This window comes from Rhinatrema bivittatum, chromosome 5 (genome assembly GCF_901001135.1).
Source record: "Rhinatrema bivittatum chromosome 5, aRhiBiv1.1, whole genome shotgun sequence".
Lineage (NCBI taxonomy): Eukaryota > Metazoa > Chordata > Amphibia > Gymnophiona > Rhinatrematidae > Rhinatrema > Rhinatrema bivittatum.
The window spans coordinates 30,782,393-30,926,571 of NC_042619.1; the positions used below are offsets into that span (position 1 = coordinate 30,782,393).

The 144,179-nt window shown below is 45.7% G+C and overlaps 1 protein-coding gene across 2 annotated transcripts; it reads right to left on the reverse strand.

Moving 5' to 3' along the window:
- Positions 1-3,836: 3,836 nt before the first annotated feature.
- On the reverse strand, positions 3,837-120,659 carry NARS2 (asparaginyl-tRNA synthetase 2, mitochondrial). 2 transcript variants are annotated; one of them, XM_029602207.1, is made up of 14 exons: positions 120,438-120,659; positions 111,288-111,397; positions 101,472-101,592; positions 82,173-82,313; positions 76,564-76,644; positions 57,922-58,022; positions 45,669-45,801; positions 39,611-39,709; positions 38,034-38,071; positions 30,745-30,811; positions 26,068-26,205; positions 12,040-12,137; positions 9,879-9,905; positions 3,838-5,703 (listed from the first exon to the last, which is right to left on the reverse strand). In XM_029602207.1, exons 1-14 carry the CDS (start codon positions 120,588-120,590, stop codon positions 5,559-5,561), a joined length of 1,452 nt encoding a protein of 483 aa, XP_029458067.1. In that variant the 5' UTR covers positions 120,591-120,659; the 3' UTR covers positions 3,838-5,558. The 2 variants fall into 2 exon arrangements, with proteins under 2 accessions (XP_029458068.1, XP_029458067.1); XM_029602208.1 differs by lacking the exons at positions 111,288-111,397; positions 120,438-120,659 and adding an exon at positions 120,222-120,355 and having other exon boundaries at positions 3,837-5,703.
- Between the last annotated feature and the right edge of the window lie 23,520 nt (positions 120,660-144,179).

Here is a 144,179-nt window from a genome sequence, read left to right on the forward strand (position 1 = left end):
CATTTTCTCCTTTACCAACATGTCTGGGTTTCCAGCAACAAGCATTTTACTGGTCGCACTGGGAATGAATAATTTTACTCTTAGGATCTGTGCAAAGAATGGCATTAACTATAAAATGAGAAATTGGCAGCGAGAGTTGGCGAAATGGAACTGGGGTTGGCTCTCCTGCTGCTACCCCCAACCAGAAAGGTGCTCTACCGCCCCTGCCAGGAGGTTGGGTGATTCTGTGTGTACTTTTGTGTGCACTACAAAAAGGTGTTCTGGGGGAGGCAAGGGAAGCATGTAAATGCATATTTTAGCTTTAGACGCATACTTTTGAAAACCACCCTGCCTGTTTCCATGCAGCAGTCACTGTAAATAAAAGTGGGCATGCAAGTCGCCTCAGATTCCCATGCACCCTGGAATTTTCTAAGCAAACTTAGCGAGCAAGCCCTCTTTGAAAATTCAATCTCAAAGTCTGTGGCTAAAGTTGTATGGGCAAGCTTTAGCCCTATGTGCACCGCCTGAAAATGATCCTCTGTATTTAAAGTGAGAGAAACCTTATGCTACAGCTCTGGAAATTACTCTACTACTGGACCTCATTAAGGCCTTTTCCAGAAGGGTTTTAAACACAGATTCACATATTTGATGCCAAAGGACCTTGCACGTTATAGCTCACCAGTGAGAACGGCAAGAGTGAGGTGCGTCGTCAATGGTTAAACAAACCTAAAACAGTCAGGGCACAACCTCCGTTCCCCCCCCCCCCCTTGCCTTGGCAAGGAGTTATACAAAAATGTTTGTAACCACTAATCTTTGAATTATCCCGAGAGTTATACATGAATGTGCTACTATAGATAAAGCCAACCGCTATAGAAAGACAGGACAGGATTCGGATCAATAGATAGCTGCCCATTTCGTTTCAGCCCATTGGTGCGAGCGAGTTCATTTTAACGATCCAGTGTTGCTCACATTGAATGAGGCAGTGAGGCAAACTGCCTCCTCTGACAGAACAATGCATGCAATCAAAAATGGTAATTTTCAAATTGTGTGGAAGCCTAGGGTGGTTTTCTATACCAGGGGTGGCCAACTCCAGTCCTCAAAAGCCACAAACAGGCCAGGTTTTCAGGTTACCCACGCTGAATATGCATGCATGGAGGCAGTGCATGCAAACCTATCTCATGCACATTCATAGTGGATATCCTGAAAACCTGGCCTGCGTGCGGCTCTCGTGGACCGGAGTAGGCCAGCCCTGCTCTGTACAATGAAGAGCAAAGGGCCCATTATATATACACACAGCCGTTCCAAGGTGTACGATTACAACTCAATTGGTGCTAGGCAATGGTGGTGCACTGTTATGTTACAGAGTCCTTTGCTATAAATATTTTATATTAACTGGTCATTAAAATCCTTCCCAAACTATATAAATTCCTGGCAGTTGGATATATTTATTTAAACATCCCTCCAGGCGCTCAGTACACAGTGGATCAGTACAGGGGTTGAATGTAAAGAAAGGACGACTGATCCTTATGGGCTTTTATTTATTTATTTTTTGTTCCAACAGTTTGGCCCTGGTCCTTTGGGCTTCCAAGCTCAGTCAGAACCGGGCTCTACTGGGCTATGGCGCCTCCCATCCCCATTTCAGAACCAGCTCAACCCAGCCTGACAGTCCTTGGCTACTGCCTATAGCCCATAGCCAGCCTCTTACCTTTCTCCTATCTGACGCAGCCCATTCTTATCGCTTTCTGCACAATTTCTGCTGCCGCCTTAACAACGATGGCCTCTGTGGAAGTGGATACTATCACTGTACTAACACAAACAGTACTTTATTTTGTACGAGCCTCTTATGAGTATAAATTGGATGGCGTGTGTGTTTTTACCGTGGGAAGCACTGCAGAGAAAACACTTTCCAGCCTTGTACAGGCATTCGGGCAAACAGTAGACTTTTAGAAGCAACTCCCCTCTCCCCCACACCAACCCTTGTATGCAAATGTAGAACACGTTTTAGGGTTGTAAGCACCACCACAATCATTTTTTTTTTTTTTAAGACTTAACCTCCCTCTCCCTCACCCCACAACAGCATAGTTTTTGGTAGATGCTGTCACCCTTTCAAAACAGTTGGTAAATGAAGCTCTGCCTCCATGAAACCTTATTCCAAACTCTCCTTGTATAAAGAATTCGTTTCTGACAAGCAGTGCAAAATTTGTGACTTGGGCTTGGAGAGGAACACAAGAAAAAACTAATATTTACAGAGGCCCAGCTCACAGCAAGGGCATGTTAGCTCCCAGATAAACATTAATTACTATTAATCAAGGCCAATTTGTTCACAAAGCATGATGAGTGGGGTTCCAGTGTTTACAGACAGGATCAGGCTTCCCAAGCAAACTGAAATCCTTCATTGCAAAATAATCTTAATTCACCCAAAATATTCTGTCCGGTCTGCTGCAGTGTGCGTCTCTGGGTTTCTATCTGCAGACACTGCTGGGACAAGATGTGCATTCTTCCCACGCCGCCCGGGTTGGACCCGGACTACGCTTCAGAGAGTCAAAGTGAAAGCACCACCACCCATCAGTGCAAAGGACTGATTATATATTTTATTTAAGAGTCCACAAAAATCATCCTTATTACTTCTCTACAGAGCCCTGCTCAGATGTGGAAGCAACATTCCGAACTCTTCTTGGTGACAGGACCACGGCGATTGGGCCTACTCCTTCCTGCCCAGTGGGACTGGAAAAGGAAGGGTGTTATGGGCCCATGTGGATGGGAAGGAGGCGGCCCAATCGCTGCAGCTGGAAGGAGCAGGAGGAATGGGACCTGCAGGGCTGGAAGGAAGCAGGACTCAGAGGCCGCAATGGCTGAGACCACAAGGCTCAGAGAAACAGAAGGACCCTGCCTGCTAACTAGAGGTGCAAAAGCAATGGTGGACCCATGCGGCTGAAGAGAGGAGCAGGCGCAGCAGCAGCTCTGGCCAGGCCCACATAGCTGAATACAGAAGCACTGTCTGCCCCACAAACAAGAGACAGAGGCGGTGATTGATGCTGTAAAGGCCCAAAGAGGAGTCTGTTGCAGCCTGTATTTTCTGGAAAGTGTGTGTGAGATAGCATGTGAGAGAAAGCGTGTGTGTGTCTGTGTAGACAGCACATGTGATTGTGAGAGAGCTCGTGGGAGAAAGAGTGCATGGGAGAAAGAGAGCCTGCAGGAGACTATTATTAAACTATTATTAATTTCTTTCTAGCTATGATTTGTGCAACAAACAAAATGATCAAAGTGCTTTAACTGTCTTGATGTATAGGAAGAGGTCATTTAATATATATTTCTATACCGGACTTCACGAATGGAATTCACATCAGGCCGGTTTACATGGAACTTAGGGGATTAACAAGAGTAACCAAAAAACAAGAAGGCTGAAACAAGCAAAGTTACATATAACAAGGGCATTGAACTTGGGGGCTAAAGTAGCCAGGAAGAAAGGTAGAGCGGAATTAGTAACATATAAATAATATAAGACGGGTTATGAGACTAGTAATTATCTCATTCCCTGGGCTGAGTCCGAAGTGGCATTTTGACTAGGGGAAGGCTTGGAGAAAAAGCCAAGTCTTCAGTTTTCTTCGAAAGGTGTGAAGGCAAGGTTCCAGTCTTAGGTCAGTCGGAAGTCTGTTCCAGAGGACAGGGCCTGCTGTGGAGAAGGAGCGGTCTTTGGTGGATTTTAGAGGGGTGTATTTAGTAGGTGGGACTTGAAGGGTTCCTTTATAGGCTTCTCTGATGGGTCTTTCGGAAGAGCGGTGTTTGAGAGGGGTCTGAAGGTCTAGTGTGAGCTGTTTGTGTATGGATTTGTGGATTATAGTGAGAGCTTTATGTAGAATTCTATATTTTATTGGCAGCCAATGTAGGTTTCGGAGGATGGGGGTAATGTGAGCACGGCGGTTGGTATTGGTTAGGATTCTGGCTGCTGCGTTCTGGAGCATTTGTATAGGTTTTGTGGTCATATTTTCCAGACAAGCTACTTCAAGAACGATCAGGAGAGGGAGAATTACCTTTCTTCATTTTATTGCTCGTTGTACGTCATGGTAAGAAAAAAAAAATGGGATCTATGATTATTCATATAAAAATCTATTATATATATATCCTGGAGATATTCCAGATATACCCATATATACGACCCTCTCTTCAAAAATGTTATTTTTTTAAATTAGTCTTTTTCCCAGCATTTGTATCTTATTTTCAGCATCTGCATGCCACGTTTTGTGGGCACGTCTAATATTATGCTGCTCGATAAGGATGACTGGTGTGATTCAGGGGTCCATTTTTAAAAAAGGGGCAGGCCAACTATGGCCCTCAGGCCACAACCGGCCCATATCCCCCTATTTTGCAGCCTGCCAACCTCAAACAAGTTCTCCATTATCTCTGGCCCCGCTGCAGCCTTCTTCCAGTGGCCTTCCTGAAGTCACGTGCAGTAGTGCATCATTTTGGGCCTTTGCTGACGTCAGGCAGGCTGCTGGAGGATGGCGGCCATGACAGTGGCGATGTCATCTTCGATTGGTGCCTCTGATTTGCTGCAGGCACCAATCGGCGGAAGGAGCTCCCACACTTGTCCTCAGGCTCATTACCATCCCATGGTGTTTCCATTGTCCTTGGGCTCATTATCAGAGGGAGGAGCCCAAGCCTCGTTAAAGAGAGGACTCTGTTGAAGGAGTTAGACCTCAGCAAGCATTTTTACCAGGATGGAGCACTCCCTTTTGTCACAGGGACTCGGTGAGCATTTTTGCCGCTGTCAGTGCTGCTTTGGTCCTCTTACTAGGCCCCTGGGGTATTTTTGCCACTGTACCTGTGTGATATAACCTGCTGCTTATACAGGACTTCAGAACTGTATTATTGTATGGCTGTGCATCTTTCAGTACTGAAATGAAGAGATTTCAGAAAATAGCAGCAGCTGTGTGTGATTTTTTATTGTTTTCTCCGTTATTCCATTTTCCAGGGACTACCCACCCTCCAAGGAGCTCCGCTAGGGGATCCCCTTCACCCGGTGGAGACAGCAGCCCAGTAATGTGGCTCTGGTTAAAATAAGTTTGCCCACTCTTTTGAAAGTGTCTCTTCCCAAAGGCATTCCCCTCACTTCTCCCTTATATCCTATAGTAAAAAAAAAAAAAGAATTAGCGAGCAGGGAGCACTTTGATTGCTAAATTTTAAAAAGGAATTATTTTATTTTTTTTAAACTGGATCGCCACACTTAGCAGATTGGTTTACAACCTGCTAGCAGAGCCAGAAGCCCAAAGGGGGCCAGACTCAATGCAGCATGGGGCAATTAGCCAACGGCATCCCACCTTCTACGCCAAGCTGTGCGGACGGAGGCCTTTTCTGAATAGGAGCCAGAAGCAGAAGGTTCGAAGCTTTACTTCTGATCATTAGCAGCATTCCGGTGCATGAAGAAGGCGGCAGTAGAGGGTCCGGCTTTTATCCACGCTCATTGGGAGCGAAAGGAAGATGGACCTGGAGCCAATACTCCTGGAGATTTGAGAACATTCGTTCTGACGGCTGCTTCCATCCGTCTAGGTGCACGGTTCCAGAAGAAAGAGTTCACGGCGCTACAGAAGACAGGAATGAGAAAACCTGGGGAAAGGAATAACGTCTTTGATGTTGTCAACTCCCAAGATGCACTGCAGATAGCGTTCGAATCCCATTCCAAAACCTCCGTGAGGAACCGAGCCAAAATGACGCAGATCTAAATACCTGTGTGTGAGAGAAAGACAAGGCGTAAGATTTTAAGTGTTTACTATTTAACGTGCCCAGCAAACACACATTCGATGCACGCGCCTCAGATAATGATTTCCTTCCACTTCCTGTTTGGCCCACGTCACAGGGAGGCTCTGCTGCTTTGATCTCAGGTTGCTATTGCTAGCATCTTCCCCACATTCATGCCCCTGTTGCGGCCTTCTCACATCACTAATGGTGATTTTGTTTTGTGGGTCTTAAAAATACAGACCTGGAGACTTCTCCGTGGTCCTGCATTTATACAGCAGAAATTGAGTTATTAGGAATGTTAAAAGAGAACTTGTCAGGTGGCTAAGTAGCCAAGATAGATACACATTCTCATATCCTTTTCTTGGATGCCCTATGGGCCCCATAAGGGCAAAACCCAAGAAGTCCTGCATATTTCATACCCTATTGTGTCTGCATAATTTACAAACAGCACTGCAGCCATACCACCTTGGATCCTGATGTTTCAACATCTTAGAAGATAACCAGGGTCAAGCCGGCTTAATAATCCCTTGCTCAATCTCCAGCGGTCAGCGGGTGTGGCAAACGATGCTGGAGGGCTCCACCTCTGGGTCAGTATCCAACCAATGCCCAAGCATAGGGCTGCTTGCTGAATCCAAAATGGCGCTGGCTACCCTCTATCACATGATAAGAACAAAAGCTGGGCCCGGTCAGCCAGCAATTTTTGGATTCAGTGAGTTGCCAGGCTGGAGCCTAGGGAATAATCTGGACCTCACTAGACCATAAGGGACAAACTGTAAGTCACGGGGGGCAGCGGTGGGCATGGGTCATTTTGAGTTTGGATTGTGGGGGTTGACCTTTTGGGGAAATGGGGGTTTGGGAAGTGGGTGGGGCTTTGCAACGTGACTTTAAAATCTCTTTATTGGAATTTTTTCACTTGTGGGCCACCTTTAGAAGCAGCGGGAGTAGGAGGAGGGGTGGGCAGAGGTCTTTCAAACACTGGTGGATCTTTAGGGCTATGGTGGCCCTCAGCGAAAATGAACTACAAGCCTGAGCTGTAGCTAACTTTCTGGAAAATAACATGGCTTGCGTTTGAGGGAAGCCAAGTTATTTTATTTACATAAAAATAGTTATTAAATGAGCTGATTTGCATGCATTTGCTAATCTTATGCATGCAAAGCAACTCATTAAAATATCTGTGATACTTTGAGTGAAATATCACGCAATATTGCCGCAATAGGCATTTACCTTATGATAAATCCTATTTTTCATGTGATAAATACCTATCGTGGCTTAGTAAATATTCCCCTAAGTTTGGGCAGAGAGAGGTGAAGCGAGCCGTGCACTCACTGAGATCTGAACTCCTGGCTCCAAGTGTTGCAGCTATAAGAATAGACCATTCACTGTAACTAACAAAATCCCTACACTAAAAGCTCTTTCCCCAGTTTGCTATGGAATGAGTGTGACACTTTTAAGCGGTCCCCTATTTCTAATGTTCTTCGGAAGTCAGCCTGTTCATACAAAAAGCACCACCCCCACCCCTTACAGATACAAATAACGCTCTGTTTGAAGGGCCTTCAGTCCAGGCACAGAATGGAAACTATGCAGGAAAAGGGATATATCAGTCTTTTACTAATCCTGTCTGATCTTTTGTTTCATATGTTCCAGTGCTATGGTTTCAGAAAGATCTGATCTAATGCTCTGTAAGAATTTCCATTCCCCTAACCCAGATCTCCGTTCCGTCATACATTTTCATTAAAGCTGGAATGATAGTTCACCGGATCTAAAGCATGTGTGACTTTTCACAGAACTTCCTCTAAAGTCAGAGGTAAGTCACGGACAGGATTCCTACGAGTGATACAAGCCAATCTCTCTATAGTGCTGAGGAAAAAGTATAATGAGAATTACTAGCTTTTACCATGCTACCCTTGTTTAATTGAAGCCAGTCCTTTCCTTATGCAATAAGAAGGGTATTAATTAAACTACTGCATGTTTCCTGAGACACAGTAATGTACAAAGTAGGAACAATAACATTAATTCAAATTACTGTGTGTGTGTGTGTGTGAAATAGCAAGTGAACTCCTAATTTCTTTAGCATAATTAATTGGCTAATTGGAATCAGTTGCTTAAATAATTGCATAACAACTAAACCACCCTGCAGAATAAATCTGCAGGGCTGAGTTTGGGCATCCTGTCCTATCTAAAGGTCCAAAAGGTCTGAGTTTGGTCTTCAAGGATAAGTTAGTGGGAACTCAGCATGCCAGGATCAAAAACATTTCAGAGGACCTACAAAAAAAAACCCCCAAACAGTGTTGATGCTCATCTGTCAGGACAGGGTTAGAAGATAATTTCTAAACATTAGGCACTCCATCCATCCCGCTGCCAGACAGTCCACAAACAGAATAAGTTGAAGACCACCATGACTCTACTCAGATCACCCCAAGAGCAAAATCACCCACAAAGTCACAAAGAACCCCAGACTAACATATCAACATCTGCAGGCTTCTCCTCGCACCAACCACCAGGAAAAAAAAAGCTGAATAGGAATGGTGCTCACGGGAGGATAGCTAGGAAGAAACCACCGCTCTTTAAGAGCATTGCTGCCTGCTTCAGGATTGCCAAAGAGAATCTGCATGACCTGCAAGACGTCTGCAATAATGTTCGTTGGACTGATGAGTCAAAAATGGAGCTTTGCAGCCACAATAACAAATGTTTTGCTTGGCAAAAAAAAACCAAATTCTGCCTGACAAAGTAAGAATCTCATCCTGACTGTAAAAAGCATGGTGGTGGGGCTGATTCGTTGCACCAGGACCTGCATGGCCTGCCAGCATGGAGGGAACCATGAATTCTGCTTTATGTCAGAAAATTCTAGAGGAGAAGGCCAAGCCATCCACCCGTGAGCTGAAGCCGAGCGGAAAGTGGGTCGTGCTGCGCGACGACGACCCTAAACATTCAAGTAAACCTACTATGAAATGTGAGAGGAAGAGATTTTGTGCTTTAGATGGATCAAGTCACAGTCCCAACCTAAACCCTACTGAAGTGAACTGCTCATGAAGGAAGCTTTCCCTCTATCACAGAACTGAAATAGCTCTGTATGGGCCAAAATTCCTCAAAGGTGAGGTGAGAGGGCGATCAACAGATACAGGAAACGTTTAGTTGACATTATTGCTGCTCAAGGAAGTGAAGGGTTCACGTACTTCTTCACACAAGCATATTTATTGTTGGACAAATAATCAAAATATATTCTTTGTCTGAGTTATTTATTCAATGGGATTCTGTTTGTCTCTGATCAGGGTTTAGATTAGGAACTACCCATGTTTTGAGTATAAATTGTGCTAAAATACAGACCCAACCTAAGGGGTTCAAAAACTTTTCCTCAGCACTGTACGTAATATCTGTCAGGACACCGATTCTGTGTCCACTAAAGTGACATTTGTGCCATCTCGAGAAACAGATCTGTTCTTATTTGCATAATAAAAAAATCAGAATGAGGAAGTAACTGGAGGATTCGGGACACCTGGTTTGGCGTCATGTGTTCGCAGCAGTTTAGAGATGAGTAATTAAAGTGCACAGATGAGAAAACCCTAGCCCCAAGTTCTAACACCTCAGACTTATGCTCCAAATGTAAAGTCTGTGGGGCAGGCCCGGTGACAGCCAGGTGCCATTTCTTGCACAGCAGCAGGGTACGCTAGCAAGCAGCAAGGGTCAGTGGCACTGTGTGACGGCAGCCAGAAGTGAGCCAACACCAGGGAGGATTTTAAGGCAATACCGCATTTCATGTAAACTTATTTACAAAACCTCTGACCTCCAAAATGTTGTAGTCAGGCTTTTCCCAGGGGAACCAATAGGTACCAGGCATGCACAGGGAATAAAACCAGGTCTGGATCAGCCTGCCCTGAATAAAATGGAGCCAGCTTGCAAGCCTCATGTGCGGGAGGACTGGGGTCGTGCCCCCTGGCCTTCAGCAGGCTCCGCCTCCATCAGCAGTGCCTTACCGAGGATACACTCGCCTGTGGGCCCCACTCTTTTCTAGTGCGCCACTTGGTAAAAATGAAACGATGACACTGCAAAAGGAGGCGGCGTCTCCTTCACCCTTACTAAACGCTTTACATGCAGGGACGCATATCCACGGTTAAGGGCTGCCAAAAATGCACCCAGCAGCAGTTCCACGCTGCCTATGTCCTTACCATTGGTAGGCATCTCGGAGTCCTAACCTGTTAAAGAAAAAAAAAAAATAAGTGAAACCCACACTCGGTGCAGCCGACGACGATATATCTAAGCAGTGCTATTTATGTCACTTACCCATGTGCTTTACAGGCTACCACATATAAGCAAATTATCAAGCAACTAGTCATTGGGCCAGGCGCACTAAACTTTCTCTTCACAGACACAAGATGGGGAAAAGCCTTTCACGTGCGAGCAACACCTCGGGCGTATTGTTTTCCCGTGAGAATGTCCAGAGCATTCAAGGTTCTGGTGCTTCTGCTCTAAAGTATCCAAGATTAATAAGCATTACCAAGTTCAGTTTGCTGTATAAACTGGGTGACCAAGCAGCTCGGGGATGAGCTGAGCCAGTTCGTAAGAGAAAAAATCAAAACCACATCTCCACAAACGCAAGGAGATAAAACTCAGGCCTGCCGCAGGCTTTCCCCCCTCCCTGGACACGGAGCTATATATGCACACCCTGGGCCCGATATTCGAATGGCAGATAACCGGATACGTGGTACTTATAGCGGCTGCTGAATATCCGGGTAAACTCAGCGGCCGCCAGATAAGTCACTTTTCCGTCTATCTTTTAGCGTGAGAAAAGGTAAGCGGGGCAATGGGTGGATGAAGGCAGCGTTACATAACTGCATTATTTATCCGGCTAAGTAGTGATATTGAGACTTGGCCGGATAACACTTATCAGGCTAAGCAGCGTTTTGTACGCGGATATTTAGCAGCATAACCATGCCACTGAATATTCTTGTAACTTAGCCCGATGGAATATCTACCCCACTGTGTATGAGCAATATGCAGGGATACAGTTATCAATTCATCAAGGCGGCACAGTGCCAGCCCACCTTATATGCCTTGGGCTACCCGAAGCCTATGGAATACACAAGGCTCTTCATTTTATTTTTTTTTAGCGGGGTTTTATCAGTATTTAATGCAACACACACAAAGAGAGAGGACGGTTTCAAACAAAACGAGAGACTTTTTCTGGGTACGTAACAGAATTTAGTTTACTGAACAGAAGTATGAAAGCTCTGCTCAGTCTCTCCCCTTGTGCCAGCGAGGCAGGGGGGGGTGAGAAATGAGGAATAGGGGGTGGGAGGAGGATTGTACTGGGGTGTGAAGGAACATAGTTTAGAACCAGAATTTGTGGAGAAGTCTGGGCTACTCGCAAATTCTGTGAGGCCAGAAGAAAATTCTGCATGTTGAGTGTTACAAAAGTAGAGTGAAAATCAGTTAAAAAGAAATAAAATATATTAATAATTTTTTTTTTTTGTAATACACTGGGATTGGGTTGGGTTTTTTTTTTGGCGGGGGTAAAAATTAGTTTAAACTGAACACGGAGGGCTCTAGAGATGTTGCAGAAGCAGCGTTCTCAGCCCCATCGCATCATGGTGACACCTAGTGGTCAGGCTCAGGGTGCACATGTACTATGATCTGCAGCCCTGACCAAGGACCAGTGCTGTGATGAATGGGGTACATGGAAGGGGGCGGGGCGTTATTAAAAAAAAAAACCAACAACATGTGGGCTTCACAAATTGGGTAGCCTAGCAGCAAGAGGCTGGTTCTTATTACACTGGAAGCCCAAAAGACACCAGACCCTCCCCTGCCGAAAAGCAGTAATGCAATACAGTTTTATTTGCTACGGGGTTTTTTTTTTTTTTTTGCCTATAAATATATTCTCACGGTGACTGGGAAGGGTTGTATGACAAATGTTAGGGAGAAGTAAAAGGAATGAAATAAACCCTAGACAAGTGGGAGCAGTTCCTACTAAACTGTAGAAACATCTCGACGCGCTTGACCACAGAGGATTTATCATTGCTGTACGTGGGCCAAGACTGGGGCAGCAGAACGGAGCAGGATCTCCTGTTCTAACCCATTTAGGCCTTTGTTTGCTGCAGTTTGGGGAATTTTCCCCTGGTGAAAAGCTGGACCTCTCCCCAGTCTTTGCCTCAGGCGCTCTGCTTAACGCTGCTGCTTTTCCCCATGGCAAACGGCAAATCTGTGAAAGAGCACAAGCGGATGGCAGCGTGCTGCAAGGTTTTTCACCGGCGCTTGGCTGAGCATCTCTGCCTCATCTACAATATACAGCTGCTTAAGTCTACAGATCATAAACTAAAGAGACTTCCTTACCTGTCTAGTCGCGACTGCAGCACGTGAAGCCGCTCCTCTCGCAGGCTTCCTCCAAACAATTCCCCTATCCCCGGCACCAGGAGATCAACAGCTGCCACCTTGTGCGGTGTGGGTTTATATACACAGACACACAAATACAGAGAAAAAAAAAGCAAGGGACTGTATCAGATCCTGATCAAAAGGCTTCAGACAGAAAAGAAGAACATAAGGCTTGCCATACTGGGTCGGACCAAAGGTCCATCAAGTCTGGTATCCTGTTTCCAACAATGGCTAAGACAGGTCACAAGTACCTGGCAAGATCCTATGGGGTAGATAAGATTCCAAGCTGCTTATCCCAAAAATAAGCACATTTTTTGTTAAAGTTTCATCTGTCTTGCCTGGCCTGCAAATAATTATCCAGTGTCCATTGCCCTGTACTAGGCCTCTATGACACATCTCTCATTCCTACCACAGATGCTCTGAAAGGTGCTCTGAAAGGTGGCCACAGCTAGGTTAGATCCCTTCAGATAGCAGAGTTGCTTACCTGTAACAGATGTTCTCCTAAGATAACAGGATGGTAGTCCTCATAGGAGTGACATCATCAGATGGAGCTCAGCACGGAACTTTGATCTCAAAGAATCTAGAACTTTCAAACATGCCCTTCTGAGCACGTGCAGCTGTAATCATCACCCTGCCCCCCCTAGGCAGAGTCCCTCAGTCCATGATACAGCTAATACATGGAGAAAACAACTCCCAGGGGAGGCGGGAGGGTTTCGTGAGGACTAGCATCCTGCTGTCCTAGGAGAACACCTGTTACAGGTAAGCAACTCTGATTTCTCCTAGGACAAGCAGGATGGTAGTCCTCACACATGGGTGAATCCCTAGCTCTAGGCTGTCCGAGCAGGACAAAGCGGGAAACCGCACAGTGCTGGAGCACTACCTCCCTTCCTTTGCCTGAGAGGCAGCCAACCCACCAGGGGTGCAGGCTGGAGAAGAGTTGGGTTCTACAAAGAAAGCCATAGAAAAGACAGACACAAACCCTAATGCATAGCAGGGATGCCTGAGGCAGAGGAGTGATGCGAGTGCAAGCAGAAGCAAACTCCGCATCACGGAAAACAGCAGAAGCAGGGTTCCTGATGAGCAAACCCTGACAAAAACAGTGGATCTAGATCCTCCTGGATACAGGAAGGACCCAGAGATGTAAACAAGAGAGACCCTTGGACAAAAACTGCACAGTTTCCTTTGGTGTGAAAAAAACAATCGAAAAACAAAAGAAACTGTCATCCACTGACATCCAAAGGATCAAATGTATTTGGAGACTGCCCAGATTTGGCTAGTAGGTCGAATGGGCAAAAAAAACCCATGCAAACCACGGCAGGGCCTGGAATAGACACAGCGTGCCGAAGCATCAGACCTAGCTGACTGCGCAGGACAGCGTCAAGGGTTTCAGGGGATGAGAGACAATCCCTGCAATAGACCGGAGCCCATAACTCCCGCGCAGGGAGATGATAGGCCTGAAGCTCACTCAAGAACGCCTGTCAGAACAGGTTCATCTACCCTGTCACAGGATCACAAGGGGAGCAGGAAGGCCCTTTGGGCAACCTAGAGAATGAGAAAAAACTAAGGCAGTATTGGTTCAGAGAACGGCGAAAATAAGTGAAAAAATTGTGGTGAATCCTTCCCTGCAGGTACACAGAGCTAAACCATGGGTGTCTTAGCTTTATCTCCCCTCCCCCGACAATCCGATCGGAAGTCGGAAAGAGCAAGGAACCCAAGGAGGCAGTCCGGAGGGCTGATTAAGCAAGCCCAAATCGCCCGGTTGTCTATCAACCCCAAGCGATCAACTCACTGCTGAAACCAGCAGGAAGAATCCCACTGAGATGGAGCCCTCAGTCTTCGTGAAACAGCGGAAACTGAGAGCGACTGTCCCAGGGGAGAAGTCCCGAAGGCTCCACCAGGAGACGGAAAGCCAGGGAGTCGCATGCGCAAACCCAGGTAGGACATGATTTTATCATCAGCCCAGAAACCCAAAGGGCATCAGGGCAGGCCCAGGGCTAGTACCAAACCACCCGGCTGCGTTATCACTGCCCCAGCCAAGAGTGCACGTACTTCCCCCTCCCTAAGGGAGCACGTGGCCCAGCAATGGACAACGTTGCATGCAGCGGCGGATTCACAATGTCGGACCGGCCTGGGTATTCGCCACCCAGGCCGGCCCAGGACACATCACGTGGTCTGACGAGCGCGGCTCTGTCACGGCCGCGCACGGCAGACCACGTGACTGGAGCGATCGGCCCACCGAGGGATGCCCGATCCCCCCGATAGGCCAATCCGCCCCTGGTTGCATGACTCAGGATTCCTCTGTCTGCAGACAGTGTGATCCTGAAAAAGGGGGAAGGATAGCTTGCACACTACTGCGAGCAGAGGGCAGTACCTCTCACGCGGGATACTCGGCCACCAACTCCCTCAGCCATAGACATGGCAAAAGGGTGAAAGGCATGATTGCCCAGCTGATGGACTGAAAACACTGCTGACAGAAGAGGGTCCCGCAGGCAAGAATAACTAACGATAGCGATCCTTAAGGAAGACACCCACCAAGTCCAGCAGATATCGAGGTGACTCCCAAACTGGGGGAAACCTGGAGGGTCACTGGACAGGCTCCCTAATGGTTAGACCTGCCACGCCTTATAGCACGCAAGGGAGAGTGCTATTCTCGATTATTCCTGGGCCTGGTGCCAGTCAGAGGAGTGCCATCCCTTGTTCAGGAACAGAAACGAGGGACACCCCTCAAAGGGGTGCACAATGGGGTTCCAGAGGGGAACCCAGCCAAATCTCCCCTTCCAAATGGGAGAGGGAAGCAGTGGGATCAGGACCTCCTAATCCCAAAAGACCTAGCCATTCCCCGAAGGAGAGTTGAGGCACAATCACTGATCACTGAGGTGCCGAAGCGACCAGCCTACCACAGGCAGCCAGCCTCAGATAGGGGAGGTCGCAACTGCAATCCCTGGTGAGTCCTCAGCTGAAGACGGTCCAACCACCGCCACTGAGGATTGGGGGCCCAGATCAGAGAAAACATTTCTCACGGACAGAGCCCCAGGGACTGTTCCACAAGGACAAGGTAGAGGTTGAAAGACATATTCCTCTGCTGAGAACGTAGAGGACTCCCGAGCCACTCTCGCGTTGTCCACTCTCCTCAGGATCCGACCAGAAATGCAGTCCTAGGTCAGTCCTGCGGCTGCGAAACACAACCTGCTGTGGCCGCCTGGAGGGAAACTCCTCCCCCCACACACAGACACACACACACACGCCCAGGCGGCTGAGGGCAACTGGAAGCCCTCCACTGCAAAAGCACGCTGGGTGGAACTCATGCAGTGGTAACCCATCCACGGATGGTGGCACACACCTACGATCCTGAGTGCCATGCTTGTGGGAGAAATCCCATGCCCCAATGAGGACCGAAAACCACGCGTCTGAGTCGGTGGCTACATGCCGCTCCATGACCAAGCATAGAGTGTGCAATGACATCTTCCCCGCCAATGCTCCCTAGCACTATGCGGTGCGGACTGATGCGGAGGCTGAGACCATGATGAAAAATGACAGAACCCTAGTATGGCTGAGGACTGCTCAGACAGGGAGAATGCCGCCTGCCAGCATCCGAGGCACTTGGAACTGATGCCTTATCTTTCCCAACCGAGCAGAGTGGAAAGAACTGTGACGATGGCGTCCCCAGCACCACTGGTGCCCTGGGTAAGGCATGGTGGTTGGGGGGGGGGGATGGCGGTCTATGGCATCGCCCCCTTCAGAACCTGAGAATACTTCGAGAGGCAGGCCCTCAAAACCAGCTCACCTGCGAGTCCCACAGGGAACGACTGCAGCAAAGTCCCTGGTAGTTGCAGGTGCTTATGGAGTACAGCGGATATGTCCTGTGACCTCCGACTGCCGCTACTGGTGCCTAGAGCGGTGATGGTGCCCGAAGGTCACACGGCACTTTAATGCTCACCGACATAAAGTCATCAACAGGGACCCAATGACTCTGTACCAAATTGAACTATAATCAGTTCAATGGTAAACAGCGCCATTCCTGGCGTCACAGGTGCCCACGGATGTCGACTGCCCGGGGACCCTGACGGGGTCTCAGCATGAAGGTAGGGATTAAGGAAGCCATGGGTGTCTGCAGGGAGAGGCCCTGCAGCCCACCAGCAGGTCATCGATGTCAAAAAGAACAGATGACGCCAGTACCGACGGCAATTCCCCTCGGCTCACTGATTTGCCCGGGGGTGTGGATGCTGCGAGCTGGATGGCCTCGCAAGCATTACGGCTGACGAGGGCCTCGCTAGCGCCCATTATCAATGATGGTATGCACAGCTTGGCGAAGCCTCTAACACTGGGATCGTCGGCTGAAGGGAGAGTCTGATCATCCCAGGAGCCCTGAGGGCACCGGACCACTGCGTACAGATGTACCTCCAAAAGAGGCCTAGAACCCTTGCCACCTGAGAACTGCCAGGTCACACGCAGGGACTTCAGAGGGTCTCAGCAGTCGATGGCCACAGGGGCAACAAGGGTGCTCAATGGGGAAACTGGTGCCTGGTTGGGAGAGCTCGACGTAGTTCAGGTGGTAATGAGAGGCATTGGTGGTCCAAAGGCCTCTACGGTGGCCCCACATCTCGATGGCCTCGAGGGCGTCAATAGTATTGGGGCAGCACTGCATCGTGATGGCATGGAGGTCATGCTGGCACAGAGGCTGCGCACCTCAACGACCTACTGGGGGGCAGCGGCATCCAGGGTACCCAACTAGACGGTGTCGAGGGCTGCCGCAGCATTGATGCTTCGCACCTTGACAGCAGCGAGGGCCTGTCCCCACTTCGACCTCGATAGCCCTGAGGCTGGCCATGTATGCACCTTGATGGATCAAGGGCGTCGATGGCATTAAGGGCCCCGCAAGCATCGAGAGCACTACGGGCATCGATGGTACCGTGGCCATCATAGTACTGAGTGCTGCGAGGGCACCGAGGCATTGAGAGCACCAAGGGCACTGTGGCGAGGACACTGAGGGATTGAGTGCTCAATGTACCGTGGCATCGAGTGCACCGCCTCACACCTCCGATGGCATTGAAGCCTCAATGCTCACACCGGTACACCGAGACTCCAGTTCCACCGAAGCAGATGGCACAGGAGGCCACTACGGCATCATGGGCGGTCACGCACCTCAATGGCAACGAGAGTGACCCTGGACCTCGACGGTGTCAAGGGGACCATGGTACCCGAAGATGGGCCCCATCCCCGATGCAGTCCTGACATCAATGCATCGGACGAACGGTGCGCTGGTCACAGCTGTGCACAGGCAACCATTCACGGGCATCGCACCAAGGTGTGGCAGCAAGCTGCTAGCCCAGACTCCGCTCACCCTCTCTCTCTCCCAGGGAGATTGCATTGCCAAGGCTGGCAAGCAGGAGGGGAGGCAACATCATCCAGGGCTCCTGCCTGTGCAGACTAGTTCTTTGAGACGTGGGGAGGATGAGATCTTCCCCCTACAGGAATGGCATGGTCCTCGATCCTTCCACTGTCTGAATCCATGGAAGCTGAATGATTGGTGAATCGCCATGGAACTCCAGCCTGGGTAGAACTCAGGCAAGTCCCACAGATCACTGACAGACCTCATAGTCCATTCCTGCCAGCACCGTGGAAAAAGAGAAAAAATAGACAGCAGCAAGGAGAGGACACAAACACAAAACCTGCAGGAGCAGTTTTTTTGTTTTTTGTGTGTGTGAATAACAGACTCTGCCAGGCTGCACTGGGGAAAACCCACCTTGTAGCTGGCAGACAATTGGAAAGAAGAGTAAAACCATTAAAAGAAAAGCTGCAGCTCTAGAAAAAAAATCACTCCCAAAAGTGTGTCGAGAGAACAAAGCTGAATACCGTGAGTTTTCTAAAAGAAGGGGTTCAGAGAATCGCGAGATGACAGCTCTGTGCGGGGGAAAAAAAAAAGACTGAGGGACTCTGCCTGGGGGTGGGGGGCAGGGTGGTGATTACAGTTGCACGTGCTCAGTAGGGCACGTGCCCTACTGAGCACGTGCCCTACTCAGTAGGGCACGTGCTCAGTAGGGCACGTTTGAAAGTTCTGGATTCTTTGAGATCAAAGTTCTGTGCCGGGCTCCATCCGATGATGTCACCCATATGTGAGGACTACATCCTGCTTGTCCTTGGAGAACATCTTTTTCCACTATGGAAAGAAAGTGAAGAAGCCTCTCCTCTCCTGGCCCAGTTTACAAGCTCTCCTTTTATTCTGTCCCTTAAACGGACCTACCTGCAAGAAATTAAAGGAACTGATTACGTACATGGGCACCGGAAGCAGGCCCAGTACCGCTGCTTGAAGCATGGACTATTCCAGACTGCACACGGTTAAGTATCGCTCTTCAAGTAAAAAAATATCTGCACTGCAATGTTCTGAGAGGTTGAAGTAAAGGTCAAGAAAAATGCTGGGTGACGAGCCAATAAAAATCACCGCCTACAGTTTAGTTGTTGACCCTCGGTTCTACACATCTATGTAGACTGGCGCTGCAACTGTACTGTTTTAACTAACAGTTTGAGAAAATGCATTAAGGACAACATCTCGCCACTCAGATTTCAAGACTGCTTACAATCCAGCACGATCTACCTGCCCCCCCCCCCTTGACTGCAAAACACGCTTTTGATCCACACAGGACGCCGGTGTCCCTGGGAACATCCACTTTGTGCCAGCGGTAGCTGCAATGCGTCCCACAGCCAGGACTTTCCAAACATTCGCTAATGTCGGGATTTTTACGCGCATAAGAAAATGTAAAAAATGTGAACTCAGACATGATTTTTCAGCGAAGGGCAAATGACTGAAAGGATTGGGCAGTCTCATTAAGACAAGAGATTTTATCAGCTTGCCGACACCCTATTATTATTTCATGTGTGTGGAACTGGTGCCGATAAACCCCTTTTTGGTAAAAGTAAAGTGCCACATGATGACATTGCTCATCGGCACAAGATGGCTATTCCCAGCAGCAAGACACCCTCTTCAAGGTAAGTTAGCTTCCCCCCCCCCAAACTGGGCTTGAGGATTTAAGTTAGCTGTTAATTGCTGTTTTAAGAAAAACTGCCCCATGTTGACTAGTAATTGAAATACAAGGTCATGGCCAGCCCAGAGTCAGAAAAGCAGAAGCTGTGCAATAGTGTGGAACAGAATGAGTCTGCAAAACGAATGCGAGATAAAGAAGTGCCTGAGAACCAACAAGAACAATGAACTACTGAATAAGCACGATATGTAACATTTGAGGGGCATAGGAAGGAAAATTCCTAGCAAATGTAGAGATGAGAAAAGGGGAGGGACGTATAAGCCTTGTCCAGTGCTTAAAAGACAAAGAAAAATTTACGACGACGAGTAGATTGGCATGGCTGGGTGAACAGTTAAATTCTTAGCTCCTCTACTCCCATAAGGAAACACAACCTCTTGACTTTCCTTATAGTTTCTGCTATCTTAACTTTGTATGCATGCATGAAATAAACAAATCCTGCCAGCTCTTATAGATCTCTAAGTTACTTAATAAAGGTTATGTTTCATCCCTGGCTATCTCTGGGGAGGAAACCAGGCGGGGAAAGTTTCAAGGTTTTTAACAGGCTCTCTCATTTTCAAATACAGAAAGCGGCAGGCATTTTCATTGGGCTGGACAATATGCAGGCTAAGCTTTGGAGTATGATGGTATTCTAGCAGCGGAAGAGACACGAGACAAATAGTTATTATGTCCAGCTTGTTCACGTGTCTCACCACTACGAATGTATTTTGGTCGTACAATTATGCTCCGGCATTTTTTTTTTTTCTTTGCCAAAGTATAAATAGCATGGCTGAATTTAAAAGGGGTTTAGACAGGTTCTCAAAAGAAGACTTCATAAACAAGGCAGACCTGAGGAAAAACCATCGCTGATTCCTGGGAGTGGGCACCAGGAAATGGATCTACTTTCTGGGATTTGCCAGGTGCTTCCTAGAGATGTGGATTGGCCACTGCTGGAGACAGGAAGGTGGAGGGCTTGATGGACCCTTGGTCTGACCCAGTATGGCACTTCTTACAGCCCCACAACTGATGACATCAACACCCAGTACAGTGGTACAGTGACAGGACATATAAGGAGTTGAGTAAAAGAGTTCAATACTTGATTTAATCATTCATAACAAGGAAAAAAAACCCAACTTACATGCTGATCTCTGAAACTGTGTTTCCTGTTTATTTCACATTTGGAAAGTCACGGGATGGGGGAGGGGAGGTGATGCAGCTAATTACTTAGAAAGACGTGATGTACATAGTTCCCGTGGTGACAGAACGTACACATTTTTAAAGCGTATATCCTACATAAAATTCTTGAATCCGGCAGGTGGGGGGCGCTAGAGGACATTTATGGTGATGGTTGCTCTTTGCTGGAGCTCCGTTGGTGTCCTTATTTCTATCCATCACCTGCCCCCGGAGAAGTGTATTTGAGAATTACAGATAACTACAAACATGAGCAGGCGGAGAATCCGAAACTTGGGTGAGAGGTTTGCCCAAATCGGGCGGGTTGGGGGTGAGCACAGCGTGACTGGTGCAGTCAGCATGGCTGGTGGTAAGGCACAGGCTGTTAAGTGTTGCAGAACTGCAGTATGAGCCGGCGCTGAAGGAGGTAACGGGGTCTGCGTGAAGACGGTGTAAGTCAGAAGGTCGATAAGCTCTCCCCTCGGGCAGAAGAGCCTGACAGCGAGTCTCAGGTTTAGAAGACTGGGAGCCAGAGCAGCAAACTCTTTCGCTGATTTGCGTAAGCAGGTGTTGGAGCTAAAGGGGAAAACGGTGGATCCCGAAGGTGGCTCCGGCCGCAGCGACAGGCGTATATAAGTAGGTGTGTTCCAGAGGGCCAGAAGGGTACCGACGTGATTAAATTTGTGAAAGAACTTTTGATTAAGCTTCTGCAAGCCACATGCGCTGCTGATTGATGGGGCGCATAGGACGGCGGGTGAACCGCGTGGATCGGCAGAGAAAGCATGACGTTCCATGCCTTCCAAACTAAATCAGTTGCAGTATGAAAAGAAACACGGGGTGTGCCTGTTGCTGGACTTTGGCGTGGGTACAGTGAAAAAAAAAGGGCCGCTTTCACAATGAAGTTCAACGGGTGCTACATGATAAAAAGTTGCAGCTCCGCTTGCTGTACCCAGCAAAAAAAACAAAACTTAGCGGTTAAATTTGATGGAGGCTGGCAGCTGTTTTCTTCACCAGCTGAAGTGGAACTTTTTCTCGGAAGGAAGGCGCCCCATCATGAAGGCTCAAAAGGGAGTGGGAGGCAGCCCCCGTTGGTCTCCTTCTCATCCGGGAATTCGAGCAGCAGCGGGAGTAGAGGAATCGGCGGAGGGGGGTAAAGATCAGAGACTCCAGGCCCGGCGGCGTGGAGAGGAGGGCAGGCAGCTGGTGTAGCAGGAGATAGTTTTCCGAGGAGGATATCTTATCGCGCCCAGATTAATCCCATAAAATGTACTGTAGCAAGAGCGCCTGGGACGCGCTGGAGAACTCCATGCACAGGGGGAGGAACCGTATGGGATGTCATAGTTTACGACTGTTTCTTCTGTGTCTCTCTGTCTATTCCTTTTGCTGATAGATTATGAAGGGGGACTTGTTAGGATTTATATGAAGCTTTCTATTTTGCTCATGTTTATGTTAGTATGGTAGGGGGGTATAATTGATATGGGGGGGGGGGGAGTTAACTCAATTTATGCTAAATGGTTTCATTGTGCGTATAAAGAATTATGGAGGTGGGCTGGTAATGTTTATGTTCTATCTGGGGATGGGGAAATAGGGATACCCAAGAAAGCCAACTTATGTCTGGGAGTTTTGAGGGAAGGGATGAGAGGGAAGGAGGAGGGAGGGATGGGAGAGAGGTTATGCATGGATGGGAGAGAGGTGGTGGTGGGGGTAGTGGGTGGGTACCCCAAGGTATACGAGTAATTTGGGCATGATGTTTAATGTAACTTAAATGGGAGCTGTTAAGTTTTGTTTGTGGAATGTTAAGGGACTGAATCAACCTGTGAAGCAGGCAAAGCTTATAAAGCATTTAGCAAGGATGCAAGCTGATATAATGTTTTTACAGGAGACACACTGGGTTTTTATAAACTTCAGGCTCCACGGATTTCAGAGTGTATCTCCGCGTCTTTTAAGGGAAGGAAGAGGAGAGGTATGGCTGTCCTTGTTAAAAGATCTGTACGTTTTCAATCAGAAAAGGTGATCTGGGAGTCAGAGGGAAGATTTTGTTGGTAAGAGGAGATAAGCAGGACAATTAGAGACGTTACTGAATGTTTATGGGCCAAATGAATGGTCTAAGCAATTTTACTCCACTATAACTGGACTTCTGCTTGAAGAAAGGAAAGGGGATTTAATAGCAGGGGGAGATTTCAATGTAGTTTTGGATGTTAATTTGTATGATTGGGGAAATCTCCTGTTGGAATGTGTGGGAGAGGGGCTACTAAATCTTTGAGGGCTAGTTTGAGAGATAGTGGATTGGTAGATATTTGGCGCAAGCAGCAACCAAAATCACAGGATTACAGAGGCTTCTCAGCTCCGCATGGGTCATACTCTCGGTTGGATCTGTGGTGAATAGGGAAGGAGGATGTTTGGAGAGTAGTGGACTACTCAATTCAGCCCATGGTTGTGTCGGATCATTCCCAGGTCATCATGGCAATGATGTGGGATTTTAAGGATTTTGGCACAGGTAATCCTTAGTGGCTAAATGAGTTTCTTCTTTCTGATGAGGTGATCTGTCAGGATACAGTTGTGTGTTGGACTCATGTTTAATGATATCCCAGAGGTGAATATTTAAACAATGTTGGATGCTGGCAAAGCCATACTAAGGGGCAAAAGCATTTCTGTGGCAGCGTATAAAAGAAGCAGGGGGAGAGGCAGGTAGTTGAGTAATAACATCAGATTGAGGAAGGAGAATTAACATAAGAAGAAAGGTCAGGAGTCACTGTAGTGGAGTTGGGTGTTTTAAGGGTGCAATATAATGGCATCTTGTAGGACAGCATAGATTTCTTAATGAAAGCTAAGAAGGCTACCTATTTTGAGAATAGTAATAAACCAGGAAGGTTACTGGCTCGGCATTTAAGAGGAAGGAAGGTTCAGACTCTTATTCCTGAAATCAGATATGCGGGAAGAGGCCTTTAAACTTTTTTTTTATTAAACGTTGTATAAGGCTAGAGGGGGGGGGATTGAAAAGAAGGATGTGCAAGAATATTTGAAATTGGTTGAGTTACTGAAACTGCCAATGGAAGTATCTGATATTCTAGAGAGGCCAACCACTTGTAAGGAGGTTATGGAGTCTATTCACAGTTTAAGTAGTGCTAAAACTTGTGGGAGAGATGATTTTGGCATAGGTTTTTATAAAACGTTTGCAGAGCAGTTAGTTCCAGTTTTAGTAAGAGCATATCAGAATGTATTGATAGAAGGGGTACTACATACGGTGTTGTACGTATGATGCTGTTATAATGGTGATCCATAAGGAAGGAAAGCCTAGAGGGCATTGTGCTTTGTACCACCCCATTTCATTATTGAATACAGATATGAAGATTTTTGCAAAACCTTTGGCAAATAGTTGGATAAGTTTATGTCATTGTTGGTTAATAGGGATCAGACAGGATTTATTTTGGACAGACGGTTGAGTGATAATGTGCTACATTCTTTAGCAGTAATTGAGGCAGAAACTAGGCGTGGTGGGAAATCAGCTATTTTATTTTGGATGCAGGAAAAGCATTCGATCAGGTTGAGTGGCAGTTTTTGGAAGAAGTGGTGGGAAAGGCCGGTTTTGGATTTAGAGCTAATCTAAGAAAACAGATTCAAGCTTTATGTATAGTCCCTGCGGCGGTGGTGAAGGTGAACTACCTTACCTGGGAGTTTCCGTTTGAGTCAGGGAACTCGTCAGGGTTGCCCCTTGTCCCCATTGCTTTTCGCCTTGGTGAATGAGCCATTGGCACAACTTAGACAATCAAATGAGATTAAGGGAATTATGCTAAGGGTCAGGAGCAGAAGGTAGCACTTTATGAGGATAATGTACTGGTGTATTTGTCTGACCTAACAGTTTCTATTCCTGACTTATTGAAGGTGTTGAAGTATGGTGCAGTATCAAGTTATAAAATAAATCTAAGTAAGTCTGAATTGTTGCCTGTGGAGGGCTTCCAGGGGGCCACTCTGCAAGGGATGTTTCAAAGTCCATTTAGGTGGGCGGGGTCTAAAAGTAAATATCTGGGAGTCTATTTGTCACCAAGGCTTGAGGAACTCTTTGGGTTAAATTACTTGCCCCTGCTTAGTAGACTTAAAGGAGGAGGGGGTATGTAGCAGAGGTTGCCCTTAAGTTGATTAGGGAGGGCTAATGCAGTTCGGATGAACTGGCTGCCTAGGCTGCTGTATATGTTTGTGATGTTACCCACTGCCCTCCCGAAAAGTTTCTTTCACAAGCTGAATAAGGCAGTAGGACAGTTCATGTGAGCGGGGAAGTCGGCGCATATTAAGTTAGTCACCTTGCAGTAGGGAAGGGAGATGGTGGGATTAATTTTCAAGATTTCTTTGATTATTATAGATCAGCCCTATTCAGTATTTCATCACAATGGCATAATCCCAATCGGGATCAACACTGGATAGAGTTGAGTTTGAGAGAACTGGGACCAAGGGGTGGGCGGTACCCTTGGGTATTGAATCCCATTAAAAGGATCTGCAGACCGGAAATTGCCTCTCAAAAATGGTGGGATTATGTGGGAGGAGGTGAGTGGCCCCAGATATGTATGGGAGATTGGTTCAATTGTGGCCAAGCCGAATATGGAGGATGGTTTAAGTCTTTCTACCCTAAAATCGTTTTCTCAGCTGTTTATACAGGGTCATTTCTGTTTTGTGGGATAACTTTCCAGTGTTTGCCTTTCTGCAATTGCGGGATATGGTGTGTAGGGGTGGAATAAGAGACACTGTGTTTAGGAATTCCTAGTATGGTAGAGGCCGCTATTTTTGTGAAGAAGAAGATAAAGGGACGCCTAAGTAGAATTTATAAGGCGATGTAATGGAGGAATGAGCATGAGCGGGACCCTCTTAAAGTTGTTGCAGCCTGGGAGAGGGAATTGGGGTGTGTAACTCAGGAAGAAGAATGGGGTGGCGTTTGGGAAGATATCTGGAAATGTTCACGGACCTTAGACGTTATTGATCAACCTTATTGGATAGTCATGCGCTCTTATTTGGTCCCTGTTCAACTGCACAAAATTCATTCAACAAAAATTAAACTGTGTTGGAGGGCGTGTGGGCTAATTGTCACACTCTCGCATATTTTGTATTTCTGCCCAGTGACTAAAAGTTACTGGGCTCAGGTCATGGAGGCGGTCCAATCAAGGCTATCCGTGGAGATCCCTGAAGACCTGCAAATTTTTATCTTACCTTTCTGGCCATTGGAAAAGCAGGATGGGAAACATACTTCTTTAGCTATGAAACTGTTTGCTTTGGGAAGGGAATGTGGTTTTGAGAAGATGGGGGAAACCTAATTCACCCGTGTTTGCCGATTGGGTAGTGGGAGTTTTTGGGTGAATGGAGCTGGAATTTGCTTTCTCTTAAATCCAGAGGGAAGGAGAGAGCAGTTCGAAAATCTTTGGGTTCAGTAATTAGGTTTTCTTTCAAAGTTTGTGTACAATTCTTGACTTCTCTTTTCATTTTATCTTTGCCTTTTTCAGTTTTTACTTGTATAGTTCTCCTTTTTCTTTAAGTTGTTTAATGTTATATTCCTGATCCGGAATGGGAGGGTGGGGGGGGGGGGGGGGGGGGGGAGAAAATAGTAAAAGTGTTTTGGGTACATTCTTAAGGTGTGGTGGTGTTATTGTATGAACAGTGTTATATTTCATAAATTTAGAGTCATTTGGTTGAAGTTTTTGCTGCTCAATAAAAGTACAAATGGAAAAAAAATACTTGAATTCGGTTAGGAACCCCACCCCCTCCATTAATCTATATTGTGGCTATATCCATGAGAAATGTAAAATAAATATAATTTGCTTACAGTGTGCTGCGGTCCATCTTCGTTATCTCGTGCATAGAAGGGCTTGAGATCATAAGGATAGTTAATAACAAAGACAGGAATGTCAGCACAGTGCTTCACCAGGTATTTCTCGTGCTCTGTTTGGAGATCACGGCCCCACTGTAAAATTAACAAGAAGATAAAGAAGCAGATTGTTTATTCCATATCAGTCTGGTGCCTGTTATTGGCTAGTGGAGGGGGTTATATCACGGAGATCAATAAAGTGGTCGGCGGTTGTGTGGGGGATTCTATGCTCGGGGCCCGATTCACTACCGCTTTTATTCTCGTAGACAGAGAACAGGAGAAAAGATCCCATGATTTAGAACCCTTGGTCGAGGGAGGTAATATCTCCAAATGAGTTAGTTTTGCATATACCATGACAAGAATGGACCTCACCTTTGTAAGTCAGGGCATGTGGGGTATGATCTTAACCTCTCAAATTTACTGCAAGGGCTCTGGCCTTAATACTTGCATTGTGCCAAAGAAAGCCACCTCCTGGAGGCCATAAGCATATGGACAGGCAACACGTCAGCATCTGCTTGGAATTTCTTTTCAATCAGCCCTCGCAGCCATCAGCTCCCTTCTCTCTGACAACTACCTCGTGCTCAATACCTCCAAAACAGAGCTCTTATACATCTCACCCCACTATAACAATCCCAACCCTCCCATACCTAACATACCACCCCCCCCCCCCCCCCCCCACCACCACCACCTCCTTCTCCCAACACGTTCGCAGCCTTGGCGTCACCCTGGACAACCACTACAACCTAAAAAAATTCATCAACTCTACCCTGAAAGACGGATTCTTCAAGCTTCACATGCTAAAAAAACCTGAAACCTCTGCTTCATCTTAATGACTTTCGCACTATCCTCCAAGCCATCCAAAGTTGATTATTGCAATGCCATCCTCCTAGGCCTCCCTAAATATGCCCTCCAGCCCCTTCAGATGCTCCAGAACTCTGCTGCACGTATCCTCACCAATGCCCACCGATATGATCACATCACCCCTGTCCTCAAACACCGACATTGGTTGCCTATTACATCACGGATTATGTACAAATCCCTCACCATCATTCATAAATCTATTCACAACCATGATATGCCCTGGTTCAAAGAGCACCTCCGATTTCGTACCATTGACAGACCTACCAGAACTCAATACCGCTGCAAACACCCGCGCCTAAACTGACAAAACTTAAGTCTACCAAAGAACGTGCCCTCTCCATCGCTGGGCCTGCCCTTTGGAACAAGATGCTTCCCAAGTCTTCGCCAGTAACTGTGCCCAAAAAAATTCAAACAGAACCTCAAGACCTGGCTCTTTAATCAACCATACTCCTGATCCGACTCACTCTACACCCACCCTTTTCCTCTCCGCCCCTCTGTAATTTCTCCTGTAATACATAATCTTGAAAACCCATGTCTCCCTCCCTGTTTATACATCCCTCTCTTCAGGTCTCAGTGAATTTTCCTGAACATGTTTTATCTTCCTGTACATATCCCCTCCAGGCCATTGCAACCCAGTTATGGTTTTTATAACACTATTCGCCATCCCCCGTGTCTGTAATATATACACTTTCTACACAGTTAATTACTACTGTTGTATTTTATCCTGTTGCTACATTATGATACTTGTTCATTGTAAAGCCTCGTGCTGCATTAAGTTACCTGTAAACCGGGGTGATGTTCCCAACGTAAGCCGGTATATAAAAATGCTTAAATAAATAAATAAGTTGGTGGCATCCAATACATTAGGCCTGTTTCTGTATATTTCTGCCACATTTCTTTGGTCCCTGAATGCATCTCTTAATAACTGATGATCCTCCGTCCCTCCATACAGAATACTGACACGCCAATTAGCAAGGCTGTTCTTGGGTTTTTCCCCTTTACCCACAATGTACGGTTTTCTTGCATCAAGCTTTTTCATTGGTTGGAATGGGAGTGTCCCAGGAGATCACTTCTCCATTCCCTAAAGTACTCTCAGAGTCGTGATCCCAGTGTTTTTCTGGTACAGTAATAGGCAACCAATGTAGGTGTTTGAGGACAGGGGTGATGTGATCATATCGGTGGGCATTGGTGAATCGGTTACTTACTCTTTTGGATAGTAGAAAGACTAGGGGGCACTCCATGAAGTTAGCATGGGGCACATTTAAAACTAATCGGAGAAAGTTCTTTTGTACTCAACGCACAATTAAACTCTGGAATTTGTTGCCAGAGGATGTGGTTAGTGCAGTTAGTGTAGCTGGGTTTAAAAAAGGATTGGATAAGTTCTTGGAGGAGAAATCCATTACCTGCTATTAAGTTCACTTAGAGAATAGCCACTGCCATTAGCAATGGTAACATGGAATAGACTTAGTTTTTGGGTACTTGCCAGGTTCTTATGGCCTGGATTGGCCACTGTTGGAAACAGGATGCTGGGCTTGATGGACCCCCTGGTCTGACCCAGTATGGCATTTTCTTATGTTCTTATATAGTGTTTACACAGAGGTCCATATTCAGAAGCATTTAGCCAGAAGCATTTAGTCAGAAGATATCCAGCTAAATGAATATTTGGGCACTTATTTGGCTAAATTTTAGTCGATAACTTTTTATCTGGCTAAAATTTGGCCGGATAAGTCAAGGGCATTCTGGGGGCGTAACTGGGAGTAGCTGAGTTAGCCGAATAACTTATCCAGCTAACTCTGGTCGGCCCGTACACCTGTCCTAAAGTTTAAGGTAGCGGGATATATTCAGTTGGATATATTTAGTGGTGCGGCCTGCAAGGGGGGGCAGGTCAGGCATTTGCTCTGTTTGTATGTGCCGCGCCACAACTTCTGGTTCTGCTTCGCTAAAAGGGCGCCGAAACTGACTCCGCGTGGCCAGTACGAATCGAGGGCTAAATCTGGTCTGACTTAGGGCTCTGACTTCCCTGTATGCACGCTCCTCTGTCTGGAAGTGATGTAGCCCACACTGTGAATGACCCCCCCTCTCCCCACCCACCACCACAAAAAGAACCGACAGAGCAAAAAAAAAAAAACAAGTAGCTCCCGGACACCACAATTAATTCAATATAACACCATTTCCTTCTTTATTTTTCTATATTTTAATATTTATTGAAAGTCTAACAAACACACCCCAAGAAATGCAAAATAAACAGGAACAATTCTGAAAAATTCCTCAAAAGTTCAATGCCAACAAGATTTAACAGAGCTCCAGAGAAAGCACCAGGAGGGTAACTTTCAAGCAACTCTGCACAGCCCCATATATGCGTGTGTATATAGCAGTGTAGAGATCTGTGACAGTATTTTATAACTACGCACCCCCAAAACATACACCCGTATGCATGGTTGTGTGCAAATACATGCAATGCACTGAAAGCGCGTATATCTTATGCGTGAAAACAATCTCGACTTGCTCATGTAGAACCCTGTTTAAGCGCAGGAGTTGGTATATTTTAAAACATGCACACATAACTGAAATTACCAGTTTGCCCAAGTCTCCACCAGCTCACCCAGCTCCTTCCCCAGGTCATCGAGACCCTCCTAGTTCTTCACTCTAAACTCCTTCCAGTTCACCCACACCTCCCACCTAACTACTAGTGAACAAGAGATGAGTCTGATATCAATTGTGCAAGATAGTCAGCAGGTGTAAAATTACGGAAATAAGTTGGCAAATGTACATGCGCAAGTCGCTTATAAAATAGCAACTTGCATGCATAGGTGTTTATCCTGCCCTGGAATATCCAAGACCAGACTTGTTTGTGCAAGTACATTGCACGAGACTGAAAATATGTGCATAATTTTGAAGTTTTTAAAACAGCATACGCGAGTACAAGCTACTTGCGTGCGTAAATATTTTGAAAATTCATTCCATATTTCTTATATTAAATTGCAAAAAAGACATTTATGCACTCATTAACATTTTGCTAGCACTGCCTTTCCAACTATCTCTATTAAAAAAAAAAACTTCCTAATGTGGGAAATGTTTGGAGCATCGTCTTTAACCCGATAGTAAGTTTTCCCATGGTTATGAAACCACAAGTCGAGTGCAGGTTTGTAAGCGAGGTTCCAGCGACTGACAATAGTACACTTAGCTAATTAGCTGAATTCCCTTTCAAATTTCAGGAGCTATGATATCGAAGTTATAGCCCAGTAATATGACCGCTGGTTCAGCGGGAGTGAAACACTGGCAACTTTGTCAATCCAGGAGATGATTCTTCATGCAGTACATGTTAATGACAGGAGAGGACCACCAGACTGGCATAGAAGTACCACTCGCCCCGCACCCTCGCTGACACAGAGGTGTCGATTTAACCCTCATTCTATGCAACCTCAAGGGGGTATAGCACCCGCAATAAAAAAAATAAATAAATGAAAATTATATTCTTTTTCTCTTGAACAAGTGCATTCAGAGTTCCCTTTCTGTAATCAGTGGAATAGGTTCAGCTTGCCCTTCTATGGCAGCCAGAATGTGGGCGCACTTTGCTGAATCACTGGTTCTTGCACAATTCACAGCTTGCACAAAACCTTCGGGGAAAGGGCTGCTCTGAAAGAATACACCAAACCCAGCACACTTCTCACGAAAGGGGAAATGAGGACTTACCACAATTTAATTTAAAAAAAAACAAACAACGAAACAACGTTCAAGCGCATGCTACAAAGCCGACCTAGGGTGGATACCAACCTCTGGCTGAAATGAGAACACTTCAGGCGCTTTCCTTAAAACCTCAATGGCCTCCAAGTAAGACATCCTGAAAAACCAGCGAAGAGAGCTGCTAAGAATGGTCGGGTTATAATTATTATTATTATTATTTCCAAACTGCCATCAGTGTACACAGTTGTGCTGTACGCTGCACAGCAAGGTAATGTGAAAAGACACAAGTTAAACAAGATAAACACTTTTTTAAACCATGGCAAACAAGTGAAAGGGGCGTGCCAGGCAGGATTTCGGTCCTGCCACACAAACAGATGGTTTTAAATTTGCTTAGTGATGATATTTTGAGGAGGATTGACAGAGATGAGGAGGTAGCATTATTATTATTAGATTTATCCGCAGCATTTGATTTGGCAGATCGTCAGATATTGTTACGATGTTGTATGGTGTTAGGGACCTGTTGGGATGGCTTCACAGTGGATCCAATCATTTTTATCAAACAAGATGGCTGAAGTTTTTGTCAATGGGGAGGCGTCGTCGGCTATTAATGTAGATTGTGGGGTACCACAGGATTTACACCTTTATCCCCATTATTATTTAAATATTTTCTTAAGTCCCTGTAGAAGTTGTTAGATGAATTGGGACCGAAGTGATATTTATATGCAGATGATGTGCAAACTGTGATACCAATGGGGAGGAACAGAGTGAAGGCTGTGTTGGTTTTGAATTTAGCCTTGCCTAAGATTTCTGATTGGTTTATGGAGAATAAAAAAAAAAAGAGCTGTTAATGGTAGGTGGAGCGACATCTAAGATCCTGCTTGTACCTGTGAGGGCGAGCTCCGAGGCTGTAAAAGTGGAGGAGATGGTAAGGGATTTAGGGGTATTTTTAGATGCCTATTTTAGTTTAGGCCCTGTCTTTCAGGGTGTTTTGTACAGCAATCTGGAAACTGAAGCTGGTAAAGAGGCTGCATCCATATCTGAAGAAGCAAACGTTTATGATTGTTAACCATGTTATGGTTACATCCCATCCGGAGTATTACAATAACCTCTGCTCAGGCCTTCCTGAGAGACTCACGCATAGGCAGCAAGTGGTCCAAAACGGGGTGGGGCAAGGGTGGTTTCTGGATTTTCAAGGATAATCTTTATTTCTACAGAACTTTGAAAATTGTAAATTGATTTTAAGATACTGATGTTAACTCTTCATGTGGTGAGAGAACCATGCCCCAAATATTTGAAGGACAAGGTATATGTCAGGACAGCAAGTGAGATACAGCCAAGGTCAATTGTTGGTAATTCCATCATTTCGAAAAGTGAGAAAATTCCAGTGGAGTATGAGATCTTTCTCTATTGTGGTTCTCACACTTTGGAATCTACTAACATTCAGGCCGATACAGTAAAGTCCGCGGGAGAGAGGGCGAATGCCCGCTCTCCTGGCGCGCACACCGGCCACTCGCCCTCAGCATTTGCATGTTGAGGGCGCTATTAGGTTCGGCGGGTTGGACGCGCATTTTCCGCCCCTTAATGAATAAGGGGTAAGGGAAAACGCGCGTCCAACGACAGGCTAACAGTGCGCTCCGGAGTGCACTGTACTGTATCGGCCTGAATGGAAATTAGAGTGGAGAAGAACTAGTTAGCCTTCCATTGGAAAATTACAACTTGGCTGATAAAATCTGTATTGTTAGGGTGTGGTGGGCTGTGTTGGGCATTGTAGCGTGTGCCTGTAATTTTATCTTCAATGAGGGTGGAAATGGTGTTGATGATAAGATTGGTAAATGGGTAGTTTTTGGGGGTTGAAGTACTGGGCTTCTATGAGGCTGGAGTAGGCTGATGCAGTTTTTGTTGTTTATGTTTTTGATGGTTTATGATTTTATTGTGTATGTTTATTGGGTAATCCTGCAGGGTTGCGAATGCAATTAATAAGAATTTTTTAATAAATAAATAAAGTCCCTCTCAACTTGGTGGTCATTTGGCTACCTGGTAGAAATTAGAGTGGAGAAGAACTAGTTAGCCTTCCATTATCTATGACAGCCATTAATCAGCTGGCCAATGGATTCCTACCTCAGTGAGGACCCCACTTCAAAAGTCCCAGCTAAGAGCAGGCCAAAACTACAAAGAAAACAGGTCTAATCTCACAGCTGTCTTTCAAAACAAATACAGGCAGTGAAAGATCATTTTTTCCTACATATAAACCTTGTCATATAAAATAAACCTCTGATAAAGACTATGAAACTTTACTACGGCATCAGTTCCTGAATAACCAGCGCATTCATTGTAGCAATGCGGAGCAGGGCCAGGTGACATTGTGACTCTCTATCTGGCCTCAGTGGGGAAAGTCACAGACTGGGCAGCATCCGCTCACTGCTCCAAAGGGGGAACGGCAGCACCGAGTCAGAAGAACATGTTCTATGTACGGAACAGGCGTCAAAACAGAGGGGGCCGCAGGGGGCCACGGCACCCCCACATTTTTTGCAGACAACGGGAGAAGCCTCATTGGTGGCAGTGGGAGGGGCACATTATTCACTTTCCGCTGCTCACCATCCCCTCCCCTCAATGTTGCCGCGATTTTCTTCACTCAACATCCCTGCGCCTGAAGAATCAAAGCATCTCGGCCTTCCAGCGCGGGCTGCTTCCAGGTGCTGGAGCCTGAATGACGTCATCAGGCGCTGACAGCCAAGGGGGAAGGAGCAGTTCGCACCGCAAGGCCGCAATCCTCTGAATGTTTGAAGAGTGAGTGAGGGGGTTGTGGCGGCGGAAAGGAAATAATGCACTGGCCCCTCCTGTGATGAGCGAGGGGATTGCAGGTGAGAAGGTATAGGAGGGGGGAACAAGACTGCTGGGAAAGAGGGGGACTGGGAGGGAAGGGGGGGCTGTTGAAAAGATTGCTGGGAACTGGGGGCTGGAGAAAGTCTCCTGGGACGTGGGGGTTCTGAGAGGGTAGCCAAGGTTAGGGATGGATGGTATGAGAGCCAAAGAGCCTGTGTGTGTGTGTGTGTGTGTGTGTGTGTGTGTATGAGAACCAGAGAGTCTGTGTCTGTGTATGTGTGAGGGAGAGAGGTTATGTGTGTGAGATAGAGTCTGTGTGTGTATGTGTGAGTGAGAGAGAGGGTTATGCATGAGTCTGTAAGCGAGAAAGGGGCTGCGTGCGAGAGAGAAAGGGGGGGGTATGTATGAGAGAGAAAGAGAAGGAAGGTGTGAGAGAGAGCATGTGTGTATGTGAGAGAGGGAGGATGAAGTTTGTGTGACCTCCTCCTCCCAATGCATGAAAATCTCAGGGTGTCTGGAAATAAAAAAAAAACAAAAAACATCCCAGATGTGGAGAGCAGCAGATTTTTTAATCCTTATTTGTTTTATTATTGGATGTTATTTGATGTGTCTGCTGTTTTGAAGTATTATACTGGTGTTTTGGGAAATTTATAAACATTTTTATAAGATTTTAATTATTGGACGTTCTCTTCATTAGAAGTTTTGAAATATTTTTATTAGTGTGGTTTTACTATGATTGTTTTATTTTTCTTAATTTTGTTGTTCATTGGTCTTTCTGTGTTCTGTATGTGTGACCAAGATGAGGAATTCTGTTAGTGTATAGTTTCAGTAGGGGTCTATAGTTCTGTTTTTAATAGGTGTATTGATCTTCTTGGGCCTGTTGTAATATTTGCAATGCTGCTCTTTCCTGGGTAGGATTGTTGCTGTTTGAGGCCTGGGAGGTAGTGTTGTTTTGATACAGCAGATTTGTCTCTTGGAGTAAACTGTATGCTTGGCAGGCATGTGATAGTTTTTATTGGAGCTATATAAGTACTATTCAAATACTGAGCTATTGAGACAATGTAGACCATCTTTAGATGTCTCTGACCTGATATCTGAAGAAGGGGCCTATGTAGTTTTACAAGCTTTTGTACAATGTTCAGGTACATGTGCAGTAATAGCTATTCATTGTCTTGCATTTTTCTTATTTCCAATTTGTTTATGACAATAGTGTACTATTTAAAAAATCTGCTTGCAGACATAATAATATATTTTTCTGTGTGTTTAGATTTAAAAATTATATATGGGGGTGCTAAAGGAAGTATCCACACCGGGTGCCTATCACTGCCCCCCTGTCCCCTTCAGAGCCCCACAACTCTCTGCCATCTCCACTATTTTTTTTGCTCTCTCCCCTTCAGTCTCCCTGCTCCCACCCCTCTCCTGTTGCTCTCTCTCTCCCTCCTACCCACCTCCCATAAGAAAAATGACAAAAGGTTCAACGGCCCCAGTGTAACACCATATTATGTGGGTGCTGCCGAGACTGTGTCACTTTTCTTGTGACGTGTGTTGTGTTACATAACATCCCTCCCTCCCCACAAGAACAATGACTGGGCTCTCCTTAGTCTAGGAGGAAATGCAGGTCTTCTTCTAGTGCTCCAGTGCTGCACTGCATGCAGAGTCTGGCTTCTTGAGCTTATCATTCTAGTTTTTGTCTGTATATTTCTCTCTTTTATTTGTGATCACTTATTTTGTATTTCTTGAGGGTCATTTTGCATGTGTGACTAAGGTGAGGTATTCTGCTAGCGTGTAGTTTCTGTGCAGGGATCTGTAGTGGTCTTCATTGTGTTTTCCCCAACAGGAAGTTTATTGGTGTTCTAGGGCCCGCTGTAATATTTGCAGTACTGCCAAATCCCAGGTAGAGTTGCTGCTTCCAGAATCTTGTGAATTAATACTGCTGTAATATGGCAGGTTTGCTACATATGTGCAGAGTTTGCTTTCTTTTCCCCCTAGGATTTTGTATTATTTCTCAACGTGCCTGGCAGTGCAAGAAATTTGTGTTTCTGTTTCTTTAGATGACACCAGAATTTCTTTGTATGGTGAGGTGTAGGGGAAAAGATCCTGCTCTGCCGCCTCTATTAGAGGGTTTTGTGTGTGTGTGTATGATGGGGGGTGGACTATGATGACAAATAGTTACTTAGTACTGACATTTCTATTAGTAATGCTGTTTTTTGTCATTTTCTCCTTTACAATTACGCCTGGTTTTCTAGCATCAAGCATTTAATCGGTCTGGGAATGAATAATTATACTCTCTGATTAATGCAAGGAATATACACAAGATACAGGAACTAACAGCAAATGTATGGTAAAAACCTGGACGTGAGAATGTGGGCAGAGCTTGGTTGGCGTTCCGCTGCCCCTGATGTGTGGGCTCATCTGGGACGACACAGGTACGTAACGCCATGATGGCTCTTGCACCTCGCTTCCCTCTCCACATTTCTGGCTTTTAGTTCCTTGCTGGGACTTTGCTGAAGGGAATGAATCGCCCTTAGTACAATCCTCACTATACTTTTCTTCCAATAAGTTTGAGATGCCTTTCCCGGCTCTTGTGTTTGAAACTCTAGTGAAATGCCTTTCAAGCTGGCCCGTGGAACAGTTGAGAGAGAATGGGTTGGGCCTACTGCGAGATGAGATCAGAACGCAAAAAGAAAAGAGAAAAAAAAACAAAATCAGCAGGGGTGGGGGAAATAATACTTAGAAAAAAAAAATAGCCTGAAGGCGCTTTTGTAAAATCTGCTCACACAAAAACAACATTCCAGGCATGAAGGCAGTTATGTTTCTTATTAATCTGATGGAGCACTGTCTTAATCCTCACAACAGAAAATATTTGCTTTCAATAAAAGCTCAGTCCCTGTCTTTTAAATTTCTTTTATTACGTCTTTCTCGCGTCTCTTTGTTGTGACTTTTTGATGTGAGCACAGTATATGCGTGTGGGAGGAATGGGCAACCGAGCAAGTAGAAGTCATGAGAAGCCTGAAAACGTGAAACATATGCAGACAGCTACAAAAAAAAACAAAACAAAAAAAACAAAAAACCCCAACGATAATTACCGTCCCCACCAACCCCCCCAAAAAAATGCAAAAGGGGCTGGTGCAGTGTCAGTCGATCGGCACGTTTCATGCCTAGAACCAGGATTGGAAATCTAATTGCTCATGTCAGCGTGCACCGTGAAAGCAGGGGAGTGTTTGTAACAGAACACATCAAGTCTAGTGAAGCTGCCCTGAGAAAAGTTTATGGAGAAGTTAAGCACATCTGCAACGCTTGTAAGTTTAGAAAAGGATATTAGTTGTACAAGTGTGTACTATATCAGATATAAAACAGTGTCCCAGTGAAGAAAACCTTTGTGATAAATTAAACTGTTAAAACTAATGGCCCAGCGGCCTTTGGGATGACACAGACACAGTGTGTTCCTATCTCTGGGAGAGGGCTCAGCCCCCTACGGCTCTGACCCTAATATCTGCCAGTTAACCACAGGGCAACACGATGACAGGAAGTCTGAAAGGGACTATATCTTGTGGGGCTTTTGGATCAGCAGTTTTCCCTCTTGTTCCTTTTAAGGTTCCAGCTCAATCAGAACCAGTCTACATACTGGATAACAGAGCCTAAATTCTCAATCACCCATGAGAGACTTCCCTTGTTATTATATGTCCAGTCCTCAGCAGGGAATCACAAACTGTGGCTCCCCCTTCCCGGAATCTGGCTATTGTGGACCCCCCTCAGTCTGATCACCGAGTGTTAACCATCAACCAATGGCCAAGAGTCCCTTCCCCTCCGAAGCTGTGCACAGACACAGACTCTGCAACATCGCCAGCCGAACCAATGAGCAAAAGCCGGGCCTGGGAATCGAAACCAGGTTTTTCACGTAGTGATGCACAGTGCTTGCTACTGGACCCAAAAAAACACAAAGGAAGGCGATCTATAAAAGCCGTCAGGATGAAAAAAAGAATAGATGCCAATAGTCTTATATATTTCCTTTATTGAAGTGGAGACACAAGGGTAGCCCGACTCTGGCCGAGTTTCGCCGTCTGAAAACGGCTGCCTCAGGGGCTTACATATATTCTCTTGAGTTCCCAATTTAAATTCAAATAAATTGTGTATGGAGGATCATATAAACCACTATATGACCAACAACAATATTGTATCTTTTGAACGCATTCACGGAAGAATCTCCGCCCAAGTGGAGATTCTTCCGTGAATTCTTTTTTTCATCCAGTGCTTGCTACTGAGCTGTCGGGCTGGGCCCTGCATTAATTATTTTGACTCCCAAAAACATGGGAATATATATATATATATTTTTTTTCTTTTACATAGGCATATGGAATTATCTTTTGCTCAATAAGTTAAATTTAAGTGAACCCCAGCCTAGCAAGGTCTGAATTCAAGGCCTTGAAGAGATTTTGAACATTTTCATAACAAGGATACATGAAAAGAACTCTAGAAGGGAGAAATCCAAAATGTAACAGTATCTACTATGCAGGAACGGCAATTGGAACGGCAATTGGAGAAATAATTCCACTTACGTTACAAACTTATTCGTCAGCATGTGATCCAACTTGTCCTTTGATTAAAAGACAAAACAAAATGTCAACAACAGGCAGCTAAAGGTGGAAAGAGAATGCATTTAAAAGAAATGCCAGCGGCCTCCCCAATGCACCCGTGCATCCATGCACAGGACGCCAGTGAAGTGTCCATCTATGCAAGGTATGGTCAGAAAGCACTGCAGAGCTTCTACTGCAGCCCTTTACATATCACCAAATCCATCTACTCCTTTACAGCTACATAGGGGCTTTCCAGGATGCATTAATGGCCGTTATGCACTTGGACACAAACCATTTTGGGAGAACTTTCTCAAAACCTATAGAAATGCTTTTTATTTTTTTTTTTAAATTATAAGCAAATGGAGACCATGTGCAGAATGCACTTCCCAATGATTTGGCTCTTTCTCTAGTGCACCCAGTACGTACTGCCAGATATTTTCAGCAGATTCCAGAAGAGTTCGGTGCTTCTCTGCCCGAATCAAATACATGAGAACACTGCCAGTATTTCTCTCTACATAAGCAGAATTTGAAGGGAATAAGAATGTGGATCCCAGTAGCATGGGATCTTCTTAGTGTTTGGGTACTTGCCAGGTTCTTATGGCCTGGTTTGGCCTCTGTTGGAAACAGGATGCTGGGCTTGATGGACCCTTGGTCTGACCCAGCATGGCAATTTCTTATGTTCTTAAGGAAACAGGGTTAGGGGAGGGGAACCCTGGACAGCAGCCCATGTTGCTTTGCCTCTGGCCAAGAAAGTGTCCGCTACTCGTCAGAACAGGGGTTCTTAACCTGGTTCTCAAGGGCCACGGGCCAGTCGGGTTTTCAGGATATTATTTAAAATACTTCTATATCGCCTTCTCGATCGAAAAGGGCATCCAAAGTGGTTCACAAATAAACAAAAATTACAATATAAATAACATGAAACCCTCCAATAACAAAAGTACATGTAAACTAAAATCAAACTCTATCCATACCAACCCAAAATAAAATCTAAATAAAACAAACAAAAGCAAAAGCAATACAATAAAAGAAAGCAAACACAACACAACATAGAATGACTACATAAGAATCCACCGGCAGCATGACTATCATATTTAAGGGAAGAGCCTTTACCTTCTTTTAGAACGTGAGATAATTAAACTCATGCCTAATCACCACAGGCAGCTTGTTCCATAGTGTGGTCCTTGCCATTGCTGAGAACCCTGTACCATCTTAAAATAGGACACCTGAATTATATCCACAGTGAATCTGCATGAGATATATTTGCATGCTCTACATCCCCTGTATGCAGTTCTCTCTCATGCACGTTCACTGTGAAAACCCGTCTGGCCAAGTTGTGCCCCGAGTTTTGTGTTCAGAACCACAGCTTTGGAAGGTCATCACTGGAAATGCTCTAGGACCACCTTATGTAGCTTCCTGTACAGCACCACCTGGGCAGCACTCAGAGTAGTCAAGAGTCTTAAAGATAATTTTGAACTATGGTTTGATGCAGAAAGGACATTATGACCCCTGGGGCCAGTGGGAGCCACAGAATCACTTATCTTTACTACAAAATGCAATACCTTGTGGCCAGGGGAAAGATATTTATGGAAAAGTTCCACGTCATCGGAACATTTGGACAGGATGGTAGCAGTTGCTACCTTGAACAGGTCCTCCATCACCTATCAAAGAAAACATAAGAAGGGTAACAGGAACGGAAACCATTTTTGTTAAAAATTACCCCACCCCAAACAAACCTAAAATAGCAAAGTAATATAAATCGTATGGTAAAATGCAATCATGTTTTAATGATCTTTCAAAATTTTGATAACAAATAGCTGTACTGACCGTATATTTGCTATGAGCCACAATTTTTCAAAAGCCTTTGAAAATTGCTACAATAAATGCTACTGAATTGTCAATAGGGTTTTCTGTTTTGAAAATTGCAAATGTAACATACTATCATAGCATTTTCCTTTGAAAATTACTGTTTGAGGGGGAAACAGCACGACCTTCAAGCAGACCACTGACAGCTGAGAAGGTAAGTACTTGCACCAAGACGAGCATCCAGAATTTGAAACAAATCTAGGGGACACGGTGCAATGAAATCTTAGAAGCTGGCGGACCTCTGTCGTTGTGCCAGCGAGCCACAAGTTTCCAAACTGAGAAGGAAGCCTTGTTTGTAGAACCCTCTGTGGTCCTAAGACCTGCTGGCTGCGTAGCCTGAATAAGCAAGATTTTCCACTCAGACTCTAAGCCGGGGGGGGTGTAGCAATTCCAGTCCTCCATTGCTACAAGGGAGGAGTAATATTCAAATGCAACACATGAATATTCAGTGAGGCTATCTTGCGGCACAACCAGAGCGGACTACCTCTGCTCTAAAAGCCATCAACTTTGGAGAATTCAGAACCAGATGTGGGTCTGAGTCTTGCTGTAAGATATCTGATATCAGAAGGAGAGCTCCAATACAGAAAGCATGGAGGTTGATATTAAAAAAAAAAAAAGCTGAATTCCTAATTTTAGGCACCTAAGTTAGGACCTATTTTCTGCTAAATTTGGGATCCTAAATTTTCTGCTGAAAATTCACCTAAATTTAAAAACCTAAACTCAGGAGAATACATGTAATACTTTTGTTCATCTTGATTTAGGATCCTAAATTTTGTGCCTAGATCTAAAAATCAATGCTAAGTTCCTAGCTTTGTTTCCCTGACCTAACTCTGCCCCTGAAGCCACTCATTTTTTAGGTTCTTAAATTTAGGAGCCCACATGGGGTACTATAACTGTTGTTGGTTGTAAAATAAACACAAATACTGGTAGCTTAAAGAAAGATCTTTAAAGTATGGGATATCCCTGTAGTACCTGAATGTAATCTGCTTTGAAGTGCCGAAAAGCGAATAGATAAATAAATCCCAGGAGAGTGACTGATTACCAGCAAAGCAATTCAAAAGCAGTCTCAGAGAACACTGCTGATACAATAGATTAAAAAGGTCATCATCTCTAATTTATACATCAATGAGTTAGTTTGTTTGCATAACATTTTCTTACTTGGTTGGCATTATATTTGTATCTCATGTATGCTGAGAGTGAATTCTTGTAAGTCATGTGATTTCTTGCCGGTATTTTAGTATTTATTTTATAGCTAACAACAGTTTTGGCATGAAAGTTAAGGCTGACCTTTGACATACTTTTGATTTTGGCATACATTTTAATATTTCAGCAACCTTGGATAGCTTTTACAAGTCTGATCAGTGCAATTTCACAGTGCAGAAATAATAGCTTCATAGGAAAACCTTTTCAAAGCAACCCTACATGGGTCAGAGGCCACAGCGGCCATTTGCTGCTGTGTCGGGGATTGCGCACCGGCATTTGGCCAGCGCGCGCAACTTACTTCAGCCCCACAGCTGAAGTAAGATTTGGAATAAAAGAAAAAAAAAGAAAAAGATAGGAGGGAAAGGGCAGGGGGAAGGGAAGGTGGGTGGGAGGGAACGGGGTAAGGCAGCGCAGCTCGACGTGGGCTCGGCGTACGCAAGGTGCACAATTGTTCACCCCCTTACACGCGCCGACCCCTGATTTTAACATGCGCGCGCATGTTATAAAATCGCGTGTCCATGTGTGCGCGCCGGGTAGCGCGCACACATGGACACGCTCACGCATCTTTTAAAATCTACCCCAATATGTCTTACTAGAAAATTGGTTCTTACCTGCTAATTTTTGTTCCTGTAGTACCACACAGTCTGGACTGATCCGGGTACGTACAGGGAAAGCTTCATAACCTACCAATGGAAGTTAACCATGATATCACTTAGTGGTGTGTGGTAACGTTTATAGCAGGGGATTCAGTCTCACCTCCCTCCCCCCCCCCACCACCAGTCTTGCTCGTTCAGTTCCCTATCCCCTCCCACACCCCTCCCCCCCAGGTTTCCTGCAGTTGCCCTCCCTCAACCCCATCTCCCCAAGACACAGAAGATATTTGGAACCCATACGGCATGTATTGGGTGTGGGTTTAGCCCTCAGAAAGGCATAAATAAGGAATTACAATATAGTAATCCTCCCATACCAAAACAGTACTCAAGCAACAACAACAACAACCCTACCTGTGAAAAAGCAACACTGCAAATATCACATCAGGCCCTAAACACCAATGAACCTCCTTACTGGGAAAACAGAACATGTCAGGCTCCCTAAAAATATCTGTAAAATAAAAACACATATATCTAAAAATATTTTACAAAAGCTTTTAAAACTACATAGAACCCTTCTTCAGATGTCAGATCAGAGATATTAACAAGACAGGTCCTATATTGTCTCAATAGCACACATACAGTATTTTTGGATAATACTTAAACACAATCCAATAAAAGTTATCACAGTCTGGCAAGACTACAGTTTACCCCAAGAAACAAATCTGCCATATCGAAGCAATACTAACCCCCAGGACTCAAACAGTTACCACCATACCCAGGAAAGAGCAGCACTGCAAATATTACAATAGGCCCTAGAAAACCAATACACCTCCTATTAAAAACAGAACAAGCCAGACTGCTATAGACCCCTACTAAGAAACTACTCACTAGCAAGCTACTCAACCTCTCTGTGCTCAAACACCAATGCTTAAGCTCTTTGAGGAAGGGACCTTGCACTCAAATGACTTACCTTATTGTGTGTAGAGTGTCAATTACAAAAAGCAGAAAATAAAATGGCTGACAAAAAGAGCAGTGTGATGACTTCAATACCATCATAGGAACAGACACTTAATAGACGCTAGTCTGACAAGGCAGTCTCAACATCCTCCGACGAGAAGACAATTTACTCTACCTATATACTAAGGGGTAGATTTTAAAAAGCCTACGCACGCCGGGCCTATTTTAGAAAGGCCCGGCGACGCACGTAAAGCCCCGGGACACGCGTACGTCCCGGGGCTTCAAAAAAGGGGCGGGGCGGTATCAGAGGCTCCCAGTACGGTGGCCATTTGTTGCTGTGCCTGGGAATTGTGTGCTGGCAGGCGCAACAGGTAAAACAAAGGTCGGGGGGGGGGGGGGGGGGGGGAGGTCTAGGGGAGGGCTAGGGGGCAGGAGGATTAGGGGAAGGGGAAGGAAGGTTAAGGTTAGGGGGTTGGGAAGTTCCCTCCCAGGCCGCTCCAAAATCGGAGCGGCCTGGGAGGGAATGAGGGAAGGCCGTGGGTGTCGGCGCGCGCAAGTTGTACAATTGTGCACCCCCTTGTGTGCGCCGACCTCAGATTTTAACATGCGCGCACCTACGCACGATTATAAAAATCGGGCTACTCTTTAGTTTGTCAATCTGGCCTACTACATCTTCCAGGTTCACAGTGATTTGGTTCAGTTCGTCTGACTCATCACCCCTGAAAACTATCTCCGGAATTGGTATCTCCCCAATATCCTCATTAGTAAACATGGAAGCAAAGAATTCATTTAGTTTTTCTGCAATGGCCTTATCTTTCCTAAGAGCCCCTTTAACCCCTCGCTCATCTAACAGTCCAACTGACTCCCTCACAGGTTTTCTGCTTCGGATATATTTTAAAAAGTTTTTATTATGAGTTTTTGCCTCTATGGCCAACTTCATCTCAAATTCTCTCTTCGCCTGTCTTATCAATGTTTTACACTTACCTTGACAATGCTTATGTTTTATCCTATTTTCTTCAGATGGATCCTTCTTCCAATTTTTTAAGGATTTTTTTTTGGCTAAAATAGCCTCTTTCACCTCTCCTTTTAAATATGCCGGTAATCATTTTACCTTCCTTCCACCTTTCTTAATGCATGTAATACATCTGGACTGTGCTTCTAGGATTGCATTTTTAAACAATGTCCAAGCCTGTTGAACACTTAACCTTTGCAGCTGCACCTTTCAGTTTTTTTCTATGTTCCTCATTTTATCAAAGTTTCCCTTTTGAAAGTTTAGTGTTAGAGCTGCAGATTTACTTATTGTCCCCCCTTCCAGTTATTAGTTTAAATTTGATCATGTTATGATCACTATTGCCAAGTGGTCCCACCAACTTTACCTCTCACCAAATCCTGCGTTCCACTAAGAATTAAATCTAAAATAGCTCCCTCTCTTGTTGGTTCCTAAACCAATTGCTCCATGAAGCAATCATTTATTATATCCAGGAACTTTATGTCTCTAGCAAGTCCTGATGTTACATTTCCTACAGAGGAACAGGCCAGTTCATTTCGGCTGAAATCACAGGGAGGTCAGAGCACAAATTAGGTCACTGTGCATTTTTAAAGCTGCCCTGCTATTGGTTAGTAGCCATAACCATATACAAATTTCTGTACCACAGAAGAAAACTAGACATCATTAAATGTTCACACATTGCCTTGCTTTTGTTAAAAGGACATTTCATAAGACAACATAAATTGCAGAGAAAGCACAAAAAGAAACTGATTTCTTCTTAGATAAAGATATTTAACCTTTGACTTCAGAACATAATTATATGCCAAAAATTCATTCATGAATGTCTTGTTAATATTTAATTGTGACATGACTAGACCTCAACTCTTTGCAAGAAAATAAAAAAAAATACTCTCACCAAACTGATACCTGAAAGGGAAGACCTGTATGGCCTTGACAGCTAAAATACATCATCATTTGATGTTTCTTAAGCTGGCTCAACAGAAGATGGAACAACCTGCAGAGAATCCAGCACTCTCTGGAGCCACCAGAATTCTGCACTCTTGGCAGTCCAAATTATTCTCTAGTCGACTTTTAAAGGGGGACTTCAGCAGCCTCGTGCAAAAAAGTAGACCGATTTCTCTAAGCATATTGGTTTCGCTTCAGATGTATTTTCCAGTAGCTAAAAATATGGGCTTCAACTTAAACTTCTCTTTTCAAGGAAATGAAAGCCACAATGCTGGGTAGAGAAAAGCCAACCATTCAGTAAACATTCTTTTCAAGTTTCAGCCAAACAGGTGATTGGGATCTTGCTGGTGTCACAAGCGCAAAGTACCATCTGCAGATTTCACTTGTACGAGAGGGCAGCTGAACAACTCGAGAATATGGTGCCATTTTGTTTCAGAATTTATTTTTGGTTTTCAAAGGTTATTTATCTATTATTCCATGATTAGCATATATTTGTACTCTTGCTATTCATTTTAAAATGTATATTCATAAAAAAACAAAAACCCTCCAAACAACAAAACACTTTGTGTCTGATTTTAAAAAGCATTTGCCTGCTTAGGGCCTGATTTTTTAAAGCATTTACACGCTTACAATTGGGTTTTACACATGTAAAAGCACTTTTCTCGAGTAAGTGGGCTTTTGAAAATTGCTACAATAATAGGTTACCATTTATGCGCATAGTTCCTTTGACAATTACCTCCACTGTGCACCGCCATGCTAGAGGCAAATTCAGTTCACAAGCCTGGCCTCTGCTCCTCGGGCTGACATCAATCGGCCAGGCTCACGTTGGCTCCAGGTGGAGCCGCAATATTAGAAGGCCTCTAGCCAAGAATCATCTTGTGCTAGAAGTGAGGAGGAAGAGGATTTTAAATGGAGAAGAACCCTGGATCGTGGTAAGTGAACGCGTCGCGCATGGCACCATCGCCCAACAGATGTCAGTTCCAATGAAGCTGAAAGGCCAAAGGAGCAAGAATAAACCGCTGAGCAAACCCCCTTCTCCCCCAATACCTGCATAATATCCTGGAGGCTCTCTGTGAAGGAAATTTCAGCTTCCACCATGTAAAACTCCGCGAGATGTCTACGACTCTGAGAGTTCTCAGCTCGAAATGTAGGGCCAAACGTAAACGCCCGCATGAAAGCACTACAACCCAAAAAGAAGACAAAAATGGAGAACATTCGGTTATGCATTCAAAAATCTACTTTTCTGACAGACCATGGTGGGATGGAAAAATCCGCAACCTTCGCAGGTTGTGAACCAACACAAGAACAATCCAACTATGCTGAGTTAACAAGAGCTTTCGAGACCAAACAGGTCCATGTTTTAGACTGAAAGAATTATAATGTATGTTAAATGTATCAGTGGGTCAATAACTCTTTTCTTTGTGAAGTACAAATTGCACATTTTTCAAAGAGGAACAAATCCAAGTCTGTCAGAGGAAGAGGTAGGAGCAAGCTCATGCGTGGTCAAAAATTGGGGATCTTCAAAGAAAGATTCATCCCGTCTACAGAAGTCCCTGCTATTAGTAGATTAATTAAAGGGTAAGATGCACATTAAGGGGTAGTTTTCAAAAGATACTTCGTGTAAAACAGTGTTTCACGTGCAAAGGTGAACTTTTATAAAATCGCACATTCAACATGCGAGTAAACGTACGTATGCATGGCCTGTTCGTGTGTAAATTTATCTGAACCAAGCGGAGGCACTCCCAGGGACTGGGCTGGAGACGGGTTTGGATTTACCCACATAATTTATAAAATTTGCCAATATGTAACGTATCTTTTCAGGAAAAGCACAACTTATCTGGGGTAGTTTTGGTGGGATAATATTCAAAAGTGGACTTATGTGCGCAAGTCTTCTTTGAAACTGGTGTGACTTACGCACGTTTGTTGACTTCCTTATGCGGCCTATTTGAAAATTACCCTTCTGGGGGCAATTTTGAAAACTGGCCACCTCGTTGCAAAGTGTACTGTGATGTGCATACTTTCACCTTGAAAACTGCTCCCATGGGTGCTTTCTGAATGGAAAATAACACACATGCAGATTTGAAAATACAATCTACACATATTTTCCTTCTCTGCCCCAAACCCGCCCCTGGGAACGTCTCCTCCTATGGTGAGCAGGTGTGCTGTGGAACCTCAGGGTTTGTTTCTTTGGTTTTTTTTTCAGCTGGATTAAGGGGAAGTGGGTAATTTTCAGACAGCCCCTTCGCCCGGGTAAATCGCTTTTGGAAATTGCTGTCCTCATTGGTTTTGTCCTCTCAATTTTTTTTTTTTTTTGTGTTTCAGTACAGAGAAACCAAGGCAATACAGAAAAGCTTAAAAAGGCTCAGAAGACTCGAAAATAAAATGGCAGTGTTTGACCTGACCAGGAAACACATTTAACAACTATACGGCACAGTGACGCAAGAAGGAATCATTTCAATGCTTCTCGATTCCCTCATTGGCGCAATGACCCATGCCTTCCTACACTACATAATTGCCACTTAGTGGTGCGGGGGGGGGGGGGGGATGGGGGCAATAATAGGGCTTCAAGAGACCTTCTGGAAGCAAGAGGATGAGATAGGCAGGTTTAGGGGAGAAACCAACAGAACCTCATAACCCAAGAGAGCAGTGTGTATTTGAGCGTAAGAAATCTCAATAATCCCTTCAGTGTTCTTCTCTTTCCAGAATCTCCTGCTAACTGGGCATTCCTACCGTGCCATCAAGAACATCCAGATAAGTCTTAGTCCAGCTCATGTTGCTAAAAATGATATTGTAATTTTGCTGAATATACATAGATATTCACACACCCCCCTTAAAAGGGGGAGGAGAGGCTCTTACCGCCTCTCACTGGGCTGAATAGTGAGTGCCCATGCTCAGAAATTAGTTATTCACTGCGTTCTGGAGTGAACAGGACCCTCCCTCCACCACCACCACCACCGCTCCCCGTCAGTGAGTTCTGAAAGGAGACAGGGAAAGAACCGGTGCCCGTCCAAAGGTCACTGACAGGGAAGGGATCGAGTTCTGAACGGGGATCGGGCTGTTCACCCCCAAAAGTGCAGGGAGTAAAGGAATGCTACGCGCCGGCCCTCGTCAGCCGTGCTGGCACTTAAGCATCCAGCCCCGCTCAGAGGCAGTCCTAGGAAAACAAATTCTGGCTGGATTAGCTGGACGATGCTGAATGCCGGGATTTATCCGGCTAACTCTCCTCTGGCCGCCCGGCCTGCCCCTGATTTATCCAGGTTCTTAGCCAGATTCAGTCAAGGGCGGTCAGACCAGCGGGAAACTCAAAGCCCTTTGAATAAAATAAACTGGTAATGTGCCAAATACACGGGGGATCATATCTGCGAGAGGATGGCAGAGTCAGTCGGGGCTCCCAAGCAGTGGTGTGAACTCTGGCGCAGAGTTATTTGGGATTAGTCGCTGTTTATTACCTTAATTGTGGTGCTCATGCCCTTTTTAGGCTACCTACTTGCCCAATAGCCGACAGGATGCCGCGGGTTGAGTATGTTTCAATTTGTGTCCTAGGACTTCTTCTGAATCACAGTTTGAAACACTAAGCTCTAGATCACGTCTACACCCAACAAACTCTCTTGACTGAGACGTGAACAAGTACCACTTTTTTTTTTTTTTGGTTGCTTTTCAGCTGAGCAGGGGGTGGGGAAAGGTCTCCAAATGAAAACTTTCAGCTGGCAGCAGTGCGTTGTATATGGACCACATAGTGAGAAGGAACAAGCACCATGAGAAACCACAGGAGAAACTTAAGAAGAATTTAAACATTTATCTTAGCTTCAAATCTCTTAAAACAACACAATATGAGCAGCTTTGGAGCTTAAAATTCACTCTCGTCGATTGCCATTAAACATCAACACACTGTAACGAACTAAGCATTATAAACAGGGAACAACAAACATGACCACTGGCGATTCCCTAAAGCCTGTACATGGCCAATGCCAACAAGGCCTTTGCCCTCCTCACGGCCCCCTGAGCTGAATAGACTACAAAAGTGCCCTTCTTCCCCGAGACCCTGCCCATAAGCTGGCACTGCAGAACAGGTCGGGGATCCCATAAGGGGACTAGCACAGTCAAAGGCAAATTTTAAAAGTGTTGTGTGTGCAAAAAAAAGAATCCGTACGCGTGTAAACGGCTGCTACACACGTATCCCACATTTTATAAAAGCCACAAGCATGCACGTATATCCTCTTACGCTCACGAATACACGCGTGTAAAAAAAAAAAAAAAAAGGTGGTCTAGGGACATTCCAGGGCTCGCGTACACTGCTATTTTATAAAAGACATGCACGCGCATACATTTTCCAACTTATTCGTGTACTCTCCCACCTGCTAATCATCCAGCATAAGTGATAATAAACATGTTTATCGTGCAGTACTGACCGGGGGACAGGTATGGATAAACTGGGGGGGGGGGGGATTCAGGCTGAAGAACCAGGAGGGTCTCGGTGGCCTGGAGAAGGATTGGGCGAACCGGTGGACTAACTGGTACAACTGGTCGCCCTTCTCTGTGGAATTCCATTCCCACAGATCTCAGACTGGAACCTTGCCTCTTAACTTTCAGGAAAGGACTTAAGACTTGGTTATTCAAGCAAGCTTTCCCAGACACAATCTAATATCACGTCATAGATACAAACCAAGGACTTCAAATATTCAGCCATTAATCATGCCATTTTACATAGCATTTAATTTATTTGTATACCGTTCAACCGTTTATTCTTTCCTATCTCTTCCTTCTTATCCAAGTTCTGCTACCCTTGTTATTTGTAACTGCTCCTTCGATCACCACAGTTCTAGTTGATGTATTTAATGCACTCCCGTTTCATGTAAACCAGCAAGATATGTGCTCATGATTGCCGGTATATAAAAACCTTAAATAAATAAATAAATAAATAAATAAAAATTATAAAATTGGTCAAGTTACACGTGCAAATATCGACTTACTTTCGGGTGCAGATTATATGCGCGGATACATTTCTACTAGGTGGGTAAACCTTGCACTCTCAATGCATCATAAGTATTCGCACATAAGCCTACATATGTGTGCAAGCTGTGTAGCAAACATGTTTGCACTTTACAATAATATGTGCATACGTGAAACGTACATGTTCTAAAATACTACAGTAAAACTGTGAGTACCCACATAGAGTACATACGTACATGGGTGCGCGTGTGCATGTTTCAAAGATATCCTCCCGGGAATGACAGTACAAAACTGAACAAATGCATTGATCACGTACACAGAACATGTTATAGCTAGGGTTCAAAAACTTCCGCATCCTGGATAAAATGCACTTGTTTTGTATTCCTGTCTCACCCTCCCCGCTAATAAGTTTTTGGAGAGGATAAGTGCCGGGAGTGCATGGTTATTACGTTTCTTCTCTGGGGAGTGCTTACACCCCCAACTCCACTCCCATGTTGCCCTCTGTCCTCTCCTACTCCCTTCTCTTCTCCTTTCCCTCCTAGCCCGTCGCTCCCCTCCCCCAACCTCTGCACCCTGCAGCAGCCCTCTCTCCCCCATACCCCCATTAGAGCTGAAGATGCAGCAGCCTCCTCCTCCAGGACTGCCCTTCACTAGTGGGAAATATTCACTTGGCCCAGGTGAGCGGAGTTTTCAGACCCCGGTGATGGCAGATGAGTGAAAGGCTCATCCTGTCTGCCCCATTCACTCTTCTTACTGCCATGCTGCAGGTTCTAGTAAGTCTCTAACTTTACCATCACATCACCACCACTAAGGATCCGGAGCGCTCATCTCTGGCTTTCTTGAATTGTTATTGTTTTTGCTCCCACCATCTTCACTCGGAAGCCGTCCCATACATTAAACCACCTTTTTCTGAGAAATAAAATGCTTTCTTATGTTGCTGCTGAGTCTATGCCCTGCCAGCTGCATAGTCATGTATTTTATCCTTAGCACACACCTTTCCACCGATAGCTGAAAGTGAGTTACTTTCAGGCAGAGCAGGTAATTCCCTGTCCTCGCAGGGTTTACAATCTATGGGACTCGGTCACTTAAGTTGCAGAGGGAAAAATATCATAGGACTTAAAGGGACGAAACAGCCCCGGGAGTCTCCATCCCTAGGGGCGACTATAGTGTTTAAAAAAAAAAATTCATAAAAAATAAAAAGGTCCAATGCTGACTCTGCCTCCAATTCCCTAATCCCTTCCCTTCAAGTAAAAGATCTGGGCCCTGAGGCAAGATCCTTCCTCCCCCCACACCCTCCCATACCTTAGGCTCCAGACTTGGTGGCGGCCATTTTTTCATAATGGTGCCAGCTGGGCCCAGCCTTTGCCCCTATAATGTGTACATTAGCCCTCCTTTCACCCAGGGGAAGTTAGCTCAACAGCTGAAACTAAACTTCACATCTAGTAACACAGCTTGCAATTTTAGAGGCAAGGTGCGAGATTTGATTTACATAATTTAGGCTAGTAATGAGATAATTAATCATGCAAATGCGAGCTAGAAAGCTCATTTTAATATGCATGGTGCTGGCAGCAGAATAATGCAAGGTATATCAAATACCTCGTGTTACCCCTGTGTTAGGCGGTTTAACCGCACGGCAAATGGCCTAAAGCGACTCCATGAACGAGCCCCCCCGAGTGTGTGCCCGAGACAACAGAGAGTGAAGTGGCTTGCCCAAGGTCAGAAGGGGTTGTCAGGGGGAGAAGTGGGATTTCAACTCTGGCTTTCCTGGTTCTCAATCTGCTGTTCTAACCGTAGGCCACTCATCCACCTCTTTCAAGAAAGTCTTCTCTGCTGAAAAATGTGAGACTTGTGAATTATTATTCATTCCTTGGAAGCTCTTGACGCTCTCTTATTATATCCCCGTTCTTCCAGGGTGCGCACATTAAGCTCAGTGAAGTCTCGTGTTATAGGGCTTTATGGGGCAGGCTTTGCACCATATCGGCAACCTTCCTCTGGAGAGCTTCTTCTTGGTCTACATCGCTGTGGACATGCGGCCCATGGCACCCGACGCAGTACTTTAGGACCAGATCCCACCTACTACTGGTACGGGGGCATTACCACCTCTGGTTTCCCCCCTCTTAGAATTCCACTACCTTTATTGCACTGCAGGGCAGCCTTGATGTCAGCAGACAGATCACCCCCCACCTCCCCACTTCTGTTTGATGCTCCTTAGTATCTTCTCTCTCCCATCAGGTATCTGCACTCCAAGGACGTAACTTCACTTTGTTTTGTTTTTTTTTTGCATTAAATCCTATTTGCCAAACGCTTAATGAAGGGCTACTTCCCATATTATCAAAGGATGCATCTGACTTTGTCTACAAGAAAAAATCCTCTCTGTCTATATCCAGATAAATCACTAACAGACTAAATTCTGGTACACTAGGCCGAAAGTTGAAATGCTTTTTTTTTTTTTTTAAATCTAGTTGAGACAAAGGAAATTGGTTCTGAATATTGATTTCTGCTATTTATTTATACAATTTATTAGCCGTTTATCAACTTTTCTAAGCGGTTTCCATATAAAACATCTATAAATATAACAAATACAGGCTGCATATACATTAACATAACATTTTTAAAATAAATCTTTGCTGATATTACTTGCAACCTCTGGTCCGTAGACTTTATCCGTTTTGGAATCTTAACCTGGTTCTTCGAGTATTGTTTGGACCTCCTTTTGAACCATTAAGAAGGGCTTAAATGGAAATATCCACAAAATCTTTGATGCTCGATGTGCAATACTGATATTATTCTGCAAGGAAGCCCCTGTCATCTTACGGCATCACCTTAATTCAGCCGACTTGCCCATCAGGTTCCATCGCATAAACAAAATGCTGTGCCCACAAGCCAAGAAAAACTTCACACTAGAAAATGATTTCCTTCTAGTTCTAAGCTTAACATGTGCCGAGGGATCTTGCTCTTTCCTTGCGTTGATCCAATACTATGCAAAGTGTAAAAGAGGGCTACAGTTCATTACGCAGCTTTATGACATTCAGCAATGCATTTACAAAGAAGCTCCACGTCTACCGAGGGCCATCACTTTATAATAAAAAGCTATTTTCAGAACATAGTTCAGCTCTAAACACTTGAGGAGGGCGGAGCTGCTCGATTTGGCCAGCAAAAAAGTGTCGCGTGAGGGTCTACACTCTACACTCAAAAAACACTGATTGCACCCACAAATTCCAGGGGAAATCATGAAACAGCAAAGAAAAACTGAGCTCTCATTTTTCATAGCAAAAATTATGAACATTAGTTCAACAGTCTCCTAAGTTTCAGACATACCCCAGGCTGGCTGGGTGCATTGCCTCTTGTAGTGCGTTTCTGTGACTTTCTCCCTGAAGGCATTTTTCTACTAAATTTTTTCTATTTTTAAAAACAAAATGCTGTATAATTGGTTTTTTTTTTTTGTTTTTTAATTTTCTGCCTTTCGTGACTGGTCAAATATTTCAAAGCAGATTACATTCAAGTACTGTGGTTATTTCCCTGTCCCCAGAGGGCGTACAATTTAAGGCCTACATTTACTATGCCATGTTATGATAACAACACACGATAAACAGCATTTAAAGAGCAGTAAACGCTGTTTATTGCACAATATCACCATATCATGGCAATAAAGAAATGAAATGAAACACAGATACACAGAAATGACGGCAGAAAAGGACCAAATGATCAATCCAGTCTGTCCAGCAAACTTATGGTAGTATCTGCCGCGCCATCCAAGTCACCCCCCATACTTAGTTTCCCAGACCGTCAAATGTAAGGACCCTTGTTGGTTGCTGTTTGAGTCCAATTCCCCGATACCTCTTGCCATTGAAGCAGAGAGCAATGTTGGAGTTGCATCAAAAGTATCAGGCTTATTGGTTAAGCATAGTAACAGCCACATCAGCAGGTAACCGCCATGCTTATTTGTTTTCCCAGGCCATAAAATTCAATGTCCTTGTTAGTTGCTGTCTGAATCTAATTCCTCTTTTCCCTCTGCTGTTGAAGCAGAGAGCAATGATGGAGTTGCATCATCAGTATGAAAGCTTATTGGTTAAGAGCAGTAACCGGCAGAGCAGCAGGTTACCCCCATGCACTCTTTTCTTCATTCCCATCCTCTAGCCTTTAGGGATCCACAGTGTTTATCCCATGCCTCTTTAAAATCTTTCACTGTTTTTGTCTTCACCACTTCCTCCGGAAAGGCATTCAAGGCATCCATCACCTCTCTGTGAAGAAATATTTCCAGAAGGTTCTGAGTTGTTCTCCCTGGAGTTTCATTTTGTGACATCTAGCTCTGATTTCTTTCCAATGGAAAAGGTTTGTTGTTGATTGTGCATCATTAAAACCTTTGAGGTATCTGAAGGTCTGTATCATATCTCCCCTGCACCTCCTTTCCTCTAGGATATACATATTTAGGTCCTTCAACCTCTCTTCATAAGTCATTTGATGGAGACTACCCATTATTTTGGTCGCCCTTCTCTGGACCACCTCCATCCTGACTATATCACTTTTGAGATACGGTCTCCAGAACTGAATACAGTACTCCAGGTGAGGCCTCACCAAGGACCTGTACAAGGGGATTCTCACCTCCATTTTCTTACTGGTTATTCCTCTCTTTATGCAGCCCAGCATTCTTCTGACTTTAGCTGTTGCCTTGTCACATTGCTTTGCCATCTTCAGATCCCCAGACACTTATCACCCCAAGGACCCTCTTTTGCTCCGTGCACAACAGCCCTTCACCCCCGATCACATACAGCTCTTTTGGATTACCGCACCCCAGATGCAGGACTCTGCACTTCTTGGCATTGAATCCCAGCTGCCATATCTTCAACCACTGTTCAAGCTTCCTTAAATTACATCTCATTCTCTCTACTCCTTCCAGCATGTCCATTCTATTGCAGATCTTAGTATCATCCGCAAATAGGCAAACTTTACCTTCTACCCCTTCCGCAATGTCGTTAACAAAGATATTGAACAGGACCGGTCCCAACACCGATCCTTGTGGCACTCCGCTTAACACTGTTCTTTTTTCAATGTAGGTACTATTTATCATTATTTATTTTATTTATTTTTAACTTTTTTATACCGACGTTCGTGTATAAAATACAAATCACACCGGTTTACAATGAAACTGAAAGTTGCATGGTAGCGTTACAAGGAACGAGGGAATATATTTAACAAGGGAATACATATAACTGGGATACAGGAATTTGAACTTCAAAATGCAAATTGGGATACAACATGGGAGAGAATAAAATTACTCGATAGATACGTGATGAGCACAATAATAAATATCAGTCCAGAAGAAGTAAATGGGCGGAAGCGAAACTTCCAGGTACTAATAAATCTAAGATAAGAGTCCAAATCTGAATGAATTCTTAGACTGCTGTCTTCTATCCTTCAACCAGTTTGTAATCCACACCACCACTTTGGCGCTCACTACCAAGCTTCTCATTTTATTCACAATTCTCCCATGCGGGCCCGTATCAAAGGTTTTGCTGAAATCCAAGTAGATCATATTGAGCACTCTTTCTCAATCAAATCAAAAAAATCTATCAGATTTGTCTGACAGAACCTTCCCCTAGTGAATCCATAGAGCCTCAGGTCCAGCAATTCTCCCGACTGTAGATAGTTCATTATCCTTTCCTTCAGCAGAGACTCCATTTTCCCACCAGTGAGGTGAGGCTAACCGGCCTGTAGCTTCCAGCATCCTTTCTGCTACCATTCTTGTAGAGCAGGACCATCACAGCTCTTCTCCAATCACTCGGCACCACTCCTGTTTCCAGGGATCTATTGAACAGGTCCTTCAGCGGACCCGCCAGCACATCACTGAGCTCCTTCAGTATCCTGGGATGAATCTCATCTGGCCCAATGGGGGTCTTTCTTTAGTGAACACCGAACGGAAGTATTTATTTAATATTTCCGCTATTTCTTCATCTCTCTCTACACAGTGCTCCTAGTCACCTTTCCATTTTACCATACCACTTTGGGTCTCCCTTCATTCTCTGATATATATAAAAAATGTTTTGTTTCCTCTTTTCACCTCTTTGGCAGTTCTTTCTTCTGCTTGACTTTTTGCTTTCCTGATTTCTTTCTTCGACTCCCTCATTTTTAACAGATATCCTTGTGTTCCTTTTTTTGAGATTCTTTATACTTCTCGAATGCCTTAATTTTTTCAGCCAGCTCCTTAGCGAACCAGATGAGTTTCTTTTTCCTCTTACTCTTCTTTACTTTCCTAACATATAGATTTATTGCCTTTGTAATAGCTCCTTTTAATTTGGCCCACTGTTGTTCCACCTCACCCATTTCTCCCAATCTTCCAGTTCTTCCCCCAGGTACATCCCCATTTTGACAAAATCCGTATCGGCGAAATTCAAAACCTGGGTCTGTGTGTGACTTCTCTGTATCCTATTTGCAATATCGAACCACCCGTCTGATGATCACTGGTGTTCAGATGAACCCCTACCCGAACATCAGAGACATTATCCCCATTAGTGAGCACTAGACTGAAGATCACACCCTCCCTTGTGGATTTACCATTTGAGTAGAGCACCTTGAAAGGCATCCACTCTCTCTCTCTCTACAATATTTTCTAAGATTTCCTCCCCTTACGGAAATTAGCTGCTTTACATGCATAAAATTGCCTAATGTATGCAAAGCAGCTTATGCGTAGGCAATTAAATGCAAATATTATAACATGGCTGACTTTGAAAAAATTCAGCCAGATTTTTTTTTATTGCATCTCAGGGAAGTGTAGTTATTTTTACTGAGGGACATCGGGATGCTAAGGCACATCCCGATATCCCTGGGAGGCCTGTTAAAGACAAAGGCATCCAAATAACTAAACCCTCCAAAATGTCCCTCGGAGGTTTGGGTAGGCCCCTTTGCCCCCAAAGGAGCAAAGGCTGGTCAACACCATTTTGGAAAATGGTGTCAACCAGGCCCGGAAATAGGGGACGCGCCAGGCCCCCTTGTAACACCACTGAGATTAGCTCACTTTGAACTTACAGTATTTTGAGATAAAGGAGGGGGAGGGGGCTTATCCTAGACCACCAGGGCCTTATTTGGAAAGGGGGTCTGGGGAGGGAGGGTTGTGGCGGCATTGGGGAACCATATTACTGGAGGTTCTTTGGTTGCAACATGGGGGGGTTGGGTAGGGGGGCAGAGCACTGCTGCATGATGCCTTTTTTAAACTTATTGCACAGCCACTTTGACAGGCAGCCCCGTAGTGGGTGGGGGTCTACCCAGACCCCAGGGAACATTTGTGCATTTTGAGGGGGGTGGTGCATTTTGGGCCTCAGGCCCTTTAAAGCCATAGTGGCCCCAGCCAAGGTGGGCTGCCATTGTGCACATAGGTCCTGTTTTGCGGCTCGATTTTTTGTTGCATGTTTCTCCTGTGAAAGAGAACAACTTGTACGGCAAGACCGTCACATTTTGTCAGGGAGGAGCAAAATATCTGCAGACTTTTAAAAATAAACACACTACCTACTGCTTACTAGCTACCTTATTGACTATTTAAAAATACAAACAGTCTAACTTGTTTATTCACTGCCTGACTATTAAAAGCACAAACACACAAACACACTAAATAATATTCCCAAATAGTTAACTTTGCCCCAATACTTTTAAAAAAGACAATGTCCCAAGCAAAAACTTACTGATTCCTTTCAGCCACCAGCAAGGTGATTCTCTCCTCTTCTTGATCAGAGTTTGAACAGTACTGATTGGCATTTTCAAATCTTTGGATATCATTTTATATCCTTTTCCTGATTTATAAAATTGAATTACTTTTGCTCACAGATCCTTTGACAGTTCTTTTGCTTTCCCCATACTTCAGTAACTATCAAAGTCAGTGCAGCCCTGGATGAAATGCAAGATGGGTTTCTTAAAAGCTAAGAAACTCCTTAACTACTTATACAGACACTAATTACAATCAAAAAAGGTACAGGTGTGGATATCTACACTTCATTGCCAGCTCAACCTGTGGGTGTCAACTTGAGTGTTTATTATCAGTCCAAACATTCAAGGGTATGCAAACTTTTCAACAGGACCATTTTATTATTTTCTTTATTGCTATGGTTTGATTAATGATTGTGCTATTTTGTGATGCATAATAGATTAATTTGAAACATTAAAAACAACAGACGCATTTTGTCTGATCACTCATGTTTTCTTAAAATGCTACACATCTTACAAATTCTGCCAGGGGTATGTAAACTTGTCATCACAACTATATGTAGGAAACCCAACAAGGCTATTAAAGAGAACAGAGGAAGAGCAAAACTAGGCAATGAAAAATAAAACAACAAAGAGAAGACGACAGCGAGGTGCTTACCCTGCTACCACTTCCAAATGGAGCTGTCCAGACACAGTTAGGAAAGCAGGAACGTTGAAGAAATGAGCTTTTCCACCAAATTCAGTGGTTTTGCTTGAAGCCTGTAAAACAAAGATAAAGCAACATTAGTCACCAAATATATATGTGAGATGTATCAAGAGGGAAACATATCTCCAGATTTGTATTCAGCCTTAAAACTACAATTGTTTCAACTTAATACAATGTATATGGTGTCAACCATCTATGCAGAAAAGACCAAGGGCCTTATTTATTCAGGAAAGATATTTTCCCATAGGCACATCCTTTTTTGAATTATTTATTTATTTTTCTATACCGACATTCGATTTGACATATCACATCGGTTTACATATAACAAGATGTCTAAGGCCAGCCTAATGACATGATACAGTGTAACAGATTAATCGAATAACTGTTATACAAGATAGTATTATAAATATAATTTGCTTACCAGCATCACTTTTTACAGAATATGTTATGTTCAGAGTTGAATTAACTATGTACAGGGCAGAGAGGGAACTGGCAGGGCAAGGGGGCAGGTGGGCGGGGTGGTAGGGATGGTTATTTGGTGGGAGGGGGGGCAGTGGCGGAATTATTTATCTGGTGTGAATGCTTTCCGGAAGAGCCAGGTTTTGAGGTTCTTTCGGAAGGTGGGTGTGGAGGGGTCAGTTCTGAGAGCAGAAGGAAGGTTGTTCCAGAGGTGAGGGCCTGCTATGGATGCAGTGCGTTCTCTTGTAGAGACTCTATGTATTCTCGAGAGAGAATCTGGCGTAAAGCCCCCTCACCCCGACTTGCCTCAAACTACAAAACCGCCCTTCACCATTATAGAATAACCACACTCAAAACCAAACGAGACTTCTATGCCACTAAGATCCACGAATATATGTACAACCCGAAAACCCTCTTCAATTATGTAGCTGACCTCACCAAGTCCTCCCAGCCCCCTATCCCTGACAACGAAGCCACCGCCAGGAGCGAAGAAATCGCCCAATACTTCTTCACAAAAATCACTAACATCCTCCTCAGATTTCAACACCCATCTCCCACGACCCCCCCCTCCCCCCTCCTTCAACCTTCTCCCCCCCCCCCCCTTCAACCTTCCCCCACTACTCCTACCCTCCAAACCCTTGACCTGACCTCCTCCAAAGAAGTGGAATCAATTCTCAGAAAACTCAAACCCGCATCTCACCCCTCAGACACTATACCTACAAAAACCCTCCTCTCCATCCCAAATTCTATTGCCAAACCCATCGCAGACATTATAAACTCCTCTCTTTCTTCAGGCTCTGTCCCAGATTCCCTCAAACAAGCGATTGTTAAGCCCCTCCTTAAAAAACCAACGTTAGACCCCAAAGACCTTTCCAACTTCCGCCCGATCTCAAACCTGCCCTTCCTCTCCAAGATTATGGAAAAGATTGTGAACATCCAACTTACAGAATATCTTGAAAACAATAATATACTGCATCCAGCCCAATACGGCTTCCGTAAATACCTTAATACTGAAACACTCCTGCTCTCCCTCACGGATCACATACTCAGAGGCATGGACCAGGGCAACTGCTACCTCCTCGCCCTCTTCGACATCTCAGCCGCCTTTGATACCATCAATCACAACTACTTCATCAACCGTTTAACCGAAATAGGTATCTCAGGCCTAGCCCTGCTATGGTTTAAATCCTACTTATCCAACAGAAAGTTCGCCGTCAAAATAGGAAACGCCAAATCCACGCTCTACCCCCTGTCTCAAGGTGTCCCCCAAGGTTCCTCTCTCTCTTCCACCCTTTTCAATATTTACCTCACACCACTATGTCAGCTCCTCACAGACCTTGGCCTCAAATTCTACCTTTACGCAGACGATGTGCAAATCCTCATACCCATTCACAACTCTCTTACTGATGCGCTTGCATTCTGGAACACATGTCTTGCCGCTATAAATGACTTCCTCACTAACATCCACCTTGCCCTAAACTCCTCCAAAACAGAGCTGCTCCTTCTTTCTCCACACCTACCCCCTAAACCCCTGATCTCCAACGACCCAGCTTTCAACACCATATCATCCCAACCCACTGTAAGAGACCTTGGGGTAATTCTAGGCCAACAACTCAATCTAAAAAAACAGATCAATTCCATCCTCAAAGAAGGTTTCTTCAAGCTCAGTATTCTAAAGAAACTCAGACCCCTCCTCCACTATCATGATTTCCACACTGTCATCCAAGCTACTCTTTCCTCAAAGCTAGACTACTGTAATGCCCTCCTCCTCGGACTACCCTCCTCCACTACGAAACCCTTACAAATGTTCCAAAATGCTATCGCCAGGGTTATTACCAATTCACGGAAAGCTGATCACATTACTCCCATACTCAAAGACCTCCACTGGCTCCCCATAGCATCCCGTATTCTCTTTAAAACTTTAACCATAGTTCACAAATCCATCTACTCCTACAACTCTAACTGGCTTGATGAACCCTTTTGCCCCATACGCTCTGAACGACCCATTCGATCTGTCAACAAAGTAACCTCTCAATACCTCCTATAAAAAAAGCCCACCTCTCCACCACAAGGGATCGCGCACTCTCCATTGCAGGCCCTAAACAATAGAACTCCCTCCCGACCACACTCAGACTTGAGCCATGCTACTCTAAGTTCAGAAAGAAACTAAAGACTTGGCTCTTCCGACAAGCCTACCCAGATTAATTATCTCCATCTTCCTCCCCTCCTTCCATCTCCACGAACAGCCCCCATATAAATGGTACCTAAATTGTATATAGACTTTTGTAATTAGCCTGTTACCATTTAAGACTTTATATATAGACTTTTGTAAATAGCCTGTTACCATTTAAATCTAATGCTTGTAATTTTCAATGTTTCTGCACTATGTATTTACTCTCTCCCGTTTCCCCTCCCTGTTGATTGTATTTTCAGCCTATTAGTTACAATGTGAACCGGTATGATGTTTGCATACTAATGCCGGTATATAAAAGCTTCAAATAAATACTTCCCTGGCGGGGGGGACAGGGAGTAAGCCTATATTGGTTGAGCAGAGATTTCTGGGTCAGAGGTCAGAGGTCTTTGTAACCAGTCATTATGGATTGCTTTGTGTATGAGCATGAGTGTTTTGTATTGAGATCTGAACGGGACGGGCAGCCAGTGGAGTTGTTTGAGTGCGGGTGTAATGTGATCTGTTTTTTTCTTATTCGTTAGAAGTTGGAGGGGCTTGAGGGTGGATGCGGGAAGGCCGGTTAGGAGGGCGTTACAGTAGTCTATCTTGGCGAAAAGGAGGGATTGCAGTACCGTCCGGTAGTCTGGGGGATGAAGTAGAGGTTGGAGTTTTTTGAGGATTTGGAGTTTGTAGAATCCTTCTTTTATCAGTGTCTAGATATGATATTTGAAGTTCAGTTCCTGGTCCAGGGTGACTCCAAGGTCTTTAACTGTTGAGAGCATGTTGTTTTTGGATAGAGTTGTGGAGTCAGAGATGGGAGTTGACGTTTTTCTGGAGCGTTAGTGCCATTTCAGTGAGGATGGAGGTTATATCTGTCCGGTATGATTCCCATCGGTTTAGAGTGTTGCTGATGTTGTCTTTGATGGGGAGCAGGATCTGTACGTCATCGGCGTAAAGAAAGTAGGTGAGCCCTGTTTTGTCTAAGTATTTGCATAGTGGCAGCATATAGATGTTGAAGAGGGTAGGGGATAAGGATGAGCCTTGTGGGACTCCCTGTGAGAGGGGGATTCTTTCTGATGATGTACTTCCTTGGGTTACTTTAAAAGATCTGTTGGTGAGAAATGATTGGAACCATTGGAGAATGGTGCCACTAATGCCTATTTCTCTTAGCCTGTGAATTAGGATCTTATGGTTGACGGTGTCAAATGCGGTGGAGATGTCCAGTAGGATTAGGAGAAAGGATGTGCCTTTGTCAAACCCTCCTAGTATAGTGTCTGTGAGGGTAAGTAGTAGTGATTCGGTGCTGTGAAATTTTTTGAAGCCATGTTGAGCTGGAGCCAGTATGTTGTGGTTTTCCAGGAATTCTGAGAGTTGGTGGTTGACTGTCTTCTCGATGATCTTGGCCAGGAACTGTAGGTTCGAGATGGGCCGGTAGTTGGATGGGATGGTCGGGTCGAGTTGAGGTTTCTTTAAGATAGGTTTGACTACAGCGCATTTAAGGGAATCTGGGAGTATTCCTTGCTCGAGGGAGAGATTGGTGATGTCAGCGATGGGTCTAGCTAGGCAGTTCGGAATTAGCTGGCTTAAGAGTCATTTATCAGTGGATGCCTGGTCCTGCAGCATGGCACTAAATTGGCAATAAATAGAGTGTATGACTTCTGGAGTCTTATTCTGTAAGGCTCAGAGGTAGAGAGAAGCTCTGAGCTGTGGGTAGAGTGATTTCCCTCTAATGCTGGTAAAGGAAATGTATGACATAGTGCTGATATTAACAGACAAGCATGGAACTAGCTGACTAAGGTTAAAATCCCACCACCAATGCTCACTGTGACATTGGGCAAGTCACTGTTTCCTGCTCCATCAAGTACCCACCCGGACTGTAAATTCTCCTGGGTAGGGACTCATTGTACCTTTATGTAATTTCTTATACTGTGTCCTTGTTTAGGGCACTATACAAATGCCCAAATAAGTAATAAAAAAAAAAATTAAGGAAGTAGAAAACGTTTTGGGACTGTGAGAAGCTCTCCAAATTGATTAAATTTAGCAGATTTTTCAAACACATAAATAGCCTTGGCTATTTATGTGTTTGAAACACACCACACTGTTGGCGTAATTGCCATCAATTGGGAACATACTTGCATATGTGGTGGGATTGCCCTCACATACAAACTCTATGGACATATGTTTCCAGGATCTTGACGGAGATCCTCGAGCTGCCTATACAGCTTACTAAGGACCAAGCACTTCTCTATCTCTTTGATGAGGCGCTGACATCACAGGCTCAAACTTTTATACAGCAGGTTTGCACTGCCGCAAAAATGGAAATAGCGCGCACTTGGAAAAGACCTATCCCGTCGACACCATCTGAACTTTTAACTCGCCTGGACCGGGCATAAACTCTTTATCGTTTAACTGCACTGAAATATCATCATATAAATAAATTTTATAGCATCTGGAATCCATACATCTCTTGGAGACAATTGTCATTTTCAATATCCAATCCTTAATCTTTATTTTCATTGTGTTTGTTTTACCTGAAAATTTCATCACAGATTTCACTAACAAGATTTACCAATGTATCACTATTGATTAACCATTGCATGGCATGAAGGGGAGGGGGGTTTGGGGGGGATAATATGTAAACTGGAAAATGCTGTTTTACGATGATGTTGTTTGTTATGTATGTTTGACTTATGTAACTGAATAACAGCAATAAAAAAAATAAAAAGAAAATGGGTATTTTAGTGTCTAATTAATATAGTTGGGATAAAAGAGGATGATCGATAGATTATTGGGTTATGAATTGATGGCAAGGCCACAATAAAAAGCTAGGGCAGAGTGGCTTGTAATAATATCAGAATTTTAAGGCTGCTTGTGATTCGCTTATCCCCATCTAATTTTGATTCCACAGAGATAAAGATTAATATTGCTGCAGACTCGCCAGCCTTACTCCTTCTGGAAGATTTGCCATATTGCACCCAGTTCTGGAGGCCTCACCTCCGGCACAATTGAAGCAGTCCAGAGAAAAAGGCTACAAAAATGGTGCAGGGTTTGCATCAGAAGCAGCCCGAGATGAGAACTTAAGAAATCTAAACAGGTATACAGAGGAGAAGTGAGACGGGGGAGATATGACAGAAACATTCAATTACCTGAAAAGCATTAACAATGCATAATAAGCAAACTTGTTACAGGGGAAAGGAAATTCGAGAAAGCAGAGTTGCTTACTTGTGAGACAGGTGTCAGTCATCGCACGTGGGTGACATCATCAGATGGAGCCCGGCACAGAATTCTGACATGAAAGCTTCTAGAAGCTTTCAGCACGCTCCACTTGGTGTGGGGGAGGGGGAGGCAGTGGAGAGGCCTAGGGAAGTCCCATGCCCCAGGCAACACTTTCTGGGGGTGAGGTGGAAATCGGAGGAGCCAGGAGTGGTCTCGGATCCCAGCAACTTTTTTTTTGGGAGGGAAAAATATGGAAGGATCCAGGGAGCTCCAGAGCGCTGGCAGCTTTTTTGGGGGGGCGGGAAGCCTCTGACCACGACAGTGTTTTGTTTGGTTTTTTTTTTTTTTAAATCTTTTGAATTGCGTGGCCTTTATTTTCAAAATGAAAGGACACCAGTATCGATGACTAGATTATCGCAGAACTTTGTGGTTAGGCATGAGAAGGGTGGGCTGCTGGAGGGGGATCTTATATGCTCTTCTCCCCAAGATGGTGGAATTATAAAGAAGGCAAAAAAAAAAAAAAAAAGACTGCGTTAGATAAGGAGTAACCTTGCAGGTGGTCACATTCTGTGGCTGGCACCTGGGATGCATCCTTAGAGTGGATAGAACAACAGGGCACACTGGATGGGCCGGATGGTCTTTTTTTCTGTTGTCATCTATTTATTATGTTTCGCACAAAATACCGACTGTTTTCTCATTTCCTCTTTTTTTTTTATGCGGTGAAGACTCTGTCAACGAAAGCTCATGCCCTCAATAAACTGGTTAGCCCATAAAGGTGCCACCCGACTCCTGTCACCTTTTCTACCTCAGGCTAACAGGGCTATCCCTCTGCAGATTTTCACCTCTTTTGAAAAGGTTCCCCCTCCCAGCGCTGTGCTTCAGCGGAGGCAATGACACCTTCCCTCAAGCCTCCCGAATATCTCTCTCTGGCAAGGGTTTTACAGACAGCAGCATTGTGATGATGAATAAATGACCTGTGCAGAGAATTAGGGTGGGGAACATAAGGAAAAGGCCTCTTTGCTTGATGGGCCAGAGCGCGGGGGGGGGGGGGGGGGGGGGGGGGGGGGGGGGAACGAGGGAGGGCCACACAGAAGAAATGGGGAGAGAGTCGTGGGGGGGAGGGAAGGGAGTGGAGGAAGTCAGCCATTTTGGAGCCTCATCCCTCTTGAACTGAAGACAGGAAACGCCCCCTGCAGAGAAAGGGAGGCCTCGGGATGCTGAAGAAAGCTAATGGTACGGTAAGAGAGGATGAGGAGCAAGCTCTGAACAGTTTACAAAACTAGCAAATGCCGGAGTACATGGCTATGAGCAGAACAGTTTTGGACTCCGACGTGCTGGGGTGAAAATCCCCGGGGGGGGGGGGGGGGGGGGGGGAGAAGAGTGAGGGTTACCCTGCCAGCAGCCTTCACTGACTCGGCCTGAAGATCCTGTCTGTCAGACACATGGTAGCAGGAGATCAGCTGGGAAAAAAGATTCCTGCTGCTGCTGATGGACCGCTGAGCGACGAGTAATTTCCGTGTGCTAAAGTGTCGCTCAGTAATTTTATCAGGGGGTTTTTCGGCATCCCAGGCTGTTGACAAGATACGTCTCCCGATAGGAACGTAAAATCAAAATAACGAGGGGGGGGGGGGGAGGGGGGGGGGGGGTAATTCTCAAACTGTCCGTGTCGGGCCGCACAGTCTGCAGGCAACTTTTAACACGCGGGCTTTGCACTAATTCAAACCCACGGGTTTGCACTAGGAAACCTGGGCCTAAAGGTACCCGCTTTTAGCGCAGGTGGGGTTTTTTTCCCCAGGGAAAATAACACGGGATCTGAAAACGCAACCTACGCCAACACTTTTGCCAGTTTTCCCAGTTCTCCCAGTTAAGGAACAGTTTAATGGCCTCCCTTCCCTCCTGTTAGCCCCGACCTTTAAAACCCCGCTGATCTGCCTAGATTTTTTGTTTTATTACTCACACATCATCCATAGCAGAAGCAAACTTACGTGGCAGGGGACCCTGGCGATCATAGGTATTTATGCACAAATTTCATGTTAAAATCCTGGCACACCCGTGCCCTGCCCCTTTTGGAATGGCATGCGCAGGTGCACATACGGGTGGCTTTTAAAATCGGCTTGGCGCGCACCAGCACATTCCCTAATTTTGGCACGTCAGGCCTTCAAAATTCACCTTTAAGGGGGTAAAAGCACGCCCGTCATCGCAAAGTGCGCAGACTCTTGCCGGAACTGGGGGGGGGGGGGGGGCACGTTTCCGACAGCCGATCGGCGTGGGTAGATCACTCTATACCTGTGCAAATTGCTCCAAAACCTGCCCCCCTGCATTTCTAAAGGGAAAGCACCTGAGAAACGGATGATCTGTTTTTCCGTTATCACGTGTATTCTTCCTGGAATTTCTTCATTTGGCTCCTTTAATTTTGAGCCGTTTCCATCGCTTCTTACACCTCAGGGCTTTCCTCTACTTCATTCAGGAAGAGCTCCTGCTGCCTGGGACACTTCGGGGAATGGGGTTACGTTGACGTACGCCAACGACTTCTGCTGTCAGAGCAACACTGAAAGGGGCCAGGAGCTCGATAAGACGGTACCGGCTCCAGACTCGTCTTTGGGGGATGTGCTTCGGGATTCCAGGAGGGGGTGGGTAGGGTGTGGATAGGGGTTTCCGGTGGGTGAGGAGGCTGGAGTGGTTGGCAGGTGGAGCTGCAAGCACAAATATGTTGTTTTTGGTTTGTTTTTTTTTATTTTCTGCTTTTCACACTTTTTTTTTCAGCATTTCAAAGCAGATTCCATTCAGGGACTGTAGGTATTTCTCTATCCCCAGAGGGCTTACAATCTAAGTTTGTACCCGAGGCAATGGAGGGTAAAGTGACTTGCCCAAGGTCACAAGGAGCAACAGCAGGACTCAAACCCTGGTCTAACCACTAGGCTACTCCTCCACTCCTATTTGTAATGTTTGCTTTAATTCTGAACTTGTTTTATGTAACTTTTTGATCCTGTAAAACCACTTTAACGACTTGGATCAATTAGTGGTCAAATTAAATTAATAATAATTGTGTGTGGGGTGGTATCTTACCCAACGAGGCCTGCAACCTTTTTTTTTTTTTTGTGGGGGGTTGCAGTTTGGAAATCAAGCGATACAACCAGACCTATTTTGGTTCTTTAACTATTTTCAGGGTTAGGGGATTGGGTCTGCTGGTCCAGAAGGTTTTTAAGTTACCTGGCTACAATCTGAATACAGCTGGATAACTTCAGCTGAGCGTATTCAGTGGGAGACCTGCCCCTGCTGCTTATTCGACTTACTTTAGCTGGATAACCTGTCTGCTCCTTGGCTTACGGAGAGGCTGACCGCGCATATTTTCTTTCCTCATATGCTGGTAAACAAGTTAACACCTGATGCTGTACGCTAATGGCTTGCAAATGCATCAGAGTTGAAAGAGGAGCCCACAGGGGAGTAAAAAGTGTGCTAATCCTTATTCCATGGGTCCCTGCCTGAGAAGTGCACATAAAACTGAAACGGCACACTAGAAGGTGTAAAGAGACCTCAGCTGGAGGCTGGGGGTAGGTAGGCGCAGGGGTAATTTGGTGGGTGTGGGGTGGGCATCTTTGGGCAGAGTCCCTCTGATGTGGGGAAGGGGGGGTGGGACAGCGTTGCATACCCAGTGCTTAGCTCACTTGGTTTTATTTTTAGGCTTGGACTCCTGGGTCAGAGATGGACTAAAAGTTAACTCATATTTCTGGGGCAAGCGTTACTCAATGTGTGCTGTGTCAATGCGAATCCCGGACCCCCGCACCCAGGAACTCCAGTTCTGGAACAGGCCATAGATTTAACACTAGCCCCAGAAATGCAAGTTAACTTTACCCCACTTCTGACTCAGGAGTCAAATTTCCAGCATTAAAAAAAAAACAACAACAACAAACCAGGAATGAAGTCTTCAAGGCTTTACCACACCTCCCTGCGTTGGGGAATAAGAGCCAATGCCTGCATTCATACGAGGTCTGCTAATCTGGGCGCACATTTTTTTTGCACACTAAAATCCTTCTTAAATTTCCAGTAAAGTAACATGCCCAAACGGGAGTAAAAATGTGCAGCCAGCCATCGGCCCCGACGTGGCATACTTTCCTGCATGGAGGCCGAAGGTTTTACAAAGCTTTTCTTAAATTTAACAGATGCCGTTACCTAGGTTCCACCCTCAAAATTCTCAAATCCCATCAATAAACGGCTGCTACTATGGCATCACCGCATGCGTTTCAAAATTCCTTTCATTCTTCGAGGACCCTGGGCTCCAGAAAAGGCAATAAAATCAGAAAGCTTTCCCCCTTGAGGACTCGTATTGCTTCTCTCCCCTCTCAGATCCACTCCTCGCCAGAGAAGCCGCCGGAATGACATTCAAAGTTAAGGGCTGCTCCTCGTTCTGGTCCTCCCGGAGATGCAGGCACCCGTTATTATCAGCAAACTCCCAGGGCCAGAGATAGAAACCCAACAGTTTGCCTATCACCTGCTTTCCCTTCCAAGGAGATGCTTTGTAGAGATTTGGGGTGGGGGAAGGCTGAACTTTCAAAGCCTATCATTAGCACATTCAGATTACAACCTAATGTTTGGTTGTCAGAAGCGGATTCCTGTCTTCTCCTCTTCCGTTCAGAGCACGCTCAATGAAGATTAGCTGGAAGGACGGGATTTCAAATGAAGGGGTGCATAAGAAGAGAGAAGGCGCAAGATTCCCAGCAGAAGATCTGGTTAAAAACAAAATACCAGCGAGATTTGTTGTTGTGCTCTCAGAGCCTTGTATGGCAAATTACCCAATATAGTACCCGCAGGGCATGGCAGAGGGCAGGGCAGGCTTTTGCGGTGATGGCACCTGTGCAAGTGACCAAAATGGCATCCCCTCACTTGTCATTCCCTTTTCCACCTCATTAATGAATACGTTCAACATGCACCAGTCCTAGTACAGATCCCTGGGGCGCACCACTGTTGACCCTGCTCCATCTGCAAAACTGAACATATAGTCCTACTCTCCATTTTCCATATTTGAACGAATTACCAATCCATAACAGGATACTACCTCCCTTCCATGATTGGCATATTAATGTAAATTTTTCTGATCCATTTTGATCCATTTTTCTGATCCATTTTGATCCATTTTCTGATCCATTTTGATCCGAATTGGGCACACATATTCATCTCTCCTGGGTGCTTGATGCAATATGCAAATGAGCTGCTGTGCTATAACTGACGCGCTAGGGATAAATTGTGCATCCCTAGCACGTCCATGGCATCGGGCGCCCAGGATACGTGGCTGTGTGCAGGTTAGGAAAAAAAAAAAAAAAAAGACGCTCAGTTTACGAGCATCTGTTTTTTTTTTCCGTGGCAGCTACTTTACCAAGTCAATATGAACACACAATATACACAGCCCGGAGCATGTATATTGTGGGTGTATATTGTGCGCCCCCAAATCAGTTTTTTTTACGCCAAGACTATATTTTCACACGGTGCTGCTTTCTGTGGTTCTTCCTACTTAGTATCGCGACGATACTAAATAGGAGGAACCACCGAAAACCAGTTTTTTTTAGGTTTTAAGTTGAGCCCTTGACGTGCGGGAAGACTTTACATCCGCTCCAGGGCAGACGTAAAATTTTACAGGTTAAAAAGTGCACCTTGGGTGCACAGGGAATTTTTTTTTTTGCCTTGCAGGGTAATAGCTAATAGCCTCATCTACATGGCATTTACATGCGATGAGCGCTATTAGCTACGCCTTTGTCTGGACGCGCCGATTACCTTCTAGCATTGGGGAGTTATGGACACATGTCCAAAACACGGGTCCAACCGCTCATTATGCTGTGCGCTAGGCTTGGTGCACTTTATTGCATCGGCCCCTATCAGAGCTGTGAAAATCTCGCCGGGACACATGGTAAGGTGTGGTCATGCCCATACGTCTTAGCAGGCGCCAGTACATTACATGCAGAAGGGCGCAGGGGATGACAGCGTGTGAAGACACGGCATGGGTGGCTTTTGCATACACTGGACTCAGTCTAAATATTTTTCAGCAGCAATCCAATAAAAACAAACACGTCTCTTCATCACAACGCAGGACTACCCCCCCAAGGCTTCAAGTTCGCAGGATGGACGAGAGAACAGCTGGTGAAGTTACCGTCTCTGCTCTCGCACCGAGATACCGTCCTTGGATAATATTTAGCAAAAATTTGTTTTCCTCCTCAGAAGCTCATAACAGCCCAAAGAAAAGGGCACGAGACGTAGCAACAGGGTCATGATTTAGTTGCAAAATATATCGCAAGTAAACTGTCCAAATCAAACGCAAATTTCAAAACAATGCACAAAGAACTTGGCTCGAGTCTCTATGCTGATTACAGAGAAGAAGGTTTGTTTTTTTTTTAATAATCTGAGTTTTATTTTATTTATTTATTTTTTTATACTTTGATGTCACGGGAAGACCAGGCACAAAACACAAAGCTTATTGTCCAGTCAGGCGAAGGCTACTTTCCAGGGTCCTTTCCTCTCCTTGTTTGGTGAGCTTACCTTGAAGAGGGTTCTCCACTGCTGCTGGAAGAAACCATTTGGAGCCAGGAGCAGAAAAGCATTCTCAGCTCGTCCCTGGTTCCTTTCCCAGCAAGGGCCAGTGACATTGCTGCTCGGCTATTGGCACAAAATGATGAGAGCTCCCCTCTCCTCTGCAGCAGCATGGGGAGAGCCCTCGCTGAGGTGAAAGAACTACAACCCTGCTCGAGTATGAACCACTGTCCAGCTGCAGCTTCTGGGGCACTCATCTGGCTGGACTTTAAAGCCACAGGGATTCTGAGCAGGGAGTTCCTCCTCTTTCAGGGTCTGAGTGGTATGACATTTTACTTCCAAACAAAGGAAATGGTGAGATAAGAACCTTCAGTCCTAATCGGATACTGCATAGGCATTTATTCCCCATAAAATGACTGCCACACACTTTATGGATCAGAAAAGCCCTTGCATTTTTTGCAACAAAAGGCATAACGTGACAGTCCTGCTCCTGACAGTCTTCTATCTACCAGAACCAGATAACCTTGCCCATATTAAAAACGTGCAGGACTAACAAAACCTGTGCCATTCTTCAGATTAATTACAATAAGAGATCGAACGGGCTCTCCAAGTCTCCCTACCTCAATTGAGCGGGACTCTGGACTGATCTTGGTACTACAGGAACAAAAATTAGCAGGTAAGAACCAATTTTCCTTTCCCTGTACATATCCAGATCAGTCCAGACTCCTGGGATGTACCAAAGCTTCCTTAAATGGGGTGGGACTAAGAGTCCTGTTCAAAGTACAGTCTCACCAAAACCCATGGCCTCTAGGGCCTGGACATTCAAACAATAATGCCTGGCAAAAGTGTGCAATGATTTCCAAGTAGCCACCCGCAAATCTTTCGGTGAGACTTGTTGACATTCGGCCCAGAAGGCCATCTAGGATCAGGTAGAATGAGCCCTTAATCCCTCAGGGATAGGACGACCCTGACAGATGTACTCTGAGCCTATAGCCTCCTTCAACCACCACACAATCGTGGCTTTTGATGCCTTATGACGTTTATTTGCACTACTCCATAGCACAAAAAGATGTTCCGACATCCGGAAGCTATTAGTGACCTTAAGATACCGCAACAATGCATGCCTGACATCAAAGAGGTGCAACTCTCTTGCATGAGGCGCCGGAGCATCCAAATTTGGAAAAGCCGGAAGTTCAACCAACTGACTTAAGTGGAATGACAATACTACCTTCAGCAGAAAAGACAGAACTGTCCTCAAGGAAACTCCAGAATCCGTAATCGTCAAAAAAGGATCCCTTCATGAAGAGGCTTGAAATTACGAGATCCTTCTAATGGAACAAATTGCCACCAAGAAAACCACCTTTAAAGTGAGATCTCTCATAGTAACCCTTCTAAGAGGCTCGAATGGAGCCACACACATGCTCTTAAGGACTAAGTTAAGGCTCCAAGAGGGACACAACTTCTGAACCGGAGGATGCAAATGCTTTGCCCCTCGGAGAACGCATCACATCTGGATGTGCAACCAGAGCCATTCCTTGCACCATGCCTCGAAGACAGCTCAAAACTGCCACCTGAACTCTGAGGGCATTAAAGGACAAACCCTTCACCAAACCTCTTTGTAAGTTGGTCAGAATATGTGCTATGGATGTTCGCATAGGGTCAACCCCCTGCTCCATGCACCAAGCTTCAAAAAAAACTCTCCAGACTCTCACATATGCCAAGGAGGTGGAAGTCTTTCTAGCCTGCAATAGGGTAGAAATGACATCCTGCGAATATCCTTTCCCCCTTAAGCGTTTCCTCTCAAAAGCCAAGCCACAAGACAGAAGCAAGCTGCCTGATCTTAAAATATAGACCTTGATGCAGAAGCTTTGGCAGATGAGCAAGCCTCAACGGTCCATCCACCACTAGGATGATCAGATCTGCAAACCAAGGCCTCCGAGGCCACTCCAGAGCCACCAGAATTACATTTCCCGAATGAACCTCCAAATGCGACAGCAGAAACACATACAGCAGAATGTCCCGCGGCCAAGGAAGAACCAAGGCATTGACCCCCTCTACCCCGCGCTTCCTTCTGTGACTGACAAGATCCTGACTGGATGGACACGCAAGACAGGAGGTAATGTACGTAGCACCAACTGCACCGCCCTCATCCCTAAGCAACTGATAAACCACAACACTTCCTCCGCCAACCACTGGCCCTCCACCAACTGAGCTTGGCAGACAGCTCCCCAACTGGACAGTGGTAGCCATTATCCACTCCAGAGCCTCCAAGTCTACCCCATGACACAACTGGTCCCAACCAAGCCACCATGAGAGACTAGACCTGGCTAGCTCCATATGAGGTATTGGAAATTGAAATTGCTCTGACAACGAATTCTACTGGGAAAGCAACGCCGCCTGCAGAGGCCTCATATGAGCAAACACCCAAAGAACCAGCTCCGTGAACGCCATGGAACAGAGAACCTGCAAGTAATCCCAGACCTTGAGCATTTGTTTCTCTAACAACTTGTGAACTTGCCACTGCAATTTGACAATGTGCTCTTTGGTGAGAAAACCTTTCCTCACCCTGTATTGAAACGCGCCCACAGAAACTCCAACACTTGAGAAGGGGAGAGATGACTTTTGGACAAATTCACTACCTTTTAAGTTTGTTTTCTTTTTTTTTAAACTTTACCAAAAAGACAAAAAACACTCCTCTGAAATGAAGAACGGCAGCAGGCTCTGCTATTCTTTCTGGAGGAGAGAGAACTGGCTCCACCAGCTTTCTGCCTCCGATGGTGAAGGACCAAGCAAACTAAGGGTCCCCAACCCCCTGCTCGTCCACCTCAAAACCAAGAAGGATGGCCCCACCAGGACCTGCCAACCTCCTGGGAGGAAATTCTCCAATCTTCTTCTTCTTTTTTTTTTTTTTTTTTTTTTTAAGTAAATTCAGACTGCAGGTTTTGCACCTCTACCATCTGCTGGAGACAGAAAAATACTGAAGGACTGCAGGTGGCACACCAGGTTATATGGCAGTGTCTGTGAAGCTTTCTCTGTCTCCATCTGCTGGAAGGGAGGCAAAACCCATGAGTCTGGACACTGACCTGGTACACACAGGGAGCTTTGTTTTTAAAAGTTTATCTATATAAGAGACAGGGTTGGAGGTGATCCAGGGATGGGAGGGCGAGGGCCGAGTGGCAAAACATTAACCGGACAGTGCTGAAGATATCTGGACAAGTCTTGGGGAGAAGGGCATGTGTAAAGTTAACCAGATAAACTCTATCCATTATATTCTGCGGCATTTTTACTTGGATAGGCGCTGCTGGGTATCTGGGTAAAGTTAACTGGGTGATGTTATCCAATTAACTTTTCTGCTGTCTACACCACTGAATATCGGGCTCTGTAAGCCTAGATTAAAAGTAAGGGGTGCCGAGGTCACTAAATCCTTACCGGTACCATCTGCGCTCAACTCAAAGACACAGTGAGTATTTAAGGATTGTGTTTATCCAGGGCTGGCCCACACTGGAACTGCCAAACAGCACTGCAAAAAGAACAGCCTTCTCCACATGGGTTCCTTTGGCCAGAGATAAAAGGACCCAGAAATACAAATCATAACCTGGTCCAGGGTAGGCTTCTGAGCGGCTGACAAGAGAGCAGCCTGCAATTTTGGCCGACACACTGCATCTCCCTTCTACAGAGTCTTTACAAGCTTTAGGAAACGGGAGACAGACAAACAGAAAACCCGGTCCTACTACACTACGTATCCAGCCAGAGACTGCGGGACGATGTGCTTACAAATTACACACAGCATGGGATCATTAAATCCTGTCGCGCAAGCAAGCAAGTTTATCAATAAATAAAGTTACCCCTTTCTGCAAATTTGGCCCCTGTTGGGCTTAATCCTAGTCCTTAATGCTATAACCTGGGAATGACTTGGTAGGAAAAACACTCAAACCTTGCCTGGGCTATTCAGGCAGGACTGAAAGCCACCATGGCCAGACAGCACATCCCCTCCTGCCCTAAGCATCTTCTGAAATCTGTTTCCTGATAGGAAAAAATGACCTATGACTCAAAAGCTTTTGCTGAAAGACAGCAAACAGAGCCCAGCATTCCCGCTGCCTGCTTGGGGAGGGTCTGTAACATGAGAAAGACGGAGCCACTTGATTTTAGCTCTAGGATCTGACAGTACACTCATGAACAGCCACTAAGTGATGCACCAAGAGACAGATATGGGTAGATATACTGCAGGGAGGGGGAGGGGAGAGGCCAAAATAGCACAAAGATACTAGGGAGAGAGGGAATTTAGAAGATGCCTTGCTATTTTACTTTATAATGCTACGGTAATTGCCCTTGAGATGCCCTTGCCTTAGGCTTGGAACATTCAGTTAGGCCATGGGAGCGTGTGCTACTGCATGGACTGGGCAGCTGAACTTGCTAGCAGAAATTATTGGGTAAAGATAACGTCAGCTCTCAAGCCAGTCTATTAAATATTTAAAACTTTTAATCTGAAATGACAAGCAAAAATAACTTGAAATAAAAAAAAAAAAAGCCTTGCGTTCTACACTTCTGCTATAATAAAGCAATTAAAGACTGGAGGAAAGCAGAAGTGGATATGTGCTCAAAGCAACGCCGAATCCAACATGAAATGACAGCATTAGTCTATAATGACTTCAAGGGGGAGGGGGGACTGAGATTGTGCTGTCACTGCTGTTCCCGGTGAATTTCCCACTCCCACCTTATGCACCTTAAAACAGGGGTCAAACTGACTTCCAGCGGCTGGGGCTGGAGCAGGAGGCAGCTCCCTCTTCACAGTCAGCATCTCAGGAAGGCAAGCCGGCCCCTTTCACCTCAGATGCCCCTCGCCCTGTGCTTAAGAAATCCATGACAGCCCATAAAAGCTGTAAGCAGAGGAGTCAGATTCCCTCACGCCAATATTTTCCAATCAGTATCCTTCCCCGCCACCATCTGTTATTCAGTTAAGCTTTACCAAACCATTTTTTCAACAAGAGCTTCCACCCAACGCTCGTGGAGCTGACCTTTTGGGACATGCACACGACCGACTCTATGTGTCTATGTGGACCCTCCCCTCCCCCCCCCCACCCCAAAAATATAACTCTGTCAGGAGCCTCTCAGCCCGCCCCCCCCCCCCCAAACATATCCTGGAAAATAGGTGTGGCTAGGACATCAAACAAAAAATTATTGGGAGGGGGTAACACACAATTGCATAAGCCTTCTTCCCTTTGGAAAGTGGACTAAAATGATTCTTTAAACTTTCATTCTTTGACCCATGGAAATCAAGCTCAATAAACAAAAAATATAAGGCGATGCCTTCCTGCTGGAGTAACTCAATACATTCCTTGACTGGCTCCCGGGAGTTAACACGCCCTTCCCTCAAGGCACAACAAAGACATTGTAGGCGATATCTTAACACATTCCTCGACTTAGCTTTTTTTGTTTTTTAAATACATTGCTTGACTAGCTTTATGGGGAATATCTCAAGTCCAAACAGAAGGAGCAGGTTGCTGACATTACCGCAGAATACAAGCGAAGAGCAGATGACATTACGACGATCGCGTGAAGGGAAAGGGGGGGAGGGGATGGTGGAAGCAATGTGTTTAGTGGAACAATAAGGAAGATAAGAGAAAGGCCGCAAATTCAGGTCTGCTAGCCAGTTAAAAAGCCCAGGTTTCGGTCGCCTGCCTCTGGAAGCCTCACGGAGGGTGATTTCAGAATGACATTACCGCAAATTTTCAAAAGTTATTTTATGCATATAAAATATGTTTAAAAACCGTGGGGAGAAGTAAGCCCAGCATTCGCCCTGACTCCGCCTCCCCTCAGAATGCCTACTGCGTAAATGCATAAATCAGGTTCCGCATGTACTTTACACACACACCCACCCACACACACACTACTGGGGCTGTCCTCGAAGCGCATAAAACCAGGTTTTAGGTGTGTAAGTGGCTTTGAAAATAACCGCTGTAACCTTTCGTTTCGCGCAGTCACGAGGACTGACCCAGCACACAGACCACGTTATCCATTCCGCAGGCTCACATGTTCAGGTTTTTACGGACTGTCCCCGATAGATGGCGGGTGCTAGTTCTCCCTTTCTGCCAGACCTCATCGTGACAGGATTGCGTCTCGCTGGCCAAAGATCAAAACCCAGGTTCCTGCACGGTTACCACCGATCCACTGGGGCCGGCCTGATCTTTACAGAACTCGATGTCCTCCCACTGTAACTCCATTTTATGACGTACCTCCACCTGGAAGAGCTCCCCGGCTCCTTCGCAGTCATTCGAGGTGATCACAGGGGTGTGGACGTGCACGAAGCCGTTATCCTAGGAGAAAGCAGAGCAGAAAGGGTTGAAAAAGGCACAGACCATTAAACTCCCCAAAATTATTTTAACTACAATGCATGTTTGGACCTGCCAGGGAGGAAAAAGATGCTTATCTGACCTACAGATGAAAGATGACAACACCTGGGATAGCAGGGTCCAAATTCAAAGGCATCTAGCTGGCTAAGTTTAGAAAAACAGCTAAATCAGTCTGTACTGGCTTAAGCGGCAAAATTTAGCCGTTTAGATTCTGGGTAGACCCAAGGGAGGGGGGGATGAAAGTGAGGACAGCAGCACGGATTTTCAATGATAATCACTTATCTTGGCTGTTCAAATCTGGGCATTACAAATACCAGGCCTAAATCTGGTTGGTCACTCTCACTCCCCTACAAACTATAAAAAAAAAGAAAAAAAAAAAGGCACTGTTCCATGCCACAATCTGGATACTGGATATGGTGGGCTGGCTTAAAAATCCCTACTCTGGCTTTAAAAGTTTCAAGCTCTTAATAAACGTTAAGTATATCATTCTGGTTTTAAATCCACCTCAAAATCCAACCATTCTCTCAATGCAATGATTCTATCTATAGAAACAGCACCATCAAGTGGTATTAAGGTGGTACTGACGTTTCAGGAAAATAATCAATTTACTGGGATGGTACAACAGAGAAAATTATTGTGGCATACCTTTTCGAAGAGAACAGTTCACGCTGCATTTGAAGACGTGGACGTTTGTCCACGAAAGCTTATGCCTCAAGAAACCTGGTGTTCTATAAGGTACCACCAGCCTCTGTGTTTTTGTTACTACAGCCTAACACAGCCCTCTAGAAGTGTTATCACTAGAAGAAAAATAATCTTTTGATTGGTGCACAGAAGCATTCCTGCAAACCCATGAGGTACAAACCAACAGTCAGCTGAAAGAATGACAGTAAAACAAACAATAAATTATAGGTCTCAATGGATTATAACTCAGTAGAGGTTCACATTCAAAGGTCTTTGTCTGGCTACGTTCGGATTTAGCTGGAAAAACCCTGAGAGCAGTCCTGACTGAATACACTGACCTGGCTGACTTTTGATATAAAAATAATCAAGAGCTTACGCTCCGTCGCTGAGCAATTGAATAAACTTTTGAATGAATAATGTGTGTACTGAAATTATTTTTAATAAAGTAAATACCTACACTACCAGTGGTGAAAAGTTTTTTATCATATGTGTAAATTTAAAAATATTAAATGGAGTCAGAGAAAGGTTTCATACATAGTGTAGGTGCCCCGCACCTCCGTAAGGTGAACTTATAATCATCAACCTTCCTCCTCCTCGATGAACTTTTAACGATTATTTTTTTGAAAATTTTTTGTGTAAACTTGTGTTGTCCCTAACACACCTAAAGGACTCTTCCGTGGCGATATAATTTTCAAATGCGTGACCGCAAAGATTTACTCCATACTACTCAATGAGAATGTCAATAAAGGGTATAAAAACAGACTTCCCCGATTTTGGTTGGTGTGTCCATCTTCTTGTAGGGATAACCTACAAGAAGATGGACACACCAACCAAAATCGGGGTTGGTGTGTCGACACACCAACCAAAATCGGGGTTGGTGTGTCGACTTCCCCGATTTTGGTTGGTGTGTCCATCTTCTTGTAGGTTATCCCTACAAGAAGATGGACACACCAACCAAAATCGGGGAAGTCTGTTTTTATACCCTTTATTGACATTCTCATTGAGTAGTATGGAGTAAATCTTTGCGGTCACGCATTTGAAAATTATATCGCCACGGAAGAGTCCTTTAGGTGTGTTAGGGACAACACAAGTTTACACAAAAAATTTTCAAAAAAATAATCGTTAAAAGTTCATCGAGGAGGAGGAGGAGGAAGGTTGATGATTATAAGTTCACCTTACGGAGGTGCGGGGCACCTACACTATGTATGAAACCTTTCTCTGACTCCATTTAATATTTTTAAATTTACACATATGATAAAAAACTTTTCACCACTGGTAGTGTAGGTATTTACTTTATTAAAAATAATTTCAGTACACACATTATTCATTCAAAAGTTTATTCAATTGCTCAGCGACGGAGCGTAAGCTCTTGATTATTTTTGTTTCGTTTAGTTCAGCAGTTCGCGGCGGAGGTGTATCTTTTGATATTGACTTTTGATATAGCCAGGCATAGCACACCATCGCTGCTGAATATCCCGACCAAGTTTATCCTCTAGCCGCCCCCAGTGGCTCACAATAGTGGCCCTGATCCATTTGCAGGGATCCCTCTTTACTAACCAGTGACAGTTATAGGAAAATGACTGAACAGCAAAAAGCTGCCCCAGCAGAGGGTCCTACGCTGGCCAGGATTTAAATTCCTGCCTTTCTGGTTTGAAAAGACGACGATCAAAGTAAGGGCTGAGGAAAGAGGGCTGTGTGTGTTTACCAGCTGCCCGACAGACAACCAGGCGAAGATCAGGCCGGCCTGGTGGGGGCTTTAGGAAGTCGCTCCATAAAGCCCTGGGGCCTGATCCAGGTCACAGCACGACTCCCTCTGCACTGGGAGGCAAACACAAAAATTAGCAGCAAGGAGCAGCTCCCCTGCCCCCCGGGTTATCAGCCTCCGCACACAGGTTCATAAGCCAAAAAAAAAGAGAAACCACACTTAAAAAAAAAAAAAAAGTTCAATTCCTGGACAGTTCCTGGGCTCCTGCCTTTAAACTCTCAAGGTTTCCTCCTACGCCCCTCCCTTCCCAAACACAGGGATTCTTTACACTGAAAGCGGCCCACTTCCCACATCAGCGTGTCTGCCTGCCTCTAGCAGGTCAGCCAGCATTTCTTCACTCTTGTTCACAGCTCTCTACTTCTCGCGGCGCTGCTGGCCCCCATTTAGGCTCTTGATACGATGGTCCACATATTATATCCGGGCTACCTTTTGATGTAATACTGAATATTCGGGATAGAACTAATTTTTTTTCCTGCCACAGACTCTCGATTTCTGTACCAATGTGATGAAGCAGGGGTTTCACACACACTAAAGCAGCCTGGAGAGACAGGACAGTTAGAGACTCCAGTGGGCAGAGGAAGGTCCAGGCGGGCAGGGAAGGAAAAAGCAAACCAGAGTTGGCCAGAGGATTGGAAAGCCAAAAGGAACAGGAAGGACAGGGCCGCTGGGAAGTGTAGTCTTGAAATCCTTGGCTGAGAATTAATTGGGATCAAGTTAGCTGCCAGGTGTGGGGCCACCTTTCAACCTCTTTAGATATTTTAATGTTTCTCTGGTGCCCCCTAGTGGAGGCACCAGAGACTGAAAAATAAACCATTTTACAGGGTCACTAAGAGAAACCCAAACTGAAACCATGTAGGTATTGTACATGGCTGAAGAACTGGAAAAAGTACAAAATAAAATCAGAAACTATCATCGGCTGTGTCTTATTTCTTTCCATTCTCTAAGGTGCTATAATAGAGTGCAGCAAAAAAAGAGGAGGAGGGGGTGACTGGCAAGAGAAGCTTTGGGGTTACTCTCGCTAGCAGCCACAGAAAGGTGTGCTACTAATTGGGAGACACAGCTAAAGCTAATAAGAGACTGCACGGAAATCAGCATGGCTCTTAAACACTACATTTCAATCAATCAGATGGAGAGAGAAGGAGAGCCAGGTGGGGAGACAGGAGAAAGGACTTGGAGAAGAGACAGCTGAGGGGGGATATGATAGAGGTCTTTAAGATCTTGAGAGGTGTTGAACGAGTAGATGTGAATCGGTTATTTACACTTTCGAATAATAGAAGGACTAGGGGGCATTCCATGAAGTTAGCAAGTAGCACATTTAAGACTAATCTGAGAAAATTCTTTTTCACTCAATGCACAATAAAGCTCTGGAATTTGTTGCCAGAGGATGTGGTTAGTGCAGTTAGTGTAGCTGGGTTCAAAAAAAGGTTTGGATAAGTTCTTGGAGGAGAAGTCCATTAACAGCTATTAATCAAGTTTACTTAGGGAATAGCCACTGCTATTAATTGCATCAGTAGCATGGGATCTTCTTAGTGTTTGGGTACTTGCCAGGTTCTTGTGGCCTGGTTTGGCCTCTGTTGGAAACAGGATGCAGGGCTTGATGGACCCTTGGTATGACCCAGCATGGCAAGTTCCTATGTTCTTAACCAAACCCAGATGCAGAGATGTCCATATTCCGTGGTGAGGGATGTTTTTGTACCTGCAACAAGGTCTAACTGGCAAGTATGTTTCATATGGTCCTACTGAAATTGGCTAGCCCACATCTGTTTACCTTACTGGGGAAATCCTGGAGTCTCAGGAAGTTAACTGAAAGCTACAAGTGTAAAGAGAAGACTGATATCTGGAAGAAAGTCATTTTACTGTAAATGTCCGGCTCTGAGCAGCGTGTTCCAGAGAACTGTCAGCAGGCACCTATGCACTGGCCTGTGACATCATATATTTCTATCCATATAAAGGCAGATAGACAGACAGACACACCGTGTTGCTTTTGTTCCTCCAGTTATTACCTGTGAATTTTTCCCACCATCTCCATCACTCCTCTGGCACTGGAGAATGAAGTCCAAGGTTTTTTGGGTTTTTTTAGTAACACTTCCTTAGATTTCAGGACCCTGTTATCTCTCTTTTTACCTCTCTCCTGTCCCACCAACTATTCCATTATCTATGTGTCCCAGACCTCAGACCTGGGCCTTCTCTCTCTACACTCATTCCGCTGGGGGGTCTGATCGTAGTAACACAGGGAAAACAATGGCAGAAAAAGACACAAATGCCTCATCCAGTCTGCCCAGAAAGGTTTTTTTAGGGTCATAACTGCTGCTCTATGCAGGTTATTCTCACACCTTTCCCTAAGGTTTAGAACTGTCTCTCCATGCATTTTACCCCAGTGATTCATTACTATCCTAGGGATCCTCTGTGCTTATCCCCCCTCCCCATCTTTATGCTGATAACTCCCAGATCAACCTCTCTGCATCAGAACGTTTACCCCCAAGTCAAGTCAAAATCTGAGCCTGTTTCTCAAGCATCGCTGCCTGGATGTCCCATTGCTACTTTTTTAAACTTAACATGGCCAAGACAGAACTTCTCATCTTTCCTCCCAAACAGACTTCATCCTTCTTTCTTCAAGGATAAGACTGTCATCCTCCCAGGCCCCCCTCAGCCTGCAGCCTTGGCAAGTGTCATCGATTTTTCTCTCTCCTTCTCTGCACGCATTAAAAAAAACCCCCACGACTAAAATGTGTTTTATATCAATCTTAGCACCAAAATGCATCCCGTCATTTCCAAACCCTTATCCATCCTCCCATCGTGCTCCATTTAGACCAGTGCAACCTGCTCGTTACAGGTCTCCCACTGAACGACCTATCTCCATCGCATCTTCTTCACTACTCAGCTAGGCCACCTAGCTTCCCTCCAGTGCTGGTGCAACCATGAAACCCTTCTTCGAGTCACTCTGTTGGCTCCCCACATGAAGTTCAAGCTTCTCCAACTCACCTACAAATATGCCAAGCCCTCCGAACACTTACATACAAGTTGGTGAAAAGGCGAGGTGCGTTACCTGGAAATACGAGTGAATGGCTGCAGTGGCTTCGCTGCGTATCCTCAGCAGAGAGCTGAACAAGTTGGTTCTGCACCGCAAATGAGGAAACTGCCTGACGTAGTCTGCGGCGTGCCTCTCTCTTAACTTAAATGGAAATGCCTGCAATTAAAAAAAATTTTTTTTTTTTTTTTAATTTCTCTTATTTTCTGCAAAATCCAGCAAAAAGCCATTTGGTGCAGATTCCAAGTTAAGGCACATAAAACAACATAAAAGAAAAACGTAATCATCCCTAAAACAATCAAATGCATAGTTCTAATTTATAACTCATTACATAAATGCCTAAAAAACCCCTCAAAAAAAACTGCCTTAATCATTTTCCTAAAATGTGAATAGCAGAGTTGCTTACTTGTAAAAGGTGTTCTCCCAGGACAGCAGGATGTTAATCCTCACATATGGGTGACATCATCAGATGGAGCCCTGCCACGGAACACTTTTGTCAAAGTTTCTAGAACTTTGACTGGCACCACCGAGCATGCCCAGCATAGCACCAACCATGCAGCCAGCAGGGGTCCCCCCCTTCAGTCTCGTTTGTAGCAAAAGTACGAGCGAAAAATAAAATAATAAAACGTAAGCGAACCCAACTCTGCGGGCGGGGTTCATAAGGACTAACATCCTGCTGTCCTGGGAGAACACCTTTTACAGGTAAGCAACTCTTTCTCCCAGGACAAGCAGGATGGTAATCCTCACATGTGGGTGAATAGCAAGCTACAGGCTGAGTCATACGTATGAGGCCAAGCAACACTGAATATGTGCAACAGGCAAAACAACTGGGGGTGCTGTTGGCAAGGATGAGGCAGCCTGAATTCACAGCGGGTCGAGGTAGGACGAGTTGGGTTCCTATACTGGAAACAAATTTCTTAAGACAGACTGGCCAAAGATGGAATTATAAGAAACTGCCATACTGGGTCAGACCAAGGGTCCATGAAGCCCAGCATCCTGTTTCCAACAGTGGCCAATCTAGGCAACAAGAACCTGGCAATTACCCAAACACTAAGTCTATTCCATGTAACCATTGCTAATAATAGCAGTGGCTATTTTCTAAGTCAACTTAATTAATAGCAGGTAATGGACTTCTCCTCCAAGAACTTATCCAATCCTTTTTTAAAAACAGCTACACTAACTGCACTAATCACATCCGCTGGCAACAAATTCCAGAGTTTAACTGTGCGTCGAGTGAAAAAGAACTTTCTCGGATTAGTTTTAAATGTGCCACATGCTAACGTCATGGAGTGCCCCCTAGTCTTTTTATTATCCGAAAGAGTAAATAACAGATTCACATCTATCTGTTCTAGACCTCTCATGATCTTAAAGACCTCTATCATATCTCCCCCTCAGCAGTCTCTTCTCCAAGCTGAACAGCCCTAACCTCTTTAGTCTTTCCTCATAGGGGAGCTGTTCCATCCCCTTTATCATTTTGGTTGCCCTTCTCTGTACCTTCTCCATCGCAATTATATCTTTTTTGAGATGCAGCGACCAGAATTGTACCCAGTATTCAAGGTGCTGTCTCACCATGGAGCGATACGGAGGCATTATGACATTTTCCGTTTTATTCACCATTCCCTTCCTAATAATTCCCAACATTCTGTTTGCTTTCCTGACTGCCACAGCACACTGAACCGACAATTTCAATGTGTTATCCACTATGACACCTAGATCTCTTTCTTGGGTGGTAGCTCATAATATGGAACCCAACATTGTGTAACTATAGCATGGGTTATTTTTCCCTGTATGCATTACCTTGCACTTATCCACATTAAATTTCATCTGCCATTTGGATGCCCAATTTTCCAGTCTCAGAAGGTCTACCTGCAATTCATCACAATCTACTTGTGATTTAACTACTCTGAACAATTTTGTATCATCTGCAAATTTGTTTACTTCACTCGTCGTATTTCTTTCCAGATCATTTATAAATATATTGAAAAGTACGGGTCCCAATACAGATCCCTGAGGCACTCCACTGCCCACTCCCTTCCACTGAGAAAATTGTCCATTTAATCCTACTCTCTGTTTCCTATCTTTTAGCCAGTTTGTAATCCACGAAAGGATATCGCCACCTATCCCATGATTTTTTATTTTTCCTAGAAGTCTCTCATGAGGAACTTTGTCAAATGCCTTCTGAAAATCCAAGTACACTACATCTACAGGTTCACCTTTATCCACATGTTTATTAACTCCTTCAAAAAAGTGAAGCAGATTTGTGAGGCAAGACTTGCCTTGGGTAAAGCCATGCTAACTTTGTTCCATTAAACCATGTCTTTCTATATGTTCTGTGATTTTGATGTTTAGAATAATTTCCACTATTTTTCCTGGCACTGTAGTCAGGTTAACCAGTCTGTAGTTTCCCAGATCGCCCCTGGAGCCTTTTTAAATATGGGGGTTACATTAGCTATCCTCCAGTCTTCAGGTACAATGGATGGTTTTAATGGCAGGTTACAAATGTTTACTAATAGGTCTGAAATTTCATTTTTTAGTTCCTTCAGATCTCTGGGGTGTATACCATCCACTCCAGGTGATTTACTACTCTTAAGTTTGTCAATCAGGTCTACCACATCTTCTAGGTTCACCGTGATTTGGTTCAGTCCATCTGAATCATTACCCATGAAAATCTTCTCCATTACGGGTACCTCCCCAACATCCTCTTCAGTAAACACCGAAGCAAAGAAATCATTTAATCTTTCCGCGATGGCCTTATCTTCTCTAAGTGCCCCTTTAACCCCTCGATCATCTAACGGTCCAACTTTCTGCTTTGGATATATTTTTTAAAGTTTTTACTGTGAGTTTTTGCCTCTACGACCAACTTCTTTTCAAATTCTCTCTTAGCCTGTCTTATCAATATCTTACATTTAACTTGCCAAGGCTTATGCATTATCCTATTTTCTTCTGTTGGATCCTTCTTCCAGTTTTTGAATGAAGATCTTTTGGCTAAAATAGCTTCTTTCACCTTCCCTTTTAACCATGCCAGTGATAGATTTGCCTTCTTTCCACCTTTTTTAATGTGTGGAATACATCTGGACTGTGCTTCTAGGATAGTAGTTTTTAACAATGACCACGCCTCTTGCACACTTTTTACCTTTGTAGCTGTTCCTTTCAGTTTTTTTCTAACTATTTTTCTCATTTTATCAAAGTTTCCCTTTTGAAAGTTTAGCATGAGAGCCGTGGATTTGCTTACTGTCCCCCTTCCAGTCATTAATTCAAATTTGATCATATTTTGATCACTACTGCCAAGCGGCCCCACCACTGTTACCTCTCTCCTGTTGCCCAGCCTTTTCCAGGCAGTAGTGAGCTGCGAAGGTGTGGAGAGAGCTCCATGTCACAGCTCTGCAGATGTTAGCAATCGGTGCTGAACGGTAGTGTGCTACTGACGTTGCCATTGCTCTGACTTGAGTGTGCCTTCACTCGCCCCTGTAGTGGAAGGCCTGCTTGTTGGCAACAGAATGCCATGCAGTCTGCCAACCAGTTTGACAGTGTTTGCTTGCCCACCGCATTCCCAAGTTTGTTCTTATCAAAAGGTACAAAGAGTTGGGTGGACTTCCTGTGGCCTGTAGTGCGGTCTAAGTAAAATGCAAGAGCACGCTTACAGTCCAAGGTGAGAAGAGCTCACTCACCTGGGTGAGCGTGAGGTCTTGGAAAGAAAGTGGGCAAGACTATGGACTGATTTAAATGGAAATCAGTTACCACCTTAGGAAGGAATTTAGGGTGAGTGCAGAGAACCACCCGGTCATGGAGGAACCTTGTGTAGGGTGAGTAGATCACAAGGGCCTATAACTCACTCACCCTGCGAGCAGACGTGATGAATACTAGGAAAAGTATTTTCCGTGTAAGGTATCTGAGTTCTCAGGAGTGCATGGACTCAAAAGAAATGTGCATGAGCCGTGCGAGTACGACATTGAGGTCCCCTGCCACGACCGGTGGCCGTAGAGGAGGCTTAAGCTGTACTAAGCCTCTCATGAAGTAACTCACCAGGGGTTGAGCCGTTATCGGGGCATCCCCTATTCCTTGATGGTAAGCAGAGATGGCACTAAGGTGCACTCGGATAGATGATATCTGGAACCAGATTCCGAGAGGTGCCAGAGATAATCCAAAAACCTCGATGTGGGGCAAGAATAGGGATCCAAGCCCTTCTGTGTGCACCACAAGGTAAATCTCTTCCATTTAGAGCAGTAGGATTTCTGCGTGGAAGGCTTCCGTGAAGCTACTAGGACTTGAAATATGTCACTTGAAATGCTGAGTGGTTGTAGTATCATCCTTTCAAAATCCAGGCAGTCAGAGAGAGTGACTGGAGGTTCGGGTGACGTAACTTGCTGTGATTCTGTGTTATGAGGTTGGGCAATGTGCCCAGGCGAATAGGGTCCTGGACAGAAAGGTCGCAAAATATGGGAAACCAAATTTGGCGCGGCCAATATGGAGCTATGAGAATCATTAAGCCCCGGTCCTGTTGTAGCTTCACGAGAGTCTTGCTTATTAGCGGAATCGGAGGATACGCATCAAGCAGTCCTTTGTTCCAGGGATGGGCGAAGGCATCCCTGGCTGGTGCATGCCGGTCCCTGTGCAGGGAGCAGAAGTTTTCCACTTTGTGGTTCTGACTGGATGCAAAGAGGTCGATGGTCGGATAACCCCACCAGTGGAAGATTTTGCTCGCAACCAAGGGATCCAGAAACCATTCCTGGGGCTGGAAACGACGATGGAGGTGGTCTGCCATGCATGCTGAGTGCCCACTAGATAGGTGGCTCGCAGAAGAATGGAATGCGACAGGGCCCAGGCCCAAATCTGCGCCGCCTCCTGGCAAAGCAGATAAGACCCCCTGGCCCCCTGTTTGTTCAGGTACCACATTGCAACTTGGTTGTCTGTTTGAATCAGGACAACTTTGTTGTAGACGTAATCCTGAAATGCATAAAGGGTGTACCGCATCGCTCGAAGCTCCAGAAAATTGATTTGATGGGTCGCTTCGGCTTTTGTCCAAGTCCCTTGAGTCTGAAAGTCTTTGATGTGGGCTCCCCAACGTAGGTTGGAGGCGTCAGTGGTTAAGGACACCTGGAGCCGGTTGCTGGAAAGGAAGACCCATTTGTAAGTTGTCTTTGTGTGTCCACCAGGCAAGGGACAGACGAAGCTGGCTGGTTATGTTTACCAGGGACGACAGCGGCTGAGTAGCTTGTCACCACTGGGCTTTCAGTCCATTGGGTCACTCTCATGGCCAGAAGTGCCACAGGAGTGACATGGACTGTTGATGCCATGTGGCCGAGCAACCTGAGTAGCTTGCCAGCTGAGGCTCTTTTTCGACAGCGGATAAAGTTGGCAAGGTTGGACAGCGTAATCGCACGGTCATTGGGTAAGAATGCTTTGGACAGTGTCATGTCTAGGTCTGCTCCTATAAAGGAGAGAAGATGAGACTGTGCCAATTGGGATTTGGGGTAATTTATTAGAAATCTCAATGAGTTTAGAAGCCTTATGGTGAGACCGAGAGAGTCGAGGGCTCCTTGTTTTGACTGGCTTTTTATGAGCCAGTCTTCCAGGCATGGAAAGACATGTATGCTTCAGCTGTGTAACTGCGCAGCCACGACTGCCAGGCACTTCGTAAAGACTCGAGGCACCGAAGCTAGGCCAAATGGTAGTACTTTGTATTGATAGTGAATGCAGACCACCACAAATCGCAGATATTTGCGATGAAGCAGGGATATCGCAATATGGGCGTATGCATCTTGCAGGTCCAGAAAGCAGAGCCAATCCCCTTGTTGAAGTAGAGGAAGCATGGTGCCCAGGGATACCATCCTGAACCGTTCCTTGCGAAGAAATGTATTCAAGGCACAGAGGTCCAGAATAAGCTGGAGGCCGCCGGTCTTTTTTGGAATTAGGAAATATCTGGAGTTGAACCCTTTTCCCTGCTGATTTGGTGGAACCGGTTCCACGGCTCTGATCGACAGAAGGGTTGAGAGCTCTGACTCAAGTTTCCCTGTGTGGTCGTCCCAGCTCCAGGATGGAATGGGTGGGAAGGCCGGGGGTGTTTTTTAAAAATTTAGACGGTAACCGTGGGTTACGATGGACAGTACCCATTGGTCCGTGGTGATTGGATGCCAATTTGTTGCAAAGTGGCACAGGCAGCTCCCCACTGGAACATGGCTGCTGCTCTCTGGAAAAAGAGTCAAAAGCCAGATGCGGGGCCAGCTTGTGGAGTTGTTCTAGTTTGGCGCGCATGTCCCCTCTGAGGTGCCCGAGCCGGTTGTGCACAGGACATAAGAGGGTAATATCTGCGTGGCCTGTAGAATTGTTTCTTGGGTTCTCTACGCTAGGCCCTGGGGAGACAGTTGACAACCGGCGCAGGGTCTCATGATGGTCCTTTAACTGGGCCATTGTGTCCTGGATCTTATTCCCGAACAGGTTGTCTCCTGTACAGGGTAGATCTGCCAGTTTGTCCTGCACTTCGGGGCGTAGGCCTTAAGCCAGGCCCATAGTCTAGCACGGATGCCCACTGCCAAGATTCTGGATGCTGTTTCAAAAGAATCATAGGCAGCTCTTACTTCATGTTTACCTATCTCCATTCCTTTTTGTAGGATGGAGAACAAGGCTTCTTGTTGTTACTGTTGTAGTATCTCCGCAATCTCCTGGACTTGTTTCCAGAAATTTCTATTATATTGGGTCATGTATAGTTGATATGCTGCAATTTGCGATATCAACATGGACCCTTGGAAAATTCTTCATCCCAACGCATCCACTGCTTTCTGTTCCATACCGGGAGGAGCAGAGGAATGTGGGCATGATCGTTTAGCCTTATGTGGATAAGTGCAAGGTGACGCATATAGGGAAAAATAACCCATGCTATAATTACACAATGTTGGGTTCCATATTAGGTGCTACAACCCAAGAAAGAGATCTAGGTGTCATAGTGGATAACACATTGAAATAGTCGGTGCAGTGTGCTGCGGCAGTCAAAAAAAGCAAACAGAATGTTGGGAATTATTAGAAAAGGAATGATGAATAAAACGGAAAATGTCATAATGCCTCTGTATCGCTCCATTGTGAGACCGCACCTTGAATACTGTGTACAATTCTGGTCGCCGCATCTCAAAAAAGATATAATTGCGATGGAGAAGGTACAGAGACGGGCTACCAAAATGATAAGGGGAATGGAACAACTCCACTATGAGGAAAGACTAAAGAGGTTAGGACTTTTCAGCTTGGAGAAGAGACGACTGAGTAGGGATATGATAGAGGTGTTTAAAATCATGAGAGGTCTAGAACGGGTAGATGTGAATCGGTTATTTACTCTTTCGGATAGTAGAAAGACTAGGGGGCACTCCATGAAGTTAGCATGAGGCACATTTAAAACTAATCGGAGAAAGTTCTTTTTTACTCAACGCACAATTAAACTCTGGAATTTGTTGCCAGAGAATGTGGTTCGTGCAGTTAGTATAGCTGTGTTTAAAAAAGGATTGGATGGAAGTCACGTGATGTGGTGAACGGGATCGGACGTCTCTGAACCCGCTCCGGCCGCCCAGGCTCCCCTTCTCCTCCACTAGCCGGTCAAACCCGCTTTAAAGCCGCCTCTTCGTACTGACACGCGCAGCTTATGTCGATTGCCTCCTTCATGTCAAAGACGCCCTCGCCCATGCCTCCCAAGTTGGCGAAACGCGAGAAAGATAAAAGCAAGGGGCCGGAGCCTAAGATGGCGCCCGCAGTGGTGGAAAAGGTGACGGACGTAAATTTGCCGGTTATTGCATCGCCATCCCTCACAGTAACCGAAATCAAAGATGCAGTATTAGCGGCTTTGGACTGCAAACTAACCGGTATATCGGACCAAATCGGGGCTCTCCGAGAGGTCCTTACCGATTTTACTCCGCGGCTCAGCCACGTGGAGGAGCGGACGTCCGCGATGGAGGATGACATTACAGCGCTTCAGGGGAAAGTGAGTACCCTTGATCACTTGCTCCAGGACCAGATTGCAAAGACCGACGATCTCGAGAACCGGGCGCGCAGATCTAATATCCGGTGCCTGGGTGTCCCTGAAACGGTGGAAGAAGCTTTACTTCGGCCCTCCCTTCTAAAATGGCTGCCTGAAGCTCTAGGCCTACCGGAGTTGGAAGGGGTGCTGGAAATTGAGCGGGCACATCGCGTGGGCGCCAGGGGCCCCGATCCGTCGCGGCCCAGAGTGGTCATCATGAAAATCTTTAACTTTCACCATAAGCAATTGATAATGCAGGCTGCAAGGAAATGTGGCACAATACAGTTCCAGGGCGCAAACGTCCGTTTGGCACCGGACTATTCAGCAAGGGTGGCAGCCCTGCGTCGGGCGTTTGCTCCAGTGTGTAGCAAGATAATTGAGAAAAATATGCGCTTTACAATGCAATTCCCAGCCAAGCTGCGAATCCATTACGAAGGAAAATGGCTTACTTATGCAACAGTCGAGGAAGCAGCGAAATTTCTTGATTCTTTAAATACGGGTTCCTGAGCTGCTATTTTACACAGCGGTATTACTACCATATGGAGGAGGAGGGGGAGTCCTGGGACGCCGAGCACTCATGTTTGACTCCATTACCCTGACCTATGTGTCTGGGAGGGTACTCTGTTGTTGGGGATATGGGGGAGGGGGTGGGGGTAGGGCACTGGTATCGTTTGCTATGTGTATGTCTCTGAAGCATTGCTTTCTTTTTTCACTATGGTTTGTTGGTGTGAGGGCATTTTTGCTTAGGCGAGTCCTACAACAGGTATGGGAGGGTGAGTTAGGCTGGGAGCTTGCCCTTCTGTCCATTAGCATGATATCATGGTTTCTGGGTCCTGCTGGCAACAATGGGTAGTAAGTGCAGGATAATTTCCTGGAACGTAGATGGCTTGGGCACCCCTATTAAGAGAAAGAAAGTTTTCCAGCATTTGAAGCGGTTAAAGGTGGGGATAGCATGTCTTCAGGAAACCCACTTAAATGTGGCAGAAAGTAAGAAACTTTGCAGGGAGTGGGCCGCTGCTTGCTATTTCTCTGAAGCGAAAGGGAAAAAAGGGGGTGTGGCACTACTAATAAACAAGAATGTGCCCTTTACCTTTGTTAGGGAACTGAAAGACCCTGATGGTCGGTTCTTACTTGTTATCGGCACCTTAGCGGGCAAAATGGTAACCCTTGGTACTCTGTATGCCCCGAATGTGCCCGATCCCCTATTTGTTACCAAGGTGGTCAATTTGTTATTAACCAACGCACAGGGTGATATCCTTCTCACTGGTGACTTTAATAGTGTATTTCAAGCTGAACTGGATAAATCCAATATCCCAAAAAGTTTTAAGCAAACCACAGACTCAGGGGTTTGTCAGTTTTCCACGCGACTGGGCCTCTTGGATGTGTGGCGTCTGCTCCACCCGGGGGCAAGAGAGTACACTCACGTATCCAGGGCGCATGCTACCATGTCCAGACTGGATTACATATTGCTTCCTAGATCTGTGTTTGATAGGGTGGATAACGCACATATTGAGTCTATTGTGATTGCGGATCATGCCCCGGTGTGGGTAGACCTCTGGCTCTCGACTATTAAGGGGGGACAAAAGACATGGCGTTTCCCTGGGTCTTTACATACAGACAAGGAGTTCCACACTTACTTGCAAAGGAAGTGGGAGGATTTTGCACAGGCAAATGAGCAGCATCGGAGCAATCCCGCGCTGTTTTGGGAAACGAGCAAGGTGGTTCTCAGGGGGGAAGTGATAGCCTATTCTATTGCACAGCGGAAAAAGCTAAATGCCCGTATTTTACAATTAGACTCGCAACTTCAGGATGCTCAGCGCTTATTAGCGCAATCTCCTTCTCAGTCCCATAAAGAGGCATATAAAGCGTGCCTTCTTGCCCTAAACTCTCATCTTCACCTCCGGGCACAGAAATCGTTAAAGGCCTCTGACCAATTTTTCTTTCAGTATGGGAACAAATCCAGTAAATTACTGGCTAGGATGGTGGCTTTAAAACGGAGGAAGACTTTTATAGGGGGTCTCAAAAATCATCTGGGCCACTCTGTTACTTCCTGTAAGGATATTTGTACTGTACTATGTCAGTTTTATGAAAACTTATATACGGAAGACAGGAAGGGGGGTAAGGCTGAGGAAGAGGCGTTTTTCCAGGGTCTTCAGCTGCCTCAGGTCCCGGAGGATAAATGGGATTTTCTTAGTAGGCCCATTACTGCCGGCGAGGTCCGAGGGGTTATTCAGGCAGGGAAGAACCACAAATCTCCGGGACCTGATGTGTTCACCCTAGAATATTACAAAATTCTCAGCTCTTCTCTGGTGGACCCTCTCGCGGCTTTCTACAATCAGGCCTGCGAAACAAATAGTTTTCCCCCGCAATTCAATACGGCGTACATTACTGTCCTACCTAAACCGGGGAAAGACGCTACTTTAGCGTCCTCCTATCGCCCTATATCTCTCTTAAACTGCGACTTGAAACTGTACGCCAGGATTTTGGCAATAAGAATGAACTCCGTTTTGCCCTCTATCATCTCCCCTTACCAGGCGGGTTTTGTGGGCGGCAGAAATGCGGGAGGCCATGTCATCAGGCTGCTCTCTGCCATAGAAACATCACACTATTATAATATTGAATCGATGGCAGTGGGGTTCGACTCAGAAAAGGCCTTTGATCGGGTCTCCTGGGACTATATGTTTTCGGTCCTTCGGCGCTTTGGGTTCCCTAACCAGCTGATACAAGCGATCTCAATTTTATATAAGCGACCACTATCTCACATTGTGGCGAATGATACCATCTCAGATGCATTTTGTGTTGCGCGTGGTGTGCGGCAGGGGTGCCCATTGTCCCCTATATTATACATTTTGACTCTGGATCCCCTATTATGGAAACTGGCTGAATCCCCTCTTATTCAAGGTCTTCATTACAAACAAGGGTTGTTTAAAGTGGCGGCTTTTGCCGATGACATGTTAGTTTTCCTGTGCAATCCTGCTGTTTCGCTTCCCCATGTTTTACGCTTACAAGCCCTGTTTGGGGAATTTGCTGGGTTAAAAATTAATGTGGAAAAATCTGAGGCTTTGGATATCCTGGGGACCTTACAATCCACCTGGTCCGGGGCTTTTCCCTTAAAGTGGGTAACTGCTTCTTTAAAGTATTTAGGCATTCATATACCTGCTTCCCCTAGTCAGTTGTATGGGTTAAATGTTACTCCTATGAAGCGGAAAATGCTTAAAAATCTCTTGGTCTGGCGGGATTTGCCACTGTCCCTTTCAGGGAAACTCCTGTTAGTAAAAATGATGGAAATTTCTAAATGGTTGTACCTTTTTCATATGCTACCGGTTTGGCTCCGGAAACAGGATGTTAAAGACATCAATAAGGGGCTACAGCAATATCTCTGGAATGGCAAGAAGGCCCGTATACCTCTAAAAATGTTAATGTTACCTAAAGGTCAGGGGGGACTCAATTGTCCGGACATAGAACGCTATAATTATGCATGTTTGACACGCCATCTTCGAGACTGGGTATGTCATACGACTTTGTACTCCCCTATGGACCATTACACAGCTTGGTTGTCGCCGCATGCTCCAGGTGCTACTCTGCACCTTTCAGACTCTTTACTTCCCAAATTAATAAGTGGCAGTGTGGTGGTACGGCCTATACGCCAGATGTGGCACTCACTATGTAAGCAGTTCAAGGTGCCTCCGGGATCGTCATCTTGTTTACCTATACGGGGATATAAACTATTTCCACCTGGCATGACGCAATTGATCTTTTGGACGTGGACAACTAAAGGCTTACACAGTATGCTGCAATTGATTACCCAGGAGACCGGTCAATTTCAGATTTGCAGTTTCCAGGACTTAACGGATAAGTTTGCGGTTCCAAACACTGACTTTTACGGCTATTTACAGCTTCGACATTTTATGTTGGAAGAGCAAAAGGCGAATCCGGCTTTCGCCCACGGACACAAAGTGCGGGACTTTCTAATGGGGGAAGACGGGAAACGTCAGTCCGCCTCACAATATTACCTAGCGCTGACGAAGTTGCCTCCACTACAGCATTTGGACAGGGTCGCGGCGAGGTGGAATAAGAGCTTACCCCAGGATATATCTTCAAAAGATTTGCAAGACTGTTTTCTTTCTATACCTCGGCTGGTGGCCAATGTCACTCTTCGTGATCAGGCCTATAAGTTTTTGCATCAAGCCTTTTACTCTCAGTGTCAAGCTTATTACATGGGACTTACCAAAGATAGGCAATGTACTAGATGTACTGCTGGGCATCCAGACTTCTACCACTGCTTTTGGACCTGTCCAACAGTGCAGGTCTTCTGGACGTCTCTACAGAGGCTGGTTTGTTCCATGTGGGGCATTCCTCTTTCCTTGGACCCCCTTCTTTGGTTATTCGGCTTTTCCAGAAAGACAGATTCCATATTTACAAGTAGCCAACAAAGTTTTTTTCGGAAGATCATCCTCATTGCCCGGGATGCGATTCTGGCCCAATGGATACAACCAGCACCGGTTTATAACAAGGTGTGGACGGCCAAATTTCATAAACTAATGCATATGGAGCTACTGATGGCGAAGTCTGTGTCTCAAGCCAAATATACCAAAGTTCGCCTTCTCTGGCAGTCCTACATTGCACTTCTGCCAGCAGAGGACTCTGGGGTACTACCCTGATAGGGTCAAACATCATCTTGTTTTCCAGTATGTCTGAGCTTTCATGCAGGGCCTTATACCTAAATGCTTTGGGTGCCTTGTTACATCAACATGTTTATTACTTATGACTTTTTTCTCTCTGATACCAGTGCAGCGGGGATGGGGGGGGGGGGGGGGAAGTGGGTTACTGTTCTTTAGTGTATTATTAAAAAATGGTTGACAGCTGGTTATACCGTATAACCTGTGTTACGGGGGATGGACCGTAATGAGCCTATGCTAGTCCCACTTATTTGAAATTTCATATGGTACTATGTCTTACCTGATGTTCTCTCGTGTTGTTATTGCTGTTTATTTACTGACTGTTACAATAAAGATATTTACACAAAAAAAAAAAAAAAAGGATTGGATAAGTTCTTGGAGGAGAAGTCCATTACCTGCTATTAAGTTCACTTAGAGAATAGCCACTGCCATTAGCAATGGTAACATGGAATAGACTTAGTTTTTGGGTACTTGCCAGGTTCTTGTGGCCTGGATTGGCCACTGTTGGAAACAGGATGCTGGGCTTGATGTCTGACCCAGTATGGCATTTTCTTATGTTCTTATGTTCTGAGCTGATTCCACAACTACAGAGTGGTGGGGCAGCTGGCTTTTCTGAAAACCTGGGGCTTGTTGAACCAGGAGCATTTGTCTTTTTATTGACTGGAGGTACCATACCTGGATGTTCCCACAGGCGGTGCATGATGTCCAAAAGAACTTCATGTACCGGTATTTCCATTATTTCTTTTGGAGCATCTACAAATTGTAAGACCTCCAACATTTTATGGCGAGCATCTTCCTCCATGACCACTGTAAAAGGTGGTCATGGAGGCAAAGGAGAAGTTTTCTGGAGGAGATCTTCGTCTTTCCTCCGGCAGTGAAGGCTCTGAGAGAAAGTCCTCGGATGTCCGTGATGAATCATCTGAGGATGCATCGTCCCATGGATTATAGGGACTTTCTCTTTCTCCTGGTGGAGCTCCAGATGGAGGAAGCATGCTAAAGCCGAGAGAGTGGGAAGGCATTGATGGCATCAAGGGCATCGGAGCAGATGAAGTGTGCTTGGGAACCGGTAGCCACGATGGCCCTGGTATGGGCTCTGGCATGGACGGTTCCCGTGGAGGGACGTGGCTGGGAATTGATCTTTCCTCCTCCGAGGAACAGGTAGTGGAATCGGGAGCTGCGGAGGCCTCAATGGATGACTCGATGCCATCGTGTCCGGTGGCAGAGGAGTCGATAAGGCACAATGAGTGAATCGAGGCGCTCGAGGAGTGGTGCCATCATTGAGGAAGCCGGTTCCGGGGACAGTATGGGGGCCGGCACTGACAGAGACTGGAAGCCTCGTAAGGCTTTCAGCACTGCCTCTTGGACCATGCGATCCAATTCCTCCCGAGAAGCCGGCAGGAGTGGCATGGCAATCGGGGTAGGAAGCAGGCTCGGCTTTGGCACAGGTATCAGTGGGGAACGCCTAGGGGTCACGGGTCCAGAGGACTATGGGGGCTCCTCTCCCTGGGCCCTCTTTGCAGGTGGCTAGATGGAAGTCGTTGCCGCTGCAGTATCGGTGCTGGCAACGGTCGGGGACACCTGTCTGTGCCGGTGACTATGTTTCCCTTGGTGCTCGGTCCGGTCTTTCCCTGGCACCGAGGACGATGACACCGATGTCCTCGATGGAGTCGGCGACAGACAGTCAGCCTGTCCATGGTGTTCCTGGCAAGTCGTCTCAGAGGTCGACAGACCCTAGACGGTCAATAGCGCTTGAACTGGCATCGATGGAGCAGTATGTTTTGAAGCAAGCAACTGCTCCATTTTGTCCAGGTGAGCGCGATGGCCTTTGGGGGTCATTTGTGCACAACTAGGGAGGGCATCATCGAATGTCATGCAAGGGGCCTAAATACAAAACATAGACTTCATTCGGGTCCGTTATGGACATGGTCCTCGGACACTTGGGGCATTTCCTAAACCCGGTTGCCATGTTAAAATTTGGCGAGCACGCGGTCGGTGACAGTCGGGCACTGAAGCGGTAAGCCGCCGGGAACAGACCGCAAGTACCGGAAAAAACACTTACCGAGCGTCGGAGGGAACGGAGCGCGATAGGGGACCCCAATGAGGGATTTTTTAAGAAGATAAACTTCAAATAGTTCCGTGAGGAAAGTTGTGAGAAATTTCTCGCAGAGCTCCTAAACCGCGAGGCAACTGCTGCGCGGAAAGAAAAAGACTGAAGGGAGACCCCTGCTGGCTGCAGGGTTAGTGGCATGCTGGGCATGCTCGGTGTGCATGTCAAAGTTCTAGAAACTTTGACAAAAGTATTCCGTGACAGGGCTCCATCTGATGATGTCACCCATCTGTGCGGGCTACCATCCTGCTTGTCCTGGGAGAAAATCTGTACCTCCTCTTACATGATTATTCAATGAATTCCACATAATTGGAGCAGCTATTGAAAAAGCTTGCTTTCTTGTTTCTTATAATTTATAATCTCTAAAGAACAATACTTCTAACAGGGAAGGGCACAAGAAGGTTCACAAGGTTTAACTAAACCACCTAAACATGACGTCTCATCATGTACTTCCTTATGCACCAAAGTTAGCACTTTAAACTGCAGCCTTTTTTGAATTGGCAACCAATTAAGTTTGTCGAGCATTGGGCAGGGTGAAAAGCCCACGGTACCTCGCCCCAGTCACTATCCTAGCCGTCGCAACACTCAATTCACAGCTTTAGGAAGGCCCCAGTGAAGTGCATTGCGGTATTCAAGTTTGGTTAGAACAAGAGCCTGAGCTAGCGTTCTTAAATCACCATCAGCTAGTTCGTCGTTCAACTGTCTTACCATCCATAATTTAAAAAACAGAAACGCAGATTTTGCCACTACCTTAATGTGGGGTTTTAGGTTTCATTTGGCATCAAGTACTACACCAAGACTTCATGCTTCTGACACTGCAGGAATAGAACACTGGTCAGACTCCAAATAAGTAATATTCACAACTGGATCAGATGTACCGAAGCGCATTAAAACCATTTTCTCCACGTTCAGAACCAACTGGATTCATATTTATCCAACTCTTCAGTTTATCAAGAAGATAGTGCTTAAAATATTCATTAGATACAGTATCGTCTGGATCGCACCTAATTTAAAACTGTATATCATCAGCACGAAAATAATGGCAAAAAAATAAATAATAAAGTGTTCAATACATAAACAAATATCAAATACCAGCAAACGAACACTAATGAAACAATATTATAGAACATTCAATAAAAATTTTTATTATTTATATGAATTATTCTTTTTTAAAAAACTGGTTACTAAGTAGTATAAATGAAAAAACGGTTCCAATACAATAAAGACAAAAGTAATCACAAAAAATATTTCTACAACAAAATGTTTCAAAGTTTCATGTGTGTCATTTTGAGGTCTGAATTAAAACCCCTAATTCAAGAACACAAACCACTAAGTGGCTAAGCTTAGCAGAAGATCAAACAAAGTAAATCCAGTGTTGTAAGTCTGACAAACATTAGAAAATGTGACAGTCTGGTTTAAAAAGCAGCATTGACTCAGAGCTTCAAAGTACCAATTCTTCAAAGGAACTCCATATACATAATGAATTAGGACAAAATGGCAGTCCAGTTTGAAAAGCACTGCTGACACAAAACTTCAAAGTAACGAATCTTCAACAAAAAACCCCGACAAAGGCCTTTATTGTTTCGCCCAGAAGGCATCATCAGGGGGCAAACTCTCAGTCAGATTATTCTAGCCTCAGTATGAAAAATGCATTCACCACCATTATTACAGCAGGTATTTGAACAATTTTAGCATGGGCTTACTTAAATCAGTATCAGAGCCTTCCTCCCGCTGTGAAAACAACGCGGGAACCCAAACCGAGGCTCCGCAATCCAGAACAGTAGAACAACTATAAACTGTAAGTGGGGAATTTTCATCAACATAGTCCTGGAAGCACCAACAGCTGCCTCACAAGCTGCAATCCAGGCCTCCTCCAGGCGTCACATTGATAGCTAAGTGGATACATCCTATTTAACAATGCAATATCTACATCAATATGCTAAGACCGACTGAGAAATAAAACATCTAAATTGTATTCTTATATTAAATCATTATCAGGTCGATCCAGTATCGTCCGCTCGAGGATTGCCCGTCTGTAACGTGCTCGTAGCGCACAATTCGGGCGCGCAAGGCAATTCGGCGATACAGTCTCCAGTTTCACGCGTCCGTATCGCTTCTGAAAACAGACGCATAACCCTTTCCGCACCCGGCATGTAAATGAACGAAAAAGCTGTATAATGAAGGAATTAGTTATTCCCCTGCGATACTGTAACGGGCGCTGATATTATCTCCTCCGTAACCCGCTGTTCTGCCGCGGCCTTAACCTGCTAGTTTACCGCCTCCCCCTAGTAGGAGTTAGTGTAGTGTAGGGTAAAAACATTGCTTACCCGCCCTGGTCCCGTCCGGTCTCCTGCAGCCCCGTCCGGACCGGACGGGGCTGCAGGAGACCGGACGGGACCAGGGCAAAAAAAAACAAACGAAAAAGTAGCAAGGCTCGGGCCTGCTATGGTAAGTGTAAAAAGTGTAAAAAACAAAAAACCTGTGTGTTATATAAAAAAATAAAACAATTTTAAATACCTGTCGGAGGGCCGTGGGTCCAGGCGGCCGGTGGGCGGCGGGCAGCCATCAGCGGCATCCGGTAGTCCCTTCTCCCTTCCTCCCTCCCTCCCCTGCCTGGATGAGCGCCAAAATCGCACGGGCGGGTCGGCAGCGGGGGGGCGGCAGCAGGATCCGGGAGCGGCGGGTAGGCAGCAGCGGGGTCCGGGGGGGTAGCGGCAGCGGGGTCCGGGGGGGGGGCAGCGGCAGCGGGGTCCGGGGGTGGCAGCGAGATCCGGGGAGCCAGCAGCGGCAGCATGTTCGATCGAGCAGGCAGGTAGGTGGCAAAGTAAAGATGGCCGCCTGCACGGGAAAATCGTGCAATTGGCCGCTGAAGACGTGACGTCACGACGTTTGGCGTCACGGGGTGTGACGTCACGTCTTCAGCGGCCAATTGCACGATTTTCCCGTGCAGGCGGCCATCTTTACTTTGCCACCTACCTGCCTGCTCGATCGAACATGCTGCCGCTGCTGGCTCCCCGGATCTCGCTGCCACCCCCGGACCCCGCTGCTGCCGCCCCCCCCCCCCCCCCCGCTGCCGACCCGCCCGTGCAATTTTGGCGCTCATCCAGGCAGGGGAGGGAGGGAGGAAGGGAGAAGGGACTACCGGATGCCGCTGATGGCTGCCCGCCGCCCACCGGGACCCACGGCCCTCCGACAGGTATTTAAAATTGTTTTATTTTTTTATATAACACACAGGTTTTTTGTTTTTTACACTTTTTAAACTTTTTTACACTTCCTGGTGCCTGTCATTTCAAATGTCATTTGAAATGACAGGTACCAGCGCACCCAGGTTACTGTATAGGCGCTGTTACAGCGCCTATACAGTAAAATGGGTTGCGCAGGCATAACCCTTCCCTAACGCTTCACAGCCGCGGCATGCATTTGCATGCGATTAGAGGAGAGTATCGGGGAGTTAGTGAAGAGAACTGTGCGTGCAGGGAGGAAGGGTGCGCCTGACACTGCCGCACTGTTTTTACCGCGGCCTTACTGGATCGAGCCGTATATGGTTTCTGGCTGCAGCCCTGGCATTAATGTAACCGTAACTAAGAGCAGTGGAATTAGCATGCAAGCATTGAGTTACATCAGTTTCACTCTGCTCTGGATGCATAACGCAGCACTTTCGCTTATTATATTGATTTAAGGACTTATGAAGGTCATGACTCAGCCAATTATAACTGAGATCTGCTGCGGCACATACATCAAACTGGCTGACACACAGTGAAATTCACCAGAGGGATTTTCCCCTGGCTATTCACCTTTCCCCGGCTAATCGCTCCCTCCCAACCCCCATCGCCTTCTCCCTGTGCAAAGCCCATTGTGCTCCCACGGCCACTTCTCCCGGCCTCCGGGCAGCACGGAAGGTAACCTTCACCTCCTTTCCACTGCCAGCTCCCACGCGTCTGCCTCTGGATCCCGGGGACCTGGGCATCACTCTGCAAATACCCACCTCCCTTGCCCCCGTAGCCTGACCCCATCACTCTCATCCCTGCCTCCCTCCCCTCCACGAGACTGTCATCCCTTTCCCCGGCCCAATCCAAGCCCGCTCACCATTCCTCCAGAGATCTCTTTCCCTTTTCCTCCTCCTGTCCCATCAGGATCCTGATAGCCCCTCTGCCTCTCTCCAATCCCACGGCTCTGGGTGTCGTGCTGCCTGCCTCTGGTCCCATGGCCTTTGAGCTTTGCAGAGGGCATTGCTGATGTGTGCAGTTTGCTAAATCCGCACATGTGATAGCACACAGTGCCCCTTTGTGACAGTACATGCACCAGCATGGGGGGGCCCCCCCCCGACAAACGCCGCTATACTCTCTAAGTATATTACACACACAGATGCTTGAAAATAAAGAGGCTTAACGTTAATTACTGCTTGATGACCTGTCCTAGTGCCTTCAGCCCAGACACCTTGCAAAAAAAAACCCCCCAAAAAAAAAACAAACCCAAAGTCAGTCGCCCAGAAATCCTTGCAAAGACAAAGGTAAATAAGGAGCACATTAACATACTGTAGTGTCACAAGGTCCCACAATTTGAATATCTTCAGCCTGCAGCTCCACGTTTTGCTTCTTGTGGTGGCTCTTCACCAACTTTCCCTGGACTTCCACCGAGCTTCCAAAAGTCAAATCTCTGAAACAAACATTAGAAAATGGTGACTGTCCGGGCAGAGCACGTCTCTGGGTGTCTCTAATTCCTTCCAGCAGGAGCCTGGGCAGATTCTTTGCAGAGAAACGTGTCAGACTATTTGCGCGGCCCCTATTACTAAAAACGTGCCAAACCTGCAGAAGCACCGTAGAGAGATCTGATGGGCCCTGCATCTCCCTCAGCCGCCCGCCTTTTTTGTCGAGCCTCTCTGACCGCTAATTGGGAGCTCACCTGTTGGATGAGGAGCAAGACAACTGGAAAAGCAATGAATAGGGAGATGGGGGTGGAGGACTTGCCATCTACGCTCTTGGGGGTGGATTTTAAAAGGTGCGCGCGAACTTGCCAATTTTTATAACATGTGCACGCGTGTTATAAAATCCCATGGCCGCGCGCACATGGGTGCCAGATTTTATAATGCACACAGGCGTGTGCAGGGGGGCACGTGCACGGGGGGGGGGGGGTGCCCGATTTTGTAAGATTATGCGCAACGACACAATTGGGCCTCCCCGAGTTCCCTCCCTCTTCCCCTCTCCTCCCCACCCCCTAAACCCTTTTGTCTACCTTTCTTTTTTTTTTTTTTTTTTTTTATTGCTTCTGCTCCGTTGGAGCAGAAGCAACTTGCGCGTGCCGGCCGACTGCCGGCCCGCACTTCCCCAGGACAGCTGTCCCGGCCGCCCTCCACCCCCCCCCCCCAACCTCCCAAAGAGGCCACACGCGTAAAGGCCGGTGCGCCCCTTCTTACATTTTTGCAGGAGGACTTCTAGCGTAAGTTTCTTTTGGTTTCCTCTAGAATGGATAAGAGGAAAGGTTCTATTAGGACTTTCCCTCCTGGTCCTTCTTTCTTTGCCTTCCTCTACTTTTCAACCCACTTTGGAAGGTTTCCAATTTAAAAACCAAGGGATTTTGGGCAATGGACTTGAACCTAACGGTTCCGTTCCTTCAGAGGTGTTGACTTCCCTTAGTCCTGATGGCCCTCTCGCACCCAATGTTAGGAGCCCTACTCAAATGGGTTTGCTGGACAATGCTTCAATATTTGAAGATCCTGCTTCTGTTGTTCGAAGAGGGGCTTCCCTTCAAGGTACAATGGGCTCCTCGACTCCATCTGGTCAAGCCTGCCTCGATAACGCTGGATTCCCTGCCTCTTTGAGGCAGGGAATCCAGCGTTATCTAGATCAGGGCTTCTCAACCGGTGTGGCGCGACACACTAGTGTGTCGCCAAACACCGGCAGGTGTGTCGCGTCTCCCAGTGTCCCACTGCCCCATTGTACTTTCCTTCTCCCTTTTTCCAGCCCCCGCGGTCCAATTGAAAGCCTCCTTTCTTCCTACCCCCACTGCCCAATGGGAAGCCTCCTTCATTTTGCCTTCCCCCGCGCAGGCCAATCGGAAGCCTCATCCCTGCCACCTGCCAGTGGGAGTAGGAAGAAGGGAGGAAGCCTTTGATTGGCCGGTGAGGCAGGCATGGCACTGCCCGGGAGTGGGGTGGGAGGAATAGCAGTGTAGAACCCCGACGAAGCAAGGCCGCTACGGGAGCCCATCCCCGTAGCGGTGAAGAGGAAAACCCGACCCCGACGGTGCAAGGCCGCTACGGGAGCCCAGCCCCGTAGCGGTGAATAGAAAACCCAACCCCGACGGTGCAAGGCCGCTACGGGAACCCAGCCCCGTAGCGGTGAAGAGAAAACCCGACCCCGATGGTGCAAGGCCACTACGGGAGCCCAACCCCGTAGCGGTGAAGAGAAAACCCGACCCCGACGGTGCAAGGCCGCTATGGGAGCCCAAACCCGTAGCGGTGAAGAGAAAACCCGACCCCCGACGGTGCAAGGCCGCTACGGGAGCCCATCCCCGTAGCGGTGAAGAGAAAACCCGACCCCGACGGTGCAAGGCCGCTACGGGAGCCCAGCCCCGTAGCGGTGAAGAGGAAAACCCGACCCCGACGGTGCAAGGCCGCTACGGGAGCCCAAACCCGTAGCAGTGAAGAGAAAACCCGACCCCGACGGTGCAAGGCCGCTACGGGAGCCCAACCCCGTAGCGGTGAAGAAAAAAACCCGACCCCGACGGTGCAAGGCCGCTACGGGAGCCCATCCCCGTAGCGGTGAAGAGAAAACCCGACCCCCGACGGTGCAAGGCCGCTACGGGAGCCCATCCCCGTAGCGGTGAAGAGAAAACCCGACCCCCGACGGTGCAAGGCCGCTACGGGAGCCCATCCCCATAGCGGTGAAGAGAAAACCCGACCCCGACGGTGCAAGGCCGCTACGGGAGCCCAGCCCCGTAGCGGTGAAGAGGAAAACCCGACCCCGACGGTGCAAGGCCACTACGGGAGCCCAGCCCCGTAGCGGTGAAGAGGAAAACCCGACCTCTGACTGAGGCGCCCATCCCTGTGGCGCCGAAAAAAGAAGGCCCGCCGGATTAAAGCAACGGCGGAACCGGAGCCCATCCCTGCAATGAAGGAAGAAGTTATTTTTGGTGAGAGCTGGTGTGTCTGGGTGTGAATGGGGGCCTGGGTGAGAGCTTGTGTGTGAATGGGGGCCTGGGTGAGAGCTTTTGTGTGAATGGGGGCCTGGGTGAGAGCTTTTGTGTGAATGGGGGCCTGGGTGAGAGCTTGTGTCTGAGGGTGTGAATGAATGCCTGGGTGAGAGCTTGTGTCTGTGGGTGTGAATGGATGCCTGGGTGAGAGCTTGTGTCAGAGGGTGTGAATGGGTGCCTGGGGGAGAGCTTGTGTCTGTGGGTGTGAATGGGTGCCTGGGTGAGAGCTTGTGTCTGAGGGTGTGAATGGGTGCCTGGGTGAGAGCTTGTGTCAGAGGGTGTGAATGGGTGCCTGGGGGAGAGCTTGTGTCTGTGGGTGTGAATGGGTGCCTGGGTGAGAGCTTGTGTCAGAGGGTGTGAATGGGTGCTTGGGTGAGAGCTTGTGTGTAGGGGTGTGAATGGAAGCCTGGGTGAGAGCTGGTGTGAATGGGTGTAAGAGCTTTTGTGTGTGATTGAGAGCTTGTATATAAGAGAACATGAGTGTGATTGAGAGAGCGAGACTGGTCAGGGAGGTGATGTGTTTCTGTGTGTGAGAGAGAGAAACTGGTCAGGAAGATGACTGGTGTGAAAGAGACCGAGACTGGTCGTGGGGTCTAATTGGGGGTGTGTGTGTTGTGAGTGACTGGTTGTGGGTGCTAAGGAAGAAGATTGAGGACAGAGCTTCAGCAGCCCTTGCTGCTTCTGGTTAGTGCTATTGGCCTGGAAGGGAAAGGAGTAGGAGAGTTGCTGGAGAAGGTAAGTAAAGGTGGCTTTTTAAATTTATTTTTCTTGATTGACTGCCATTTTAATTATTGGGTATTATGCGATGTCTGCTGTTTTGAAATATTTTATTGATATTTGGACATGTTTTAATAATTTTTATGAGTATTTAATTGAATATTATTTTGTTCAGCAGCTGCTTTGTAACATTTTTGGTATAACTTTACAATGATTTCAGTGTGGAGCTCTGTAGCAGCTTGGCTTATTCTGTTTTCCCAATAGGAAATGTTTTAGTGTTTAGGGCCTGGTTTAATAGTTGTATTTCTTAGATAGGGTTGTTACTGTTTGCGTGTGTTCCGTAATACAGGTGTAACTTTGTGCAGGTTAGTTTGTGTGCATTATTGCAAATCCTGAGTCTGTCAGGTGCTATATTTCTCTTTCCATTTCTCCAGGTTCGCACTGTATGCAGAGTGGCTTTTTTGGTTTTCCGTTCCAGTTTCTGTCTCCATATTTATAATTTGTGTTTTTTCTGTACTTGGTGAAGGTCAGTTCTGGGTGTGTGACCGAGGTGAGGTATTTTACTAGCATGTAGGCATTTGTATCAATCTTATTTGATGTGTTTTCTCAATAGGATATGCATTAGTGGTAAATTACTGTCTTTTCATAAGGAAGGCTATTGTGCCTGGTAGTAAAGGGAGTTTGTTTTGCTTTTACTGAGATGTCATCAGAACCAGAATATCTTTTTTTTGTATGGTGAGTTGTACGGGTTATGCCCTAGATCTGCTCTGCACTCATTGCTGAGGGTTGAGGAGATTCCTGTGGATGCAGAGTGCATGTTTACACTTAGCCCCGTGATGGTCACATGTTCAGTGTGTCACGCATATGAGAACCATTTGTCAGGTGTGTCCCGGCCAAAAAAAGGTTGAGAACCACTGATCTAGATGATAAAGTGTTATCTAGATAACACTTTATCATCTAGAATTGACTCTATGCTAAGTTGGGTTGGAAGCATGTCTGTTGTACTTAGTGACCAATCTCAGAAGATTTCAGATCAGACTGAAAAATTGACTGCTTTGGAAAATAAGATTATTTCTGTCACTGAGCAAACCTCTATTATAATGAGAGAGACAATCTTGTTTTACAAAGGAGGCTAGAAATACTTGGCAATTATGCTAGAAGGTGTAATTTGAGAATTTTGAATTTTCCCAGATGTTCAATAATCCCTCCTCTAGAGATGCTGGGGAGATTTTTCCAAGATCTCCTTGGCTTCTCCGAGGAATCCTCTCTTGCAATCATTAAAAGCTCATTATTTGTTTTCCTCTATTAAGGATATAGAAGGGACTCAGGTAGAGCAAGTCTTGATTTAACAGGCTTTTTAGAAAATTCTCATTTTATAATCAATAATAGAACTATTCTTCTAGTTGAGCTTCTAAAAAAATCTGATAAACAATATTGGAACTTTTCTTTTTAATTTAAAAGAATGTTTATTTTATGGTTACAAAATTATTTCAAGGTTTCCTGATGTAACTAGAGATACTCAACAACAACGTAAATTGTTTTTGGCTAGGAAACAGAGGATCCTAGAAATAGGTGGGTCTTTTCAGTTGAAATTTCCTTGAAAATGTATATTTAAATATCAAGGCAGTAGATATATTTTCTACAAAGTAGCTCAGCTGAATAACTTCTTCATGAATAAGGTGGCTATCAATGTTATTAGTGGTAACTGTTAGGGGTTAACATTGGACCAAATAGCAGGACTCAATTTCTGGAATTCTTTATCTCTGGAAATTCGGCAGTGCGAATCTGTTAAAACGTTTAGGTCTCTCCTCAAAACATTTTTATTCCAATCAAGTTATTTTTAATTATTTTACCTGTTTTTATATTCAGTTTTATGTTATTTATTTGTTTTTTTATTAGTGTATTTTAGTCAATATGTTTTTAGAAAAAAAAAATTTTTTTTTACTTTTTATTGTGCATGTCATTATTGTTCATAGCCTGCACCTTATTATGATTAGTCAATTTATAAATTTAAATAAATCTGATTAGGCAATTTATTTAAATAAATCTAAAATCTAAGTGAGCAATGGAGAAATTACTTACCTGATAATTTTGTTTTCCTTAGTGTAGACAGATGGACTCACATGGCGTGCCCACCAAGCCTGAAGCAGGGCCTAGCCCATCGGGGGGAGCCACTCAAGCCACTTGGAAGCCCCCTTCCCTTACCCCAACGGGATTGGGAATGTCGGTAAGGCGTGCCGAGCAAGGATTCGGAGGAAGGACTTACCGAAGCCCTTCCGCATCTCTGAATCAGAAGGAATCCTCTTCTTTCTTTACTTACCTAGGCTCAGCGCTTACCGGCCGAGTACAGAGATGGTCTTCCAGCTGCGGAGGGAGAGGGCTTTGGCAGTCACCGCCGCGCTCGGCTTCCGGCACCTGCTGCCTTTCAGCTGCTTCAGCAGCAAAGTCCATGTCGGGAACCAGCTACTGGACCATGGCACACCTCTGAGGGATCTCGGAAATCGCCTCAGGAATTCTCGACTGGGGGAGGGACCTTTAGGTATCACAACAGGAGAACGGGGCTCAATCTTTCTCCAATTTAAAAGGTAAATTTTCCTCATCTCACGAGCACTGCAATCCCGATAGGGAAAGCACGTCCACATCTGCTAGGAGATGGAGAGATACTGAAGGGCTGAGGTCACTGCAGAGGTGTATCTAAGGTGAAACCTGACTCCATCTCCATCTGTTAGCAGGGGAGCGTATAACCCATTGGTTCTGAGTCCATCTGGCCACACACTAGGAAATTAGGCTTGTTTCTTTATTGAAAATTTTCTTTGTTTGATCTCTCCCCATTGTGGTCTGACTTAATTCTTTTGGTTCTACTGTATTTGGGTTTTTTTTTTTTCTCATGATGAATATATTATCTTGTGACTAAAGTACTATTTTTTCTGTAACCAAGCTTTTTTCTTGGAAATAATTTAAAAATTTAATAAAGATATAATTAAAAAACCCCAAAAATAAAACATGAATGTGGACTTCCTGGGATGGCCAGTCAGTATTTATCCTGATCTGGCTAGAGCAATGCAAGAAAGGAGAAGGAAGAGAGTTCTTGGCATTTCACCAAGATATTTTGGCTCTTGGAGCCTCCTTTCTACTAATATGTCCTTGCAAATGCCTCGTCAAATTTAGAACTGATTGCTACATATTTTTTGCTCCAGAGCAGTTAAGACCTTTCTTAGATAGGAGTCACCTGGCCTTCCAGCTGGGCCCCGACAGACTCTCTTGTGTCTAAGGTCTGGGTTAACGTGTTATTACCTTTTCCTTTTTTCTTATTTTTCCTGTTATTCTCCTTGGTTTTTTTCTTTCCTCCTCCTCCCTATCTTATGGTTGAAAGGTATAAATTATAGGAGAAGATTTCTTATGTGTTTCTGTGCAAAGTTTTTCTTTGTATTTATTTTGAAATTGATACATAAAAAAAGTTGTAAAAATATGTATACTAAATTCAGAACTTTTCTTTAAAATTACCAAGACATACTCCATTCTTTGGCTAGCTATACTGGTTCTGGAGAATACTGCATTCCTTGCAGGCGACTGAATCACCCAAAGATCAGAGAGTACAGGAGTGTCCTAGATCAGTCTCTCTCAGGCTGGTCCTGGTTTTCAGGATGTCCACAATGAATATGCATGAGATTCCAAAGATCTGCATGCAAATGCATCTCATGCATATTCATTGTGGACATCCCGAAAACCAGACTGGTAGGGAGTAGTGCAGGAACGGCTTGAGAAACACTGTTCTAGATCACACGCCCCTTCTTCAATCACGTGAGTGCCAAACGGACCCAAGCAGTCTCAAAAGCTCACATATAGCCATCGTCTTCGCGTGATTTTTTTTTTTTTACCCAGCCCTGCTCCTTTGGGCTTCTGGTTTAAGCAGAATCAGGACTTGCATCCCCCAGACCCACCCCTCCACACAATCCCATACTGCAGCCATTTTTTTATATCCCTAGAACCATGGTTTTTTTTGTTTGTTTGTTTGTTTTTTTAACAAAGAAGCACATCCCTAATGCAGAACCATTAAGAACATAAGAAATTGCCATGCTGGGTCAGACCAAGGGTCCATCAAGCCCAGCATCCTGTTTCCAACAGAGGCCAAACCAGGCCACTAGAACCTGGCAATTACCCAAACACTAAGAAGATCCCATGCTACTGATGCAATTAATAGCAGTGGTTATTCCCTAAGTAAACTTGATTAATAGCCATTAATGGACTTCTCCTCCAAGAATTTATCCAAACCTTTTTTGAACCCAGCTACACTAACTGCACTAACCACATCCTCTGGCAACAAATTCCAGAGCTTGTGCGTTGAGTGAAAAAGAATTTTCTCCGATTAGTCTTAAATGTGCTACTTGCTAACTTCATGAAATGCCCCCTAGTCCTTCTATTATTCGAAAGTGTAAATAACCGAGTCACATCTACTCGTTCAAGACCTCTCATGATCTTAAAGACCTCTATCATATCCCCCCTCAGCCGTCTCTTCTCCAAGCTGAACAGCCCTAACCTCTTCAGCCTTTCCTCATAGAGGAGCTGTTCCATCCCCTTTATCATTTTGGTTGCCCTTCTCTGTACCTTCTTCTTTGCAACTATATCTTTTTTGAGATGCGGCGACCAGAATTTTACACAGTATTCAAGGTGCGGTCTCACCATGGAGTGATACAGAGGCATTATGACATTTTCCGTTCTATTAACCATTCCCTTCCTAATAATTCCTAACATTCTATTTGCTTTTTTGACTGCTGCAGCACACTGAGTGACGATTTTAAAGTATCATCCACTATGATGCCTAGATCTTTTTCCTGGGTGGTAGCTCCTAATATGGAACCTAACATCGTGGAACTACAGCAAGCGTTATTTTTCCCTATATGCAACACCTTGCACTTGTCCACATTAAATTTCATCTGCCATTTGGATGCCCAATCTTCCAGTCTTGCAAGGTCCTCCTGCAATATATCACAGTATGCTTGTGATTTAACTATTCTGAATAATTTTGTATCATCCGCAAATTTGATAACCTCATTCGTCGTATTCCTTTCCAGATCATTTATATATATATTGAAAAACACCGGTCCAAGTACAGATCCCTGTGGCACTCCACTGTTTACCCTTTTCCACTGAGAAAACTGACCATTTAATCCTACTCTCTGTTTCCTGTCTTTTAACCAGTTTGTAATCCATGAAAGGACGTCGCCTCCTATCCCATGACTTTTTAGTTTTTGTAGAAGCCTCTCATGAGCGACTTTGTCAAACGCCTTCTGAAAATCCAAATATACTACACCATTATCCACATATTTATTAACCCCTTCAATAAAATGAAGCAGCTTTGTTAGGTAAGACTTCCCTTGGGTAAATCCATGTTGACTGTGTTCCATTGAACCACGTCTTTCTATATGCTCTACGATTTTGATCTTGAGAATAGTTTCCACTATTTTTCCTGGCACTGAAGTCAGGCTCACTGGTCTATAGTTATCCGGATCGCCCCTGGAGCCTTTTTTAAATATTGGGGTTACATTGGCCACCCTCCAGTCTTCAGGTACAATGAATGATTGTAATGATAGGTTACAAATTTTAACTAATAGTTCAGAAATTTCATTTTTGAGTTCTTTCAGTACCCTCGGATGCATACCATCCGGTCCAGGTGATTTGCTACTCTTTAGTTTGTTAATCTGGCCTACTACATCTTCCAGGTTCACAGTGATTTTGTTCCATTCTTCTGACTCATAATAAAACATGATAATGAACAGTGAGCCAAAGAAATATCATGCTAGAATATATTTAAGATTTTCCCCTTCCCAGTGCAATGCCCCAGCAGTATTCTAATGTTTCTTTTGAGAAATGGACCCTAGAATCAACTTGGAAAATTAAATGAAAAAAAAAAAAAAATAGGAAAAAGGTGCAGAGCCTTCACTTTGGAAATGTTTTCCCCAAGGTAAAGCCATGCCTTGTAGCAGCAGTAAGTTCTGAGAGAAGGATCATAGGGAACTTTGAGGGACTTTTACATTTCTCCCCCCTTCCCCCATTTTCTGTGGTGGGATATCTGATATTTGGGAACGGGAAGGTTCTGGAACGGAGTGACCACCCAACTTTCCAAGAGGGCTGACTGCCAGCCACGCCCATCTGCAAATCTGTGTTGGAAAGCATTCCCGAAGCTTTCCCTATTCACTAGTATTATGAAACCCTCTGAAGTATCTGAACGTCTCTGTCCTACTGCTCACATACAACACTGCCAAAAAAACCAGCCCTACCCCTCATTTTTAAATGATCGGATCTGGCAATTATGTTATGATAAAACATTTTATTCCAGCCTGAAAGACTTCAACTTGAGGAAATTGGACTTACAAGTCTGTAGGCCAGCTGTGAGATTTAACAGAAAAAAAACAAAACACATTTATTCAAAAAAGCCCGCTAACCTGCTCGCCAAATTTGGGTCGGCAACAACCTGGAGGCTTTGCAGTGAAGTGCCATCATTGACGTCCAGAAATAAAACTTCCTTCTGGGACCGAATGGAACGAACCCAGCCCTGGAAGAAAAGAAAAGACTTGTTCCCGACTGATGTGAGGCAAACACATAAAAGAGACTGAGAATCAAGAAGATACAGAATGAAATGGGTTTATAATGTACCTCATCAATTATACAATGCAATAAAAATATGAGCACTCTGCAGTTCTGGAGCCCATGTCTCCAAAAAGACGTTTAACAAGTTGGAGGCAGTTCATAGGAAGCTCATCAAAAAGGTGCACGGCCTGCACTGTAAGCTATCGTTGACAGAAGCAGCTGAAGGGAGGAAGGAAGGAGATAATATGATGGAAGCATTTTCCATAGAATGAAATGCTCAAGGAACAGAAGTCATCATATGCAACTGGAGAGAAAGAGACTCAAAAAGAATGCAAAAGTGGTGCACACCTGGAAAAGACTTCCGGCAGAGATGGTAGAAGCCAAAACAGTGGCAGAATTCAAGCAAGTCTGAGTCTGATACGGAGATATTTGTGATGGGTGAAGGGAGGAACACATCACAGACTAAGTAGCATCTGTGACAATGCTGGGATGCATAAATGGTCAACGCATTGAGATCCTCAACTCGGTATAGGGCGGCGGTCAAAAAAACAAACGGTATGTTAGGAATGGCATGACAAGGAGTAGAGAACAAAATGGAAAATATCACATTGCCTCTATATCGAGCCTGAAGTAGTTGTGCGATTCTGGGCGCCCCGTCTCAAAAAGACAGAGGAACTAGAAAAGGTGCAGAAAAGGGCAGGAAAAATGACAAAAAAGGGTGGAATGGTTCCTTTATTATGAGAGATTACACAGGCTAGGGCTCTTCAGCCTGGGAAAGAGATAGCTGAGAGGGGAGATGACGCACATTTATAAAATCATGAGGGGGTGGAACAGATAAATACAGAACCCTTTCAAACAAGAAGACACGCCATGAAACCAACAATCAACAAATTTAAAACAAATCATAGAAAGTACTTTTTCGCTCAGCTCAGTCCAGCCGTGGGATCCGTTGCCAGAGGATGTGGTTAAGATGATTAGTATAGCAGGGGATTACAAGAGGTTTCGACAAGTTCCTGGAGGAAACCTCCATAAAACTGAGTAGACTAAAGAAAGAAATTGCTATCCCTGAGAGTAAGTAACACGAAATAGTTCTACTTTTGAGGATCTTCTGGGTACTTGTGACTGACTGGCAGCTGCCCAAGACAGGATGCTGGGCTCAATAGACCTTGGTCTGACCCAGGATGGCATATGTTATGTTTTTAAGTTCTTATAAGAAATGCCATCCTGGATCAGACCAAAGTCCACCAAATCCAGCATCCTGTCTCCATGTAAGGTTGGAAGCCCCCTGCAGTTCAAAGCACTGAGGATGGTGGCTCTATGCTGGTTTATTAATATATGAGAGCATAAACATTTCCCTGATGTATAATGTGCTGCAGGCATGAACAATCAAGCTTGCAAACACTCACAGTTAGGGCAAAGCTTAAATATAGTCCAAGTGAGTTTCCACAGGAACTCTTTTTCATGGATACACTAAATCTTGAGACACAACTTCTAATGACAAGATTAACAGAGCTTCAATCCCTTCACAAAACAAAGGAAAATTGGTTCTTACCTGCTAATTTTCGTTCCTGTAGTACCACGGATCAGTCCAGACAGTGGGTTGAGCCTCCTGTCCAGCAGATGGAGACAGAGAAAACTGAAAGGGTATTCTATATCAGGACAGAGCCCACCCTGCATCCCTTCAGTATAAACGTTATCAAAGCAGAGAAATATAAAGATAACTAGTATAAGATCAAGCAAGCAACAAGTAACTGATAATTTGAACAATTCAAAACACTGTGAAGAACCGCTCTTATATATATATATCCATCTAGTAGACACTTCCAGTTCCTTAAAGTTCTGATAGGAAGCAGATAGATCCAAAATGCTGTAAAGAAGACAAAAAGAAAATTTGAGCAGACGTATCACAAGTACACGGGCGAGAGTCTGGACTGATCCATGGTACGTTCAATAAAGCAAATCGGAAGGCGGTCCCAAGTAGCCAAGGCAAAAAAACCCAAAGAGACAACCTTATGCCGTGGAAAGATTTATTATTAATTGTATTACAGAGCCCGACTCCGGCCGAGTTTCGCCAACTAAGGCTGCATCAGGGGATGACTTCTGATGTCAAACGGAACTACATAGGTAAATTATTTTGTCAAGTTTCAATCTTAATCCTGCATATAGTTATTTCCACTTCGCAATCTGTCAGTGTGTCACGCTCAAAATTGTGCAGAAATTTTGCAATATCTCAAGCGCATTGAGACAGGTCCTCGTCTCAATGCACCCAAGAAGTAGCTTGTGAATGCAAAGAGTGGGCCTTTAAGCCCTCCAGAACCGTCCAGCCCCGACAGATATACACCGAATCAATCGCCTCCTTTAGCCAGCGAGCAATCGTAGCCTTAGAAGCCTTGTTTCCCTTACTTGGGCCACTCCATAAGACAAAGATGATCAGAGACTCGAAACTGGTTTGTAACTTGTAAATATTGCAGTAGTACTCGTTTAACATCAAGACGACGCAAGTCACCCCCAGGCGTGTTCGCAATGTCCTCAGAAGAAAAGGCCAGGAGTTCCACCGACTGACTGACGTGAAAGGAAGACACAACCTTCGGCAAGAAGTAAGGTACCGTCTTAAGGGAGACCCCTGTATCAGAAAAACATAGGAAGGATTCCCTACAAGACAACACTTGGAGCTCAGACACCCTCCTGGCGGAGCAAATAGAGACTCGGAAAACGGCCTTAAGAGTCAGATCCTTGAGGGTAGCCTGCCGAAGGGGTTCGAAAGGCGCCTCCCAAAGAACCCAAAGCACCAAGTTAAGACTCCACGAGGGGCACGTAGCCCGGATAGGCAGATTCAAATGCTTGGCCCCCTTGAGGAATCGAATAACATCCAGATGAGCCGCCACCGCATAACCATCGATACTGCCTAAGAGGGACCCGAGAGCAGAAATCTGTACCCGCAAGGAGTTGAAAGACAAACACTTGGAAAGGCCATTCTGGAGAAAGGAGGTTCCTGGGATACCGGAGCCTTGCATGCTGGCATCCCAGACTCAGCACACACATTCTCAAAAACTCTCCAAACCCGGACGTAAGCGAGAGAGGTAGAAGGCTTACGCGCCCACAACAGAGTGTATATAACTTCTTCCTTATATCCCTTCTCAGTCGCCGCCGCTCAAAAGCCAGGCCGCTAGTCAAAAGCGATTTATCTGATCGAAAAATACTGGACCCTGACGAAGCAGGTGTGGAAGGAGACCGAAGCGAAAAGGACCGTCCGTCGCAAGGTTCACCAGATCCGCTTACCATGGTCTTTGGGGCCACTCTGGTGCTATGAGAATGACGGGCCCCCGATGAAGTTCTATTTTTCTGAATACTTTTTCCATCAGAGGCCAAGGGGGAATATGTACAGGAGAACGTCGTGAGGCCAGGGGAGAACCAGGGTATCCACCCCTTCTGAGCAGTGCTCCCTTCTGCGGCTGAAGAATCTGGGAACTTTCGCATTGGTCAGAGTAGCCATCAGGTCTAAGTGGGGAGGTCCCCACCTGCAGACGATCAGATCCATCACTCCGTTGGACAACTCCCACTCTCCGGGGTCTAGATGCTGATGACTGAGGAAATCAGCTCAAACATTCTCTTTCCCCGCAATGTGGGAAGCTGCCAATCGATCCAGGTGATGCTCCGCCCAGGCGAACAGCTTGCTGGCTTCCAGAGCCACCAGGTGACTTCTGGTGCTCCCCTGCCGATTGACATAGCCTACCGTGGTGGCATTGTCCGAGAGAACTCGCACTGCCTTGCGGTAGAGCAGGGATGGAAAGACCTTGAGAGCCAGCCGGACTGCTCGGGCCTCCAGGCGATTGATGTGCCAGTGGGATTGAACTGGGGACCAGTATCCCTGCATAGACTGAGTTTGATACACTGCTCCCCAGCCGGAGAGGCTGGCGTTTGTCGTAACAATGATCCATTGAGGAGTCTGCAGGGGCATCTCCTTCAGGAGATGAGCTAGCGAGAGTCACCATTTCATGCTGGCGATGGTAGAGTCGGAGAGTGGTAGGGGCATCTGAAACTGCTCAGACACTGGCTTCCAGAAGGACTTCAAAGCTTTCTGTAATGGTCACATATGCGCAAAAGCCCAAGGAACCAGATCGATAGTGGAAGCCATAGAACCCAGAACCTGAAGGTAGTCCCAGGCTGTGAGTAGCGAGAGGGAGAGAAAATTGTGCACTTGATCCATGAGTTTGAGCACCCCAGCGTTGGGCAGCAACACCTTGCCGACCCGAGTGTCGAAGTGTGCTCCCAGGAATTCCAGGACCTGGGAGGGCTGGAGATTGCTCTTGGAAAAGTTGGACTATCCACCCGAGGGAGGTGAGGAAAGCCAAGACTGTGTCGACCGCTGACCTGCAGAGAGATTCCGACTTAGCTCGAATGAGCCAATCGTCCAGGTAAGAATGGACTAGGACTCCGTCCCAGCGGAAAGCAGCCACCACCACCACCATGACCTTGGTAAAAGTGCGTGGCACAGTGGCGAGACCAATCGGGAGCGCCCAAAACTGGAAGTGTTGCCCCAGAATGTTGAACCGGAGATACTTCTAATGGTCGAGGCATATCGGTATGTGCAGGTAAGCCTCTGTTAAGTCGAGAGAGGCCAGATATTCGCCTGAGCAAACCACCGCTATCACCGCCCTCAGGGTCTCCATTTGGAAATGGGGAACCTTGAGGGCCAGGTTGACTCTCTTGAGATCCAAGATGGGATGAAAGGAGCCGCCTTTTTTGGGGATGACGAAGTAGATGGAATACTGGCCAGATCCTTGTTCCTCCACCAGGACTATGGCTCCGAGCTCTTCAACCTGACAAGAGTCTGGCAGACCGTCGGACGCTACCGACTTCCGCAGGGAGAGATTATGTAGAGGGCTGGAAGGTCCAGAGCAAATTCTAATGCGTAACCTTTCTCGATCACCTCGAGGACCACTGATCCGACGTGATTTTGACCCATTCCTCGAGAATCAGGGACAGACATCCATCTAAGCTGGGAATGGAGGAATGGGCCGGCTGTATTTCATTGGAGAGAGGACTTTGCGGTCAAGTGTTGCAGGTTATCATCCTGGAAGGGACGATGGCCACGAAAGGAATGAAACCAGGACTGGAGGAAGTACCTCTTGAGAAGGATCCCCGTGCTCTGTTATACTGGCGCTGACCTCGAAAGCGAGAGCGCGAAAAAGGACTTAAGACTGCTTCGGGTGGTCCTCCGGCAGCTTACGAATCTTGTTCTCTCCCAGGGATTTAATAAGCTGTTCAAGGTCCTCACCAAAAAGCAACTGCGACTTGGAGGAGGAATCTGCCGACCAATTGTGCAGACATAGGAGACGTCTGGCCGACACCGCTGAGACCATAGCCCTGGCCTACACCTGGAGCAAATCGTAGAGGGCATCAGCCCCAAACGCCACAGCCACCTCTAGCCTTTCCGTCTGCTCTGCCTCTGCAAACGGAGGTCCTGTGTGCTGAGCAATTGTTGGACCCACCTGAGACTTGCCCGCTGCATGAGACTGCTTGCAGATTGTCCCCTGGACTTCTAAGGCCAAGACTTCAAAGATGCGCTTGATATATAGCTCCAGTTTGCAGTCTTGAAATCTTTCAACACCGTGGCTCCCACCATCGGGATGGTGGTGTGTTTGGTGACAGCGGAGATGGAAGCGTCCACCTTGGGAACTTTAAGCATCTCTAGGCATTGATCAGGGAGAGGATAGAGCTTGTCCATCGCCCTACCCACTCGGAGTCCCGCTTCGGGAGACTTCCATTTCCTAAGGAGAAGTTGCATGTGCATGGGATGAAATGGGAATGTACGTGGAGGAGCCCTAAGTCCCGTCAGGACCGGGTCCATGTTGGCTGGCATAGGGGCCCCCGTGGAATCCTCAGGGGGAACTTCAATTCCCAGCTCATCCAAGATGAAGGGAATGAGCAGCTCCAGCTCTTCCTTTTGGAATAAGCGGAGAACACACGGATTGTCTCCCTCAAGTGGAGGACCTGGTAGCAACAAGTCAGAGTCTGTATCAGGATCAGGGACGGCTGGGAGGGGTCCGGAGGGACCGGGACCCCCAGCACCACCCTGTCCCTGACGGAACCCTGCCCATCAGGAGCAGCAGGAAGCTGTGGAGTAGGCACCCGAGGGATTTTCGCTGGAGGAGGGCCTGGAGAGGGATCGTCCTCCTCCTGCAAGCTAGCCAGATAGGATTTGTGCATTAAAAGCACAAAGTCGGTTGAAAAACGAGGGCTGGTATCCCAGGTAAGGAGATAGGGTCAGGAATCCCCTCTGGGGAATGTACGGGACTTAAATCCGCAGATGAAATAGTTAAATCATGCTGCCCTCCGTCCTGCAGCCCCGAATCAGATGTTAAAGCTGCCCCCAAAATGGCCACCATTCCCGTGGTTTTTCATGAGGGGAACGGCCTGGCCACGCGCTTAGGGGCCCGACCCAGGGCCACCAACCTCACCGTCGCCGCGGAGGGACCCTCCACGCCTGGCAGGGACTCTGAGCACAGCCCATCGCGGGAGAGCTGTGAAGCAAGCTCCCCGCAGGCTAGGCAGGACGCAGAACGTGGCATTATCAAAGGCAGGAGCAGCCGCGGAGAAGGAAATCAGCTGAGCTGGGCTGCAATGGTAAGCGAGAGCAGGCGAATGAACTCTGCACGCTGCCTTCCTGGTAAACAGAGTAGGGAAAAACTAAGCTTGTCTCTGTTCAACAGGTTTACTTTTCTTTTTTTAAACAATTGCAGGGGAATTAAGCTTACCTGTTAGAAGACCCAAGGTATTGAGCGTCTCAAAGGGTCAGAGCAGCCAGAGAGGGAGAGTGACTGGACCACCAGTATCGCCTCATACAGACAAGCAGGTCACCGGGGTGAATAATCAAGGGGCAAGCCCCCCTAAGACCCCATAATAGCAAGGAGACAGTACTGTCTCCCTCAGAGCAGAAGTTTTGAATTGAGACAAAATTTTGCGTAATCAAAATTTTTTTTTTAATTTATAAAATTAAAGGTAATACTTGCTTGATCCTGCAAAAATATGAGAAGAAAACCTCACAGGGAAAAAGACATTGAGGAAGAAAGGGAACTGCAGGTTCAGTTGCCTGCATCTGCTGGAGACAGAGAAATACTGGAGGGATGCAGGGTGGGCTCTGTCCTGATATAGGATACCCTTTCAGTTTTTCTCTGTCTCCATCTGCTGGACAGGAGGCTCAACCCACTGCTTTATATGGTATTGTGTGTAGACTGAAAAGGGAAAAACTGCATATTATCTATTTTAGAATAAAGTTGTAAAGTAACAAAATGTGGGAAAAGTGAAGGGGATCTGAATACGTTCTGAAGGCACTGTGAACGCAGCTCACCAGCCCCAAAGTGACCAAATCCTGGTTCAAGGCCAGTTACAACACATTTTGCCCTAACACTCTGACAGTAGTCAATTTGAGTCACAAGTACCCAGCAGATCCCAAAAAAGCAGGTCTATTTCTGGTTGCTCACTCTCAGGGATAAGCAATGGCTTTCCCCAAGGCTAGCTGGCAAGTCAATGTACGTTACTCAACTTGAACACATCCTCCAGCAACAGATTCCACAGCTTGACTGTGCACAAAGTGAAACATACTTTCTATCATTCTTTTACACCTGCTGGTTAGTTTAATGGACAGAACACGAAACAGCTCATGAGGAGGACCTCAATTTTGATAACCTGCCCCTCTGCTGGGATATCAAGGTGAGGTGTCCATGATTCATGTTTCTTTTAAAAATCTGTGCCATAGGTGACTGTTTCTTCATTAGTACTGTTTGTGACTGTCGAGGACCGAAGTTGACCACACCTATACTACATTTACTTTTTTGTTGGTTCGTTAAAGAGGTACCACAGCCTGCAAATAGTTTTTCTCCAAAATCAGCACAATTATTAGAATTCCACACTATCGTTGCACCTTGTATCATAGTAGATGTTGGCTGATAAGGACAATTTGGCCCACCCAATCAACTTAGTTTCTCTGCCTAATAATGTATTAGACCCTCACTGCCATTTCATGGTGAATGACCTTGCTTCCTCTTCTCGAGAGCACCCAAGCTCTGACCACGTTGGTTTTGCCTTTGCAATTTATTTGACCTTCTGATGTTCCATGTGATTGAGCATATACGAGTTCTATGTCATTCAAATTCCTCCAACAATTCTTTCCATTTTTCAGTAAACACTGATGCATCTTATTGCATGGAACTTTACAAAGAATGTATAAGCACAGAATGGGAGAGCCTTGCTGAAAAGGGCTTTGGGGCCATAATTACTGACTCAATGACAACTTGGGCAAGCCAGAAGTCAAAAGCCCTGTAAAACTTCAGTTAATTCAGTTCCAAGTAAAAATGCCTTTTTAACACCTAGAGAACAAATAGATCAAATGAAGTGAGCCATTTGTTGGCGGGCGACTCTAGGCCAGTCCTGACATTTTGAAACCCCCCCACTTCTAATGTGCTGGGCCACTTACAGTGACTGGTGGAAGGAAAAGAGTTGAGAGGACAGATAAAAACACTTAGGGGAGAAAGGAGTTGGTATAGGGGTGCATGAGCAAGTTTGTGTGCAGGTATTCCTAAATTAGATCTATCTCTACTGGGCAGAGCAGATGGCCCATTTTGGTCTTTACCTTTCATCATTTACTGTTACAATAGTTTCTAATGAAAGGGCAAGCAGTATCAGAGTACTAGCAAGATAATTTAAAAAGAAAAAAAAAAAAAGAGAACATGACTTCCCTCGTCTCTCAAATTGGGGTCATATTATTCCAATCCCATCCCAGGTCATACCTGCCGTTCTCGATGCCCAAATACAAACCCTCCATATTACGTGTTTTACTATACCAATTATTCTCATCTAACCCTTAGGTGCACAGCATCACCATAGACTGACAAAGACAAGCGCAGACGTCATCACGCCCAACTAGCGGAAAGCGACCAGGGAAGTATAAAACAAAAAAAAGTAGCAGGGGCCGCCCCTTTTCTGCACACGCGGACACAACCCACCTGCACCCGGACCGGCTCGGCGGCTTCACAGCCCTGAGCCTGCGCAGACAGCGCGTCCCGCACGCGCAGTATCCCACACCGCACGCGCCTCTGCAGCGACTGACGCAGGGAGCGCCGCAGAAAACCCGAGAATAGGGCGCCGCCTTCCCACATGCTGCTTCCCGGGCGGCGGGTCACCGACACGTGAGGAAGAGGAACAGTGCGGGCCCGACTCTTTTTTTTTTTTTTCTGGAGCAACGCTCCACCACTTCCGACTCCCCCCCCCCCCCCCACGGACTTCCGGGAGAGCGGCTTCAGCCAATAGGAAAGTTCTATCGGCTACCCGACTCCTCCCTCCTCCGCGTAATCCTCCAATCCCCGAATCGAAGGTGGGAGAGAGCGGAAGAGTTGTTTATTGTCTGTACACTTGCTGCTTTGGCGGGATTGTAGTAGCAAACACATTATATCCTGGGAAGTGGTGCGTTTGGGCTGTAATGTCCCATATAGATCCGGGGGAGACAGGACATTTTGGATCTGTTCTGGAACCCCCGGTTTCCTCCTGCCGAGAACGGTAGAGATATGATGGGGGGCGGGGGGAGAGCTGTCAATTTTTTGTAGTTTTAAATAAACAACAAAATCTTTGAGAGAGAGGTAAATAACTGGAGAAAAAGCTAGCCCCCTGATTCAGGTTGCAGCGCTGCCTGCTGTTGTGTCAGGGATGCGGATTCGGAATGGATCTCCCGTTTGTCGGTGCCTGGGAAGTCTAGATGGGTCTCGATGGTGCGACGTGCGTTCGTGTCGTGATCATCCCCAAGTGGCGGCTCCTGCTGGCCAAAAACAGTGTTTACGGTGCATATCAAAGGAAGCAGCTCACGGGAGAAAAGATTCCCTTAAAGCCCCCTGTTATGGCATCTGAGGTGGTGTGCACTGTGAAGAAAAAATTAAAACAGGAGAAGGAAGAAGATTATTTGCCAAATCCATATGGATTTAAGGAGAAATTACCAATAAAATTTACAGAGCAGCAGCAGTTGTAATCTGTAGTTGCAAAAACGACGGAGAGGTTGATGTATCTGCAGAATTATAAATTAACGAACATTTCAGTGGTTGGTTGTACTATATATATCAACAGTACAAATCCTTTATCAAATAAAAATTGGTTTTATTCAAATCAACTATGTTGTAGTCTAATTTCCTCTAGGTACTGATTGTTGAGCTAGTATTAGATTCTGGCACATGATTAGTAAGGGTATAATCCAATTTTAGGATAAATTGAAGAGACTAAATATTTCTGGGTACTAATTTCTTACCAACAGGGCCATTTATCTACTTGCGTTATGGTGTTTTTGCATGCGTTAAAGGCGTTTTCGCATGAGAAAAGCATAACACATGGTGCGATGCTAATTTTTAAAAGGGGAGGGATTGGGGAAGAGTTGGTGGGAATTTTGTAAAAGTGGGCTGGCTTCATGAAGCTATAATGCATGATATTGCACATTTTTAACGCCGAAAATAACTACACCTTTTTCAATAGTGTTAAGCTGTGCGATGCCCACCATTTTGGGCATTTTTAGGCTGGGGAAGGGTCTGAGATGTGGGAGCAGAGGAAGGGAGGGGAGAGAGAGAGAGCGCACCTCTGGGGGTGGCACCATAGCAAGCAGCTATTTATGCTACTATAGGAAGTCCACCTAGTAACTTGAGGTGAGGTTTAAGTAGTAGTGTAGGGGTTAAGGGCCATTTTTACATGCAGAGAGAGACTACAAACAGAACAGTACACTCTTGTGAAGATTTGATGTCCTTCGGAGTGAGGAAACTCACAACAATGAGATTTGTACAATGTTCTCTCAACCTAGTTTGATGTTACCCAGGTAAAGAGTATGTCTCACTCTGCATGTAAAAGTGGCCCCTAACCCCTACACTATTACCTAATCCTCACCTCGAGTTACTGGGTGGTCTCTCTCCCTCTCCCACTCCCATTTGTAGGTATTCTATTCAAAGTCTAGCAAGGGGTTTATTGGAGCCCCTCCAGAACACCATTGATTTCATGATCCTCCAGTGTAGCAGTTTAAAAAGCTCTGGAATTTGTTGCCAGAGGATGTGGTTAATATAGCTGGGTTTAAAAAAAGGTTTGGATAGGTTCTTGGAAGAAAAGTCCATTAACTGCTATTAATCAAGTTGACTTAGGGAATAGCCACTGTTATTACTGGCGTTAATAGCATGGGATCTACTTAATGTTATGGGTACCATATTGTGGGAAGTGGCACCTAACCTGGATTGGCCACATTTGGAAACTGCTTGATGGACCCTTGGTCTGACCCAGTATTGCAACTTCTAAGATTCTTATGTTTGTCTTGATCCTGCCTAACTGCCAGCTAATAAAAAAAAAATCTTAAGATCCTCTTAAAGGAGTTCCTAGTTGCAAAAACTGATCATTTCTTTCAGATTTATTCATTTTTCTGCTTTTCCAGACAGCATTATATCTTCATTTTCTTCCTTTGTTATTTTATTTATTTATTTTAATTTTTTCTATACCGGCATTCGTGAGGGTATCACATCATGCCGGTTTACAATAAACAGTGGGGTGATAAACAGAAAACAGTGAACGGTGCTAACACAATAATAAAGTTACAGTTACAATAAAACAGGGAGGCGTAAAACTAGGAGCGAGAAAAAATAATAGGAACTTTAACATCGAGTATTAACCTGAAGTATGACGGGGTACAAAATAAAGCATTTTGTGATTTGCAATGACGTTCATTTGAGGTAATTGCAGTTTTAAACATAAGGGTGGAAAATAGAATGGTAGAGTTTTTTACATAGGGGTAGAGATCAGAAGTAATGGTTTTCTGGATATTGGTAGTGCTTGAAGGTAGGTTGTTAGGTGAGTAAAGAATTTAATCTGAGTCTGGGAAGGCTTGTTTGAAAAGCCACGTTTTGAGTCTTTTCCTGAATGTTGGGAGGCAAGGTTCCTGCCTTAGCTCCGTTGGGATAGAGTTCTTGTTATTGTTCTTGTTATGTATCTTGTTATGTTATTATGTTATTATTATTATTATTTTGTTATTATGTTATTGTTATTGTTATGTATCTTGTTATGTTATTGGCATGACATCTGCACAACCCAACAATTAACTTGAGACATCATCATGTTTACACGCTGAAGAGAATATTTAATAGTCTCAAATATTGGCAGTGCAATAACATACCTCAAATCTTTTTCTGCAGACCACTTTTTTTTTTTGCATTCAAACCCCACAACATAACCACCAAACACCCATTCAACGGTACCTCTCTCATTTATCACATTCATACCTGTAAACAGGACCCTTTACCAAAAGTTACCTATGTACCCAGGTAAGAAACAGAAACATGATGGCAGAAAAAGACCATATGGCCCTCCAGTCTTCCCATCCGTTTGATTTATATAGCCCTTACAATTCCCATTGCTCCATCAGAGAGCCCTTGCATTTATCCCATGCTTTTTTTAATTCAGATATTGTTGCTTCCGCCATTCTCTACTAGGATGTCATTCAATGCAGCCACTACCCTCTCTGTAAAGAAAACAGAAACATAGAATTAACATTAGCATTCTCCAGTGCATCCCCTGTTGCTCTAGAGAGAAATATAAGAAATGCATTCCATGTTTTGTTCAAATTTATTTTTGTCTTGCCCTTCCATTATAAGAGATAATCTATCCATCTGTAGCACTGACCGTAGGAGAAGACCCCCTGTGCAATTTCTGTTAATTCAGCAAAACATTTTATAGATTTATCTGAGATAGTCATTTATTTTCTAGTTTCTTTTGAAAGACTTAAAAATGTTTATTTCTTCCCTAACAGTAAAAAGAAGCCCTTATGTGGAACATCTGTTCCTATAATTTTTAAAATCTGATCAAAGAAGCATTCCAGAAGTTGTTTATTTGGCCATAATGGAAAAGCATGCATTAATGAGCCTCTATTGATTCCACATTTAATACTCAGGTCTAAGTATAGTAAGCCTTGATTCAATCTATGTGACATCCATGTCAAATTTTAAATTGCATTTCTTGGAAGATTAGCTTTAGGAGCTACACCTTGTGCTTGGATAAAAAAATAATCTCATGTCTTATAGTGAAATTTCTGCTAATCTGTCCTGCCATAGTTTCCTTAAAGGATCTAGAACATAAATAACTATTTTAATTCTTCCATGATGAAAGAATATTTTGTTTCCTGTGCATAAAATCAAGTGAGTTCTTGTCAACAAGAGCAGGGATTTTTGTTGAGCAACAAAAAAAAATATACCATCTCACCTGTGGGTATGCATGAAAATTGCTGATGAGGAACACCAAATATCTCTGAGCAAAAGGAAAGATGCTCCAATTATCCCAATCTAATATCTCAGTCTCATCAATATCTTTTTGCTTCAAAAGGTAAAACACGAATTACACCAAGCTTTGCAGAAATTCCTTGATTAAAATAAAATAAGGAAAGTGGTTAAGATCCCACAGAATATATAGCACAAATCAACCGGTGGGTAAATTCAAAAAGTTCTTAGAGGTTTTGATATGCAGAAGTACCTGCAAAAAAAACAAAAACAATAGGTGCCAAATTAATGTGCAACCTGCACTATAGCAACACACATTGCTAGAGCACTATGGTATAATCATCCACCTTGTAAAGTCACTTTTTGAAATACATATTGTTACGGGACTAAGGCCTGGACTTCTGGGAAAGTGTGCCCTTGCGGCGAGACATACCTCATCTGGAACGGAGCAGCCCAAGCCCTGCCAACCTGCACACCTCAGTGAGACCAGCAACGCAATGTTGGTCTCTGAATGATCCTCCGACCGTTCCAAGCTCTTTTGGACTAGCCGCTGGGTAGCGGCGGAAGGCCGGACTAGGCTGAGATAGTTGACTGGAACATGAAAGCTGATGACCTCAGGATCAGATGAACTCAGGATCAGACGGACATCGGAGGAACTTGGAAGGAGAAGCCTCTAAGGCGAAGATCCCAGGAAGTCCAAGATGGTACTCTGGATACTCAATGAAGAGCAGCCGGGACGGACGAAGAGGAACATCCTGAAGACTACAGGCCTGGAGGAAGAAGAGGTCTTCGACATCACCAGATGAGGGAAAACCCACCAGTGCCCTGCACACCGCACTTGGGGTGGTCGCGAACCACTGGGCCATAGCGTGCGCTACACAGCCCAACCGGCTGGTCATGGACCATGCTGGGATGGATCAATGTGAGTCCAGGAAGACATTTATTTATTTATTTATTTATAACTTTTATATACCGAGGTTCAATTAACAGAATTAATTATCACATCGGTTTACATTACAACCAGCAAACTAACATTGACAGAGTCTTGTCTTACATTGAACAAGGTGGAGAAACCTGGATTGAACAAAACAAGGGGGAAACTAGAGTCAGAATCTTAACTTACTTTGAGCAGGGTGGAGACAACTTATCTAACCATCATTTGTGCGAAAGCAAAGTATAACCTTGGTGAGATGAACTAGAAGGGAGAAAAGAATTGGAGGGGCAGGGTTGATTAGCGGGGAAGAAAGATAGCGGTTTTATTACAAAAAGAATAGACATCTCGAACACAGACATCAGGGCATGGTAACGAGGTCAAGGAACATCAAAACTAGACAATGGGGACATCAGGAAGGATGAGGCATCAGCAGAGACCAGGAGAGAAGATGACAGAGAAGATGATGAAGGATCCAACAAAGAACATGGAATGCCAAGCAGGAGTAGGAGTACACGGAGTCCAATAGAAGACCAGCTCCTGAAGGACAGTTCCAGGAAGGAACAAGCGAAGGCGAAGTGGAAGTGAACACGAAGCCCTTTTATTGGGCGAAGCAGGAACACCCAGGGAGGAGCCTGAAGAGGACCACACCTGCACTGGTCCTTTAAATCTGAAAGGAAGCCACGGGTCCGCCCTTAAGAAGGAAAGGGACAGGACCCTGGACAGCGGCCATGAAGCAAAGGAGCTGGGCCTCAGGGCAGGCCCCGGCGGCGTCAGCCTCGCAGGAGAGGTCCAGGGACTCTCAACCAAACAGGTCCCGGCTTCAGTGGCCTCCAGGCCGCTTTGGAAAGACCCGGCAAGATGGCAGCCGGGTTGCGGAAGCACCTGACATCGGCCGCTTCAGGCAAGGCCCTGGCTTCAGCTGCGGCCTCCGGGCCGTGTAGGTAAGCGCCTCAGCAAACCAAGATACTCCATACGATTTATCTATCCACTTCAGTGGTAATTCCCCTACTCATTTGTCTTTGAAATGTGATTGGAGAGACATTTTGGATTTCCTAAAGTTGAATTGCAGTTCAGCAAATTTCCCCAATACATTTAAACAATCCATTACATTGTCTACAGCCCCTTCTGGATTTTTTTACAAACAAAAACTTATCGTCCACAAGGACATTCAAAAGAACCCACCTTAATTTCTCTGTACTTAGGTGAAAGTGGGCACCCTTATCTCCTAATCCTTTTTAATTCCAAAGGTTGTGAAATTGTTCAATTCACTAAAACCATTGTTTGTGGATGATGATATAATAAGAACATAAGAAATTGCCATACTGGGTCAGACCAAGGGTCCATCAAGCCCAGCATCTTGTTTCCAACAGTTGCCAATCCAGGCCATAAGAACCTGATAAGTATCCAAAAACTAAGTCTATCCCATGCTACTGATGCTACTAATAGCAGTAGCTATTCTCTAAGACATCTTGATTAATAGCAGTTAATGGACTTCTTCATGAATTTATCCAAACCTTTTTTAATCCCAGCTACACTAACTGCACTAATCACATCCTCTGGCAACAAATAGTTCAATCCATTTTAGAATATTCCCATGCCAAATTCTTCAAGAGCCTAGAATATGTAACTGCATTACACCTTGTCAAAAGGTTTTTCTGTATCTAAGCTAATCAATAAAGATTTGTGAAATGTTGTAAATACAGTGTGGCAGTTTATTTTCTTAGGTTGGTCAAAGCATGTTTGCTTGCCTGATATAAAACTACCTTGTTCCACTCCTAACTCTGGGATTACAGTTTTAAGCCTGTCCACTAATATTGCTGCCAAAATTTTCATATCTTCATTAATCATGAAGACGGGTCTGTAAGTTTCTGTCAGTGTGGGATTTCTGTATTAGGTAATGTGATTGATGTTATATTTGAGTTTGAGAGAAAAAGTTGCTTCTCCAAGAACAAGCAGGATGGCAGTCCTCACAAATGGGTGACATCATTGGATGGAACCCAGCACGTAAAACGTCAAAGTTTTTAGGTCTTTGAGCCTCTCTGAGCATGCCCAGCATGCATTATACCACACATCTACACGGGGTCCTCTCAGTCTTTTTCCGCGGAGCCTAGTGTGTCATGGCAATTGAGTTGCTCTCTTAAACTTCTTGGAAGTTTGCTTTTTTTCGTGTTTGCTTAATAATAACCTCATGGTATCAACACAGTTCTCCCTTTAGTGCCTTTAGCCAGGTTTTTCAGCGTTTAAGGTAAGTTTTCTTTCACTGTCATCCCCAGGTGGTAGTGCCTTCGGTGACCTCTGGCCATCATAGGCTGCCGCCATCGAGTTCGATTATGCATCCCTTTTGTTTCAGGTCAGCATGTTCACGTCTGGGTTTAAGGCTTGAGGACTTTGTCGATCAAGGACCCCATGATCGTATCCTCTACCTGGGGGTATTGCACAATGTCCAGGGTTGCAGCAAGTGCGCCCAGATGACCATTAAAGAACGTAAGATCTGGCTCGATAAGATGACTCGACTTCAGCTCAGAGAAAGCAGCTACATCAACATTGGAGGCATCAGTATCGAGCCACGGAACCACACTGAGCCATCAACATCAACGGGATCATGGATTCCATTGGTGTTGGTGACTGCCAAGGACGCCAGAGACAGGCCTTCGTCTGCCTCCCCTAGGTTGAATAACAGCACGGAAGCCGATCCTGTTACGGGACCAGGCCATGCCCTGGTCCCTCCTACCTCCGGGCTGGCCCGGCCTGTACGGAATGCTCCTAGGCTGTGTAGGCCTAATCCTCGAGCAGGGAGAATGCCGCCGACCTAGGCTGCGTAGGCCTGATCCTCGAGCAGGGAGAACGCCGCCGACCCAACGCACTGGGCCCCGCCCCCTAGACACGGGGGCTCAACCCTTAAAGGGGCCAGCGCGGGAAAATCATAGGAGGGCCTCCGGGTGACGTCACACGCTGCAGGGTATTTAAACCCTGCAGCTTCATCAGCCTCTGCGAATACTTTGGATTGCTTCTGTCTCTGACCCGGCCTGCTTCCTGACTTCTCTTCTGCTTCCGTCCCTTGGTTTTGGTATCGACTTCTGGCTTCCAACCCTGCTCCATCCGCGACTCCGTCTTCTGCTTCGTCCCTGGCTTTGGTTTGGATCTCTGACTCCTTGCTTCTGACCCGGCTTCGCCCCTGGACTCCGACTTCGGCCTCTTCCTCACATCTGGTTTCCGGTACTTGCTGGCCCAGAAGGATTCTCCTAAGTCCCAGCGACTCGAGCTCTCATGGGCTCCTCTCGGGGGAGCCGCGGACTTCCGAGGGTGAAGACTCTTCAGCTACCTGGGTCCAGCCCTGGTCCATCTCTTCAGCCGCTGCCTGGGTCCTTGGTCGCATAGGACTCCACCTAAGTCCAAGAGGTCCAGGTCCTTACGGGCTCCTCCTGGGGGGACCTCGGACTTCCAGTGGTGAAGCCTCTTCTGAGTCTCTCCGAGCTGCCTCCCGGCTGGGACGCTTGCTGTGGTCTTCCATAGCATACCATCCTCTGTCCCAACCGGCCCAAGGGTCCACGACCGTAACAGATCCAGTATAGCAGAATTGCAGACAAAACAAGGCTAGATCGGTATCAGGAAGAATTTTTATTGATCATATAATGGAATGCAATGCCCGACTCAGGCCAAGTTTCGACCATCAACATGGGCTGCTTCAGGGGCTGTGTCAATAATAAAATTAATAGATTAATAAAATAAACAGTAATAAATACATTAAAGATCATATATAAAAAACATTAAAAATATATACATAAAAAAGTATACATTTATTTATTTATTTGTTTAGAGATTTTTTATATACCGTGGCACGTTATTAACATCACCTCGGTTTACAATAAACAATAAATCAGCAACAAGCTTTACAGTCAATAAGAAATAAAGTGGACATAATATGAATCAATTAAGAACAAATTAATAACAAAAACAATTCAACCAATGATAATCAAATTCCATAGTTAATGGCAAGTCTAATAATAAACGGGAGATCAGAGACCGATAAAGTAAAATTTAGCAGCGAGAAAAAAAACAAAAAAAAATATAGAATAGGCGAGGGGCAATGGATCAGAGAAACAGGAACAAGTAATCGGCGTTTCAGAAGAAGAGATGATCATTGAGTGTAAGCTTGTTCGAACAGCCAGGTTTTGAGGTTTTGCTTAAATTTTCTATGGCAGGGTTCTAGAAGCAGGTCTGTGGGCATTTTGTTCCAGATGTTGGTTCCGGCAATAGTGAATGAGCGGTCTCTTGTAGCAACGTGTTTTATGTGTTTAAGCGAAGAAGAAGCGAGTTTAGCTTGGTGCATTTTTCTTATTGGTCTCTTTGATGTCCGGAAAGTAAAATGATCGGAGAACCATTGCATATCTTGGTTATGGATCGACTTATGAATGAGGGTGAGTACTTTGAATAATATCCTAGATGCTACAGGAAGCCAGTGAAGGAACATGAGAGCTGGTGTAATGTGTTCATGGCGGTGAGTATTAGTGAGTAAGCGTGCTGCAGCATTTTGCAGCCTCTGTAATGGTTGTATTGCGTTTTTAGGGAGACCTAGTAGTATGGCATTGCACATACATATATGCTTAATACATTCAGCATAAAAAACATGTATGACCAGACATATATACTCACACATAATTTACATATAATGATAAATACAAATAAAATTACCTATATTGTCCCAAACTGTCTATGAAACTAATGGCAAGTCAAGCTGTAATTATGGTCAATAGATCTCTCTTAGGAAATTAAGGCACAGCTTCAATTCTGTTCTATTGGGATCATATATGCTGTTGATTAGTGCTTAATAAAATTCAAAAAAGTAATTTCTACAGTACAAATATCTAAGCAAAATGTATGGCATCTTACCCGAGGTGGCGCGATAGGTGTTTACATTAAAGAATACACACATTCGAAAACGATAGTATTGGTGACAGAAATAATTTGAAACCCTTGCTTGTTATTTATGGTTTCTTATTAATAATAGAAGTGTAGTGATAGAGTGCTCATATCAAACATCCAAAACTAATGCACTAATATTAAATGTGTGATCGCAGTTCTAGATTAGAAACATGTGCTCATTAAAAAACAGCAAGATACTGTAAGTAGTTATAAACACACTGGGGTAGATTTTATAAATTTGCGCCCGCACGTACTTTTGTTTGCGCACCAGGCGTAAACAAGTGTACGTGGGATTTTAATAGATACGCGCGTAGCCGTGCGTATCCATTAAAATCCGGGGTCGGCGTGTGCAAAGCTGCCGAAAATCGGCAGCCTGCGTGCGCCGAGCCACGCAGCCTGCCTCCGTTCCCTCCGAGGCCGCTACAAAATCCCCTACCTAACCCCCCCCCCAGCCCTATCTAAACCCCCCCACCTCTTGTACAAGTTACGCCTGCCCGAAGCAGACGTAACTTGCGCGCGCCGGGCTGGATGCCGGCGTGTGATTCCCAGGCCCAGGAGCCGTTTCGGAGGCCTCGGCCATGCCCCCGGGCCAGAACCACGCCCATGACCCCGCCCCCACATGACGAGCTGCCGCGACACGCCCCCCCCACACCCCCAGGAATGCCCCGGGACTTACGCGCGTCCGGGGCTTGCGCACGCCGCCGAGCCTACTCAACATAGGCTCGGCGCGCGCAGGAGGTACTTCGGCCAGGTTTTCGGGGGGTACGCGCGTACCCCTTTGAAAATCTGGCCCATTAAGAATAAAGCTCTATATATTGTTCAAAATGCCGCATTCGCACTGCAGTAGTTGAGAACTAAGTACAATACACAATACACAACATATAACATGGGTAGCCAGCAATGCACTTCTTCCGCAACTGCCCTTTTACAAAACCCCTCAGGAAAACATACAGACGCAAAATTGGAATCAAACAGGCCGCAGCTTTATTATACAATAGGTGCCCAAGCCCACAACACTGAAATTTAAGGAACTCCAAATGACCATCCACCACCTCCCAGCAGGATGATCACTACTAGCCACCTGGCCAGCAAGTTCCTGTCATACTTGAAACTTAGTATCACGACCCCGCCACCTCCCAGCAAGGAGTCCAAAGTTGACAACTGCACCCAGTCGTCCTGTAAATTGAAACATGACCGAAGTCAATTCAGCAGAAATAATAACATTGTACCCCCAAAAGACTCGGGCAACCCGCCACAGGCACAGATCACCAAATCTGTGACCCCCAAAGATTCGGTCAAGCTTCCTACTGAAAAATTCTTTCCAAAGCCTCCTGAACTGAATTAAGGAATAAGTCCAAACTGATAAATGATAAGTGAACTCCGTCATCTCTAAAGAGACCCCGCTCTAAGTCCCACGACTATTCGCGACGGATATGCTGACCCTCCAAAAGACTTAGCCAGGAGCCAATCTGTTGATTGGCTTTAGTGTGGCTTCTTCGCCAGATTAAACTGTTCATTTCAGCAGCCCTTTCTATAATGTCTGACCAACAAATTACAGCAGCAAGGAATAGTATGGAAATAAACATTAAATCCTTGCGAACCATGCCAATGAATTTGCATCCTGTTATCTTTCCCCTATCATTATCCCCCAAATGAATAATTAAAACATTCAGTTGCCCATAACTTTTTAAACCCCGTTGTAAACATGGGAACAACTCATCCCACATCATTCCCCTACAACCCAACCACTGAACTTGACGCTTCTTCCTGATAAGTCCAAATGAGACCCATAAGGGTGTCCGCATGTGTGTCTGTAAGCCAAACGATATAGGAATGTCCCACAATCCAAACATGACTTTGCGAACATGCAGAACCTAGAAAGAGAAAACAATTAGGTAGAGCACTGAAAATTACAAAGGCCCAAGACGAACATAGCTTTTGAACGCATCAACATCCAATCCTCTGAATCATCCCTCCAAATAAACCTGCTGAAGCGGCGGAAGTTGCCGCTCCAATCCTAAAAGAATGCATCCCGAATTTCACATCTACACTACAAAAAAACTGAGACATCCATTTCTTGGTTTAGACTAGTAGCATTAACGTTACAGCCACAAACAGGACATTTAAGTTGAATAGTTTCATTAACTGCAAAAGTGAAGGTGTCATTTATGCAGCCATTTGTCCGTGAAGTAAGATGTATATTGGAAAGACCATTAGAGCCCTAGGGGATAGTGGGTGGGAGACATGGGTGGGAGACATGCCTGATGGAGAATTTTATGTTGCATTTCCCTTAGGTTGGCATGCTCTGTTAACTCAGGTATTCATTTGAATGATCCCAAGACAGAGAACTCAGCCAAGGTGGGCAAATCAGCCTTCCAGCCCGCATTCAGCAGGGACAAGATGTCCCTGTTTTGAGATTGGCCAGGGCCTTCCGCAGGCAAGACACACCCATCTTCCCCCTCCATTCAACCTGCAGAAATTCCTCAAGGTTCTCTACAAATGTCTCATTAAGGTGAGTTTTTTGTAATGAGGAAATATAGTGTCAAAAGTTTTTTAATACTAATATACATGCACTTCATTTAGAATTGAATTGTGGAAAGCTCTCCCCCACATATTCAGCAATAATGGTGCACTTAGCTGATAAACCTAAATATATACCATCACTTTATTTTGTGTTTTCAATATCTTTTTATACTTCTAATTTTTGCTTTATAAATTTGGAATACTAGATGGAAGTTGGATTACTGGTAGGCAATAGTAAGCACAGCTTCTATAGAAATGATGAAATGACTACAAACTATTTAACATTTTTATTTATATAGATTCTATGTAAGTTATGTGTGAATATTATTGTGCTCCCCCCATGGCTGGAGGCACAGGAGGTGCTTACCTGCGCGGCTGGAGGCCATAGAAGCCGGGGCCTTGCCTGGTTCCCACGGCCGGGGGCGCCACCATGCTGGCGCGGCAGGAGCCGCATCAGGATCCCTTTGCGGCACGGAGCCATGCCTGTCCTTCCTCTGTGGCCGGAGGAGGCTGCCGACGCCGACATCTGGTGCTGCGACCCAGAGGCCGCATTCCTCGATGTCTCCTGTGGCAGGAAGCCGTTCTTCAGCTTCTCTAATGCGGCTGGGACGCTGCCGCTCCCTCATCAGGCCTGCCCTGAGGCCTGATCCATCTCTTCGCCTCCGCAGCAGCATGGCCGCTGTCCAGGGTCCTGCCCCTTCCTTCCTAAGGGGCGGGCCCATGGCTTCTTCCTTCATTTATAGGGCCAGCCAGGTGTGGCCCATCTGAACTCCTCCCAGGGAGTTGCCTGCTTCCTGCCCTATAAAGGGGCTTCTCCGTCAGTCAGTCCTTGCTTTGGCAAGGAACTAGTCCTCCTGGGCTAGTCCTCCCAAGGACTTGTTTGCAGCTCCTTCCTGGCATCTTGACCTTCTTCCATGGATCTTCGTTTATCTTCCTAGTCACTGTCCTGATGTTCCTTGATGTCCTGATGTTCCTCGATGTCCTGATGTCCCAAGTTCCATCATGTTCCCAGTCCTAATGCTCCAGGTCCGGTGGGACCCATGCCTCCGGAGATTCCCTGCTTTTACTCTGAGTTTCCAAGCTCCAAGGTTTTATCACCAGTCTTCACTCCAAGCTCCAGTGCCTACATCCTCCTTCCACTGTGACCTCTGTCCAGCCTGCAGCCTCTGCTACACCCTGTGGGAGATCCGAAAGAGCTTGGAACGGTTGGAGAGCCATTCAGAGACCACCATTGCGTTGGTGGTCTCATGGGCGTGCAAGTTGGTGGGGGATTTAAGGTTCCTGATTCCCAGACTTGGACTGTCTTCACCGCAAAGGCACACATTCTCCTTGTTCCATGCTGGAGAGCCCTTGGTTGCGCTCCAACCTTTCGTCAGCGCAACAGGATTGCCAAGCCTTGAGCATCCCGAGCTCAAGGCAGACGCAAGCTCCAACAAATATATATGTGTCTGGTCATACATATGTTTTTATGCTGTATGTATTAAACATATATGTGTGTACTTTTTTATGTATATATTTTTATTTATGTTTCTTATATATGATCTTTAATGTATTTATTTCTGTTTATTACTGTTTATTTTATTAATCTATTAATTTTGTTATTGACACAGCCCCTGAAGCAGCCCAGGTTGATGGGCGAAACTCTGCCCGAGTCGGGCATTCCATTCCATTATATGATCAATAAAATTTCTCCCTGATACCGATCTATCCTTGTTTCCCCAGGTCGAAGACATCAGCTTTGTTGTCTTCAGCCTCGGCACTGGGGATGAATTGATTTGAGCACTGAGGGAAGCCAAGGAAGCATTGGCTTTGGTCTCCATTGATGCACGGGGATGCACTGGCTTTAGATGTGATGCCTCCAAAATGCCCCCATGATGAGGAGAGCCAAGCCACCATCAATAACCTGGGTCTGCGATAGCCTCTACTGACAACTATGCAGATAGCCATGGAGAGGGTGGTATGGAGCCTCAGCGACAGGGCACTGGGACTGGCACTGTCCATCCTTAAGTCAATGTTGGAATCCCTGCATGCACTGACTGTAGTGTTAACGACACAATCTGTGTTGGTTCCTGGGGTGGTATAAACGCCCAGCGAGGCATCAGTGGCACCGTCTGCTGATTCAGTACTGGTTCATGGTTTCTCGGAGGAGGAAGCTCCTTGGGGGAACTGATACAACAGCGAGATCCGAACTCCCGCAGCCAGTTTACTCGGTACCCATACCGCTGGCCAAGCTCCTAGGGCCCCATCCCTGCCTTCAGGTAGTGAGGATGAGGATCCCTATGACTCTTGGGGATGATGACTCCAGTGTCTCTGACAATACATTGAAATGGGCTCTACTCAGACCTGTCTCCTTCTACCAACAGAAGGAAGTCTCCTCCAGAAGATCTCTCCTTCACAGATTTTGTCAGGGTGATGGCAGAGGCTATCCCATTTCAGTTACAGACTGAGGAGGATATCCAACATAGGATGTTGGATATCCTCCAGTACATGGAGCCTCCCAAGGAAATCATGGCAGTCTCAGTGGATGAGATCCTTGTGGAGCTGCAGATGAAGATATGGGGAACATCCCCTCTCAGTTCCTCCCATTAATAGGAAGGCGGACGCGTTGTATCATCTAGAAGGCTCTCAGATTTGGCAAGCATCAAGTACCACACCAATCTTTCGTGGTCGAATATGCTCTCAAAAAGGCCACTTTCACTCAGACCCATTCCTCAGCACCCCCGAGAAATGATCAGAGGGCCTTGGATGCAGTTGGGAGGAAAGTTGTTTAGGGCACCATGCTTATCACCCACATAGTGTCCTACCAGCTCTATGTGAGCCAGAATATGTGGGAAATCCAGAAGCAGGTACAGGACATGGCTGAGCAGTTGCCTTAACAACAGCAGGACACTCTCCAACCAGTATTGGTTTCAATATTATACATATCTACAATGTAATTCAGTAAGGCTCTTGGGCCTATGTTCATTGTATGATACACAATACACATATACCAAACTTGATCTAATCAGGCCTGAACAGACATTGAGCAAATCCTAAGGAACTACCTATATGCTGACAGGCTTACATTGGAGACAAAGACACAAAATGATCTAATTACCGCCCTGGTCTAACAAAGGTTAAAACCATCAAGAACAATCACTGGACAAAAAGGTAGATATTAACTTGAAGGAAACGTGCTTTTAACTTTTAGGTAAAGAGATTGCCTCTTTTATCCCTTTGTCTCTTGATTACATCACTGAACCTTCCCAGACTGTTTAAAAGGGACATTCACATTCACACAGGTCTCTCTCTTCCTCATCTCTCCCATCACACAGGTTCCTCTCTCTCTTCCTCACCTCTCCCATCACACATCCCCTTTTGCTCTATCTGCCTCCTTCAGTAGAGCAGCTGGTACACTTTTATGTAAAATAACATTGTAATGAACTCACATATCTTATATACAATATTCTTATTATACAAAATCTGCCTTTGTGTCTATTTTACTATACACACTGCCCAGGAACAGCTGAACCCAGGACCTCATGCATGTATACCTCATCATTACTAAGATTAATAAGATTATATTTGGGGGGGGGGGGGGGAGCTCTCTGTCCAGGATTTTTCCGGTGGATTTCCAGTTGGGTAAGCAGAACATTTGTTTGCATATTGTATATTTCAGGAATCTGTAGTACCTTTGAAACCTTTCTAAATTGTGGGTCTAGACGGTGAGGTTTATGATCAATGGTACCTATGACCAAACCTGGTGCTATTAAGTTGCATAGTATTTGTCTGGTTTAAATGAGTATATTGCATTGATGTATGTTGTGCTTTGTTTACATTGCCGTAATCGTTTCCATTGTGCAAACTGCTTAGAAAGACTAAAGACTTGCAGATATTCTGACGTGTTTCGGAATTGGTACACAGTAAAACTGTCCCCGTGATTTAAGCTGCGTTTTTTTTTTCCGTATGACTTCTTTTCATGCCAGCCTGTGCTGGTGAACATGTGGCTTGCCCGTACTGGAACTGACATCTAGCAGCTCTTTATTCTTTCTTCCTCTTTACACTTCAGTATACTTCCCACCACAAAGCAAAGCTTTTCTTACTTCCAGCTGTCCCTCAAATCTCTCTTCTTCCTAAAAGAGAGCACTTCTGCATCCAAGGCTGCACATCTGTATAAAAAGGCCTGTGCCGTGTATAGATCTCTCCGAGCAGCCTTAAACGTGGAACCATTTGATTTCAATGAGTTAAGAGGTAGTAGTCTCCCATTGTATGAGAAAAGGTGGTGCATTCTTATCTGATTTGTGGTGGAATGGAATACAACAGCAAATGATAAGGTATAATCAGTTGACTCTGGGACTCGTGACTTCCTTTCGTCCCTGGGCGCTCACCCCCCCTGCTGTGCTTAAATGACCACTCAAGACGTATCTTGGGTAAAACTGGCCGCAGCTTTTATTTAACTATATATATATATATATATATATATATATATATATAAAACAGCACACAATATAAGTCATAACAACCCACCACCCCGGGCCAATACATATATATATCTATTTATTGCCACACGTTCTGCCGGGACCACGCCCACCCCGCGCCGCCTGCCGCGCTCCAAGCAAGGCGACTTCCGTTCACCGGCCCCCCCGCCGCGTAGTAAGCAGGGGGGCCCTGCCTCCGGGCGTGGCCCCCCTTTCCTTCCGGCAATCTGCTTGTCAGCCCGCGGCTGATCCCTTTACCCTAAGTCCTATTGGCCCGGGTACCCGCCCCCAGCTGTGACATTGCGTTGCTCCCTACTATCCCCTTCTCCATTCTTCATAACACAAAACAACTTGTACAGGGTGGGAGGGTGGGAAAACGGCTCTGCTGCGAAAAAGGGCCGGATGCCACGAGGCTCCGGCCCTTTAAACCCCTGCCGGCGTCATCGGGCTGCGCCGGCCTCCCCAATGACGCCGGCCGCAGGAACGCCCCGAAAGGGGCGGTGCTCCGGGCTCCGGCGTCATCGGGGCCGATGACGCCGGCCTCCGGAACGCCCGGGAGGGGCGGCGTTTCCTTTTGGCGCCGCCCCTCCTTGCTGACGCTGCCCCGGAACGCCCCCCACCGGGGCCGTCCTTGCCCCGACGTCATCGGGACGCGCCGCGCACTTGCGGCGCGCCCCAATGACGTCGCTCACGCGCCCGGCTGCCTCCCCTCACCCAGGTAACTCGTGGGCTCCGATTATATATCGGGCCCACCTGAAATCAAGAAAAAGAATAAGAAGCGATGTATGGAATCTGCAGAGGTCTATCTGTTCTTCAAAAATAGAATGATACCTTATAGGACTTTCTGGGACAGTATGGTCCAGGGCATTTTTAAAAAAACATATTGAGCTCCTATACACCAGAAGGGGGGAGGGGAGGGAGGGTGGGTTGGTTCATGTATGGGGGGGGGGGGGATAAATATACAAGCAGGAAGACAATACTGTATTAGGTGCAGGGTTTATTGCAATTGGCTTGTATACGTTCCGTATGTTTCTGGTTTCCCTGAGGTGTTTGCTATTGTCAATAAAAATTTAAATTAAAAAAAAAAAGAATGATAGCCTCCCCAGCCAAGGTTTGCAGCTTTCCAAAGAGTTAGAGGAGGCTCAGATCACAAGTAATAGACAAAGAATGCAACTAATACAAGCCACACATATTTTCTTGTTAGCTGTTTATTTTGCACGGGATACCCCATTAAACTGGGATAACCACATATTTGGAAACTATGCCATTAATACCCTGAATTTCATATGCATTTCTACATTTCTCTGGTCCGCAGTGGGAGAAGCTCTGACTATAAAACTTATTCCAGCCCCTGTGGCAATTAAAGTTAATTTTTCCTGACCTCCAGCCTTGGTGGAACCAGGGTCCATGTCCTCTATTCCCTCTGTGGGATTTCCTAGCTTCAGATACTGTTATTATCTGTTATGGCTGACTCTTCCAGACCCTATCCGGAGCATTAAAGTAGCAAAGGGTATTTCTTTTGGGTCCCCTGAAACAGTGGTAGATGTTTAGTGACTTCTGGGCAGAGTAATTTGAAGAAAGGTTCCTTAGGTTGCCTCTGACCCTAAGTTTCTGTTCTGGGCCAGGGTTCCACCTCACATAAAATTGTTTCCAGAATACAGACTCTGCAAGCAAACTCTTCTACAGAATCATTTGGCAGGGATGAAATGCTTCTAAACACTTGGACAGGGTTCAAGTGAAATAATGTTTCTAGCCCCCTTTTAACCAATTGGCATGGGTTCTTAAATTGAAGGTAGTGTGATCCTAGACCAGATGCATGAGCTTATCAAAATCTGAATTTTTTTCATTTATACTTCCCTAGACCCCACTGGATCAGTTTATCATTCATTTGAGTTAAAAGGCATAGGGCCAGCCTTCTCTGCTAACTTTTCAATATCACTTTGTTTCAGTGGATCATGTAAAACAGCACTTTGACAGATGCAGAATCTGAGGAATATAAATCCGGAACTACTAGTCTGGGTTTGTGTTCTTTTAATGGGCTTTCAGCCATTTTTGCCACTTCTTAGCCCTGCCATGCACACTTTTATCTTTTTTCCAGTACACTGTGCAGTGGCATGCAGTGGAGGGGGTCTTGGGATGCAGCAGGGGCAGGAGAAACTGTTGGCCAGGACACTGAATTGTTAACTTGGCTGCAGAAATGTCAAGAAGTATGAGAAGAAAGTCTATAGTAGAATCAAATCCACGGATTATGGTGTCAAAGGATGAAAAAAGAAGAGATTCAGTACTGTGGCTCTTGCAGAAGCCATGTTGATTAGGTTGCAAAATGTTATTTTCTTCGATGTAGTCTTTTAGTTGATGTAGGATTACCGATTCCATTATTTTAGCAGGAGTAGTTAAAGAAGCAATAGGACGGTAGTTAGAGAGAGATGTTGGGTCTATCATTTTCTTCTTGGGCATGGGAAGAATGGATGATAGTTTTAGTGAGGTAGGAAAGGAACCAGAGGTTAAAGATAAATTAACTAGTTGTGTTAGAGATGGTGCCATTATCTCCTGGATTTCTCTTAGTAGTTTACCAGGGCAGGGATTGAAAGGGCTATTGGACATTTTTATTTTTGAGAGTATGTGAGTTATGGTACTGGTTGCAACAGGAGAAAATTCAGACCGAGAGTAAGCAGGTAATGGATGATTATTAGATGGTATGGGATGGGAAGGTGTTTGAATTTTGTGATTGAGAGCATGTATGTAAGAGGAAAAGCATGAGCATGATAGAGAGCATGTGTGTAACTAAGAGAGAGAACATATGTGTAAGAGAGCATGTGTGTGATTGAGAGTGAGCACATGTGTGATTGAGATCATGTGTGTGAGAGAGCATGTGCGTGATTGAGAGAGAGAGCATGTGTATGATTGAAAGCATGTGTGTAAGAGAGAGCATGTGCATAATTGAGAGAGAGAGAGCATGTATATGATTGAGAGCATGTGTGTGACTGACAGCATGTATGTGAGAGAAAGTGTGATTGAGAGAGAGCATGTGTGTGAGAGCCAGCATGTGTGTAATTGAGAGAATATATGTAAGTAAGAAAGAGAGCATGTGTGTGATTGAGAGAGACTGGTCAAGTAGGTGACTGGAGTGTGTAAGGGACAGAGATTGGTCACAGAGATGACTGGTGTGTGTGTGAGAGAGACACTGGTCAGGGAGGTGACTAGTGTGTGTGAGGGATAGAGACTGGTCAGGGAGGTGACTGGTGTGTGTGTGTGAGGGAGAGAGAGAGAGAGAGAACCTGGTCATGGGGTCTAATTGGTATGTGTGTGCGTGTGTGTGTGAGAGAGAGAGACTGATCGTGGGCCCTAAGGAAGAGGACTGTGAGGACAGAGGTTCAGCAGCCACTGCTGCTTCTGGTATGTGCTATTGGCTTGCAAGGGAAAGGAGTAGGAGAGTTGCTGGAGAGGGTAAGTAAAGGTGGTTTTTAAAGTTGATTTTTCTTGATTGACTGCCATTTTAATTAGAGTATTATGGAATGTATCTGCTGTTTTGAAATATTTTATTGATATTTATGGAATTTTTTAAATTAATTTTTATGAGTATTAATTGTTGGATGTTATTTTATTCATCAGCTGTTTTGAAACTTTGACTAGTATAGCAGCTTGGTTTATTCTATTTTCCTACTAGGAAGTGTATTAGTGGTTTAATATTTGTAGTATTGTTTTTTCATAGATTGGGTTGTTACTGTTTGAGTGTGTTCCATAATGTAGGTGTAACTTTGTGCAGATTAGTTTGTATGTATTATTGCAGATCCTGGTACCATGTTAGGTGCTATATTTCTGTTTCCATTTCTTCAGTTTTGCACTGAATGTAGAGTGGCTTTTTTGGGTTTCCATTTCAGTTTCTGTTGCGATCCCCCCTGTTGCTGCGCTACAGGAGGTCTCTTACCTTCCTCCAGAGGCCGCTCTGAAGCCTGGGCCTCGCCTGTGTTCCATCCGGGACTTGCTCCAGGGCCTGAGAGGCCTAGCTGTGCCTGTGGCTTGCATGCCATCTATTGTGGGTGGGGAGGAGGCGGGGGCGGCCTTTGGCCGCCCCGCCCCCTAAAGAAACAGGGAGAAACAGACAACTATAGAAAGGGAAGGAGAATCCATTGCACCCCAGCGCCCCCTTGCGAGGGCGCCGGAGACTACCAGCATGGGACAAAGGAAGGGAAGGTAGGAGGGGTGACAAAACAAGAGGCCACTAGGACACACGTGGCCGAAAAAGCAAGCAGGAGGCTGGAAGCAGGAAGCAGCAGTAGCTGGAACCAGCAGGCAGCAGCAGCAGCAGGGCTCAGGAGTAGCAGCAGGGCTGGAGGCCCAGGAGACTCAAAGTCACAGGGCTGGAGGCCCAAGAGAGACAGCACTACAGGGCTGGAGGCCCAAGAGAGACAGCACTACAGGGCTGGAGGCCCAGGAGACTCAAAGTCACAGGGCTGGAGGCCCAAGAGAGACAGCACTACAGGGCTGGAGGCCCAAGAGAGACAGCACTACAGGACTGGAGGCCCAGCAGACACAGTTCCAGGGCCTGGGAGGCCTAGCAGACACAGCTCCAGGGCCTGTGTTCCATCCGGGACTTGCTCCAGGGCCTGAGAGGCCTAGCTGTGCCTGTGGCTTGCATGCCAGTGTTTGGACTTCCTGTTTGGCGACGCCCTTCTCCTAGGGGCTGGCCCGCAGCTCTCCACCTGACTTATAGGACCAGCGGTGGGCGGTCCTGGCAAGCTCCTCCCAGGGAGTTGCCTTCTACCTCCAGTATTTAAGGACTTTCTGTTCACTTGCAACGGGCCTTCGGATCAGGTCCTACAGTCGTCTGTATACTTGCTGATCCAGGTCTTCCGTGATCACTTATGCTTTGATGGATCCCTGTCCTGTGTCTCTGCCTAGATGTCTGTTCCTGTTCCTGCCAGCCGTAAGGGCTTCGGATGTGAGTATCCCAGCATCGGAGTTCCTGTTCGCCTGGGTCCTCCCCGCACCCTCCTTTCCTCAGCGTGGTCCGCGACCAGCCTTCCTGGGCTGTGTGGGGCGCGTCTGGGATGGGGTGGTCCGTGACCAGTCTAGCTGTGCTGGCTGAGTGGGGCGCCCTGATGGACAGTGCAATGTTTCCGTCCAGCCTTGTCTAGAGTGTCTTGCTTCAGCCCTTGCCCGGATGTCTTCCTGTCTCTGCCTTGACCTACGTCCTCGTCTGGTTCCTGAGCCTTCTGTCCTGTTGGGCCCTGGAGTGGCCAACAGGAGGGATTCGTCCCCCGGGCTCTTGAGCTTCTGCCAGTCGAAGGGGCTTCGGATGTGAGTATCCCAGCATCGGAGTTCCTGCTCGCCTGGACCTTTCCTTCTTGCTTCAGCCCTTGCCCTGATGTCTCCGTCTTGCTTCAGCCTGCTTCAGCCCCCGTCTGATGTCTTCTGTATAAGGACTCTGTCTGCCCTCGCCTCTGTCCGGCCTGCTGCCCATTGCCGTTCCCTGCGGCAGGTCCGAAAGGGCCGGGAACAGTCGGAGGACCGTTCATTAGTCAACTTCCCCGTGTTGGCTACCATGGGCATGCAGGTCCGGCTGAGGGTCGGACTCCCTGCTTCTGTTCCTGCCTGCCTGGCTCACCATGCCTGCTCAGCTCACCTCCCACGGTGTGGCTGGGGCTCCTCCCTAGCTTTCGCCGTGGCCCAAGGGCTCACCACCCGCTTACGACGACCGCGCCCGCGCGCGCTCGTAACAGAATCCGAAGGCCATGAGCTCAGTGATGGACTTGTTTTGTTCCAGAATTTTTTCTTTGTCTGCTTTCGTCTCACGACCTGCTGGAGGCGCCAGCTTATGCTCTTGATTACGACCTGCTGGAGGCGCCAGCTGTTTGGGTTCCCACGACCTGCAGGAGGCGCCTGCGCCCAAACCATCTGTTCCTTGTTCCCAGGATGGAGTTCCACGACCTGCAGGAGGCGCCTGCGCTCCTCCTGATGTTGCTGTGGTTTCTGCCCGCCCTCCCCCCCTCTTGTTCTTGCTCTTGCTTCTGCTTGCTTCTGCCGTGGGTGCTCGTTTGTGCTGTGTGCTGCGTGGGTGCTCGTCTGTGCTGTTGGCCCTGTGTTGCTCGTTTGTGCTGTTTTCCCGCTCGTTGTTTCCTGCTTGTGGGCTCCCGTCCTCCTCGTTCCCACGTTTTCTTCCCCGCTTCCTGTCTCTCGCTCTTCGCTCTCTGTTCCCTTGCTCGCTGCTCCCTTGCTCGCTGCTCTCTCTCTCTCTGCTCCCTTGCTCTCCGCTCCCTCGCTCCCTGTTCCCTTGCTCCCTCTTTTGTATTTGTGTGTGTCGGTCGCTGCTCGCGCGGTCTCCGTTCGTTCGGTCGCTGCTCCCTCGGTCTCGTGTTCGTCTGGTCCCGTGTTTCCTTGGTTTTGTTTGCTCCCGGTCTCGTGCTCTTGGTCTCTCGTCGTTTGCTTGCTTGTTTGTGGTGTGTGTTTGCTTGCTTGCTTGTGGTGTGTGCCTCCAAAATACCAAGAATTGAAGGGGGCCTACGATCCGATTTGGTGTCTCCCCCAACTAATATTAAAGTAGCCCTACAGGCTTTTTATCCCGCATCCCATATCTTAAACTTTTATGAAACCATCGTGTGCCGATCCCCTCTGGACAAACCCCTTGATCAT

Excerpts from the sequence above, each read along its gene's own strand:
- NARS2 (XM_029602207.1), bottom strand. The coding sequence starts at position 120,590 with ATGTGGGAAGGCGGCGCCCTATTCTCGGGTTTTCTGCGGCGCTCCCTG. Across the intron at positions 58,023-76,563 it reads GGGAGCTCTTCCAGGTGGAG|GCTTCAAGCAAAACCACTGA; the intron begins GTACGTCATAAA and ends TTTGTTTTACAG. Across the intron at positions 39,710-45,668 it reads GCCTCCAGGATATTATGCAG|GTGATGGAGGACCTGTTCAA; the intron begins GTATTGGGGGAG and ends TTTCTTTGATAG.